We start from the raw sequence: 125,853 nt of genomic DNA on the forward strand, positions 1-125,853 counted from the left end.
CAATTGAACGTGATCGCAGACAAATCTGAATGAACTTGCTTGCGAAATTGCACATTTTTTTCACTGAACGCATCCGGACCTATTGCGCTCACGCTCATCTGTAAGGGGCCTAAAGGTTCTTATATAATGAAAGATCACAAGTACAAAAGTCTACTGCAACACTCACGTTTTGGCTGTCAGTTTGCGAGATCCATTAAGGGCGCGGTCCAAAACGGATCAGTTTGCATTCTTATGCATTCTGAATGGACAAGGATCCGCTCAGAATGCATCAGTTCCGTCTCCATTCCGCTGCCTGCAGCGTTTTGGTGTCCGTCTGATGAAACTGAGCCAAACGGATCCGTCCTGGCACACAATGTAAGTCAATGGGGACGGATCCGTTTTCACTGGCACAATAGAAAACGGATTCATGCCCCACTGACTTTCAATGGTGTTCAAGACGGATCCGTTCTGAACGGATGCAGACGGTTGTATTATCTGAACGGCTCCGTCCATGACAGATCCACACAAAACGCAAGTGTTAGGCTACTTTCACACTTGCGGCAGCGTGATCCGGCGAGCAGTTCCGTCATGCCGACTGATGACATTTGTAAGACTGATCAGGATCCTGCATTGGAATGCTGGATCCGTCTTTCCGGTGTCATCCGGCAAAACGAATCCGGCATTTATTTTTTTCACCTTTTTTCGGTCTGCGCAAGGACGGATCCGGCATTTTGAATGCAGAATCCGCCACTATCACATTCCTATGGAAAAAAATGCCGGATCCGGCATTCAGGCAAGTGTTGAGTTTTTTTGGCCGGAGATAAAACTGTAGATGCTGCGGTATTATCTCCGTCCTGAAAAGTAAAAAAGACTGAACTGAAGACGTCCTGATGCATCCTGAACGGATTGCTCTCCATTCAGAATGCATGGGGATAAAACTGATCAGTTCTTTTCCGGTATTGAGCTCCTAGGACGGAACTCCGTGCCGGAAAAGAAAAACGCTAGTGTGAAAGTAGCCTAAGTGCACTGAGGGCGGGCCCAAGAAGAAGGAAATTGTGGGGGGGGGGTCCTCACAGGGAGCCCCTCCATTCAGATGCTGCAATCTCAACTGATGCCAGCATGTGAGTGGTTAAATGTCAGTGATCTGAGTCTGATGGGGGTTATCTGCTGTGTTCAGGCGCCGCTCAGCTCCATGCCAGCACGGCCTGCGATCCCAGGATTACCAGCATGACCTGTAATTTCCTAGCAGTCTGAACTGTGCTTTACAAGCTGTATTATTGCAGAAGACCCGATCATCTTGTCATTATCCCGGCTCAGCTTCTGTCCATGACGTACTAAATGCAGCAAATGCCGGATCACGCCGAGTAAAGGGACTATCCCATGACGAAGGTACAAAATATATGAGACACCATATAGTACCCGACAACCTCTATCTAACAAAGCTAGAACCAGCCCTGTACCTCACATGGGTCCAGAGATCTCCCCATTCATTGCTCTGCTGGGGACGTGTCCTTTCTGCCGCAGCTCAGTGGGGGTGTTCTTTCTGCTGCAGCTCAGGGGCGCATCATTTCTGCTGCAGCTCAGTGGGGCGTGTTCTTTCTGCTGCAGCTCAGGGGGGCACGTCCTTTCTGCTGCAGCTCAGGGGACGCGTCCTTTCTGCTGCAGCTCAGGGGACGCGTCCTTTCTGCTGCAGCTCAGGGTGTGTGTCCTTTCTGCTGCAACTCAGGGGACGCGTCCTTTCTGCTGCAGCTCAGGGGCTTGTCATTTCTGCTGCAGCTCAGGGGGCATGTCCTTTCTGATGCAGCTTTTACTTGAGACTTTGCAGTGTATGTTTGCTTGAAAAGTAGATGAACAAATTCAAAAAGTTCTATTGCCTACAGGAAATGGTCCTCATCAAAAACTATAAGACAGTCTTAGGCCTCCTGCACACGGTCGTATGTATTTTGCTGTCTGAAAAACACGGATCCGCAAAAAATACGGATTATGTGTGTGACATCCGTATTGCATCTGTTTATTTTGTATCCATTGTAACAATGTCTGTCCTTGTCTGCAAAATAGACAAGTATAGGACATGTTCTGTCTTTTTTGCGGAACGGACATGCGGACATACGGAAACGGATTGCACACAGAGTCATTTCCGTTTTTTTGCGGACCCATTGAAGCGAATGGTTCTGCATATGGGCTGCAATAGAAAAAGCAATGGAAAGAAAATACGTTTGTGTGAATGAGCCCTTATGCTACTTTCACATCTGCGCTTTCCCTATTGAGATCAGTCATGTAGAATCACGGACACATTCAAACCAATGCACGGAACGGACCCACAACGGCCGTGTGCAAGAGGCCTTCTTCTGCCTTGGAATGTGAGTCTGACTTTTTAACAAAAACTATTTAAAAAACAGAAGTGAGAGAATCGATCACCTCAAGGACAGCTCTGCTGGGTGAGCGCTGCCCGACAGCCCAGCCTCACTGGGCCTCATCACTCCTGCTCTGATTAAGTAATAGGGCAAACACTGCGCTGCGGAGCTTACTGTCAAGGACCTTAACTCTTGAAATAAAAGTGCCCTGTTGTGTGGCAGTATAAAAAATACCTCCTCTTAGTGTCCTCCGTAGAGCCAATGTCCCCATAGTACCTTCATAATGTGTGGCAATGCCCCTTACTGTGTGCCCAAAAAACCCTCTTAGTGCCCCCAGTTGAGACAAGGTCCCCATAGTGCCCTATAATTTGCGCCAGTATAAAATACTCCTATATCGTGCCCCAATAGTGCGCCTCCCCTTATCCCCATGGTGCCTGACAATGTGCCAGAATAAAATGCCCCCATAATGTGTGCCAGTATAATTTCCCTATATAATGACCCCAATAGTGCTCCTCTCCTCCCTTCTCCATAGTGCCCCCTATGTGTGCTAGTATATAAGATAGGGCCCCCAAAGTGCTCCTCCCCTTCATTGTGCCCCCCATGTCTGCCAGTATATAAGATGGAGCCCCAGAAGATGCCCCCATAGTGCTCCTTTCCCCCCTTTTCCAAAGTGCCCCCATGTGTGCCAGTATATAAGATAGGGTCCCCATAGTGCTCCTCCCTCTCCATAGTGCCCCCATGTCTGCCAGTATATAACATAGGGTCCCCATAGTGCTCCTCCCTCTCCATAGTGCCCCCCATGTCTGCCAGTATATAAGATAGGGCCCCAGAAAATGCCCCCATAGTGCTCCTTTCCCCCCTTCTCCATAGTGCCCCCATGTGTGCCAGTATATAAGATAGGGTCCCCATAGTGCTCCTCCCTCTCCATAGTGCCCCCCATGTCTGCCAGTATATAAGATAGGGCCCCAGAAGATGCCCCCATAGTGCTCCTTTCCCCCCTTCTCCATAGTGCCCCCATGTGTGCCAGTATATAAGATATCACCCCCATATTGCTCCTCCCCCTCCATAGTGCGCCAGTATACAAGATAGGGCCCCCCATATTGCTCCTCCCCCTCCATAGTGCTCCCCATGTGTGCCAGTATATAAGATATCACCCCCATATTGCTCCTCCCCCTCCATAGTGCGCCAGTATACAAGATAGGGCCCCCCATATTGCTCCTCCCCCTCCATAGTGCGCCAGTATACAAGATAGGGCCCCCCATATTGCTCCTCCCCCTCCATAGTGCGCCAGTATACAAGATAGGGCCCCCCATATTGCTCCTCCCCCTCCATAGTGCTCCCCATGTGTGCCAGTATATAAGATATCACCCCCATATTGCTCCTCCCCCTCCATAGTGCGCCAGTATACAAGATAGGGCCCCCCATATTGCTCCTCCCCCTCCATAGTGCGCCAGTATACAAGATAGGGCCCCCCATATTGCTCCTCCCCCTCCATAGTGCTCCCCATGTCGTCTGCCAGTATATAAAATAGACAGGCCCCCCATATGTCACTTGCTCAGAACCCCCCCCCCCATATCAGTTGTTAATTATTTATTCAGGCACCCCCATATGCTCATTCAGGCCCCCCATATCAATGTGACAGACCCCCATCAGTCCTCACATCAATAAATAATTAAAACGTACCTCCACTGCTCCACCGCTCTCCTGTCCGCCAGGCTGTCCTGATGTGAGTGCCTGCCCTGCTGGTCTCCACCACCGCGCTGCACGTGACCTGACTGCGTACACCGCCAGGTCACAGTGCGCGCTGTACGCAGTCAGGCTGGAGGAGACCAGGGAGGAAGCGGAGCCGGAGGGGTAAGTAAGCGCTTACCGCCACCGCCTCCCTCTTGTATAACAGAGGGGACCCATTCATACTAGTGAGCGCTCACTAGTATGAATGGGCCCCCTCACACGACGGGCCCCTGTGCAGCTGAACCGGCTGCACAGGCGATATGTCCGCCCCTGGCACCTGTGTTGTGTTCGCCTGCCAGGTACATAACTACTTGACGCCACCAGCGTCATTACTTACCAAGGGGGCCTCAGGCGGCCCCCTAGACATCGGCCCACCGGGAAATTTCCCTGTAGAGTCTATGGCCAGTCCCCGGATCTGTTTGAAGTTTTAGGTTCACACAGGGAAGCAAGAGCTGCGCATTGGCGTGTCTCTTTTCCCGTTAGAAGCATATACAAATTATCTCTCTTTCCAGGAAAAGAAAGCTCTGACGCCACCAGATGTAAGGCAGCTTCCTAAGTCAATGCTCGACCCTTTAAACAGGCCTTGAGGCATAACATGGATACTAGCTAAGCCAGCACTTCTTGCATATCCTTTTCCCAGAAATCCAGAGGAGCATTGCCTGACCTATAAGACTTCTCACGCCTGCTAAGCGCTCTCCATAAAAAGAAATAGTAACACTCCCCCCCCCCCCGTATGCTGAGCGCAGTTGTGCCCATCACTCACCAACACAGTCTTTTTTGGCATTGGACGTATGCTCTAAAGTTGCTTTTGTTTACGCATGCGCCATGTGTTGTCTACTGTGCATGTGCCAACCATTGTTTCTCAGACCCGTGCAATACCGACTTGCTTTCATGTATATATTTGGGCAGTGTTACTCCATACTTGACCCCTGATGAAGCTGCACTATAAGGCAGCGATACATTAAAGGAGTTGTCCCACGAAAAATATTCTGCATTTTTCAAACCAGCACCTGGATCTGAATACTTTTGTAATTGCATGTAATTAAAAAATTTGTATAGCCACTGAGTTATTCAATAAAGTGTAGCTGTATAGCGCCACCTGCTGTTTGTCCTTTTCCTTACTTCTTTGTCCTGCTCACTGAGATGGCCGCACATGCTCAGTTCCATCCTTCAATTGTCCCCTGAGCTGTGATAGGGAGAGCTTCATCAGAAAAAAGACACGCCTCCTGAGCTGCAGCAGAAAATACTCTCCCCTTGAGCTGCAGCAGAAAGGACATTCCCCCTGGGCTGCAACAAAAAGGACACGCTCCCTGAGCTGCAGCAGAAAGGATATTCCCCCCCGAGCTGCAACAGAAAGGACACCCCCCCTGAGCTGCAACAGAAAGGACACACCCCCTGAGCTGCAACAGAAAGGACACGTCCCCTGAGCTGCAACAGAAAGGACACTCCCCTTGAGCTGTCAGCTTGCTATAAATCTAGCAGAGCAATGAATGTGGAGATCTCTGGATCCATGTGAGGTACAGGGCTGGTTCCAGTTCTTTCCTGTGTGTTATTACAAATCTCTGTGCACCTATTGTACGGTAATACATCTTCCCCCGCTCAGGTTCCCCTCTACACTGCTGCTTCCACCGCCATAGGGGTATAGGCGCATCATTCCAGATAGGGTATTGCTCATCAGACCAGGTTTCCTCCTATGAAGCATGATGTCATTACTTTTATGTGGTTCTCTATATAACGGTATATTTCTACACATGGTCCCCGTGTTGAGCTACTTTGGGAACCGTTTCCGTTTGTCCTTAATATGGCTGTGTGCGCATGTGCAGATAGAAATCCTGCCACCTGCGCTGGGTGCATCGAGTTACTGTTCAGCACTTATGCAAAAGCAGAGGCAGATATGGCCGCCATCTTGCGTCCTATGGATGTGAAACCTTTAAAGGGGTTTTCCAATAATCAAAACGTATCAACTATCCACAGGATCGGTAATGGGGTCTAAACGCTGGGACCCCCACTGATCACAAGAATGCAGGTCCCATGTGTCCCTATTAAACGAAGCAGTGATCACGCAAGTCTATGGGACAAGCGCAATACTGTGGACAACCGCCACTCCATGTATCGAGGGATATTGGTCCCTATTTTTGTGATCCATAGGGGTCCCAGTGGTCAGACATCCAGCAATCAGGCACTTTAGGTTCCCACCTGTGGATGGGTGATAAGCGTTGAGTATGGGACAACACTTTCACGACTAGAGTAAGTTTGGCCTCATGCACACAAATGTATTTCCTTTCCGTGTCCGTTATTTTAGCGAACCATTCATTCTAATACTCCATGTGCATTCCGTTTCTGTATGTCCGTATTTCCGTTCCGCAAAAAAATAGAACATGTCCTATTATTGTCCGCATTACGGACAAGGATAGGACTGTTCTATTAGGGGTCAGCTGTTCCGTTCCGGTCCGCAAAATACGGAGTGCACATTTTTTTTGCGGATCCGTTTTTTGCGGACAGCAAAATATATACAGTCGGGTGCATATGAGGCCCTTATAGATAGTGTTGAACGAACTTGTGTTTTAAGTTCGGCGTCCAAGGTTCGGTTCATTGAAGAATCCCGTTATGGATTCCGTGGATGCACCACGGAAACCTATAAGAGGCAATCTGAATTGCATTACGCCATAATAAAAGTCTATGGGCAGCATAGGCTTCCGTGGTGCATGCGTCATAGAATTCCGTTATGGTCCATGGTAGCGGAATCCATAACGGGATTCTTCGATAACCCGATCCTGAACTTTGGACGCAGAACTTAAAACACAAGTTCGCTCAACACTATTAATGGAATTTTAGGAAGTTTTCCTATAAAGATACCAACCCCTATAACCCTATATGGCTACCTTCTACTGGATGACTGGCAGTGAAAGTTTCCAACCTCCTGTGTTATTTTTGGCGCACACCCATATTCTCAAATCGACATCATCAGCAAAACAATTATGAATACATAGAGATAGGTTTAAAAAAAAAAAAGTCACCACAATTTTATTGGACTATTATTATAAAACACAGTGCATGCCCCCATCCTCTCCCGCCGAGACTACTACAACATCCTTTTCTGTGGCTCCTCTAAGGCCCCTTTCACACGGGCGAGATTTCCGCGCGGATGCAATGCGTGAGGTGAACGCATTGCACCCGCACTGAATCCGGACCAATTCATTTCTATGGGGCTGTTCACATGAGCGGTGATTTTCACGCATCACTTGTGCGTTGCGTGAAAATCGCAGCATGCTCTATTTTGTGCGTTTTTCACGTAACGCAGGCCCCATAGAAATGAATCGGGTTGCGTGAAAATCGCAAGCAATAGCGGATGCGGTGCGATTTTCATGCACGGTTGCTAGGAGACGATCGGGATGGAGACCCGATCATTATTATTTTCCCTTATAACATGGTTATAGGGGAAAATAATAGCATTCTGAATACAGAATGCATAGTACAATAGCGCTGGAGGGGTTAAAAAAAAATTACAAAATAATTTAACTCACCTTAATCCACTTGTTCGCGCAGCCGGCATCTCTTCTGTCTTCTTTTGTGAAGAATAGGACCTTTGATGACGTCACTGCGCTCATCACATGGTCCGTCACATGATCCATCACCTTCGTGATCTTCCCAAGACCTCCTACTTTGCTTTCCTTTCGTCTGCACCTCACACGTGATTTTTCCTGTGCATTCCCATATTCTCGGACTCTCCCCCACTGTTCAAAGTTTGAAAAATATAAGACCTCATTCACATGCCCGTTTCTGTGATTTGTCTGCCGGATCTGGCGCAAATGCCGGATGTTGGCTGGACAAAAAAAAAACTGTTGTACGCAACATGTTATGTCTGGCCGAAACCTGGCATTTTTATGGGAAATCGTCCGGATCACCCCCGGACCCCGTTTCAGTCAATAGGGATCCTGCAAGGCCGGATCCGTGAGATGCAGCAGGCTGCTCTGTGCCGGAACAAGCTGTCGGATCTCAAAACGGAGATGTGAACGAGGCCTAACCTGACAACTCACCTCTTCAGGAAAGCCTACAATGACCCCGCCAAGCTCAGCGGGACCGGGCAGCCATCTAACGTGTATGGGGGCAGATGCTGAAGGAGATAAGGACTGGGCAGCTGAATTTGAACATGACCAATCCTTTTGTACTCGGGAAGCTAAGCCGCCATCAGAGGTGTTTGGCAGTGCCTCAAGGTCCCCTTACACATTTTTATATCGTCAGGCGAATGGCGGGTTCGGTCGGCAGTCTAATGTGAGTGGGGAGCTCCCGACAGATGATGTCGGAGGAGGGATGGATCGGGCAGAGTAAATTATTTTGCTCGATTCCTTTGTTCTCCCCATTGGCTGAGCCAAACTTGTATGTGTATGGGGGGTTCGAAAGAGACAGCTCTGGGCCAAACCATTGCCCTTAGGCCCCTTTCACACGGGCGTGGCGGATTAGGTCCGGATGCGTTCAGTGAAACTCGCACCATTTTGCAAGCAAGTTTACCCAGTTTTGTCTGCGATTGCGTTCAGTTGTTCAGTTATATCCTGCGCGGGTGCAATGCGTTTTGATGCGTTTTTCACGCGCATGATTAAAAACGGAAGGTTTACAAACAACATCTCTTAGCAACCATCGGTGAAAAACGCTTGCTTGCCGATGCAATGCGTTTTTCAATGAAGCCCCATTCACTTCTATGGGGCCAGGGCTGCGTGAAAAACGCAGAAAATAGAACATGCTGCGTTTTTCACGCAACGCAGAACTGATGCGTAAAAGAAAACGCTCATGTACACAGACCCATTGAAATGAATGTATCAGGATTCAGTGCGGGTGCTATGCGTTCACGTCACGCATCGCACCCGGGCAGAAAACTCGCTGTGTGAAAAGGGCCTTAGTCCCCATTTGGAATACATGCATGCTCAGCCGAGCATGCATCTTCATGGGGCAGTTAGTAGAGATAGCTGTCGGGCTACTTTCACACTGGCGTTAATATTTTCCGGTATTGAGATCCGTCATAGGGTCTCAATACCGGAAAAAAACAAAGCTTCCGTTTTGTCCCCATTCACTGTCAATAGGGACAAAATGTAACTGAACAGAAGGGAGCGCTCCAAAATACCGGAGAGCCATGGGGGATACTTACAGCACCCCGGGCCTTATCACAAGGTAAGTGACGCTTGTCTCTAATCTGATCTGCAGACGTACAAACATCCAAAGAGATGCAAAGTGTCCTCGGAGATAACAGCCCTAATTGGTTTATGTCATGGTGCCCGTGGGAAAAAAAGATCAAACACTGGTTACTCCCATTGTCCACTTATCCTCCATATTGTGCAGGGTGAGTAGAATTATCTAGAAGCTTAACACAAATATACAGGACGACTCCGATTGTTTGACCGATTGTACTTTTTACGGCAGTGCAGGTAAAGCCGGCATGGGTGACAGCCGGGCATCTGCTCTAATGGCCAGGATCGAAGAAACCGGCTCTTTTCTTGGCTATTTAAATCCTTAGATGCTGCGGTCAATACGGACCATGGCATCTAAGTGGTTTCAGAAGGAAGAGGCTCCCCCTGTCACTCCACAAATGTGATTGTAGGGTCCAATGCCATTACACGGCAGCAGGGGGAGGGGGAAGGTCTATTGAAGGCCTCCAGATCTGCCTTCAGTGTATGCCTATTAGGTAGGAGAACACTATAATATATATTTTTTTCTTTTACCTACTATGCCAGCTGTTAGCTGAAAGCTAAAAATTAACAAAAAATGCATGTTAAAATGTCATGAATAGAAAAGATGAATACAAAAAACAAGGAAGATGCACTTTTTGCAAGAATCCCCCCCCCCCAAATTTATTTTTATTTTTAAATAAATAAATCTGAGGAAAGCCTCCTTACCAACAATCGACCGCTCCTCGGCCCGTGTAAACCCGCCTTCAGCATGCTGAAGCTTTTGCTATTTTTCCAACTCCTCTATAGGTAAAAAAAAAAAATAAACCTGTTTGAAAAGAGTTTTCATACCGATAGAGGAGTCGGAAAAATGGCAAAAGCTTCAGCATGCTGCGTTTTAAAGAAAGAAAAAAAATGGCCATACAAAAAAAAAAAAGTAGTAGTAAAAAAAAAAACCCATGTCTGCCCTGCATTTCATATGTCCCATAGACTGTCATTAAGGCCTCATGCACACAACCGTTGTGTGTTTTGCGGTCCACAAATAGCGTATCCACAAAACACGGATGGCGTCTGTGTGCGTTCTGCAATTTACGGAACGGCACAGACATCCATTAATATAACTGCCTATTCTTGTTTTCAAAACGCAGACAAGAATAGGACAGGTTATATTTTTTTTGCGGACCACGGAACGGATTAACGGATACGGACAGCACACTGAGTGCTGTCCGCATCTTTTGCGGCCCCATTGAAGTGAATGGGTCCGCATCCGAGCCGCCAAAACTGCGGCCCAGATGCGGACCAAAACAACAGCCGTGTGCATAAGGCCTAAGGCCTCCTGCACACAGACGTGTGCGCCCCGTGGTCGTGCTGCAGGCCGCAATGCACGAACACCATCCGTGGGGCAGCCGCAGCGGATCGCGGACCAATTCACTTTAATGGGTCCGCAATCCGGCCGTTCCGCAAAAAAGATAGGACATGTTCTATCTTTTTGCGGAACGGAAGTACGGGAAGAAACCCCACGGAAGCACTGAGTAGCGCTTCCGTAGGGTTCCGTTCTTCCGTCCCGCACCCAATCCGCATCTCTGGATTTGGGGACACATTGAAGTGAATGGGTCCGCATTCGTGATGCGGAATGCCCATGGAACGGCGCCCGTGTATTGCGGATCTGCAAATGTGGTCCGCAATACGGCAACGGGGGCGCACACGTTCGTGTGCAGGAGGCCTAAAAAGCTGATGTTTTCACAGCAAAAAAACACCATTAAATCCACAAACGTGCAGAAAAACGCTGCATAATACCTATGTGTGTTTTCAGCCTAAGGGCTCATGCGCACGAAAGTGCGTCGGCCGGGCCCGTGCAGCGGACCGCAAGTTGTGGTCCGCAATGCACGTGCACTGACCGTAGGGCCGCCGCATGCAGATCGCGGACCCATGAACTTGAATGGGGTCTGCAATCTACTTTTTGGCAGTGCGGAGGCACGGACAGAAAACCCACGGACGCGCTCCGTAGTCCTTCTGTGGGGCTTCTGATCCGTGCCTCTGTTCCGCACCGCAGCGTATCTCCCGGATTGCGGACCCATTCAAGTGAATGGGTCCACATCCGTGATGCTGGGTGCACACAGCCAGTGCCTGTGTATTGCGGACCGCTGTTTGCGGGCTGCAATACGGCCTTGGCTGCGCATGAGCCCTTAGGGTAGGGAACTGACGTTTGGCGTTTCGGATCTAAGAAAAAAAGATAATTGATACAGAAAAGTGGGACATTTGACTGCGTGTCCTGGGAGCCTCACCGACCATTATGGCGTATAACACGCCGGCCACTAGAAATGCGATATAAATCCACATATCACACGGAGAAGCACATTATAAAGAACACTCTGCCCTTTATTACCTCCGGCACAATGGGAATGCCCAGGAGCCTTGGCTTGCCAGCCGCCCACACCGTCAGCTATGTGATTTATATGAATATGGATGAACGCTGCTCCTTCCACAACAATTGAGCCCCTTACACACGTCGTCTCCTAATCTGCGCATTCAGCCGCAATGAAACAATCCTCGCATTGAGGGAAACAGAGGAGCTGAAAAATATACAATGTCAACGTATGGAGCAGCTCCTACTTCACAGGCCGGACGGGTAGGTGGAAAATTCAGGGTGCGTCCACACGTGTCTGAAATGCTGAGGATTTGCGGTCACGGATTATTGTACGGTAATAGGCAAGTTGCTCGAGGAAGGGGTCCTACCCCCGAAAGATCACATTTGCGTGTCATCACCTCCATCGCGTCTCCCTGTGAATTTATTGGTTTGAAAACTCTGACTTCTCTCGTACCTCTGGACTCTGTTCACATTTGGACTTTTCCAATGCAGATTTTATGCCTGTGTTAGGCCTAGTTCACACGATCGTATGGCTTTTATAGTTTTTTGCGGTCCGTTTTTCACGGATCCGTGGTTCCGTTTTTGAGTTCCGTTGTGTTTCCGTTTCCTTTCCGTTTTTCCGTTCTGTTTTTCCGTATGCCATGTACAGTATACAGTAATTACATAGAAAAAAATTGGGCTGGGCATAACATTTTCAATAGATGGTTCCGCAAAAAACGGAACGGATACGGAAGACATACGGATGCATTTCCGTATGTGTTCCATTTTTTGCGGACCCATTGACTTGAATGGAGCCACGGAACGTGATTTGAAGGCAATAATAGGACATGTTCTATCTTTCAACGGAACGGAAATGCGGAAACGGAATGCATACGGAGTACATTCCGTTTTTTTTGCGGAACCATTGAAATGAGTGGTTCCGTATACAGAACGTGAAAAATGGCCCATAAACAGAAAAAAAAAAAAACACGGTCGTGTGAAAGAGGCCAAAGACGTATGTGCTTTATGCCATAAATGCGATTTTTTTTCCACAACGCACCACCACATAAACTGGCTTCATTTCATTCCTTTCTGCCGATAAGAGGATGATAAATGAGGCGTAAGATGCGCCAATTTGATAGCCCCGCCCACTTTGACACTTATAACTCATTTCTGGCCTGATGCCTTCTTTATGGTGAAAATTCTGGATTAAACACTTGATATATTTGGCGCAAATCAAAACGCCATTGTTTTTGGAGCATTTTACGCCATAATTCTGGCGCAACATGTTTAGTAAATGTCCCCCATTGTTTTACTCGGTGCCTAATATATTGCTACAGGAGTACATGTTATGTACCGGGAGATTACTGCTATATGCAGGGGCGCGCCTAACCTGTTCTGCTGCCTCAGGTGAAAACTGAAACGGCGCCCCAACCCCCCAATTCTACCCTTACCCCTTCCCTCCAGCCCTACTGTTAGGCCTCATGCACACGGACGTTTTTTTTTGCGGTCCGCAAAAACGGTTTCCGTTGTTCCGTGATCCGTGTCCGTTTTTTCTTCCGTGGGTCTTCCTTGATTTTTGGAGGATCCACGGACATGAAGGAAAGTGAAAAAAAAATCTAAGTCAAGTTTGCCTTTGAAATGATAGGAAAAAACGGACACGGATCACGGACGCGGATGACAATCTTGTGTGCATCCGTGATTTTTCACGGACCCATTGACTTGAATTGGTCTGTAAACCGTTGTCCGTGAAAAAAATAGGACAGGTCATATTTTTTTCACGGACTGGAAACGCGGATCACGGACTCAGATGCCAAACGGTGCATTTTCCAATTTTTCCACGGACCCATTAAAAGTTAATGGGTCCGTGGAAAAAAACTGAAAACAGAACAACGGCCGCGGATGCACACAACGGTCATGTGCATGAGGCCTTAAAGACATACTTGGAAAACATTACATACAGCGCCACATACTGTGCCTCCCAGTACTATACTGCAGAAACAGATAATCCCCCCACCTGGCGCCTCACCTCGCCTCATTGGTGGTGCACCCCTGGCTATATGCCATTAGAAGTATCAGTTTTAGGCCTCATGCACACGACCGTATGTATTTTGCTGTCTGCAAAAAACTGATCCGCAAAAAATACGGATGACGTCCTTGTGCATTCCGTATTTTGCGGAACAGCTGGCCCCTAATAGAACAGTCCTATCCTTGTCCGTAAGGCGGACAATAATAGGACATGTTCTATTTCGGAACAGAAATACGGACATACAGAAACGGAATGCACACGGAGTACCTTCCGTTTTTTTTGCAGACCCATTGAAATGAATGGTTCAGCATACGGTCCGCAAAAAAAACAACGGAACGGACACGGAAAGAAAATACGTTTGTGTGCATGAAGCCTTATATGTTTTTAACAATTCATATCTGGATTGCCATGGGATACAAATATCATTTCAATTCATAGTTTGCATTAGACCACAGTCCACGTCTGGCGTAAGTGCGCGATACGCCAACAATTTGGTATTGTATTACATGAAATGTCGCTGTGTAACCGAACCCTCAAGCATAAGCCGATTTAAAGGCATTACGCATGGTTTTTATTCAATAAAACAGCGCCACCCTTAGGCTACTTTCACACTGGCGTTTTGGCTTTCCGTTTGTGAGATCCGTTCAGGGCGTGGTCCAAAACGGATCAGTTTTGCCCTAATGCATTCTGAATGGAAAAGGATCCGCTCAGAATGCATCAGTTTGGCTCCGTTGCGCCACTCTGGATGCTTGCAGCGTTTTGGTGACCGTCTGACTATGCGGAGCCAAATGGATCCGTCCTGACTTACAATGTAAGTCAATGGGGACGGATCCGTTTTCACTGACACAATATGGTGAAAACGGATCCGTCCCCCATTGACTTTCAATGCAAGTCAGGACGGATCCGTTTTGAATTACTTTTTTTTTTATGAATAATGCAAACAGATCCGTTCTGAATGGATACAAGCGTTTGCATTATTGGTGCTGATCCGTCTGTGCAGATACGGATCCGCACCGAACATCAGTGTGAACGTAGCCTTATCCACTGGCTGTGCGCGGTATTGCAGCCGCGTTTTGTTCGCTCCCGTACCAGAGACAGACGGGTAGCACGGATGAGATTTGCTTGTAGAAGAATCTTTCCAGTACAGGTCACTGACCTCGGCACGTGATCCTCTACGACTACAGACGTTTATGAGGGTTTTATGCCGTCAAACCAGTATTACAGTCCGGTAAATATTTTCAGTTTTGCGCTCTGAACCTCTCTGTGTGACCGATGCACTCTCACCATGGAAACTCAGGTGAATCAACAAACTGCATTGATTCCACGATCTGGCGGCCTCCGATACAGGGAACTTGTTCTGGGAATGGTATAGTAAGCCAGCGCCATGTAAAAGTGTCACTATGTAGATCAGGCATCCTCAAACTGCGGCCCTCCAGCTGTTGCAAAACTACAACTCCCACAAGGGCCTGCTGTAGGCCGATACCTGTAGGCTGTTCAGGCATGCTGGGAGTTGTAGTTTTGCAACAGCTGGAGGGCCGCAGTTTGAGGATGCCTGATGTAGATGGAGGGTAGGGCACGTTAGGAGAAGTTGGACTCATCCTAGCAGGATACCCTATAATCCGCAACCTCCGGCACTCCCAGCATGCTCCATTGACTTCTATGGGAGTTCCAAGAACAGCTGAGCCCGTGTGCATGCAGGGAGTTGTAGTTTCACAACGGCTGGTAGTAGCGGACCACTGGCATAAGGTCACCTTTCCATTCCGATCCCCCACCTGATGGTGGACAGATGCACATGCATACTGGGCAGTACAGGTGTTGCAGCAATTTTTAATTTTTTTTTTGTTCATGGTAATGCAGACGGATCCGTTCTGAACGGATCTAAGCGTTTGCATTATAGGTGTGGATCCGTCTGCGCAGGTGTGAAAGTAGCCTAACCCTATTAAGCTAGCTGACATTAGTGATGTGCTAGTGTCAGCTAAACCTAGCTAGCCTATCCCTACTTTTCTCTATGCCCCCATTACGCCAGAAATCTAAATAGCCTCTAGGAGCGGGGGGGACGTTGTTCCTGCTCCTAGAGGCTCCGTTCTCCCACCTTTTTCGCCTCCCTCAAAGTCCTGATTGACAGGACCAGGCAGCGCGCGCATCTGTCTGCCAGCCCTGTGCTCTGGTGAAATCTTGTGCCGTTCAGTATTTGGCGCAGGTGCGGTGAGGGAAAGACGCTCGCAGGCTGCCAGCTTCCTCATCGCGCCTGCGCCGAATACTGAACGGCGTGAGATTTTACCAGAGCACAGGGCTGGCAGACGGATGCGCGCGCGCTGCCTGGTCCTGTCAATCAGGACTTGGAGGGAGGCGAAAAAGGTGGGAGAACGAAGCCTCTAGGAGCAGGTATACTTCTGTCCACCACCTTGTGACTGCGTACATTTAGTAGGGGACGGGATGAATGCAGCAGACTGCAGGATCAGACTACATCGGTTTAGTTTGTAGTCTGTTACCATGGAGACACTTAGGTCTGCATAGTGACTGTAAACACAAAATGATAGGAGTGTTTGTTTTGTAAAGTGAGACAAGTTGTTTCAGTTTACATTTCTGATGCAACTAGAGCAATTAAAAATTGGTTTTGAAGGTATATCGCCCATTTAACTGTACTCTCGGGATTTGGAGCACTGGATCGGAAAAATGGAGCTGCGAGTTGTAAAAGAGAAAGGACTAATTAAGAAATAAAATATTGCTCGAGGGTTCACAGAACGCAACAGGTCGTAATGGAGTACATTCTGATGCACTCCGTTCTGGATATCGAAACCGGGAAAAAAACTGCATATGTGAAAGTAGCCTTAGATCAATAGGGGTCACTCTCCTGATCAGACTGAAGACGCCATGGCACTGGGTTCCCTTAAAGGGGTTATCCCATGATTAATGTAAACAAAAATATGAAAATTAGACATCATCTAGTACACAAACAGTTTCTTTATAACAAAGCTCATTTATTGCTCTGCTAAATTTATTTCAGGCTGGCAGCTGAGGTGGCGTGTCCTTTCTGCTGCAGTTCTCTCCCTATCACAGCTGGGAGTGTGTGCTTTCTGCTGCTGTTCTTTCCCCATCACAGCTCAGGGGGAGTGTCCTTTCTCCTGCAGTTCTCTCAATATCACAGCCCGGGTGGGGGTGCTTTCTGCTGCAGTTATCTCCCTATCACAGCTTGGGGGTGTCCTTTCTGCAGCAGCTTTCTATATCATAGCTAAGGGGGGGGGGGGGGGGAAGGGGGGGCTTTCTGATGCAGTTCTCTCTCCATCACAGCTGGGGTGTGTGCTTTCTGCTGCAGTTCTCTCCCTATCACAGCTGGGGTGTGTGCTTTCTGCTGCAGTTCTCTCCCTATCACAGCTGGGGGTGTCCTTTCTGCAGCAGCTTTCTATATCATAGCTAAGGGGGGGGGGGCTTTCTGATGCAGTTCTCTCCCTATCACAGCTGGGGGGGGGTGCTTTCTCCTGCAGTTCTTTCCCTATCACAGCTGGGGTGTGTGCTTTCTGCTGCAGTTCTCTCCCTATCACAGCTGGGGTGTGTGTGCTTTCTGCTGCAGTTCTTTCCCTATCACAGCTCAGGAGGCATGTCCTTTCTCCTGCAGTTCTCTCAATATCACACCTGGGGGGGAGAGAACTGGGGTGCTTTCTGCTGCAGTTCTCTCCCTATCACAGCAGGGGGGTGTCCTTTCTGCAGCAGCTTTCTCTATCATAGCTAAGGGGGGGGGGGTGCTTTCTGCTGCAGTTCTCTCCCTATCACAGCTGGGGGTGTGTGCTTTCTCCTGCAGTTCTTTCCCTATCACAGCTGGGGTGTGTGCTTTCTGCTGCAGTTCTCTCCCTATCACAGCTGGGGTGTGTGTGCTTTCTGCAGCAGTTCTTTCCCTATCACAGCTCTACAGCTGGGGGGTGTCCTTTCTGCAGCAGCTCTCCCTATCACAGCTGGGGGGGGGGGGTGCTTTCTGCTGCAGTTCTCTCTCCATCACAGCTGGGTGTGTGTGCTTTCTGCTGCAGTTCTCTCTCCATCACAGCTGGGGGTGTGTGTGCTTTCTGCTGCAGTTCTCTCTCCATCACAGCTGGGGGTGTGTGCTTTCTGCTGCAGTTCTCTCTCCATCACAGCTGGGGGTGTGTGCTTTCTCCTGCAGTTCTTTCCCCATCACAGCTGGGGTGTGTGCTTTCTGCTGCAGTTCTCTCCCTATCACAGCTGGGGTGTGTGTGTTTTCTGCAGCAGTTCTTTCCCTATCACAGCTCTACAGCTGGGGGGTGTCCTTTCTGCAGCAGCTCTCCCTATCACAGCTGGGGGGGGTGCTTTCTGCTGCAGTTCTCTCTCCATCACAGCTGGGTGTGTGTGCTTTCTGCTGCAGTTCTCTCTCCATCACAGCTGGGGGTGTGTGCTTTCTGCTGCAGTTCTCTCTCTATCACAGCTGGGTGTGTGTGCTTTCTGCTGCAGCTCTCCCCATCACAGCTGGGGGGGGGGGGGGTGCTTTCTGCTGCAGCTCTCCCTATCACAGCTGGGGGGGTGCTTTCTGCTGCAGTTCTCTCCCTATCACAGCTGGGGGGGGGTCCATTCTGCAGCAGCTCTCTCCCTGTAACTGTCACAGCCTCTAGCAGTACATACAGTGGCAGTTGAAGATTTAAACTGAGCATGTGCGTCCACCTTAGTGGGCTGGACATAGAAATAAGGAAAATAGCAAACAGCAGGTGGCGCCATACATACAGGTTTTACTGAATAACTCACCGGCTATACAAAACTTCTAATCACATTCAATTGCAAAAGTATTCAGATCCAGGTGCTGGTTTTAAAAATGTGAAATATTTTTTGCGGGACAACCCCTTTAAATACATTGCTCACAACAGCTACCAAACGCATGGAGCTGTGCCCGTCAAACACTGAATGAAAGGCAGCACTTGCCATGGCCACTTCAGTCACCTGATCACAGTGCCACCTTGAGTCAGACCTCATCGATCCGATATCAATATTATAGAATAGGCCCAGAAAACTTTTCAAGTCTTAGTAACCAGATTTGTCACCCGATTCAGTGCGGGTGCTATGCGTTCACTTCACGCATTGCGCCCGCGTGGAAAACTCGCTCATGTGAAAGGGGCCTATTGGAGCTAAGCTGCCAAAACAGACACAAACCATGGACCCACGGAAGAAAGCAGCCATGGGGGCTGATTATTATTGTTATTAATGCCTTATTAATTCCATGGCTTAAGGGTAAAAAAAGAAAATAAATGCATTAAAAACAAATTAAAAAAATACACATTTTTGCAAATTTTCAATAAAAAGTGGTTTCTCTTTAATGTGTTCAGTTACAGCAAATTATAATACAAAAACAGTTATTTACATACTATTGATATGAATAACGTAAAATAGTGTAAATCTCTCTGCACAGGAGAGCGGCAACCTCCGATACCCAAAAGGAAAAACGGACACGTAGATGAGGGTGATACAGAATAAATTAGGTTCTGAATGTGCCAAGTAATATGTCTTAAAGGGGATGCACGTGAGCAGATGAACATGGCTGCTTTTGCCTTTTCCAGCACCAATCACGTCCATGGGCGATGTCTGGTAGTCACCTGAAGATGGATGGGGCTCAGCTGCCATACCAGACACAGTCCAAAGACAAGACTGGAGCCATTTTCTAGAAGAAAGCAGCCATGTTTTTTCAACCCCCTATACATCACTTTAATACCCTTAATAACAGGATACAATACATTTGTTCAAACAGATTCGTCCAAATCCCATGCATAGACATGAAGTTAAAATAACACGTGTACTGCCTGCATCCACCACTAGAGGGGGCTTAGAAATTTACTGTATACTGTGTTATGATTAGGCTCAGTATAACAGTATGCAGTAGTGACCTAAGCTCCCCCTAGTGGTGGCTGCTGGCAGCTAGAATATTATCTTTTAAGGGTCTGTTTATGCAGGGTATTTGGGGCGGTTTCGGACACTCTAAAGAGATTTTAAAAATAATTTAAAACTTATTTATTATACTTGCCTATTTTCGCAAGTCCCAAAGAAATGAATGGAGAGCACCCTGTTCAAGCGCTACCACCACTCCTTTTACTTCTACGGAACTGCCAAGCCAGCGCTCAGCTGTTTTTGGCGTTCCCATAGAAATAAATCACAGGAGGCCACACATCCGTGATGCGCTCTTGTTCTCTTTGGGGGCTTCATTCTACAGATAGGTGGGACATGCACTTATCTGACATGGGTGACTAATCTGGTGTCAGACGTGAGACAACCCCTTTAAAAGGGTTTGTGTGCGTCGGTCTATCACGTAGATGGCACACAAGGAGCAGATAAGACCAGTAGAAAATAGCTTATGAAGCCTTAATCTGAGGAGGAAAATCCATTAAAACAACATACAAAAATTTCAATTCTGGCACGGACAAGTGTGCATCACATTCACCACTCCAGTCCGCAGCCTGCGCTGTCCTCTCACCTGTGCAATACAGTCTGCTCCACCTGTGAACACTACGTCAGTAAGCAGCAAAACAAGCAGGACCAGGAACGTGAATGGCTGGAGGTCATGTCTTTTTTTATGGTATTGATATGAAAAGGGCCCCATTGTCTCATATTTTAGGTTACCAAATGAATGGAACGTCTTGACTCCTTTGCGAGGAGTGATTGCCGTAGGTTTGGCACAGCTTTCTTGCTGTAGTAAATCTACAGTCTAAAAAGGAGCCAAAAAGTGATCTCTACAGTAGGGTATTGTAGTCTCCTCCAGCGATGGAGGAATTGTGGCACCAAAAAGACCAGAAAAGGAAAGAGCAGGGGGATAAGATGAGATCCAGACAAACCCTCCACAAGACAAAGGCTGCATTGACCAGAATTACTGACGTTGGATATTGTAAAATAAGACTCTGCGAGTTGTGCGCGGTGCGGAAAGTGTGTGATCAACGACGGCCGGTGGTTCAAATCCGAACAGAGAGTTTAGAAAAGGGATCAGCAAACTTCAGCTGCTGTGAAACTACAACTCCCACCATGTACACTTAATCAGCTGCACTTAGAAGTGAAAGGAGGATTCTGGGAGTTGTAGTTTCAGAACAGCGGGAGTGCCGGAGCTTGCTGATCCCTGGTCTAGAAGGTTGGTCAGTAATGAAGAAGGGCATCCTACAACTGGCACAGACACTGCCCCTGGCGCCATGCTACTAGATAAAGGTCGTCATGTGGAAAAAACATAAGTGACAACCACATTATTACCATTCATTTGCCTTGCCTCACAGACAGAAGTACTTATGGAGAAACCCTGTCCATATGTCCTCCACGTAGGACACCTCCTTTAGTATAGAACTGCTGCAAAGAGAAGCTCCTGCTCTGGAGGACTCAACACGACCATGTATTACACTGTTACTAATTCATTATGTAATATCGCATGCCGCCTGTAGTAGTCACTGCAGGAGAAATGCGTGGCCCTCTGTAGCTTCCCTTGCAGATCACAGCTGATTGCAAGAGAGTCCTCCATTGAGAAAGACTTTATGACCATGGTGTCCCCTTTCCTCCAAGACCACCAGCTGCGCCTTTCCTCCAAACAGCAGAAATGGAGGTGATGTGAACTTTTGGCCAGTATATGTTCAGTTTTAGAAGCAATTAACAGAAAAGTGCCCCTATCTATAATACTTAACTTTTAATCATTAAATAAAAAAAAGCCCAACTAAATAATTAATAAACAAAAATCACAGCAAGTAGTGCAAGTAAACCCTGCGCAATTTAACACAAGGAACGGTCTTACCGCTTTGTAGATTTTCGGTAACATGGGGTCTTCCAACATCGAGCCGGGTGTCTTGCCCTAAAATGCCCCTACTTGGCCCGAGCTAGGCTTTATGCTCAGGCAGAAGAGCACTCGCCCTGAAATCTAACTAGGGCCTCCTGCTGTACCCCAAGTAGAATAGTTTCCTGGCTCTATGGAATGGAGAAGTGGGAAAGACTGCAGGGAAGTCCCGGATAATGGTTCAAAAATGGCCAACGCGTTTCATCCTAAATAAGGGTTAGGATATAGTTGTCTCCTAAGCCTCACTATGTGCTGGTGCAGATATAAGCAGGAGCACGTATGGCACTGACAACTATATCCTAACCCTTATTTAGGACAGTTAGGCTTAGGAGACAACTATATCCTGACCCTTATCATTTACCAGTCTCCTGATGAGTTGGAATATAGCCAATGAAACGCGTCTGAGCCAGGAAACTATTCTACTTGGGGTACAGCAGGGAGCCCTAGTTAGATTTGAGGGACAGCTCAGAGGGGTCGCCCTCATCAGGGCAAGTGCTCCGCTACCTGAGCGTAAAGCCTAGTCTAGGCCAAGTAGGGGCATTTCAGGGCAAGACACGCGGCTCGACATTGGGAGACCGCCTGTTACCGATAATCTACAAAGCGGTAAGACCGTTCCTTCCGTTAAATTGCGCATGGGTTTACTTGCACTACTTGCTGGGATTTTTGTTTATTAATTATTATTATATTTTTATTGAACGATTAAAAGTTAAGTATTATAGATCGGGCCACTTTTTTGTCAATTGCTTTTGAATATAGGATGCCCGATCTTTGTATCCCATTAACCATATTGGACTTTGGTTGTGTTACGATCTATGTTCAGTTTTACCAGTAAGACGGAATTCAGGGCTTTGCCACCCGACCAATGCCTTTATACAGCAGCACACAAGCGGATCAACAATAGGAACCGGATGCAATAGGGAAAACTCGTTTGGCCGGCGGCCAGAGCTTCAGTCCTGGCAAGCAGCCTCTGCCCTGGCAATTAGCACACCTCGTCATGTTTTGTGGTGAGCTGTGTAGCATTCAAGTGCTTCTATCGACCTAGAGCGCATGATATTTGGATACTGGAAAATATTTTGGGTCTCTGAGATGGTTGTAGTAGACACGTAGCCTCTGTTCTCCAAAAATGGCAAACTATTGGCTGGGGAGGGGGAATTTATCAGGTAGGTATAGTTTCTTTTTGCTATTTTATGTTATTTCCTTCATTTTGCCCTCTTTGAACAATCCTTTTCTGTCAAAGCGTCCATTAAAGGGCTTCTGTCACCCCACTAAAGTCATTATTTTTTTTTTTGGCTAGTTACATTCCTTATAGCGCGATATATGAGAATATAATGTTGTCACTTACTTTCATTCGGCCGTTTCTTAAGAAAACAAAGTTTTATAATATGCAAATCCGGTCTCTTTCGGTGATGTCATCGGCGCAGGCGCACTGAGGGAGTTCTGAGGAGACGAGCCTCCTCATCTCAGAGCGCCTGCGCCAAATGAACAGAGGCGCGCGATTTTTGAAATACTGACAGGGCCGGCCGGAGGAGGAGATCGCGGCTGGCCCTGTCAATCAACACGACGAGGAGGCGGTTTTTTGCGGCGGCTACCAGCAAGTAGACGCCCTACTTGCTGCTAGAGACCGGATTTGCATATTATAAAACTTTGTTTTCTTAAGAAACGGCCGAATGAAAGTAAGTGACAACATTATATTCTCATATATCGCGCTATAAGGAATGTAACTAGCCCAAAAAAAAAATATATAACTTTAGTGGGGTGACAGAAGCCCTTTAAGGTGGTAATGGACCTGCCGTGATAGACTGTAATCTAAAGAGGAACCTGTCAGCAAGTGTTCAGTTCCCAGACAGCACCACCACAGGCAGGGTTGGGCATTACACAGTTCTCATTAAAATCATGTAATGTACATGATTAGCCAAGAACACTTTTTTTTGTAAGTTTTTCCCCATATTCACAGCATGTTAGCAGTAAGATAACTAAAAAGGTACGTTCACATCTGCGGCATCCCAGATCTGGCAGAGTTCTCCGGATCTGGCATAGCCGGATAGTGACTAACACCGCCAGACCCCCATAGACCAGGGATCAGCAACTCCAACTGTTGTGAAACTACAACTCCCAGCATGCTCCTTCCACTTGTGTGGGAGTTTAGAGAAAAGGCAAGCAGCTGTGCATGATGGGAGATGTAGTTTCACAACACCTGGAGGTTGTTGACCCCTGCCATAGACTAAAGGAATCGGGCCGTTTTCTCGTGAAATGCCGGAATTTGGCCAGACAAAAAAAAATAAATGTTGAATGTAACGTTTTTTTTGTCCGTCCGAATGCAGACACTCCCGGAAAGCGGACTAATTAAAGTCTATGAGGTCTGGTGGTGCGCGGCCCTATCTGGCAATGCTGGATCTGGATACACTAAGCTGCGGCTTTCCTAAACCAGTGGGCAGGTACAGTAGACATTCGTCATACCCCAAATACCCAGCAACTTGGTAAAAAAGGAAAAATAAATACAAAATATCAAAGCATAAAAATTCAGGACCTTGACTTAAAAAAAAAAATGAAAATAATTCAATTTTTTAATTTTTTTTGCTTAATGTTACTCTGTTATTCCTCCTGGAAATGTATGAATACATTGATAACTGGGTTTTACTGTTCCTCGTCAAGCAGTGTTCCCCTATAAACAGTCTGACATTGTCCAGTTGGGGCTTAGATTGTATGCAGGGACATGGGAACACCACGTTTTCAATTTATACATACTTTCTCTGGAGGACTGAATAATAGAGCAAAGTTCTACATACAGATGGTTTTATGGAGAACCAACGTAACTACTAAAACAGAGATGTCAGGATGGTCCTCTTTACATTCTAAACTTACATTTCTTCATGATTTCCCCTCCTCTAGATTTATCACACAGGATGCCGATACGCGGTATAGTGAATATTAGATCATTTCTCTAAAATGCATCTTCATAGAAATTCCACACAACAGAGAATATTCTTCCATGCAGATATATAAAGACAGATTATGTAGGAATTTACCAAACCTCTCACACAGAAGCATTATCATCTATGGGCGCAGCAAGGATCTATACTAAATTTATAGGATCTTCAGGTTTGGTCGTCCCCGGCCAAACATAAATGACTTCACAGTTCAGACAAGGACCCGTCTGTGGGTATAATATTACGACACGTGGTATTTAAAGATATCAGCAGTCACAGACTACCACCCCTAAAACATAGCCTTTATTATATACCATAAACATTTTTTTTTTTAAAAGACCCCAAATAATGATATAAAGAAAAAAGTTAAGAAAATATAATATAAATGAGTCAATACTCAGGCGGGTATGGGCCAAATATATTTTACTATGGGCTCTGACCCTAGAGCTGGCCCTATATCTATCATGTCCTGCCTATAAACGGACTGGCCGCCCCGATAGGGGTGATCCCGTTATCGGGAACCTCCTGAGCGCCCTAGGATGGCCCTGAATAGGGGATAGAGCTACCAGCTGATATATGCTGACCAAAAGAATCGGCACTACAATGATGAGTAACACAATATATTCTCAAAAATGAAAACAAAAACATACGCAAAAAATAAAGTAACTAAGAATCCAGGTTAGTATAAACCGATCCCGATTACAGATAGATGGAAAATTCATATTATAGCAAAGTAGTGTATATTTAATATTTTTTCTTTGGGTCACTTTTTGTGTTTTCAGTGGTTTTGTTTTGCGGACAAGGATAGAACATTTCTAAAGAGGTTTAAAAATAAATGATAAATGGAGGCATGCACTCAGCCAGGATCTGCAATTTGCGGACCACCAAACACTTACGGCCGCGTGCATGAGAGTGTATACGCTCTGTGGGTCAGAGGTATTACCAGTCGTGAATACTGCTCCTATGATATGGACCCATTATTTATAATGCGGTGTATTCCTGCCTGACCCTAATGTCTGTACAAATCATTAGAGTTGAGATCGGGCAGGAACACACAGCCTTACAAATCATGGGTCCACGTCATAGGAGCAGCATTCAAGACGGAAATATCTCAGACACACTAAGCGTATTTCTCGCACTGAATACGCTCGTGTGAAATTGGCCTCAGGGTAGGTTCATATCTCCAACGTTTAAAGGGGTTTTCAGAGACTTTTTACACTGGATAGGTCATCATTCTCTGATCAGTGGGAGGATAGGTCATCAGTTAGAAATTCTCTGAACAGACTACTTATTCGGCACAGCCGGATACCGCCGCATCCCCATAGACTAATGGGATCTGGTGGCTTTATGGCATAAATGCCAGCTTTCAGCCAAACACTGGTGACTTTCAACTGTTCTACTGGAACAGACAGCTGCTTTCAGACGAGTGAGTGTCACGCTCCGGACTCGCATCGCAGCACCTGTCCTGACCTCCCAGCACTGCATAGCATTATATTGACTTATGATGCTATGTAACTCATACAGTTCTGGACACAGACAGCATTATGTCTGTCATCAAATACATTCCAGAACTGTAAGGGTTACATAGCATCATAAGTCAATATAATGCTATGCGACCCTGGCAGTGCTGGGAGGTCAGGACGGGAGCTGCGCTGCGAGTCAGGAGCGTGACACTCGCTCATCTGAAGGCGGCCATATACAGCATGTCTATTGACTTGATGGGAACCCAATGTGGTTGATATGGATCTGCAGTGGGATTCACTATTCAGGGGGAGTTGACTTTGTGTTACCCATAGCAACCAGATTTACTTCTTTGCAACATTTACCAGCAAAAATATCTGTTGCTAAGGGCAACATCACTCTTACTTTATGTTTCCATTAAGTTTTTGATGATATGTGCACCATCCACTGGATGAAATGACTATAAAATTTGTACATTGTATTTTATGGCTATCCTTTGGGTATGGTCACGCTTACTGGCTTTGGCTGCATATTCCAAGACAAATTGTATTACATGTGGATTTTGTGTAGCAGATTTCACCCAGCTACATTGAAAGGGATGAAAATCTGCAGTAAGAACAGACATGCTACAGCTACAGATCAATTTCTCTGCAGTATATGAAGGACATTTGTTAGCCTCATCCTTTTTGCTGCAGATATTTCACTGCGGATTCTCTGCCTGCAAATCTCCAAATCCAGACAAAATCTGCAGCATTTCTGCTACATGTGAACGTACACTGTAACCATAGACTACAGAAACAATTGTTTGTGGTAACCTGTAAAGGATGGGTGGGGAATAATCTGAAATTATGTAAGAAGCAGAAGGAAACTGCCGCAGCAAAGCAAAAAATTGAAGGGAGTCCGTCAGCAGTTTTGACAATACTAAACTGCTGACAGCACTAGGTAGGGGCTGGAAAGAGCAAGACAAACTTGCCTTTTGTAGAGCTTTTATTAAGAGGAGTAATGTGAATAAAGTTTTATTCTGACAGATTCTGCAATGCTCTCTGCAATGAAAGGCTTCAAGGCCCTTCTCCTCTCCTCCGAGTCACAGCTGCAGTGGTCTCCTGATTGGATGCTACAGCCGTCTGTCACAGCAGAAGGGAGGGGCTATGAAGCAGCTGAATGCAGAAAGCACTTCACAGTGAAACTCCGCCTCCTGAGCAATTGCAAGAGTAGAATTTGGCAGCATAAAACTTCATATTCACTTTACTCCTGATAATAAAGGTCCCACAAATGGTATGCTTGTACTACTTTCCCTAGCTCCTGCTGACAGACTTAGTGAATTCTAACTTGAAAGGCATTTTACAGGATCACCTAGGTTTTTACTAGGCGATTCCTCTCCCCGAATGCAATGCAGGGCTGGAGCAGGACCAGGAGTAGGAATCCTGATGCGCTGGGGTGCAGTATTCCAGTTGTTTGAAGTTAGGGGATAACTAACTCCCTACCGCTGGGAGCCCCACCAATCACACATGCGCACAGCCCCTCCATTCATTTCTATGAGAATTCCGGAAATAGTCGAGCGTTGAACTCCCCCATCTCTGGAACGTGCATAAAAATTAATGGAGAGAACATGTGCATTTCAGGGGGGCTGCAGGGGTACAGGGCTCCCGTTCTCATGATTGGTGGGGGTCCCTATCGCCAATCCTGTGGATAGGGGATAACTTCCAACAACCGTAATTCCTGGAAAGCCCCTTTAATGCTATGACAAGATAGAGCAGAGATTTTCCATCGCGCGTCCACTGTTAATACATGGCAAAGTATGTAAATGGCGAAAATCTGAATGGACATGATGCAGCATCCCCGATTCCCACTCAGTGTGACCGTGGTTCAGAAAAACATATTGTATCATAAACTGTGGTTGATTTTGAGCCTGGAGTCCACTCCTAGAATCCTGTTACGTCTGAACACGTCCTTACTCAGCATATGACACACGGCAAGTCACAGGTACAAATTGGATACACCGCATTTCAGACATATTAATCCTGTGAACGTTGTGGCTGCCTCCAAGGTCAACATTGCCCCAACATATCAGCACTCCAGGACCAAATTTTAAAGGAGTGCTCCAACTACTAACGCCTATGGAATAACCTAAACCAGGCATGCTCAACCTGCGGCCCTCCAGCTGTTGTAAAACTACAACTCCCACAATGCCCTGCTGTAGGCTGTTCGAGCATGCTGGGAGGGCCGGAGGTTGAGCATGCTTGACCTAAAGTGATGCTATAAATTTGCATGGTTGGACTACCCCTTTAACACAATACATCAGACTTTTGGAGCAGTGTATGTACTGTGTCATTTAAAGGGTAACTCATCAGGACAGAGCCTTTCATCTACCGCTGCCAAAAAAAAGGTCATAAACGCGGTAACTGGGTGCCTCCTAGCAATCTGATCAGAACGGTTTCTAAAATTTACTCTTACTCAAAGATTCTACTTAAAATGGGTTGTCTAACATATGAAAAAATATGGCTGCTTTCTTCCAAGAACAGTGCCACACCTGTTCAGAGGTTGCTTGCGGTATTGCACCTCAGCTAAATGCACTTTAATGGAGCTGCAATAACGGAAACAACAAGTGGCGCTGACTGCGGATCAAAGCAGCCACGTTTTGTTTTTGTTCAATCCCCATTTATAAGAATAATACATAGAATCCCTTAAAGCAGGCATGTCCAAACTGCGGCCCTCCAGCTGTTCCAAAACTACAACTCGCAGCATGCCTGGATAGCTTACAGCTATTAAAGCATGCTGGGAGTTGTAGTTTTGCAACAGCTGGAGGGTCGCAGTTTGGACATGCCTGCCTTAAAGGTTCCTTCACTCATCAACATACACCCTAGAAGTGTCAATTAAGACAAGCTACCTAAAATGATCCCTTACCAGATTCTGGTCTATGTTAACGGCACGACCTGTAGCGAGCAGCAGTGTGGCTTTAGAAGAGTATCTCCGTAACATGTCCTATCAAGAAAATGGCTCTGCTGTAACATCTCTCCTCTGATAGGAGCAAGATATGGTCTTTCTCATCTACGCAAAGGGTGCAAGGTGGCAAGACTGGGGCAGGAAGTATATTTAAAGGGTCACCGAGTTTCCAGCAAAGTTTTGATATGTCGTAGGGACATATAAAAAGTGCTAGAAGCAGCACTTGCATATCATGCTCTCCTTGCCGCAGGGCTGTGGAGTTAGTAGGCCAAAGTTCTCATTTTATCACACTCATTTTGTAATAATACATTTCCTGCAGTAAAATGGTGACATTGGGCTTTTTCTCACTAATCATGCGAATTAGATGGAACTTAAACCATATTTATTAGACAATACAATATCTGAAATTCCTGACATTTTCTAAATTCCTGGAAGTAAATATGTAACGCACTGTACATTTATTAACTGGAAAATACTATTATACACTTTATAATGGGAAGAAATCTATGAATTTGGCCTCAGGAAAAGTTAGAAAAGCGCAGTGTGTGTTCTGGAAATGCAGAGAACCCTGTGCAAGTCTGAATGAGAATAAAAGAAACATGTAAAAGGTAGAGCTGCCATATTCAGTGCTTGCCTTAAAGGGGTTGTCTGGGTAGAAATAACTTTCCAGCTTGCCTCCCTAAGGGAGCATTCACACGACAGTGTTTTTTCTTCCACGTCCGTTCTGCAATTTTTGCGGACAATACACGGACCAATTCATTTCTATGGGTCCGCAAAAATTGCGGAATGCCTTTCATTGTCATCCGTGTGCTGTCCGTTCCTTTTATTTTAGAACATGTCCTATACTTGGCCGCAAATTGCGGTCCGTGGCCCCATTAAAGTCAACGGGTCCGTAAAAAACGGATAGCACACGGAAATGCATCCGAATGTCATCCGTTTTTTGCGGACCCCTGGACTGAAAACATTCTAGGAAACCCCATTTCAGTTTTTTGCAGACAGTGAAAAACAGATGACACACGGAAGCACCGCGTCCGTATTATACGGACTTACGGAACGAAAACATACGGAACACACTGATCTGTGATTTGCGGACCGCAAAACCAACACGGTCGTGTGAATGCCCCCTAATGGAAAGATTCATACTAAGGCCTCATGCACACGACCGTTGTGTGCATCCGCGTCCGTTCCGTCATTTTTCACAGTTTAGCGGAGGTCCCATTCATTTCTATGGAGCTGTGAAAAAAAAATAAAAAATGATAGTCCTCCGTTTTTTCTCCGCATCTGTGATTCCAGTCTGTCAAAAAAATATAACCTGTCCTATTCTTGTCAGTGGAAAACGGAGGACAGACCCATTCAAGTCAATGGGTCCGTCAAAAAAAACGGATGCACAACTGGTATGTCATCCGTGTCCGTTTTTTTACAAGACCTTGCTGCAATAAAATTACACTTTTCATTAACCTTCCTTTTTTTCCCCCCTGTCAGACAAAAAAAAAAAAAAGGAAGACACAAGGAAACACAACTGAAGCAAAATCGGACACAGACCACTGAAGCCAAATCACTGACAGTGAAAAAACACTGTCGTGTGCATGAGGTCTCACCTGCTATCTGCAGCTCCAGTCCTGTGCACTGGATGTAGTGTGTATTTTCCCGTCCGCAGCTTGCTTACTTCCTCTCCACCGTGGCAATGATCATTTGTCCCGCTGCAGCCAATGACAACTGTCCACAAGAGACACATCACGGCTGAGGCCAGTTATTGGCTGCAGCGGAGCAGATGATCATGTCCTTGCCAGGGACAAATGAAAGGTGTTTTCCGGGATTTTAATATTGACGACCTTATCCTCAGGATAGGTCATCAATATCAAATCGGCAGGGACTGACGCCCAATAGCCCTGCTGATCAGCTGCTTGAAGAGAAGGCTTCGCTCGTGTGAGCACAGCCTTCCCTTTATTGTTTACCTGCAGCTGACATTACAGTGGTGAGCAGGTGTAATAACAAGCTGTCCCATTTACTTCTATGGGACGGCTTTGTAATATTCAAGTATATAGGAACAAGCAGTCCCATTGAAGTGAATGAGACGGCTTATTGTATTAAAGCTGCTTGCCGCTGCGGTGTCGACCAGGTAAACAATGAAGGAAAAAAGAGCTCCCACACGTGCAGCCTTCTCTTCAAACAGCTGATCGGCGGGGGCGCTGGGTGTCGGATCCCCGCCGATCTGAAATTGATGGTATAGCCTGAGGATAGGTCAAAATAAAAAATTCTGAAAACCCCCTTTAAACAAGTGGTGGACCAGAAGAGGAGCTGGCAGAGCGGACTAAAGCAGCGGGGAGTAGGCAAGTACGATTCTGCGGGCTCCTGTGAAAAGTTATTTATTCCCAGTAGTGAACTTCCTGGTCTTCAATACTGAGCATGTGCAGCACAGTTTCAGGCATTGTAACTAAGGATCTTGGTGCAGCATAAGGATACCAAGTATAAGGGACAGGAGAGAACAGAACTGATTTTCTATCACCACTAGACATCCTGCTGATTGCGGTTTACAGTATAAGGGACAGGAGAGAACAAAGGAGAGGTGAGAACTGATTTTCTATCAACACTAGAACACCCTGCTTATCACTGTTTATAGTATAAAGAACAGGGGAGAACACAGGAGAGGGGAGACCTGAGTATCAACACCCTGCTGATCACTGACTACAGTATAAGGGACAAGAGAGGTGAGAACTGATTATCTGTCACCAATAGTACATCCTTCTTATTACTGTTTATTGTATAAGGACGGGGAGGAACACAGGAGAGGTGAGAACTGATTATGTATTACCACCAGAACACACTCTGTATCACTGTTTATATAGTACAAGGAAAGAAGAGAACATAGAAAATCAGTTTTCACCTATCCTATCACTACTAGAACACCCGGCTTGTCACTAGTATAAGGGACAGGAGAGAACACAGGAGAGGTGAGAACTGATTATCTATCACCAGTAGAACACACTGTTTATTGTATAAGGGACAGAAGAGGTGAGACCTGAGTATCATCAATAGAACACCCTGCTGATCATTTGTTTACAGTATAAGTCTACATGCACACAAACGTATTTTGTTTCAGTGTCCGTTCCGTTTTTTTGCGGATAGGATGCGGACCCATTTATTTCAACGGGTCCGCAAAAATTGCGAACAGCACACAGTGTGCCGTCATCATCAGTATGTCCGTTCTGTAGCCCCTCAAAAAAAGAAAAAAAAAAATAGAACATGTCCTATAGTTGTCCGTTTTGCGGACAAGGATATGCATTGTTGCAATAGATCCACAAAAAAACAAAAACAAAAAAGGATCACATACGGATGCGTGCATGTAGCCTAAAAGACAGGAGAGGTGAGTACTGATAATCTATCACCAATAGAACACCCTGCTTATCACTGTTTACAGTATAAAGGACACGAGAAAACACAGGAGAGGTGAGTACTGATTATCTATCACCACTAGAACACCCTGCTGATCACTGTTTACAGTATAAAGGACACGAGAAAACACAGGAGAGGTGAGTACTGATTATCTATCACCAATAGAACACCCTGCTTATCACTGTTTACAGTATAAAGGACACGAGAAAACACAGGAGAGGTGAGTACTGATTATCTATCACCACTAGAACACCCTGCTGATCACTGTTTACAGTATAAAGGACACGAGAAAACACAGGAGAGGTGAGAACTGATTCTATAAGGGCCTTAGATTTACAGAACATAAAATATATTTATGATTGACAGTTCAAAACTTTTCTAAATTTCTATGAAAGTTAATAAATTCATTAAAAAATAATCTGCTAATATTGTGTAAGTTGGAGTCAGTACATCTCTACCATCTGCACAGCCTTGGGAGACTGGATTGGGACAGGCCCACTTTCCATAGAGTCCGTATCGTTTCCTTTCCTGCAGTGAGGAGAGAGTGATATGCAGGTACTTCTCTCTCCCCGTTCTAGCATTCAATGGGGGTCTCAGCACTCAGACCCCCACCGATCAAATCTTTCGATATATCTGACATATCAAAAGTATGCTGAAAGCTCAGTGACCCTTTAAGGGGAGCAACCAAATGTACACAATTCTAAGACCAAATCAACAATTTTCTAAGTTGTTTCGCCTCCTACATTCAGTACATGGAAGGGGGAAAGGAAGAAAATGAAAACTTGAACTTTTTGGCAATCAAGGCTCCATTAATCAAATACATGTTAAGTAAGTCATTTATTTCCAAGGATCAGAAAATTGGTTGCATTGTCTACATTGTAAAAACTATAGTAACCCGCTATACATTTTGCCGGTTAAAACTGCCGCTAATATCTAGGTGGGGGAGGAGGAGGAGGGAGGGGATAGAAGCATTGCTTAAGATATATTGCATACAATGTGAAATCAACATGTAAATGAAGGGGTTTACTGAAAAGGAAGGACAAAAAAAAAAAAAAATAAAATAAAAAAAGTTAAAAAAAATAAACACAACGGGAAGAAGTGTATTATTACAAAGACCCAGGAAACAGAATTAGAACCACAAATATTTTCTCTGTGAAAAATACAACTATTCGTGAGATAAAATGTACAATTGTTTTTTTTTTTTCCCTTAAAGAAAAAACACAGTATAAAGGAAAATAGTTTTCTTCAAAACAGGGAAAATAGTTAATGTCATTTTTATCCATTATAATATAATTTGACACAAAAAGCAGTCAAAGGATTGCACCAACTCCGCGTTCAGTCACCTGAACCAAAAGAAACTTGTAAAAGGAGTCCGTAAAGCATAACGATTTTTTTCTACCATTTTTCTTTTTTTCTTTTTGTCATGGTGGCTATCATAAAGTGATGTATCGCAAAACTCTGTTTTACAAAATGTACAATATTCTAAATGCTGTGGCCTGTAAATTAAAAATGCAGAGATTGTTCCTGTAACTCCACCTTATATGTTCTTGTCTTTTTTTTTTTTTTTAAGCATGGGAGGGAGAAAAATAGGGTGAGGGAGAGGAGTGAACGGGGTCTTGAATTTTTTTTGCTTTTAATTTTGGTGGAGAAAAAAAAAAATGTAGTAAAGCAGTTTTAGGTGTTAACGCTATAGGTAATAAAGTAATTTATTCTATAGTTTAGTGCATGCTGTATCATTTTGTCTTAGGAAGGGGGGGGGGGGGGAGAATATGCAACAGGGAACAGTTTACAAAATGAATGGGGGACAAACGTGCTGCTCGTCTCCCAGGCGTTCATTCCCGACGTACTCTCCAGAGCTGTATATTCATCAGCAATCTCTGCAGTCATGTAAAGGTGCCAACCAGAGTCTCTTGTCTCCGCTTAAAATATGTTAGGCTGTTTGATGAGGGGGAGGGGGGATATACAACAAGGAGAACTGTGAGAGACGGGAATAAGATGGTCGTGAGGGTCTCCAAATATTTAAAAAAAAAAAAAAAAAAAAAAAGAAAGCCAGGCTTTAAGAGCAAGTCTGTTGCACCCGGCTCAAAAGTTCACCAAATTTTTCAAAGAGATCCTCCACCCACTTCATGTTTTTCAGACAGTGGTTAACGAGGTCTGCTTGCTGTAGGTCCCGATTTGATTTCTGAACAGAGGTAACCTGAAACGGGAGGGGGGAAAAAAAAGGAAAAAAAATTGCAAACAGCTAGAAGGTGACTTACACAAGATACATAAAGGAAATATTAAGTAAGATCAACGCTGCCTCCTAATGCACAAAGGTAAAACTGCATATATGTATTAAAGGGTTTCTGACACCAGATTTAACCCTATGACGCTGGGTTCACACCTAGGCGTTTCTCAAACGCGCGTTTCTATGCGCGTTTTTGACGCGCGTTTTTTTTTTTATAGTGAACGCGCGTTTGACGCGCGTTTGGGTGATTGACAGCAGTGTTGTCCAAAGAGTCTATGGCCCAAACGCGCGTCAAACGCGCCAAAAAAAGCTCCTGTACTTGTTTGAGCGTCGGGCGTTTTACAGTGCGATCGTACGCGCTGTAAAACGCCCAGGTGTGAACCCTTATCATAGGGAATCATTGGTTCTTGCCTGTTGTGCGTTTTACAGCGCGTAGGAACGCGCTGTAAAACGCTCAGGTGTGAACCCAGCGTTAAGCTAGCTGACATTAGCGATGTGCCAATGTCAGCTGAACCCAACTAGCCTATTCCTACTTTTATCTATGTCCCTGTTACTCCAGAAATATAATTTGTTGTATATGCTAATTGCAACAGGGAACAGGGGCAACGATAAAAGTAGGAATGGGCTAGTTAGGTTTAGCCGACACTAGCACATCGCTAATGTCAGCTAGCTTAATAGGGTTAATTCTGGTGACAGAAACCCTTTAAAGAGAATGTGTCATCAGATAATTACCTATTATTTAAAGGGCATCTGTCAGCAGATTTGTACCTATGACACTGGCTGACCTGTAAGGCTACTTTCACACTTGCGCTAGGTGCGGATCCGGTCGAGTATTTGTTACCTATGACACTGGCTGCCCGTAAGGCTACTTTCACACTTGCGCTAGGTGCGGATCCGTCTGGTATCTGCACAGACTGATCCGCACCTATAAATGCAAACGATGGTATCCGTTCAGTGCGGATCCGTCTGCATAACAGCTTTTTCAGATCTGCGTTTTCACGATCGTGAAAACTCAGATCCGACAGTATATTCTAACACAGAGGCGTTCCCATGGTGATGGGGACGCTTCAAGTTAGAATATACTAAGAACTGTGTACATGACTGCCCCCTGCTGCCTGGCAGCACCCGATCTCTTACAGGGGGCTGTGATCCTGCACAATTAACTCCTCAGGTGCCTCACCTGAGGGGTTAATTGTGTGGATCTCAGCCCCCTGATCGGGTGCTGCCAGGCAGCAGGGGCCATACCCCTCTCCTTTCCCAGTATTAAAAGCATTGGTGGCAGTGGCCACAGGCTAACAACCCCCACACCCCCCAATAATTGGTGGCAGCGGAGCAGTAGCGTCCTGGCTGCCATGGTAACCGATCGGAGCCCCAGCGATTAAACTGGGACTCCGATCGGAAATGCCGCTCCGCTGCCACCAATTATTGGGGGGTGTGGGGGTTGTTAGCCTGTGGCCACTGCAACCAATGCTTTTAATACTAGGGAGGGAGGGGGGGATGCCGCACTGGCCACCAATGCTTTTAATACTGGGGAGGGAGGGGGCGATCTGGCCCCTGCTGCATGGCAGCACCCGATCAGGGGGGTGAGGCACCTGAGGGGTTAATTGTGCGGATCACAGCACCCTGTAAGAGATCGGGTGGTGCCAGGCAGCAGGGGGCAGTTATGTACACAGCTCTTAGTACATTCTAACTTGAAGCGTCCCCATCACTATGGGAACGCCTCTGTGTTAGAATATACTGTCGGATCTGAGTTTTCACGATTAACTCAAATCCGATGGTATATTCTAACATAAAGGCGTTCCCATGGTGATGGGGACGCTTCAAGTTAAAATATACCATCGGATTGGAGAAAACCCCGATGGTATATTAATAGGGACTCCTGACTTTACATTGAAAGTCAATGGGGGACGGATCAGTTTGCAATTGCACCATATTGTGTCAACGTCAAACGGATCCGTCCCCATTGACTTGCATTGTAAGTCAGGACGGATCAGTTTAGCTCCGCACGGCCAGGCGGACACCAAAACGCTGCAAGCAGCGTTTTGGTGTCCGCCTCCAGAGCGGAATGGAGCCAAACTGATGCATTCTGAACGGATCCTTATCCATTCAGAATGCATTGGGGATGAACGGATCCGTTCGGGGCTGCTTGTGAGAGCCCTCAAACGGATCTCACAAGCGGAACCCCAAACGCAAGTGTGAAAGTAGCCTTACATGTGCACTTAGCAGCTGAAGACATCTGTGTTGGTCCCATGTTCATATGTGCCCGCATTGCTGAGAAACATGATATTTTAATACATGTAAATGAGCCTCTAGGAGCAACGGGGGCGTTACCATTACACCTAGAGGCTCTGCTCTCTCTGCAGCTGCTGCACCTTCTGCACTTTGACAGGACCAGGCAGTGAAGATCTCATCACGCCTGGCCTTGTCATTTAAAATGGATAGGGAGTGACAGTTGCAGAGAGAGCAGAGCCTCTAGGTGTAACGGCAACGCCCCCATTGCTCCTACAAGCTCATTTGCATATATTAAAACATTATTTTTCTCAGCAATGCGGGCACATATGAACATGGGACCAACACAGATGACTTTAGCTGCCAAGTGCACATGGAACAGGTCAGCCAGTGTCATAAGCACAAATCTGCTGACAGATTCCTGTTAAATAATATTAAACATAATTTTTAAATAATTTTTGATATTTTATGTTATTTTAAATTTTCTGGGTCAATATATTTAAAACAAAAACCATGAAATCCTGAGGTTTTCACACTGGCCACTAAAGGGCCCTTTACACTGCCCGTTGTTCAGGCAGATTATCGCTACTGAGTGTTGGTACATTAGGACAGATATCACCTGGATATAGATAACATAGAATCCACCATACACAATAGGCAATATCACAGCTTATCTACTCCCTCCTGACCTCTGCACAGGTAACAGAGCATGGCTAAAAAAAAAAAACTCTCCCATAGAAGTCAACGAGTCAGCTTCTGTCCTATTGTGTCTACTGCCCATGGTGGCTGCTATAAATCATATAGGTCTAAACGCTGTTAACAGCAGCTCAGGTAAGATGGCAGCCTACATAATCATGTTCAGGAAATAGAATTTGCAATCAAAAAAACTAAAACAGATTAGAAAAAAGGAGATGTGTTTATCTGGTTGCAACTGGCAGAAAAAGCTTTTCCGTGACACATTCCCTTTAAAACGATTTTTATAAGACTTTGATATTGATGGCCTATCCTTAGGACAGGCCATCAATATTAGATCAATGGGGTGGAGGGGACCAACTCCAGGTCTGCCTACCAAAGAGTGCTGAGCCCCTTCATTGTTAGCAGGCACAGCTCCATACAGCTTATAGCCGAGGTCTGCAGTTCAGTCACATCCAGGTGAATTGGGCTGAGCTGCAATACCAAGTACTGCCACTACCAAATGTACGGCGCTATGTCTAGTAAACAACAGAGAAGATGTAGCAATCACTGGAGGCCCTCTTTCATCCGCTAACCAGTGGGTGTACCACATTGATCTTATATTAAAGGCCTATCCTAAGGACAGACCAACAAATATCAAAATCCCAGAAAACACCTTTAAATTAGATACAGATCAACGAAGGTTAGTGTATTCCAGAACTGGTATGTGTAGATGTTTAAAGGGGTTATCTGAGTCTTTGTAACCAATGACCTATCCTATGGATAGAAAAAACACTAGTTGAGAGCAGCACCAACGTACCATGTAGACTTTCACAGGAATGCATCAGACCATCCTTGACCCCAGATCCACAGTGGTCATTAGATCAGTATTCCAATCAAAGTTGACGGCAGCATATCCATTAAAAGTTCTTTATTCATAATGGGTCCGTGGAAAAGTGTACAAAAAAGCCAAAGAAAGTGCAAGCTTAAAAAAAGACTACTGTGTAGTCAAAATGTTGCACTTCCTTTGGCTTTTTTGTACACTTTTCTATGGACCCATTATGAATAAAGAACTTTTAATGGATATGCTGCCGTCAACTTTGATTGGAATACTATCCCCAGGAATAGGTCATCAGTAACTGATCAGTGGGGGTCCGACACCCAAGACCCCTATCGATCAGCTCTTTGTTCAGATGAATGGTTGTGCTGCAGTACACCGGCACTGGAAACTACACGGTGGATACAGCCTTCTGATTCCACTCAGAACACTGCGTAGTTTCCAGCGCCCTGGCTGCCTGAAACAGTGGCTCGGTGAGGGTGCAAGGTGTCGGACTTGGACCCCAACTGATCGGATTCCAATGACCCATCCTGAAGGACAGGCCATCAATAGCTGTACAACCCTTTTAAGGAATATAATCTTTCAGAAGGGTAACGACAAAAAAAATAAAAAGCAATAAACTGCAAATTAACCACTTACCTCATCTTTGCATGAAAGGTATATGTGGTACTTGTAATGGTGGAGTGCATGATAGAGTGAACACAACTGGGATTTTTCTGGATCTACAGGGAATTCCTTTTATAAAAAAAAAAGGAAAGTTAAAAAAAGACTTGAAATTACATGTTTGACAAGACAACCATATTCTGCAGGTCAGTGTGATTACAGCGATACTGAATTCATAATTAATTTAAATTAATTTATTATGTTTCACCACTTAAAAAAATAAATAAAAAAAATAAAAAAATCCAAACTTTTTTTGCATCAGGCATATTCTGACATCCATTACATATACAGGTCCTTCTAAAAAAATTAGCATATTGTGATAAAGTTCATTATTTTCTGTAATGTACTGATAAACATTAGACTTTCATATATTTTAGATTCATTACACACAACTGAAGTAGTTCAAGCCTTTTATTGTTTTAATATTGATGATTTTGGCATACAGGCTCATGAAAACCCCAAATTCCTATCTAAAAAAATTAGCATATTTCATCCGACCAATAAAAGAAAAGTGTTTTTAATACAAAAAAAGTCAACCTTTAAATAATTATATTCAGTTATGCACTCAATACTTGGTCGGGAATCCTTTTGCAGAAATGACTGCTTCAATGCGGCGTGGCATGGAGGCAATCAGCCTGTGGCACTGCTGAGGTGTTATGGAGGCCCAGGAGGCTTCGATAGCGGCCTTAAGCTCATCCAGAGTGTTGGGTCTTGCGTCTCTCAACTTTCTCTTCCCAATATCCCACAGATTCTCTATGGGGTTCAGGTCAGGAGAGTTGGCAGGCCAATTGAGCACAGTAATACCATGGTCAGTAAACCATTTACCAGTGGTTTTGGCACTGTGAGCAGGTGCCAGGTCGTGCTGAAAAATGACATCATCTCCATAAAGCTTTTCAGCAGATGGAAGCATGAAGTGCTCCAAAATCTCCTGATAGCTAGCTGCATTGACCCTGCCCTTAATAAAACACAGGGGACCAACACCAGCAGCTGACATGGCACCCCAGACCATCACTGACTGTGGGGACTTGACACTGGACTTCAGGCATTTTGGCATTTCCCTCTCCCCAGTCTTCCTCTAGACTCTGGCACCTAGATTTCCGAATGACATGCAAAATTTGCTTTCATCCAAAAAAAGTACTTTGGACCACTGAGCAACAGTCCAGTGCTGCTTCTCTGTAGCCCAGGTCAGACGCTTCTGCCGCTGTTTCTGGGGAATGCGGCACCTGTAGCCCATTTCCTGCACACGCCTGTACACGGTGGCTCTGGATGTTTCTACTCCAGACTCAGTCCACTGCTTCCGCAGTTCCCCCAAGGTCTGGAATCGGTCCTTCTCCACAATCTTCCTCAGGGTCCGGTCACCTCTTCTCGTTGTGCAGCGTTTTCTGCCACACTTTTTCCTTCCCACAGACTTCCCACTGAGGGGCCTTGATACAGCACTCTGGGAACAGCCTATTCCTTCAGAAATTTCTTTCTGTGTCTTACCCTCTTGCTTGAGGGTGTCAATGATGGCCTTCTGGACAGCAGTCAGGTCGGCAGTCTTACCCATGATTGCGGTTTTGAGTAATGAACCAGGCTGGGAGTTTTTAAAAGCCTCAGGAATCTTTTGCAGGTGTTTAGAGTTAATTAGTTGATTCAGATGATTAGGTTAATAGCTCGTTTAGAGAACCTTTTCATGATATGCTAATTTTTAGAGATAGGAATTTTGGGTTTTCATGAGCTGTATGCCAAAATCATCAATATTAAAACAATAAAAGGCTTGAACTACTTCAGTTGGTGTGTAATGAATCTAAAATATATGAAAGTCTAATGTTTATCAGTACATTACAGAAAATAATGAACTTTATCACAATATGCTAATTTTTTTAGAAGGACCTATATATATATATATATATATATATATATATATATATATATATATATATATATATATATATATATTTATTTATTTATTATATATTTTTATTTATTTTTTCTACAGAGCTGGGAGAGGGCTTGAGTTTTGCAGGGCGAGCTGCATTTTTGGCTGATATGATCCTGGGGAACAATTTTTAATACTTTTCCATATTTTTAAAAACATTTTTCTCTTACATACACATGCGATCATTCGACTGCTTATACCATAGACTGCAATAGGTAACTTTTGCAGTCTATGGGCATTCTCTGTACTGCCTATTAAGCCCTGTTGCTGGCAGTTTACTACAGCAGGTCTGGGAACCTTTACAGACCCCAGGCTGCCATAGCAAAACAATCGCCACCCTGCGATTTCACTGTAGGGTGGTCCAATGTGAGGTCAAAGAGCACCCCTTCCCCTCAGATGCCACGGCTTCTATTGACCAGGGTTACATGACCGGGATCTGAGTGATTTCTGATCCCAATCACTGCGAGCAGGAGTCGGCTGGGGAAACACCCTTTATTACATACCTGTGATTGCTTTGAAGCTGTTTTAGTGGGTCGCATGGTTTTCTTGTTGTACCATTTGCCGTGTACTTTTATTTTACACACAGGTGCCCCTCCTGATTTTCCTTTTGCCTCACGAGTAATCGTGGTTACATCTGGATAATTTTCCAAGGCATTCTAAAAATCCAAAAGCAGAATGAGATAGATGTGGTCAGTACAAAATCACAGCGGATTAATATTTGATTCAACTATTTTTTTTTTTTTTTTTTTTTTTTACACGGAGCACTAAGGTTTCAAAATAACTGTCCCATTGCAAAGCCCCCCTAGAAACTCTTCATGTTCATACCTTCAATGGCTGATCCATCTGTAGTTTTGTGAGCAGTCGCCTCCTGTTCTCATTTAACATCCCTTCGATCTTCCTCATGTGTGGCAGAAGAACTTCATCTGCGAAGCCAAAAAATACCAGCAATATAAAGTGAAGGCACCCCAACATTTCAGAGCAGATAATCCATGTATAGTTGGGTATTTCAGCGCACAACTAAGGACTCTCACACGTGGACAGGCCCACTTATGTCATCTCCCCTCAGGTGTCGCCCATCTGCCTCTGAGGGGGTCGGAAGTTTATGGCGGGCACAGGAGCCTCTAGATCCCATCCCTGCTGTTCAGCCTCATAGGCTTCTAGGCATTAGGGAGGACATATATATATATATATATATATATATATGCGCATTACACACTAGGGTGGGGGAATTTATATATGTGGGCATCATACTAGTTTGGGTTGGGGGCCGAAGGGGGAGGAGAGGGTCGAGCATTATATATACAGGGACATAGCATCCCTATGTGTCCGCATTATGGGCTCTGAGGCGCACAGTATGCCTCCACAAACCACTATATTCACCTCTGGAATACGGCATGTATCAGCGTTTTCACAGATTCATTGGCAATCCATGACAAAACGTTTATGTAAATATTGGGAGGCACACAGAGGTACGGAGCCATACTACAGGTCTCGATCAGAAATAAGGGATGTGCAACTATTTTTCGGACAGAAAATAAAATAAAAGCTAAAAAATAAAAAGTTAAATAAAAACTAAAGAGTTTACCATTAGCTTTCTCAAGGTTTTGCATCACATCGGCATCCAACGCAACTCCTACAAGCAGCTCAATGTATCCCTTGAAGGTCTCTTTCATGGCCCTTGTGTTCAAGAAGCGAGTAACAACTGGGGGAGGCGGGGGCTCAAACTCTGAAAGAAAACAATATAATTAGAGAGAAACCACGGTGGAACCCCATAATAAGTCAATGGTGTCCACCAGGTGCTATCTGCATTTGTTGCAAGCCTGAGCCGGTATATTGTGGCGTCTCTAGGTTTGAGCAGAGCCTATGCTGAATTACCTACAGACAAAGTCTGTGGCAAATGCATTAGGTTTAATTCCCCAATATATTGCTCTCCGGCAGCTGTGGGAGAAGTCACATTTCAATCAAACGCCCATAAGGAAACTACAAAAAGGATATAAAAGCGTTTTCTGCGGTGAACGTGCCGTGAGGCTGATGGCTCATTAAAACATTAAAGGACTTGTTCAGGATTTCAAAAACTTGGCAGCTGTCAGAAACGGCGTCACTGCTGTCCGTGGCATGCCTCTGCTACTGCAGCTCAGCATAACGGAGGTGAATGGGGCTGAGCTGCAATACCGCTCACCACCTGCGGACAGGGCTGGTGCTGTTTTAGAAAAAAAAAAAAAGCAGCAATGTTTTTCTAATTTTGTGCAATCCCTTTAGGGTCCGTTCACACATTACAAATGGCAATGACTATGACGCAAGCGCCTTCTATTCCAGTTTTGAAACAATTACTGGTTTTAGAAAAAAAAATGTTCCCAGAACTCCCAAGCATGTCCAATGCAAGTATTGGGTATTTCGACTACGTGGATGTGTTAATAGGCATCTGAGATTGTTAACGAGCTATGCTATCAAGCCGCATATATAGAGCCATAGTAAAGATAAATCAGCAGCAGCTAGCCCGCTTGTGGACAGTTTACCAGTTTTCTTTTTTTTATGTGGAAAAAACAAACAGAATTATACAAATCCTTTATTTTTACAACGATGATGAGGACTGAAGGAGTGTATATATATATATATATATATATCTATATCAGAGAAAAGACTGGAGGGGGCATACAATGTATACAGAGGGAGGATGGAGGGGGGAGCATACAATGTATACAGAGGGAGGATGGAGGGGGGGAGCATACAATGTATACAGAGGGGGCATACAATGTATACAGAGGGAGGATGGAGGGGGCATACAATGTATACAGAGGGGACATACAATGTATACAGAGGGAGGATGGAGGGGGTTATACAATGTATACAGAGGGAGGATGGAGGGGGTTATACAATGTATACAGAGGGAGGATGGAGGGGGGCATACAATGTATACAGAGGGAGGATGGAGGGGGGGCATACAATGTATACAGAGGGAGGATGGAGGGGGGGGGCATACAATGTATACAGATGGAGGATGGAGGGGGGGCATACATGTATACAGAGGGAGGATGGAGGGGGGGCATACAATGTATACAGAGGGAGGATGGAGGGGGGGGCATACATGTATACAGAGGGAGGATGGAGGGGGGGCATACAATGTATACAGAGGGAGGATGGAGGTGGGGGCATACAATGTATACAGAGGGAGGATGAGGGGGGCATACAATGTTATACAGAGGGAGGATGGAGGGGGGGGGCATACAATGTATACAGAGGGAGGATGGAGGGGGGGGCATACAATGTATACAGAGGGAGGAGGGGGGGCATACAATGTATACAGAGGGAGGATGGGGGGGGCATACAATGTATACAGAGGGAGGATGGAGGGGGGGCATACAATGTATACAGAGGGAGGATGGAGGGGGGGGCATACAATGTATACAGAGGGAGGATGAGGGGGGGCATACAATGTATACAGAGGGAGGATGGAGGGTGGCGGCATACAATGTATACATAGGGAGGATGGAGGGGGGGGCGCCATTACAATGTTATACAGAGGGAGGATGGAGGGGGGGCATACAATGTATACAGAGGGAGGATGGAGGGGGGGGCATACAATGTATACAGAGGGAGGATGGAGGGGGGGGCATACAATGTATACAGAGGGAGGATGGAGGGGGGGCATACAATGTATACAGAGGGAGGATGGAGGGGGGGCATACAATGTATACAGAGGGAGGATGGAGGGGGGGGCATACAATGTATACAGAGGGAGGATGGAGGGGGGGCATACAATGTATACAGAGGGAGGATGGAGGGGGGGCATACAATGTATACAGAGGGAGGATGGAGGGGGGGCATACAATGTATACAGAGGGAGGATGGAGGGGGGGCATACAATGTATACAGAGGGAGGATGGAGGGGGGGGCATACAATGTATACAGAGGGAGGATGGAGGGGGGGCATACAATGTATACAGAGGGAGGATGGAGGGGGGGCATACAATGTATACAGAGGGAGGATGGAGGGGGGGGCATACAATGTATACAGAGGGAGGATGGAGGGGGGGCATACAATGTATACAGAGGGAGGATGGAGGGGGGGCATACAATGTATACAGAGGAGGATGGAGGGGGGGGCATACAATGTATACAGAGGGAGGATGGAGGGGGGGCATACAATGTATAGAGAGGGAGGATGGAGGGGGGGCATACAATGTATACAGAGGGAGGATGGAGGGGGGGCATACAATGTATACAGAGGGAGGATGGAGTGGGGGGCATACAATGTATACAGAGGGAGGATGGAGGGGGGGGGCATACAATGTATACAGAGGGAGGATGGAGGGGGGGCATACAATGTATACAGAGGGAGGATGGAGGGGGGGCATACAATGTATACAGAGGGAGGATGGAGTGGGGCATACAATGTATACAGAGGGAAGAGGGGGGGCATACAATGTATACAGAGGGAGGATGGAGGGGGCATACAATGTATACAGAGGGAGGATGGAGGGGGGGCATACAGAGGAAGGATGGAGGGGGTTATACAATGTATACAGAGGAAGGATGGAGGGGGTTATACAATGTATACAGAGGGAGGATTGGATTAGAGTATCCAATGTATACAGAGGCAGGAATACAATGTATATAGAGAGGAGTGGAGGAGAGTATCAGATATACTGATGTCCTGGTTCTCAGCAGCCATGTGCAGACCCAGTGCACTCTCTCTACCACCCGCCTGAGGGGGCATTACAGTGGGACCCTGGCTACTGTCAGTGCCTGCTCCCGCTGTGATCTGGAGCGCTGTATCAGTGCAGCATGTGTGGCTCTCTGCAGCCAGCACCTGGATTAATAGGACGGGTAGCAGGGACCTAAAAGACCTGCAGGTACTGCACTCAGTCAGCGCTCCAGAAGAAAAACTAAAATTAAAAAACAATAATCACAATTTAATTTTTTTTTTATTAATCGCGCAGCTCTAAGTGCAAGTGACGGCAGAAGGAACCCTCAGCGCAGGAACGCATTTTGGGCAATATCAGATTTGAACCGGGGGGTCAGACCGTCCCTTTGATGTCTTTGCGGTTCTCCTTTCCTTACCTTCCTCATCACTCTGCATGTCTGGCGAGGAGTCCGACTGAGAAGATGAGAACTCCTCCTTCCACTGTTTCCTCTTCTTTGGTGGAGGTTCAGCCTTGGTCTTTGGCTGTTTGGCTTTTGGTTTTGCAGACACGACTTTTGGCGGCACGGTTTTCTGCGGAGGAGTCTCGGTGGTTGCCTTGTTACTCACGCTGACCTTTGTATGAGTGTTTCGACTGAAACGAGAAGGATTAGCGAGTAAATGTCAGTTCCAATGATATACTGCCAGCCTGAAAATTATTCTGAAGGATTAACGAGAACCTGTCAGGTCTATCCGCGTGACCTAACAGACTTATATTATGCCCACAGCTCATGGTGTAGTGCAGCTCTTGCAGCTGTATATGCCACCTGACCCTTTTCAAAACTGCTGAGTGGCCGATAGGAATCATGTGATACACCATGTGATGCCACCAAAACAGGAAGTGCTTTCTTTATAGCCCCTTTTTGGTCTTTGGAGGGGGAGGGGGGTGCGGTGGTTCTAATTAGTGGATGCAACCATACTCTTACACTCTAAAGTATCCTTTCCTACAAAATCACATACATGCAAGTCATCAGTGGGATGCATCTGCTGCAGAATGTGGCACGTATCAGTCATCTCTGATCGTGTGGGCACAACTGTTGTACCTGAGCGATTAGTACCGGAGTGAGTGACAGCCACAATTCTGCAATAATGGATGGGACAGGTCAAAACTTAAATCCTGGTTGTTTAACCTCTTAAAGGGGTTGTTACCCCTCCCCAACCACGCGGCCAAGGCCAGACCTGCGGAGGTAATCATACTTACCTGAACCCTGCCACTGGGTTTCGGCTCCTTCGCTTCCCAGTCTCCCTGTCAACATCCAGTTTGACGTGGGTCACGTGGCCGCTGCAGACAATGACTGGCTGCAGCTGGTGAAGTGTCCCCCATGCATCACAAGACCCAGTGATGACACGAATGGGGGACACGTCACCGCTGAGGCCAGCCACACCAGATGTTAAAGCAGGAAGACAGAGGCTTTCGCAGCGGCTGTGGGGGAGCAGGAACCAAGCGCAAGTAGGATTCCCTCCGCAGGCCTTGCCATCCTGGAGTGTCTGCCCGTTATGTCACAATCAGCATCGATCGCAGTGTGGAGAAAGGGTAGGTGTGGATTTCTATTTCTGCCAGTAGACGGCAATCGCAGAGAATACAGACACGACATAGGAAGATTTGAGCGCGTCCCCCTTTTTAGTGGCACACAGTGCTTGGATTTGCGTTTCATCCTCAAGAACAAATAATTAGGACAATGTTCCCAGACAGGCAAATTTCTGTTTCAAAAAAATCTATAAAGGGAATTCTCGAGTAAGGTCTTCAGCTGCCACCAATCGCAGCGCTCCATGGTCTTCTAGAAGATGTTTTAATCATTTAGTCAGTAGAGAAAAATAATGACTCTGTTTCTGTCCATGTAAAATATTGTAAGGGTCCATTCACACATCCGTGTGTGTTTTGCGGATCCACAAAGCACAGACACCGGCAATGTGCGTTCCGCATTTTGCGGACCGCACATCACCGGCACTTAATAGAAAATGCCTAATCTTGTCCGCAATTGCGGACAAGAACAGGACATGTTCTATTTTTTTTCGGGATCAGAATTGCGGACCCGTAAGTGCGCGTCCGCATTTCCGGATCCGGGCAGCACATCGTTCGGCCCCATAGAAATGAATGGGTCCGCGGAACAGAATTGCGGACGTCTGAATGAAGCCTAAACCTGTAGCGTGCGGGGGAAAGTCTACACCTGGTAGAGAATTCTAGCTAAAATAAAGTCCCCGAGTGTTATTAACCCCCTGCCGACTGCCCATTCACTATATCAGTCTGGGCGGTCGGCATAGATGTCTGCACAGGTGTTTTAAATTGTCCTTGCAGAAAAAGCAGCTGTGGGTAAGGGGGTCCGGCTGTTAGCGACAGCGGGCTCCCCATAGAGAAGGCCAGGAATGGGTTTGCAGAAAATGACGATTTGGAAAAGGGACATAAAAAGAAAAGTTTTTTATTTGCACATTGTGGTATAAAAAATAAATAAAAAAAAAGTTGTGGTATTTTGCAATTTTTCAGGTTACAATAAAAAAAAAAAAAATAAAGCCCCACATAACTGAAAAATAGTGCAAATAGTATTCACATAACTGAACAGAAAAGAAGTTATAGCTTTCAAAGTTGCATGTACTGCAAAAACAGAAAATGCGCCTGGTCAGGAAGTGGGTTACTATTCCCACCACCAAGGCAGACATTACGGCACTACAGGAGAGTGTCACCCGGTTTTTGAAGTTTCCTACATTGCAAACTTTCATATTCATGCGGAGATATCGGATGACAACTCCTGTGGCGACATAATGATAAATCCTGTACGTGTATACGGTGCCTACTTCTCTATATTTGTACTTTCATTTATTTATGCCGCTATTATGACCCCGCTTTATCGTCTTACTTTATCGGACTGGGCGAGGGGTTGTTTGCTTTATCTATTCTTTATATGAGTTACACAAGATCGTAAAATGTTCAATAAAAATAGCTTCACCTCATTCCGAAGTAAGCTGCCAAATTTCCACCACGTACCCCACTGTACAGCTTACATAACCTACAAAGCACCATGGCGGCCAGTACCTGGGAGCGGGAGCAGCCTTGCTCTTGGGTTTCTTTGAGCACACTCTCACGTACTCCTTTTTGTTTGCGTTCTCCACGAATTTCACATATACTCGCTTATATTTTGTTTTGGCATCTCCAAAGTAGCCAAGGTACTGTATAAGAGAATAGAACACAAGTGTCAGCATGAACTGAATGCATCTGTCAATTATATTTCTCTGAGCTTCAACCAGAACTAATTCTTCCTGAATTCTAGACCTGCTTTTCTGCTCCGCTGATCTATACGTCTCAGTATACTAACAATGGAGCCGTCCCCTCTCCTTAAAGTAACTTGCATTCCCTATGTAATAATTATGGAGCCTCTATTCTTATGACTATGTTGCGTCATTCCTTTATTATTCCTGCTAGAAGTTGTAAATTAATTACTAGCAGGTCCAGATGGGTGCTACGAGTTGGTGGGGGGGTGTCCCTGCACAGTCTGACATAATCCTATTAGTGCTGCCAGTGTTAGACTCAGCCCCCGCCAAGCCCTCTCCCATCCGAAAGAGGTGACCAGAACTATGAAACAACTGAGTGAGATGTGCTATGCTGTTTCTGCAGTCCCAACCACCTCAGGCTGCTGCATCCAGGTAGGAGGAGGTCCATACAGAACAATTCAGCACGAGCACCCAATGCCACAGTTTTACAGCGAGTTGCAGGTCACTCCAAGTAGCTATGGAGCCCTAGCTGCTGCTTCCAATACCCCAATGCTATTCTCTGGGTAAGCCCTTTGAACCTCAAGAACTTTGCCTTCTATGATGTTTCTGGACTTAATGGAAGGCAGTATATTTTATCTAAGGAAAAACTGGTATGCACAGAACCGGATGGCAGTGGGTACAGGGGGATTCATAGTAGGCATATTGGGATTTTGACACCCGGCCAATAATGATTACACAACTTACACTGTTCGTGGCAGCAAACAACCTGTGTCCTTCTCGAATCTCCGGGATAAACTTCTGGAGCAAGGCCTTTTGGACTTTCCAAATGGCTGGAGGTTCCTTGCCAGTATGCAATGCTTCCTTGATGTTAAAAACAAAACAATTTTTATTTTTTATTAAAAATGGAGGCAAGGTAGATTAAAGGGGTTCTGCAGTTATTTTGAACTGATGATCTATCCTGGATAGATCATCAGCATCTGATCGGCGGGGGTCTACCACCTGGGACCCCCGCCGATCAGCTGTTTGAGAAGGTGGCGGCCTTCTCGCTGTTTACCACAGGCCCAGTGACGTCACGACTAGTATCACTGGCCTGGGTGTGGCTAAGCTCCATTCAAGTGAACAGAAATTAGCCCCACCAAGGCCATTGACACTAGTCGTGACGTCAATGGGCCTGCGGTAAACAGTGAGAAGGCCGCGGCACTACTGCCAGCGCTGCTGCCTTCTCAAACAGCTTATCGGCGGGGGGTCCCGGGTGTCGGACCCATGTCGATCAGATGCTGATGATCTATCAGTTTAAAAATAACTGTAGAACCCCTTTAATATATGTTAACAAAAGGAGCATCAGGTTAAAGAAGTACTATGGCATTTTGTTATGGTGGCACCAGTTAGCAAACTACATGAGGGACAGGGTACTGCAATGGATAACATTACCAGCCGCATCATCAGACCTGCAGCCTGACCACTGAATAAAAAGAGTTGTCTCGGAAAACGTACTGGTCACACATTACTAAAGAGAGGGTCCCGCTGTGATAAACCCCCCCAATCGCTAAAACTAAGTTAACAGGAAGGAGTCATGCCACTTCCTTTCCAGTCCACTAAGCTTTTTTCGGATGGTGCGTGATCATGCCACTAGATGCAAAGATCAAAGGTCCAAGTGATTGGACCATGTCTTTCCATCTAGGTCTTCACTTACAGAACCACCTTTAGGAGTTTTATGACCAGTATTTAGTGTTGAGTGAAGTAAAAGTAAAAGTAAAAGTCTACCCACGTATCAATAAGGCTGAGCACTCATGCAGCCGAAACCGTGCCCACCAGGCCAGTCTTCAAACACCATTAAAGGGGTTGTGCCTAGAGAGGAGCCAATTTCATGTTATGAAATTAGTTCACGCTTTGTTTGGTGGTAAAAGCAGAATTGCGTTATGGATTCCGTTACCACGGACCATAACACAAGTCTATAACGGAATGCATAACAGAAGACTCCCCTGCATAGCGGAAACGGGGCGGATCTGTTATGCAGCCCTTAGAATTAAGACAGAATGAATAACGGAATGCCTCTAAAGTCATTCCGTTATGCATTCCGTCATAGAATTGCGTTGTGGTCCGTGGTAACGAAATTCATAACGCAATTCTGCTTTTACCAACAAACGAAGCGTGAACTAATTTCAAAATATGAAATTGGCTCATCTCTAGTTGTGCCATAAACTACTTTTCACCCTAAATTGTATTTTCGTTAATTACTATAGCCCCTATTCCTGCTTGGACAGTTATTTTTTTGTTCCCCTTCAATTTGACCTCATTTGCCGTTTTCTCGTATCCCCCATGCTTGAATCCTACTTCCTGGTTTGTCATGTGTCTGCTGTCCCATCACGCCTTAGGGCAGTGAGATGTGTCCTGACATCAGCAGATCATGTGACACTAACCACGCCCCTTGTTCTAACCAGTGACGCTTCCTACGTCATACAGTACATGGCTCCAATGCAGGACTTAACCTACAGCAACTGATTATCCAGATCTGCCGCAGGGCGCAATGGTAGGCTAATAACTTTAAAATAAGGGCTCATGCACACAAACGTATTTTCTTTGTGTCCGTTTTTTTTGCGTACCAAATTCTGAACTATTCATTTCAAAAGGGTTCAAAAGTTACTCCATGTACATTCTGTTCACGTATTTCCGTTCTTGGAAAAAAAAATAAAATAAATATATGTCCTATTATTGTCCGCATTATGGACAAGGATAGTACTGTTCTATTAGGGGCCAGCTGTTCCCTTCTGCAAAATACGGAATGCATGAGGATGTCATCCATATTTTTTTGTGGACCGCAAAATACTTACGTTCGTGTGCATGAGCCCTAAGGTAGGTTTGGTGTTGCTTAGAGAAAGTGACATAACAGTGATATCTGGCGGCATACATTTACATTAATAGGACAACTCCTTTAATTGGCCACATGATTTTGCCGGCAATAACATTGTCATGTAGCCATTAAAGGGGTGCGCCCATCCCAGACACTGATGGCATATTGCTAGGATATGCCATCAATAAAAGATTGGAGCGGGTCCCAGAGGGGATACCCGCTCCCATCTCTAGAACGGACCCCCGAAGTGAACGAGAGCACATCAAGCGATCGCAACCAATCTCTATTCACTGCTATGGGCGTTCCGTAGATAGCCGAGCGCTGGCACAGCCATTTCCAGCACTCCCATAGCGAAAAATGGAGAGGTGGGCATCCCCCATTCACCACTAACAGGATCCTATATTTTCGGACCTCCGATAGCAGTGAATGTACAGCACGCCTCGCATGCACAGTGCGCTCTCCTTCACTTCTGAGGCCCCTTCTGGAGATAGCAGCAGGTCCCAGAGCTGTGACCCGCATCTATCTCACATTTACGTCATATCTTAGTAATCGTCGTAAGTGTTGCCAATTGCAACTATTTGAAAACCTCAGAGCGGTTTAGGCTGCAGTGTGAACACCCGGCCTTATCAATGCAATTCGTGCATTTCCTTACCATTCCGGTACCATTACAATTTATCGGTATACCGTAATTATTTAACCTTCATTGTTTATGTATCACTTTAAATATTCACATTCCTAAATGTTTTTAAATTTGTACATATACAAATTGCAAAAAAAAAATATTGCATCGGAAGAGTCATATGCAAATATTTTGTCCCCAAAGATCTTAAGATTTTATGGGTTTGTAAGCCTACTTTCAGGGGGTACTGGTTCTCATTGAGGAGACCCAGAGGGATCAAGAAGAAATATTTTCAAGACCATGATCCATGGAAAAAAAAAAAGTATGCAAATTAAGCTCAGCGGCCATACTAGAAACTCCTCCCAAAAGGAAGAATGACCGGACTGTAAACTTACTTTCAGCATTTCTATGTCTTCAATCTTGACCACATACTCGTCGCGTTCCCTGTAGATCCCCTCTCCACCGCTTTCCGTGCCCTCGTCATCCGTGCAGCCTTCGATTGCAATGGTGTCGTGCGGCTTGGCCAGCTGCTCGGTCTGCGTGAGCTCATTTTGGGTGCTCTTCTGGGTCTCGATCACTTTCGGCTTCTCCTGAGTGGTTCTCGGGGAAGAGACTGGAGGAGATTCCTGCTTCCCTGAAGTTGGTGCCTTTTCACCTTTTCATAAGAAAAAAAAAATTCAAAAAAAAAATAAAGAGAGTAAAATCACTCAAGTTCCTGCATGTAGAGTAGCAGCAACATCTCAGAGGTTACATATCAGCCACGTGCTAGTATTTTCTTGGCTCTGTTCCCTGGAAGATTTAACCTCATAGCTTACACTTAATTTACGGATACCACTGACAAGTGAGAGAAGTTATTACCAGTTTTAGTTTAATGCTGCAGCGGTAATTAAACAACACAGACAACCCAAGCTGTCAAAAAGTGATGCACACGCGAGCACGAACATTCGTCATAAGTGTATTGCTGCCATAAATCAAGACCACTGCAGTCCTGGAGGTAAAGGAATCTTCTCCAATCGCCAAGTCACGGGCGGCCTGTGAAAATTGTGGAAAAGCATATTCCAGTACAACACCACAGATGGCGAATGCATCTGGACACAAAAGTAATACAGATTTCCTGTTGATTAGGCTACTTTGACACTTGCGTTCAGAGCGGATCCGTCTGGTATTTGCACAGACGGATCCGCTCCTATAATGCAAACGATGGTATCCGTTCAGACTGAACCGTCTGCATTATATTTTACTAAAAAAGTTTAAGTACAATTTGTATTCAGACGGATCCGTCCAGACTTTACATTGAAAGTCAATGGGGGGGGGCGGACCCGTTTGAAAAATGCACCATATTGTGTCACCTTCGAACAGATCCGTCCCCATTGACTTCCATTGTAACTCTGGACGGATCCGTTTGCCTCCACACGGCCAGGCGGACACCCGAACGCTGCAAGCAGCGTTCAGGTGTCCGCCTGCTGAGCGGAACGGAGGCCAAACGGAGCCATACTGATGCATTCTGAGCGGATCCGCATCCACTCAGAATGCATTGGGGCTGGACGGATCCATTCGGGGCCGCTTGTGAGAGCCTTCAAACGGAACTCACAAGCGGAGCCCCGAACGCTAATGTGAAAGTAGCCTTATACAGGCGCATCTCAATAAATTAGAATATCGAAAAGTTATTTTATTTCAGTAATTCAGTTCAGAAAGTGAACATCCCATATTCTTTAGACTCATTACACACAGAGTGATCCATTTTTCAAGCATTTCTTTCTTTTAATGTTGATGATCACGGCTTACAGCGAATGAAAACCCAAAAGTTGGGATTTTAAATCCAGAAATGTTAGCCTACTGAGAAGTCTGTCCCGTATACACACTCAGTACTTGGTCGAGGCTCCTTTTACATGGATTAATTGCGTGGCATGGAGGCGATCAGCCTGTGGCACTGCTGAGGTGTTATGGAGGCCCAGGTTGTTTTGATAGTGGCCTTCAGCTCGCCTGCATTGTTGGGTCTGGTGTCTCATCTTCCTATAGATTCTCCATGGGGTTTTAGGTGAGGGGAGTTTGCTGGACAATCAAGCACAGTGACACCGTGGGTATTACACCAAGTAGTGGTAATTTTGGCAGTGTGGGCAGGTGCCAAGTCCTGCTGGAACATGTAATCGGCCTCCCCATAAAGCTTGTGGGAAGCATGAAGTGCTCTAAAATACCCTGGTAGACGGCTGCGCTGACTTTAGACTTGATATACGGTAACACAGTGGACCAACACCAGCAGATGACACGGCTCCTCAAACCATCACTGACTGTGGAAACCTCACCCAACTTGGATTGTGCGCCTCTCCACTCTTCCTCCAGACTTTGGTTTCCAAATGAAATGCAAAGTTTACAATAGAAAATGGGCCGGTGCTAAAAACAAATATCGATAGGTGCTCCAAACAAAAAAATTTTTTTGAGCACCGGCCCATTATCATCTATTTAAGTTTTCTCTATATCTGTAGGCACCAGATATGTGCAGGAGCTCAGCAATATAGTGTCAATATATATGTGGTATATTAAATTTGTGTGTTTTTTAGGATCTTTATCCATTTTTGGGATTTAGGTGAGCCATCTACTTCTCTTTTTTGAAATGCAAAAATGTACTTTTAATCTGAAAAAAATTTTGGACCATTGAGAACAGTCCAGTCCTTTCTCTCCTTAGCCCAGGTAAGACGCTTCTGACATTGCCTCTGGGTCATGAGTGACTTGACACAAGGAATGTGACAGTTGTAGCCCATGTCCTGGATACGCCTGTGCGCGGTGGCTCTTGAAGCACTGACTCCAGACGCAGTCCACTCCTTGTGAATCGCCCCCAAATTCTTTATTGGCCTTTTTTTCTTGCCAATCTTTTCAAGGCTGCAGTTATCCCTGTTGCTTGTGCGCCTTTTTCTACCACACTTTTTCCTCCCTGTTCAACTTTCCATTAACATGCTTGGATACAGCACTCTGAACAGCCAGCTTCTTTAGCAATGGCCTTTGGTGGCTTCTTCTTGTGCAGGGTGTCAGTGACTGTCTTCTGGACAACCGACAGCAGTCTTCCCCATGATTGTGTAGCCTACTGAACCAGACTGAGGCACCATTTAAAGGCTTAGGAAACCTTTACAGGGGTTTGTGTTGATTGGCTGCCGAGAGTGTGACACCATGAGTCTACAATACTGAACTTTTTCACAATATTCTAATTTTCTGTGATACTGACTTTTGGGTTTTCATTAGCTGTAAGCCATAATCATCGACATTAAAAGAAAAACACGAAGTAGATCACTCTGTGTGTGACAAATCTATAGAATATCGGGAGTTTTGCTTTTTGAATTGAATTACTGAAATAAAATCAACTTTTTGATGATATTCTAACTCACTGAGAGGCACCTGTATACAGATACTGTAATCCCTATGGTTCTCATCCAATTTCCCCGTCTCAGACACATACACCAGGATGAAATAGCTTCCCATCAGTTGATGAAAACCCACAAAAAACATGCAAACTCCATACAGAAATCAAACCCAAAAAGCTCAGTGCTGTAAGGAACACGGTGCTAACCCCCAAGCTGCCCAAAATACTATGACCAAATCATACTAGTTAAACATGATGGTTTGGTTACAATGAGATAAATGTGGGGTCAGCACATAAGGTGGATATAGAACCTTTCTGCCCAATCAGCCTAAACAGGACATAAACTGGTAATGATGGTGCCACGGACACCTATGCACTGAATAGTATTGGTCACTTCCTTTCAACATGCAAAATTCAAGCAGTATTACAAGTTACCCCCTATCCGCCGTACTGGAGAAATAGCTTATCAGTGGGGGTCCCGTTCCTCTGTGTGAATGGAGTCACAGGTCAGGCATGGGCCCTGCCATTACATACATTCTCTACAGGACTGGCAAACAGTCGAGAGCAGCACTCTGCTGTCATTGACAGCGACTGGAGTGGCAGTGCACATACCTGACCTCTGCTCCATTCACACAGGGGACAATGGGACAGACACCGGTCCTTGTGAATGGTGGCAGGTCCCAACAGTTGGTCCCCAAGCACTGAGACACTCATCATTTATCCTAGGGATAGTGGAAAAGTTGTCATGGTGGCAGAAACTCTTTACGAGCATCGGTCAGCAGGATCAACCCTATTAAACCTGGTAGGTCTAACCCTGCTGATTAAAAGCATACCTTTCTAAGAGCTCATGCACACAGACGTAGCCGTTTCTGTGGTCTGCAGATCCACAAAACCGCATCCAGCCCATAATCAAGCAGTCCTATCCTTGTCCATAATGCGGACAAGAATAGGACACGTTCTACATTTTTGTGGATGCCACGGAATGGACAAACGGATGCGGACAGCGCATGGAATGCTGTCCGCATCTTTTGCGGCCCCATAGAAGCGAATGGGTTCGTATCCAACTCACAAAAAATTGGGATCGGATGTGGACAAATATGTTCATGAGCCCTTATGCTGATCCACTGCACAGTTCGAGGAGTCAGCGTTTCATGTCACACACAGATGGGCTTAAAGGGTCCCTGAGTTTTCAGAAAACGTTGACGTCATAGAGACATATCAAAAGTATTCATCAGTGTGGGTCCGAATGCTGAGGCTCCCACGGATCGCTAGAACGAGGAGAGAGAAGTGCTCACATACCATGACCTCTCACTCCACTGCAGGGGACCGAACAGAGACGGGCTCAGAGACTTTCTACTGAGTCTTGCTTCTGTGTCCTGCAGCGAGGAGAGAGAACATATGTGAGCGCTTCTCTCTCGTCCGGTTAATGATCACTAGGGATGTCAGAGCTCTGACACCCACCGATCAAAACCTTTGATAGGTCTGTATGACATAAAATGTTTTACGAATACTCTGTGACCCTTTAAGTGCACCGAGAGTTTGATCGATAGGGCCAGGCATCAGCAGTCATCTTGGCTGTTCCTGAAATCTTGCTCTGGGACCTTACAGTTCACAGTTGGTACACGTAAAGTACATCCGATTCTCCTCGCCCCACTGGAGAGATGACTACCCCACCAACGGCAAGGGTGGACTATACGGTGCGGGATTACGGGGCCAGACGAGATTACGTTGCTGATCCCTGGCCCTATCCATCAAACTAAGGGGGAAGACGTCCAGTGCTGCAGAGGGGATAAGCTAAGGGGCACCTAATAGTTCTTATCTACTCATCCACTTAAGCAACCCCAGCAGCTTTTTCTAATAGAAACCTTAAAACAGTAAGGAACTGACACGTCAACTCTGGACTTTTTGATTGCACAATGTTAAAAATCCCAATAAAAGAAAACCTTTGTGATTCAAAGTGAACATGGAATTAAAATGAAAACTACAGCTGCACTTTTTTTAGTGACTGTACTATCCGATAACCATCGCCAGCGCTTTAGTTCCTTGTGGTCCATTGCTCATTATATTCCTTCATCAGAAATGAGCAATGGACTCATCATACCCTGGGGAGCTTGTGCTGAAGCACAGAAGTCAACCTGAACAAGCAGAGTTTCAGAAAGTGGACAGAGTGGCAGCCCGACGGGACACAAGATTTATTACAAACTATCTTGTCCAACTTAGGGTACTTTCACATTAACGTTTTTCTTTTCCGGCACAGAGTTCCGTCCTAGGGGCTCTATACCGGAAAAGAACTGATCAGTTTTATCCCCATGTATTCTGAATGGAGAGCAAGGATGCATCAGGATGTCTTCAGTTCAGTCATGACTGATCAGGCAAAAGATAAAACCGCAGCATGCTACGGTTTTATCTCCGGCGAAAAAAACTGAAGACTTGCCTGAATGCCGGCATTTTTTTCTATAGGAATGTATTCGTGCCAGATCCGGCATTCAAAATACTGGAATGCCGGACCCAAAAAATTAATGCCAGATCCGTTTTTTCCGGATGACATCAGAAAGACAGATCCGGCATATTAATGCATTTGTAAGACGGATCAGGATACTGATCAGTCTTACAAATGCCATCAGTTGGCATGCGTTTCGACGGATCCGGCAGGCAGTTCCGGCGACGGAACTGCTTGCCGGATCACTCTGCCGCAAGTGTGAAAGTACCTTTAGGACAATTCAGCTCAAATGAAGTTGGTACTTTAAAGGGGTTACCCAGGTAAAGATGAGGATGACCTATCCTCAGACCTCCACCGATGTGATGACGACCTATCCTGAGTCTGTGAAACTCGCCGATCAGCTGTTTCAGGGGCTCCTGGCAGCTTTCCCAGAACAGTGCCGTACATCGTATAGTGGCTGTGCTTGGTATTGCAGCTCAGCCCCATGGACTTGAATGGGGCTGAGCCGAGACTAGGCCATGTGACCACTGCACAGTGACATCACTGGCCTAGGAAGTGGCCGCAGTGCTCACAGAGCACCCGGCCTCTTCTAACAGGAGATCAGCGGGAGTCGGGACCCCATCGATTTGATATCGATTGCATATCCTGAGGACAGGTCATCAATAGTAATTCCCAGATAACCCCTTTAACATATATACTCCAGTGTATGCTGAAGACCAAATGTAGACCCAAAAACAGAAACCCTTGTTAACACCACAGAGCAGTGGGTCCAGCGTTTCCTGAGCACGAGCACAGTCCCCGAATGATCAGAATGAAATTCCTGCAACACTACAGGTTGTCCAAGGGAATTAATAACCTAACAGCAGGGAATGCAATTAATCTACACAGCAGGCCACGAAGGGAATAGTAATCTAGGGTTAAGAAATATAAAAAAAATGTCCTAATGATGGGCTTCCAGCATACGGATTTGAACTGAGACCCCCAACCTATCGGTTACCAAGTGGATACTGAGACCCCACAGCCGGTACCTGACTATTAAAGTCTATGAAATATACCAAAATCGGAAACCTATTGTTATCAAATAAGAGGGGGCAGAATGCCCCTTTAAATAATACAAATACATTTTCAGATTTTCCACAATCACCCTTAATTGGAAATGTGTTACATCCATGGAACATACTGCAATATGAATGGAGACTAACGCTGGCTATACGCATTAGAATCAATCATGTGAATGAGGGCCTGCCAGACTGTGTCACCGGAAAACTTCAACATGTCTGATCCATTCTTCCCATAAAAGATGGGTTCTGGCAGCAGTTTATTCTCTTCTACTTGCTGAAATAAACATGCATGCTCGGTCAAGTATGTGTCTGCCTTTTGGATTGCTGCCTACTCGCTTCACACAGCATGAAAATAATTGCACTTTGATATCGATGACGTATCCTCAGTGACAGGTCATCAGTATCGGATCGGTAGGGGGTCCGACTCCATGCGCCCCCACATTGTACGGAGCAGGAAGCAGACCGCTCCGTACACTGCATAGATGCCCTGTGGGATTACTGGAGCTCTGCTCGCGAGAACTACAGTCTTAGAAGATACACAGCACATGGAGATCTTCGGGACATGTGAAACACTCACCTGCTTTATTCTTTTTCTCGCCGTTCTCATCTAAGGCGGACAACGCTGTGGTGATGCTCTTCTGAAGATCATTATTGCCTCCAACAGAATCATCATCATCAGAAGAAAAAGAAGGCAACGCTTCCAGGTTCTTCTTAAACTCCTCCTCGGTCTTTTTAGGAGAGCCACCCATCTCAGAACCTGCAGACTGCGGCTGAGGAGGGGGGCCAGGACAAGGGGACTTTATGACCGGGGTACACGGCCTCCTGATTCGATTAGGTACACGCACTGCAGGGGCTGAAAACTGCTGTTTTGGTCCAGTCTTTAAAAAGTCCAAGAAGGAGGCTATAAAACCAGTTTTTACTTCTGGTTGCTTCTCCTCCACTTCCTTTATCTTCTGCCTCATCTTTTCTTGGTGCTGGTAACTATCATAGTAACCCTCAGAAACGTGTGATGAATACTGCATCCCCGCGTCGGGGCCTTTAGACAAGGGCCGTTTCATTTGCACATTTCGTTTAGCTTGCTTGACGTTTGCATTTTCATCTTCTGTAAAATGTTTCATTGGCATTTTATCTTTTCCCTTGAGTTTTTGAAGGCCGTCTTGGGCTAGATCTTGGCAGTCATCGTCCATTTGGCCACCAGAGCTGCTGCCTGCTTGAGGATCAATTTTTGACATGTGCTGGACAGCTGCAGGGTCATCCGTGTTCATGAGAAAGTCTCTATCAGATGAGCCATTGTCCTCATTGAGGCTTTTTGCACTGCCCAAAAATTCTGAATCTCCGATATCCCTCGCCACGTCATTAGTGTCCTTAGAGTCATTCTTCTTGCTCATTTCAGAATTCTTCTCATGGTCATCCTGACTGGTCCCTAGCACCGGTGAACCCATACCGCTTGGCAAGTCTTGTTCCAAAGGCTGGATCTGGTTTTGATCAAGACTTGGGTTTTTGGAATGAGTCGTAGAAACAGTAGAAAGGTTTATTGCTGTTTGGCCACCATTTAATGAAAGAGTGTTTAGATTCTGCTGCTGTTTTGAGGGAGTAAAGTTTGTAGGTGTGTTCCTTATATTTAGGGACTGGAAGCGGGACTTTGGGTCATCTGGTTTGACAGACAAGTTATCCTCGCTCGAAGACTTGGCAAATTCTTGGGCTGCGGTTGCTGCTAAAATGTCATCAACATGAGACAAAAAGTTCCTTTCATCGCTGAGCAACATGGACTCTGTAAAACACATGGGGTTCAAAGACTCAAACTGATTCTTTGAGTCTAGCCGTGATCTCTGGCCAAAATCTTTTGGCTGCAAGTGTTGCTGCAGATGCTTCCCGTCGGAGGTGTCCATTTTTATCCCGTCGGAGCTTTGAGAGTGCAGCGATGGCTGAGGCTGCCCTCCGTTGCTCTGGATAATGTGTCCGTCCATCTGAAGGAAATGCGGCGCTACTTGTTGAGGACTCTGAATGCGCTGCATTGATGCAGGTGCCTTTGCTTGGCCCAAGCTGGACTGTAAAATGGACTGCTGAAACATTTGCAAATCTGAATCCAGAAGTACCTGCGTACCTTGCAGCTGAAGGTGCTGAGGATGCCTTAAAACCGCTTGGAGCTGCGGGGACGTGCTTGGCTGCTCCGGATGCTTTGTTTCGTGCACTTTGTGTAACATGTTATGCTGGCTCAAGTCCTTAGCACTAACCTGTGTGGGCTGTATCAAGTCGGTGGAATTTTTAGCATCGTGGCCAGCCGAACTGTTCATATGACCAACGTGCTGAGACATATGACCAACAGGGCTCATCATTGGCTCATCTTTTTTCGGCCCTTGAAGGCCGAGAACTTGATCTTCCAGACGAGAATTGCTTTTGATAACACTTTGAGAATATCGGTCATCCGCCTTGGAAACACTGTAAGCAGTCTCTTGTGTGCTCATCTCCCTGTCGTTTAGTCCTTGAGCAGAAGACTCAAGATTGGCTTGCTGTTGTAACGTCTGCAAATCAGACATCTGGAATTTCTCCTCTTGCTTTACGCTTGCATACAGGTTGGTCTCGGACTTCCTCTTGACGTAGGATTTGGAGTCTGCAGTCGTTCTACTGTTTTGCAACGCTTGCGAGTGCGGAGGGGATGAAAAGGAGGACGAGGGGACGGTTGGCAAAAACTTTTGGGACTGTGGGGAAGTAGAGTCTTGAGTAGCCTGTGATGAATGCATAGAAATGTAATTTTGGGTAGGACTCGAAGCAGGCAAAGTCTGCCCGCGAGAGGAAGCAGAAAATGGAAGAGATGGGGATGACAGTGGTAGGTTCGTTCCTGAATTATAACTTTCTGAAGGACTGACTGGTGACATCACCTGGGACTGAGATGAATAGCTAACTTGTGATTGACTGACTGGAGTTAAACCCTGAGTGTTACTGGAAGAATAACTTTGAGTCTGGTTAGCTGAAGACAAATCTCGCGTTTGATCTGAGTAGTTCTCGCTCGTAACAGACGACAGCGCAAGCGGCTGACCCGTCGAGTAACTTAGTGTCTGGCTGCCGGAGGTTATGGTTTGTGATTGGCTAGAGAAAGCAGTCAGTGGTTTGTATAAAGGAGGCAGCTTTTCCGATTTGATTGTTGAAAACACTTGCGATTGACTAGCAGATGGTAGGTTGGGGGACTGTGTCGAGACATAGATGGGGGGCTGGCTTACAGGTAAAAGGCTACTAAGCTGTGCTGAGGAGAAGGCTTGTGCTTGGCTTGAAATGACAGAACTCTGATTCTGAGAAGACTTTATATAACTTTGGGTGTGCCCAGGAGACGCTACACTCTGAGATTTGGGGGTCTTTGAGGACCTCGGGGGTGCCTTTGTGGGGCAGTTCTTTGATTTCGTAGAAGAGGGAGGGAAACCAGGGGATGGTATGACAGATGGGTAAGATTGAGATAATTCCACAGAAACTTGAGTAGTTTTCTGTACCGGTCCACCATTGCTCACCTGAGTAAGAGCTCCGAGAGGAGCACATAGCAGAGCGGACTGTCTTGACGTGTCCTGCAAGCCGGCCCCAGTTACACTTGTTAAATAATTCGGTAAGGAATGCTGAGTACCAGATAGCTGTGCCTGTACAGACTGCGTACTAGAAGGCCTCTGATGGTGTTTTATAACACTACATTCCCTCTGAAGTGCTCTTTCTATGGAGGCGGTAGAACCAGTAAACACTGATGTACTGTATGGCTGAGCGGTCTGTTGGGTCCCACCGAGGGCTGACGGCAACAAACTGAACTGAGGCTGTAAGAGATGAGGCGCAGATTCCTGGGCAGACCGATATGTTGAGGACTGGGGTATTCCAGTACTAAGCACAGCGCTGCCAAGACGTTCAAATGTCAAGGCGGTAGGAGTCTGTGATGTCTTGATTTGCAGCAAAGGGTCGTGATGAGAAAGCAGACCATTCGTCGTAGCGCTGTAAGTCCCATCTTGAAGAGTTAAAGATGGAGTTGTGGCAAAGTTTCTAGAGCTGAATGTGTTTGGGTGTTGATAGGCTGAGAGCGCAGATGTTGGAAATGTTCCAGAGGTTTGCAAAGCTCCAGTAACAAACAGTTCTGTCGAGGAATGCATGCCTGGAAACAAGAGAGACAGAGTAAGACGGAGGGTACAACTGTGCAAAGCAACAAGAAAAGCTCCTTACTACAGAACGTATATAGACAAAGCAAAAAAAACATCCAAACCGACTTCATTTGCAAAATGAAAATCAAAACTGGGTGCACGCTCAATGGGGACAAGCTTACCCAATATATAAAACTGTAAAAGCGAGCAGCAGCACTCCAACACGTAATAAAGTGTTCGAGTACTGCTCGCTTTTAGTGTGTGAGTGTGTGTGTGTGTGTGTGTGTGTGTGTGTGTGTGTGTGTGTGTGTGTGTGTGTGTGTGTGTGTGTGTGTGTGTGTGTGTGTGTGTGTGTGTATATATATATATATATATATATATATATATATAAAAGAAAGTCCACGGCACTCCTCTGTAGATGGTGAAAAAAAAGTGTATTTATTCACACATATCTCACAGCGATGTTTCAGTCCACTCACGGAACTGAAACGTCGCTGTGAGACGTGTGTGAATAAATACACTTTTTTCACCATCTACAGAGGAGTGCCGTGGACTTTATATATATATATATATATATATATATCCAGGATCAAGGGTTGAATGCTGGCACCCGGATTGCTATATACAAGGAGTGCTGCCCTGTTTCATGATAGATAGAGATATATATAGATATAGATATATAGATATATCTATCTAACAGTTATATATACATACATACATGTACACAGTTCATCAAAAGTTGAGTAATCAAATTCCCTAATATGCATATTTTTGGGGATTTGAATAATGACGTAATAATGGACGTGACGTCACAGGCCGAGAAAGAGACCGCAGAAACGGCCTTGGTGCAGAAGGCTTTTCTAACAGCTGATCTGCAGGGTGCTGGAAGTCAGACCTCACCAACCAGATGTTGAGACTTATCCAGAGGATAGGGACATCAGTATTTAAGCCCAAAAACTCTGAAAAACCAATGATTGAACAGAGTCAGAGTACACAGGGACAAACCTCCATCCAGTAACACCCGGATATGCATCTGACTCTTATTCTTCCTAGAAATTTATGAATAACTTCATAACACTTCTAAGAGAAGCTGTAATTCCATGGGGAATTTAGGCATCTACAGTAGTAACATATACATGTCAGGAGTGGCGACAGGTCTTCTTTAAGTAAATAACCTAAAAGTCCCATGTACAAAGTCCAGTAGTGATAAGGTTATGAGTTGCTATTACCAGTTTGCCATGATGGAGCCCTGAACTGTGGCAGGAGGGTGGCGCCCGACGACGCTGCCTGAGCTGTCCGAGACTCTATTGCAGATAGAAAGTTCATCACGGACGTTTCTGTAGTGTTCCCACCGGCCACGTGGAGGCTGGTGTCAAAAATGCCAGATAAACCTGCAAACAGCAAAAAAAAATATATAAATGTTATCTTTATTTTAATATACGCCCAATAATAACATGAAGGATACAGTCTCTTTCCCATCTATTTCATAAGAAACTGGGAACAGTATAAAAAAGACACGTTAAAGTGGTTTTCTCGACACTTTTTTACTGATGACCTATCCCCTGGAAAGGTCATCAGTATCTGACCGTTGCTAGTCCCAAGACTTGGGACCGCTGCCAATCAGCTGTTTGAGAAGGCACCGGCACATGTAGTAGCGCAGCAGCTTTCTTGCAGCTTCGCCCTGCCAGTGACATCACATTCAACGGTCACATTGCCTGGGCGCAGCTCAGTCCCATTGAAGTGAATGGTACTGAACAGTGATACCATATATATCTAAACACCTAGCCACTTTCAAATGCACAGCGCTGTGCCCGGTGAGCTGAGAGAAGGCTGTGGCACTACTATGAGCACCGGTGCCTTCTCATACAGCTGATTGGCGGGGGTCCTGGGTGTTGCAGCCCCACCGATCAGATACCGGTATAAAAAAAAAAAAAAGTCTTGCAAAACCCCTTTGAAAGGGTTCTGCGCTTTGGACAACCCCTACTTGTCAGAAGGCTCCACTGATATAAAGCTGATTACGCCCGCTATTGGGATTACTTTTGTCGCACATTTGGGAGCAAAGGGGATTTGCAGCCAAATCTGCAACTTTTCCTCTCTCACGCCATTTTTCCGAGGTGGCGGGGAAAGGGCCATGCCCGTCTGATTCATCATTTTCTACACCTGTTTTGGCGTAGAAAATGGCTTAAGGGAGCAGGCGTAGATTTAAGCAAGTCGCAAGCAAAGCGATTAAGTTATGTAGAGGCAGGTGCACCTAAGTTATGTAGAGGCAGCGGACATGGACTAAGACGGGCGTCTAAATCGCCAGTCTTAGTAAATATCCCCCCAAAGTGTCTACCAGAGATCAGCTGTTTTCTGTAGGGAAAACTTGCAGTAAGTCTTCAATTTCCCTGCAGAACCACCACGGAGAAATAAAGCATTACATAGGGGGAATCTGATCAAGTGGGCTGTCTGTGTAATGCAGAACAGGACAGGTCCTCCAGAGATGCTCTTTGTAACCGCTCTCAACTCCAGCGTTTTCTCAAGTGGACAAGTCCTTTAACATGTGTTTGCATCTCAAAAGAACCTTCCGAGAACCTCACTGCTGTTACAGCAGATCTGTCAGGTCTCCTACTCCACACTACTAAGAGTTATAGAAGACGCTGTGCTCAGGGATAAATTACATGTAACCTATGGACATCACGTGTCTGACCTGTAGGATGGTGCGTGGTGGCATATGCAGGGAGCTGATGAGTGGCTGCATAGGTCTGTCGGTGTAGGAGCTCTGTTTCTGAATGAGACGGATGTCCACCTCCATAGCTCAGACTGTAGGGACAAAACAGATGATAGTAGTTAGAATCCAGGACTGTCAAAACGTTGAGCTGCTGCATCTCTTCAAACAAGTTAAATCGCTACTGACATCTCAATGATCTCTGCATAACAGCTCATGTACGTGACCGCTGCCCGTTTTGCTGTCTGCAACACACGAATACCAGCAGCGTATTTTGTGGAACACACCGTTCGGCCATCTATAGAACGGTCCTCTCCTTGTCTGTAAAACGAACAAGAATAGGGCATGTTCTATATTTTTTCTAGGCCACGGAATGGTGGTGTGCCCTCTGCATCTTTTGCGGCGCCAATGAAGTGAATGGGTCTGCATGTGACCCCCCCAAAAAAATTATGCGGATAGGATGTGGACCAAAAATACATTTGTGTGCATGAGCCCTAAATCAACATAAAAATCCAATAGAAGAAACTTTGTAATAAATAATATTAGAGAAAAATGCCTCTCTCTACTTCTCCTGCAGCGATTACTGACTCTGAATCCATCTTGTGAGGGGCATAGAAGACACAGGCTTCACTGGGAGATCAGGTTACAGCTGCCGCCCTCAGAAGTCCATAGAAAAGGGAGGAGAAAGGAGCAGTGAGAGGGGACATGCTACTGCCTTTACTTCTCCTGTTACCCTCTGCAGTGACCACTCTTTCTTAGACTGCTTTCACACTAGCGGTTCTATTTTCCGGTACTGAGATCCGTCATAGGGTCTTAATACTGGGGGAAAAAAACACTTCCATTTTGTCCCCATTCATTGTCAGCAGAGACAAAACGTAACTGAACAGAACACTCCAAAATGCATTCCGTTCAGTTTGGTTGCGTTCTCATACCAAGAGCAAACCACAGCATGCTGCGGTTTTCTTTCCGTTATGGGATGTGGAGCAAAACGGATCATGGCCCACAATGCTAGTCAATGGGGACGGATCCGTTTTCTCTGACACAATAGAAAACGGATCTGTCCACCATTGACTTTCAATGGAGTTAATGACAGATCCGTCTTGGCTATGTTAAAGATAATATAACCGGATCCGTTCATAACGGATGCAGACGGTTGTATTATCAGTAACGGAAGAGTTTTTGCTAGACCCTGCCGGATCCAGAAAAACCGCTAGTGTGAAAGTAGCCTTAATCCGGGCATAGACAAAACCGTTTTTTAGCTTCACTGGGAGATCAGGTTACAGCTGCTGCCCCCAGAAGTATATGGAAAGGGGAGGGGGAAGGAGCAGCTGCAGTGAGTGAGACACACAGATGTTGCTGGTTTCAGTAGGGCTGGATTCACAGCTACAGCGCAGGGCTGGATTCACAGCTACAGCGCAGGGCTGGATTCACAGCTACAGCGCAGTGCTGGCTTCACAGCCACAGCGCAGTGCTGGCTTCACAGCCACGGCGCAGGGCTGGATTCACAGCTACAGCGCAGGGCTGGATTCACAGCTACAGCGCAGGGCTGGATTCACAGCTACAGCGCAGGGCTGGATTCACAGCTACAGCGCAGGGCTGGATTCACAGCTACAGCGCAGGGCTGGATTCACAGCTACAGCACTGGATTCACCGCTGAGTACTGATGTATAATGTCCTCTGTGCTGCTGCCTCTAAGGGGGGTGCTTGAGAGAGAAAGGGGAGCAGGATCTCCTCTTGTGTGTGTGCTGGTTATGGGAGACCTTGTAGCAGCTACTCTAGTACCTCAGGGAATGCTGACAATTAAAGATGGAGCCTGCAGAGAGGCAGTGATAGATGCAGGATACCAGTCATACAGTGGTCAGATATAGTACTCCTCCTCATTAACCCTTATACAACAACTTAGTCTGAAACAATGTGTACGCTTTAAAGCAGGGATGCCCAACCTGCGGCCTTTCAGCTGCTGCAAAACTACAACTTCCAGCATGTCCTGATAGCTGTAGGCTGCCCAGGCATGATGGATGTTGTCGTTTTGCAACAGGTTGGGCATCCCTGCTTTAAAGTATCAGCCAACTATATTTGCCAAATAAATTGACATCTACAATATAAAGTTATTTTCTATTCAAAAATAAGGAAGGCAGTAGCAATGGCGCGAATAGCTTTGCTTAGACATCCAATCTAGGGGCTGGGCACGGTACAGACAATGATTCTGTGAACTGCTGAGCGGAAGACGTAACTGGTTTCTGAAGACCTCCATCTGGAAGAGATGAGGCATAAAACACTGAAAATAGCACCGGCGCACAGTTCTGGCTGGGCTTGAAATGCGCCTGCACAATAAAACTGTAAAGTATTGCTCGTTATAGTCAATAAAGAAGAAATCCCCGGCTGCTGATGACAGTCAATGTGGATGCTCACGAGCTCATACCGCGCGGCACACTTCCAAGGCTTATAAAATACAGAGAGTCATTCTCGCGGGAAGCCCTTCACCAGCCTGAGCTTCGCAATGATTCACAAAGGCAGCGAGGCACTTGGATACAGGGAATATATCGTCTAAATGGTCTTTTACGGATTTAACCAGGGCCATTACTTTATTATAGAGCGATTGCTTTCAGAACATGGACTTTCCAGATGCTAGACAGATAGGCGAACCCGCTCCCTTGGTAAAGGAAGAGAAATTAAGATCTGTAATTGAGAGCTCACGCATTTTGCAGTCGGATAGGAAAAAGAGTTGGGGGGAGGGTTCTGGTATGTGCAATCATCTCTAGAACGATGGAAAATTTAGCCTCCAAATTGACATGCGGACCATTTTATACGCTGCCTGAGAGAAGGCTGGATACAAACACGGCCAGGACGTTACGCAACCAGTAAATATCCTTAGTCTCTAAAAAGGGTTTTCCCAAGACTTTTTATCCTCTGTACAGCTGATCGGCAGGGGGTGTCAGGTTCTGGACCCCCACCGATCAGATACTGATGACCCATCCAGAGGATAGGTCCATCAGTATTAAAGTCTCAGAAAACCCGTAACAGAAGCACAACAGCCTATGGTAAAGTCAATGGGGTCCAACAGTATCCATTTGGATTAGTTAGTAATGAACCCACCGGCAGCCATACCTCCATTATAAATTGGCGCCATGATGCTAGTCTGTACATAGCCTATGTCACGTGTAAGGCCGCCCTAATACAAAGTCTGATAAATCTACCAACTAAGGCCCGTTTCACACTTGCGTTTTGGTTTCTGGTTTTGAGGTCCAGCAGAGGATCTCCAAACCGGACCCAAACTGTTCCTTCCAATAGGATGCAGTTGTGTTAGGCCTCTTTCACACTTGCGTTGTCCGGATCCGGCGTGTACTCCACTTGCCGGAATTACACGCCGGATCCGGAAAAACGCAAGTGTACTGAAAGCATTTGAAGACGGATCCGTCTTCAAAATGCTTTCAGTGTTACTATGGCACCCAGGACGCTATTAAAGTCCTGGTTGCCATAGTAGTAGTGGGGAGCGGTATACTTACCATCCGTGCGGCTCCCGGGGCGCTCCAGAATGACGTCAGAGCGCCCCATGCGCATGGATGACGTGCCATGCGATCACGTGATCCATGCGCTTGGGGCGCCCTGACGTCACTCTGGAGCACCCCGGGAGCCGCACGGACGGTAAGTATGCTGCTCCCCGCTCCCCACTACACTTTACCATGGCTGCCAGGACTTTAGCGTCCCGGCAGCCATGGTAACCATTGAGAAAAAGCTAAACGTCGCATCTGGCAATGCGCCGAAACGACGTTTAGCTTAAGGCTGGATCCGGATCAATGCCTTTCAATGGGCATTCATTCCGGATCCGGCCTTGCGGCAAGTGTTCCGGATTTTTGGCCGGAGCAAAAAGCGCAGCATGCGGCATAGAGCCCCGACGCAGATGTGAAAGAGCCCTTACATCGAAAGGGAGTAAACCAGATTCGGCATTAAAATCTCATTGTAAGTCAAAAAGTTACAAATTTATTTTTTCAGATCTGAAAAAAAAAATAATAATAATAATGATCCGGCATTATTTACTTGGGCTACTTTCACACTTGCGGCAGAGTGATCCGGCAACCTGCATGCAAACGGACAGCATTTGTAGACCGATCCGGATGCACTGCAAGAAGTGATCCGTCTGTCATACGGACCCATTTCTTTTATTTTCCATATTTTTAAAGGTCTGTGCATGCGCAGACCAGGATGGACGGATCTGGCACTGCGGCACTAATACATTTTAATGTAAATTAATACCGGATCCGTCATTCCAGAATTTTGGATGGAGATAAAACCGTAGCATGCTGTGGTATTATCTCAGTCCTGAAATGAAAACTGATCAGTTCTTTTCCGGTATTGAGCCCCTAGGACGGAACTTAGTGCCGGAAAAGAATAACGCTAGTGTGAAAGTACCCTTAGATTGATTTTGCTGCTGGATCCAGTTAGTTATGTTTCGCAGACCGGACACAAAACCACAGCTTGCAGCGGTTGTGTGTGCAGTCAAAAAAAAAAAAAAAAACGCTACAAAATAGAACGGGATGCATCCTGATCATTTTTGTACCTATTGACAATAAGTGGGGACAGAACGGAACCGTTTTGGCCCGGTTTGGAGATCCTCTGCTGGATCTCAAAACCAGAATGCCACAATGCAAGTGTGTAACAGCCCTAAGGGAAAAACCTCAGAGAACGTTATTTTAACACCAATGATAATGGTTTTGCTTACTCTTAATTGGTTGAATCATCAGAAACAAGAAGGGAGGACGCCAGCGAAGACAAGACATTAAAAAGATGAAGACATTCCGGAAAAAAAAATCACTAGTCAGATGGTCACCACTTCTAAGAATGGATGGACGTAATCTTTAGGCAGGCCAGGAACCATCGGGAGGACTCAGATGTACAGATTCTAGCAGACCGGAGAACATGGCCAACAGCTACAACCTAGTCCTTACAGATGATGGGAGAAGATCCAATGTTCTTACATCAGTAGGACACACTATAGGGGGGGTTCAGACATTTTTTAGTTTGCACAGCTGTACGGTTCATGTCCCAGCAGTATCCTTCACTATACCTCATGTAGAGAGAAGTACCAGTAAAGGACCAAGTATAGCAGGATAATTATAGAAGGTGGATCAGACTGGCCTTAAGTAAATCCATAAGGCGGAAGAAGGGAAATTCTCAGCGGCAGTGATCTAAACCTATAGGTACATTGTCAAGACGTCTTGGTCCACAAGGCATTCTGTTTTTCAAAAGGAACCTAAAAATCATATATGAGAAGGAGGAGATAAAATGGAACGACGTGTGTGCACCCTTAGGACGTCACTTTTGCACAACACAAAATTAACGGGGTTCTCAGAGACTGGGAATCCATGTTTAGGGGGCAGTGGATTCCCAGTCTCCTCCACTTCCAGTTCCTGCGGGACTGAAAGTGTGACATGCATCAATCTGCGCGTCCCTACTGATGGCCAATCAAAAGCTTCAACAGTGATGTGACCCGTGTATAGGTCACCACTGGCTGGTAGCGATGATGTGCACACTGCCTGTCCACCAGGTACCAGAAGTGGTGGAGATGGGAGCCAGGCGCTGGACCCAGTTTTTTAATTTTTATTATTAAAACTTTGGCCCCCTGCCTCCTGAACATGGGTTCTTGGTCTCGGAGAACCCCTTGTCCATTCACACATCCGTAGTGTATTGCGGATCTGCAATACACCCGGCCCGCACCCCCCCATAGAACTGCCTAAGACAAGAATAGGACATGTTAAAAAAAAAATTTTTGCGGAGCCGCGGCCCGGAAGTTCGGGGCTATGCTCCGGAAATGCAGATGTGGAGAGCACATAGTGTACTCTCCGCATCTCTTCCGGCCCCATAGAGCATGAATGGGTCCACACCTGTTCCCGATATTACGGAACGGATGCGGACCCATTTGCGGACGTGTGAATGGACCCTTAATACATTTCTTGAACAGACACATACAGCATAAACAACCAACAGTAACTCCATTATTTTTTTTCCCAAAGCTGGTCATCTCATGCCACGGGTCTCAGGATGTCTTGAGCCAAGAGAGAAGGAATACTTAACTTGTCCACATAGGATGACCAGTGCTAGCTATCCGACCATTAGAAGCGTACATCCACCTGTACAAACTGGTTCCCATAGACTAGACCCATATAAAACGCTGAGTAGCTTTGTGAATACATTCCCTCATTTATCTTGTATGAATCCCAAGTTGCAGCCCGCACAGTAATGGGACATCCCGCTGCATTCTAGGAGCTCAGCGCAAGTGTTAGGGGCATGTCTGTCAACAAGCTTGTCGACTGTTTCCAATGACAACCAGCAGAATTCTGACACCGGCTGTAATTCAGGACCCAATGCGAAGAAGAGGGAATCTGAAAACACGCTTCATTTAAATCTAAAATCAGGGGTAAGAACAAAAACTACTGTTACAAAAAAAACTGAAATGTAAAAAAAAAGTTACGCACGTCAGAATACGGCAATGCAAAGAAACGTTTCCAAAAGTTTTTTATTTTTTTAAAGCATAACAAAAACTATGGTAAATACATTTGGTATTGCTGTAATTATACGAACACGCAGAATAAGGCTGCTTGCACACAGATGCAGGTTTCAGAACAGGAAATCCGCACCAAATCACGGATGTGTTACTTGATGTTTTTGGTGTGGACTTAATGCGGTTTTGCCGCAGAACTTGCTCTTGCGTTGAAAAAAAAGGATAAAATCCGCGCACACACAAAAAAAATAATAATTTTTTTTACATGCTGCAGATTTAAAAATCCTCACGGAACAAATCTGGGACTTTTCCCCACTCACGCCAGGTCTAAAAAAAAAAAGTGAGCGTGGCGTGGGCGGGGAAGGGCCGGCAGACGCGTCTCATTTACCATTTTCTACGCCTAAAATCGTGGATCCGCCAAAGTTATGTAGAGGCCGGCACCTCTTCATAACTGCGGCGGGTGGACAGCCAGTGCAGGGCCTTATTAAGACAGGCCGGTCTGAATAAATGTGCCCCAAGTGTATGAGATTGTATTAGGTCTCGGGCACACGACCGTGTGCCGACTGTGCCCGTATTGCGGCCGGCAATATACGGGCACCGGCCATGTGTGCACCGTTTCACAGATGATTTTGGAAGATACGGTGCAGAGGCACAGAAGCACTACGGAACGTTTCCGTGGCATTTCGGTGCGGGAAGTCTAGAGGTTAAGTAATTTCTTAGCACACAGTGGACACCGTAAATATTGCTTTTTTATTTTCCAATTCCACCACCTTTATTTATTCCAGTTTCTCAATAGTGATCATGTCGACTGGCCCTGTCACTTTTGCGCCTGCGTCGTTGCTCTGAGAATCCGCTTCTGCTGCCCGAGGGGCACAGACAACGACTGTGCACGCGCCGCTCACATGTGGGCACACCTAGATAAGGAGCAGTGCATGGACACTCGGCATCTGCGCTGCTCAGGTAGCAGCAGAAACTCCTCTGCGCCGCTACTTTGAGCGATGGTGCAAGCGCGAGACTGACAGGATCAGGAATGATGTCTGGCCCCATCAATCATTGGGGAATCTCTTGAGCGGTGGGGCTGGCCTCCTGCAGATTTTTAAACAAATTCGCAATTTTTTTATCTCGATGTAAGATTTTGTATGAAGTTTGCAACATTCACGAGGCGACACCTTTACAGCTGGTGTTCGGCTCAGTCCACTACCGCAGCTCCGGATCAGCGGATCCTCACCAAAGGTAGATAAACACCCCGGGTCAAAACAGAGGATGACTCAGGCTTTTAGAAGGACAGCTGTATTGTTAAGCCACCCTGATCTGATCACACCCAAATATTTTCCGTTATGTTGGAAAACTGCACAATGACCCAACCCTTCTTCTTTGTTATAGGCCAATGAAGGGGAACTGAATTCTCACAGCCTGTACAGGAGACTCCTCAAGCCTCAGCACGGCGCTCCTCGCACCAAACACATCCTCAAATGCAAGGAGCAATCAACATTAGAAGCAACTTTGCACTTGGTCTGCAACCATAGGTCCACATAAGAGCTGTAGACACTAAGAGGCTCATTTATTAAGACTGCCACGCCCAGCGTTGGAGCTTGATGCGCGTAAAGTTATGTAGAGGCGCTGGCAATGCAACTTCTTTAAATCTACACCAGCTCCCTTACTACCAAAAACTTAGAAAATGATGAATGAGAAGGTACGGCCAGCCCCCTTCCCTGCACCTTGGAAAAGCGTTGTGAGTGGAGAAAAGTGGCAGATTCGGTCACAAATCCCCTTGTGGCGTACTTTATCATAAATGACCCCCCTAAATGTTAGGAAATGTCACTGCTTCCCGTGGCTGGCTCCCTGCACCTTCTCCTCCAGGCCTGCGATGCTCCGCTGGGCTCCCTTGCTGAAAACATCCGGTTTGACGCCGCCTGCAGCCAATCACTGACCACAGCAGTGACCAGCTTCGTTTGCATCATGTGACCATTGGTCATGATCCAAGGGGAGCCAGTGGTTGGCTATAGGTGGCATCAAACCAGATGTGTTCAGCGAGGGAACCCAGCGGAGCATCGCAGGACGGGAGGAGAAGGAGCGGGGAGCCAACTGCCAGGAACCAGGTAAGGGCTCTTTCACACGAGCGGATCCAGTGCGGGTAATTCGCCGCGTGAAAGAGAGCCAAGCCCCGTTCCAGACAGCAGAGACACGGAGCAGAGACATGATTGATAAAGCTCCGTGCCTCTCTGATCTTTTTACTACAAAATCACAGTGAGATAAAGTTGTCATCGTTATTTTGTAGTAAAAAGATCACAGAGAGAGGCACGGAGCATTATCAATCATGTCTCTGCTGTCCGGAGCGGGGCTTGGCTCTCACTCACGCAGCGGATTACCCGCACAGGATCCGCTCGTGTTTAAGAGCCCTAAGTAAACTTCCCTTTACAGGTCCAACCAAGTAGGACCCCCACTTTTGCACAACCCCTTTAAAGGAAATAAGAGATACATTTAACTGCTGCCATCAATTACTATCGCCCAAAGGAGTTTCTCCTGTAAGGAGATATATATTAAAAAAAATATATTAAAAAGGCAAAAAAACTGTTTTCATATATACAGCAGTTCTCATCTGCTTAATAAGCCACCGGATTGATGAGACAAAAAAAAATATAAAAAAATAAAAATCCTAAAAGTGCGCACTTCTCTGTGGAGTTCATCCAACCCAAACACCTTGTTACGAAGAATGGTGAGATAATTGAAAAGCCGAAGACGCTCCCTGATGGAAAGCACAGGCCGTTCTCATGAAGGGGTGCTGGACGGCAGCCAACGTTTCACACACACCGGCAGAACTGACGGCTCTCAAGCCGACATGTCAACCGGCAAGCCACTAAGTGTCACTAGGATGTCAACGACAACCACGGGCTGGCTTGATATGAAAACCCCAGGCTTCCTCCCGATATCGCCAGGAGTTGTGCACACGGAGCTGTCAATGGCAGACACTAGGAGAAGACTAGACTAGAAAACAAGGGTGCGCTCAAGATTTCTCTTGGGGTATTCCAAGACTTTGTAACTGATGATCTATCCTCCGGACAGGTCATCAGTATGAGATCAGTGGGGGTCCGGCACCCGGGACTCCCACCGATCAACTGTTTGAGAAGGCACTGACACTCGCAATAGCGCCACAGTCTTCTTGAAGCTTCCACTAGGCCAGCAATGGCTCGTTAAAAAGTCACGTGTTTTAGGCGTAGCTTAGCCCTATTCAAGTAAACGGGGTTGAGCTAGGATACGAAGTACCGCCACTATACGATGTATGGCGCTGTGCTTGGTGAACAGAGAAGGCTGCAGCCCTTACAAGAGCTCTGCGTACCTTCTCAAACAGCTGATTTGGCGGAGGTCCCCAATGTCAGACCCCGACCGATCAGATACTGATGACCTACCCAGAGGGTAGGTCATCAGTTAAAAAGACTCGGAACGCCCTTTTTTGTCTAGGTTCACATCTGCGGTTTCGTCTCCAGCAGAGGAACAGACTGTTGGAGTTTACCATATCGGGCCCAGCCGGATACCACTGCGCACCGCCGGATCCCCATTATGTGCCCACTTCCATGTATGTAGCATTTATTTGTCCGGCCGAGGGCTGGCATGTATAACGAATACACTGAATTTCTGCAGTCTGTTCCCCCCCCCCCCCCACTTTCATTCATATCATACGTATATAGATCTTACAAGATTCCGCTCAATTCAGCATTTCAGCCACAGCCGATTCGCCTATAACAATAATAAAGTGGCGGCTGTGACACCAGACACTACCCACTGGCTCCCCCAGCAGGCCATGTGATGTAGTAACACATGATTATGTGGAGTATAGCTAGGAATACTGGGAGAAAGGGACCTCCAGCGGTTTCTATCAGATCAGTCATTTGCACGTAACCTCGAGACGGTTTGCTTTTCCTGTCCCTGTAGACGAGAAAGATGCAAATGTCAAACGTACCATGAGAATCGGCGCTCTCCATGTTTATTTAATGACAGATGTCTCTGTATATGCAAATAGGGAAACGTCTGGCATCAGCCCACATTACTCCCACCGAGGTGGCCGCTGCCAGTCAGGGCTGCCGATTTATGGGTCCTGGTAATGGAGAGGTGTCAAAAGTTGAAAACTAAGGGTCACGCAGACGGAAAAGCCTTTGGGGTATTGCTGGGTGCTTTCCCAAAGCAAACGCCGTACAGGATCGCAGAATGAGATGTGAACAAAGCCGAATAATAATCCTTATTTAGCCAGCACTGACATAGTCCGCAGCTCGTTACAATTGGGGAAGTAAAGAGGAAAAAGGAGAAATAATCAGACATTTCCAGGCACGGACAGGGGTCATGCGCGTCGCTGCAGTGGTGTCCCCCAACTTGCATGTTACTGGTTCACATAAAAAGCTGGACAACCCCTTTAAGACAAAGAGTTTCCTGCCTAGAAGAGCTTACAATCTAATGGGATAGGAGACAAACAATTGGTACATGGCGCCATTTGTTCAGGATAATATAAAAGAAAGCTGGATACTCCAGCCATTCACATTAGATCTGCGATGGCCGAACTCAGCATTTTCGGCCAACCATCTAAAGTGTATGGTGACCTTACAAGTTACAACTTTCCTCTGATGCCTGGAGAAGTTGAAGGGAACCTGTCACCAGTTTTATGGTGTCCTAACTAAGGGCAACATAAATAAGTGACTGATTCTCTTAGCAAAATGCTGGGTCACTTTCTTTAATTGACCCAGTCAATCTGCCAACATCTTGTATTGAAAAGCTCCAGCTGATAATGATGAGTCCTGAATATTCATGAGCTCCTGACTCCCCGCCCACCTGCTGCTGAATGATAGTTATTTTCCATATGAATCAGCAGCAGGTGGGCAGGGGAGTGGCTATAGCTCTGAATTAAAAATACGCTGGACTCAATTACATCACGCTGGACTCAAATCAGCTCATTAGCATGTGGCATGCGGCATCTTTGTGTGTATATTATGAGGTAACCATCAGTCACACCAGTAAGTGAATACATCTAAGGTACTTTTTTAGTAGTTAATGATTGTATAGAATTATTTAGATTATAATCAAATATCCACATGACAGGTTCCCTTTAAAGGGGTTTTCTGAGATTTTGATACTGGATAGATGCTGGGACACCAGGGACCCCTGCCGAGCGATTCTTTGAGCAGGCACCAGCGCTCGCAGTAGCGCCGTGGCCCTCTTGCTGCTTTCCCTAAGGCCAGTGACGTCACCTTCATCGGTCACATGGTCTAGGTGCAGCTCAGCTCCACAGAAGTGAATGGGGCTAAGCGCGATACCAAGCATAGCCGCTATACAGTGGACGGCGCTGTGCTTGGTGAGCTGAGAGAAGACCACAGGAGCGTAGGTGCCTTCTCAAACAGCTGATCGGTGGGGGTCCCCGGTGTTGGACCCCACTGATGAGAGACTGATGACCTATCCTTTTTAAGGATTGGGCATGTTGAATTTCAAATCTCCCCATCTCTATCAGTACATACACATGCTCGAGGGCGATAACTATCAGCTGTCCGTTATCTTTAAACCTCATGCACACGGCTGTATTACAGTTGCTTACAACCTTCAAGGCATAGGTGGGGTGTGGGGCACCCATATATTTCTGAGGCTCCACTAATACCCCCACATGCCTCTGACGGAGGCATACATACATTTTTTGTTCTGCCAGACTCCATACAATTCTGACATTCATTCAATTGAGGAAGGACTGACTGTATACACAGCAGCAAAACTGAACAAGCAGAGCTGCAGTGTAAAGCACAAAATAACAGAGCAGCAGCCTGAGCTGAATACAGACAATGGATCTAACCTACAGACTAAGGAAACTAGATCACAGGCTACAGATCCCATCATACGCAATGGGTATTCTTGCTTCATTAGCAGATGCATCTCTAGCACCCTCATTACTAGTTGCACACGAGCAGAAGGCATATAAAAAACTTTTACAGTAGAAAAACTGTAAAAAAAAAAATTAAAAAAAAATCCTCTATATTTCTCGACTTGCTTACTGAGGCAGCGATGCCAAGTGCCGAGCCTCACCTGCTTCCAGTCCGTCTATTCTGCCTACGATAGATGGAGAAAGTCCCAGCGGTGGCCGGCTCAGCTGGACAGAAGGAGCCTTCTCCATGAGGAACATCTGGGGTGCGGAGAAATAAGCGCGTCGGCACATTTCACTATCCACTTCACAATGTGAAAATTGTGTAATGTCAGAACAGAGAGCTGAATGGTGCCAGGGGGCACAGGGCACCTGATCCATCAAGTAAAAGACATCCAGATCTCCGGAATATATGGATACAATGGCGGTCTACTAGAGTAAAAATCTGAATTAGTCTAACCGGTAATTCTGTTTTCTATGAATCCACCATGACGGCATACAACTGGAATCGTGCTGTCGTGGTCGTGAAATGGAAACGGGGGCTTCCTATCAGACAACTGCTGCAAAGACAGTCCTGCTTTCTGGATGACAATGTGGAAAGACCATTATAGTTAATGGCCGCCATAAAATGCTTCACTTCCCCTGCACTGGCTGCAAAGTCTCATCACAGGCAACTGCAGATAGGGCGAGTGGTGGTCACAGCAGCTGGACGCCCTATAGTCAACTTGTGGTTTGGGGACCTTTGGGGTACATTTTAACTATTAACGTTTGCATTGTATTCCCTGTATTCATAAGAGGCAACGTCACTCTACCCACCTTTCTCGTCCTGCGTGTTGTCTACGTGCATGCTCCAGGAATCAGGAGAGAGATGTCGGTAGAACTGTCGGTCTAATGCTATCTGTAAGGTTCTGGACTTTCTAAGGGTCCATTCACACAACCGAGTGCGTTTTGCGGACCCGCAAAACACGGAAACCAGCAATATGCATTTCGCATTTTGCGGACCGCACATCGCCGGCACTAATAGAATATGCCTATTCTTGTCCGCTATTGCGGACAAGAATAGGACATGTTCTATTTTTTTTTCGGGATCGGAATTGCGGACCCGGAAGTGCGGGTCCGCACTTCCGGATCCGGGCCGCACATCGTGCAGCCCCATAGAAATGAATGGGTCCACAATTCCGTTCCACATTAAGCCTTATTGATTATCTATCCTCAGGATCGGTCATCAATATGAGATCAGCGGGGGCCTGACTCCCTGCACCGCAACCGATCAGCTGTCTGAGGAAGATGCGGTGCTTACTGGAGCCCCGGTGAGCGCCGATGCCTCATCACAGCTCAGCTCCATTCACTTGAATGCGACTGAGTTGCACCTGGGCCACGTGACTAATAAACGTGAGGTCCCATGGCCTAGGATAAGGGCTAAGCACTCAACAGTTCGCCTTGGCCTCTTCGTACAGCTGATTGGCAGGAGCTGCCAGGAGTCGGACCCCCTGCCAATCAATCTCGTATTGATGACCTATTCTGAGGATCTATGAAAATCCAAGAAAACCCCCTTAAAAGGGGTTGCCAGTCTCAGGAGGAAACCTGACAATGTGCAAAAAGTTGTCCAGTACTCGGAAATACAGCCATCACTTCTTTATTCCAAATGATTAACATTTACTCCAGCGGCATCATATGTCGCTGCCAAGAAGTTTCGATCAACAGATCTTACTCATGGAAACCTAATACCGAGTGTCCACCTGCAATTAAGAAGTGATTGTTACTTACCTGGCAGATCCCACGCGGCTGATCCAGTTCTCCTGGTAGGGTTCAGTGGTGACGTCACATTGACATGTGACCACAGAAGCCAATCACTGGCCTCTGTGCTGTGAGATCCGGCAGGTAAGTAACGATCACTACCATTGCAGTTGGATCCCGTCTCGTCCTCCTGAAACCGGACATCCCCTTTAAAGTAAATCCGTCCTATGGGACCATACAAACAGTTTTCTTCTGCAGAGACGTTTACATCATTTTGTGGCCTCAAAAAAACGTGACAATCAAAGCCGGGGCACGAAGGATTCAGAAACACAGGACGTTCATCAAAAGAGATTAAAAGGTCTAAAATATTTACTGCTCAGCCCCATAAACTGCCCCGGAGAGCAGGGGGCGCCGTTATATCACAGTCCTGGAGAGATTATATATGTATACATACATGGGGGAACGCTGGCCACCATTACGTTACGGCTCTGGCGAAATGATATGTTTGTACAAAAGGCTTTTATACGATGTGTAAAACTTAAGCGCTACACGGCGAAATTTATACAAAGGAAACCCAGGCTGATGATCCGTCAGAAACGCGCTCGAAGGAAAGTGTGTGTGTGGTCTGTGGTGGAGGTGGCTACGTGATAAATCACACATTTGTATCACATCTCATGGATAGTTTTTATTTAAAGGGGTTGTACAAAATAATTTTCAAAAGAAGGGGACATAAGCCACTAAATGAGATTTCTATATAAAAAAAACCCCCAAAACACACTTATACTCCTGCCTTTTCCAGTGCTCTGGAGTATGTTTACATGGCTGCACAGGAGACATAGCAGTATACCCCCTGTGACCGCTGCAGCCAACCACTGGCCTCTTTGGTCTCATGCCATATACCTCTGAAGCCTGCGATTGGCTGCAGCAGTGACGTGGGATATATGGTATGTCACTATAACCATATCCTGGAGGGGAAGAGCAAAGTAGCGGTGCTGGAAATGGCGGGGATTAACTGGCGGGTATAGGACCTTTTTTATTTCATCAGATTTAGTGGCTTAAATCCAGACAACCCTTTTAAAGGAGTAATCGCACACAGGATAGGGTACAACTATTAGACCTTGTGTGTGTGGTGGTGGGAGTCGGGTGGGGTACGGTTTTACCGCCGGAAACCGCACCGATCACGAAAATGAAGGCCCTGCACCTGGCAGGGGCTTAGAAATAAATAGACTGGCAGGCAACATTTATCTCTATGGGATCTGCCAGAGATCGTCCAGTGCTGCACTCCGCTGTCTCCGGCAGTCCTACAGAGATGGACGGGAATACAATATTTTTAAGGCATTTTGGTAGGATTCTGGCAGTCGCTGCTGGGAAGATCAGCGGGCAGGACCAGCAGCGATCAGCCTGCACTCTGAAAGGGGTCGTCTCTGATAAGACAACCCCCCTAAAGTTTTGTATGTGGGCCTTTTCGTGCATTTATCTGGTAACATGCGAGAGGTGCCAAGGCTTTATGCAATTCAACAGACTGACTCCTGGCACAGAGAAAACCTCGAGAACAGAAAGCTGACCACATAACCTACTGCTGCAACTGTGGGGACGCCCTACAACAGGGATGCCCAACCTGCGGCCCTCCAGCTGTTGCAAAACTACAATTCCCAGCATGCCTGGACAGCCTCAAGACACATACAGAAGAGTAAGAATACTTTCTAGATTTCTTCTACTTTATTTCACTACGAGATGGGATGAAATGAAGGCGGCGTTGCGATATGTACATCTTTTTACAACGTTCCGCACATTTTCTCCCCGAATCTCGGCGTTATCTGCATTCATATCTCCGGCAGCCTCACTCCGGCTCAGAGATCTTCTATATATAGTAAAGACTCAAGGTACAAACATGTCCATCGATCACCATCTAACGCCAAAATGTTTGGGAATGTGTAAAGAACAGAGAGGGAAAGTGATCATGTCCTGCCTGTAACACAAAACTCAGGGGATTAATCTGAAATACACTAAAATTCCAGGCACCCCGGGTATTCCCGTATATGGAAGATATGACCGCACTCCGCCTCTGTAGATCCCTGAAGAAGCTGCCAAGTGCAGAGATAGGCGCGGGACTCGTGCTGCGGCATCATTCATACGGACACGTCGTACTTCTGGCAGCCCCCTTTATGGATGGAGTGCATTCCGCTATCACTTTGGATTTCCCATTATTTAGTTATTGTTTTGTATGTTTATAACTAGTTATGAGCAAATCAATGTGTTCATTATAACGAACTCATTATAACCCCCCACCCACCGTGCTGGACATCTTGTGACTGCCAATGCCGGAGCAGCGACTGCGATTGTGCCACATGGACCTTGTGCTTCTCAATGGGGTTGTGCAGGAACTATATATTGACGACCTATCCCCAGGATAGGCCATCAGCATCAGATTGGCGGGGGACCCAAACCAGGAACCCCCGCCGGTCAGACGTTTGAAGAGGAGGTGGAACTCTGTGCGAGTTTTGTCCCTATTCACCGTCAATGGGGACAAAACTGAACAAACCGGAACGGAGTGCACCAGAATGTATTCTGTTCTATTGCGTTCTGTGACCGGACACAAAACCGCTGCAAACTGCAGTTTTGTGCACAGTTTGCGAAACTGAACAAGCCGGATCTGGCACTAAAAACAATGCAAGTCAATGGACAGGAAAAAAAAAAAATAAACAAACAAGGATCCGGCGCCCATTGACTTACAATAGTGTCAGTGGCGGATTCGGTTTGTTCACTACTGATTTAATACAGAACCCCCACCCCCAAAGAAGCCCTTTAATTAAAAGGGGTTGCCCGGGCTTTTACCATTGATGACCTATCCTCAGCATAGATCATCAATATCAGATTTGCGGGGGTCCGACACCCAGGACTTCTGCCAATCAGCTGTATGAAGAGACGGCACGCAAAGTGCGCACGTACCGTCTCCCTTCTCTCCATGTCCGCTGCTGCCGTCTATAGTCTTTGCCATAGACAGCAGCGGTGAACAGGAAGAGAGACGGGAGACGGCATGTCGTCTCTTCATACAGCTGATGGGGGGGGGGGGGTCCCGGGTGTCAGACCCCCACCACTGTACTATTGATGACCTATCCTCCAAGTCTATCACCCCGTGCCACACAAGACCCCAGAGGCAGTCTGCTACATAGCACTTCTGTACACGTGGAGCTGGCTGGTAGTCAATAGGCTACAAGGCAACCTGAACACCAACACAAAGTACACCACGTAACATGCATGTCATACTAATGAAGGATCGGTGATTTAAAGGGGTAGTCCAGGATTAGAAAAACATGGCTGTCTCAGCACCACGCCTGTACACAGGTTGCAGCTCTGTCTCATTGACTCCAATGCAGCTGAGCTGCAATACCACACACGACCCGTGGACGGGGTGGTGCTGTTTTTTGGAAGAAGGCAGCCATGCTTTTCTAATCCAGGACAACCTCTTTATGCATCGAACTCCCTTTTTTTAATGCAACGTACTTCCTGCATTACCTTAAGAAGCTGCTCGGGATTTATTACAGCTTCACAGATTGCTATTGCCGTCAGTCATTAACCAATTTTACAGAAATGGAAGGCGGGGGGAGCGAGAAGCGCAGCTCCATTTAATGGAGGGACATAAATACATTGCATTGTATGCAGCAGAAAACCGACAGGAAGATCTTTATCAGCCATTAGAGAACCTGTTCTGCTTCTAAACGACTCCGTTCTAGTCTGGTCTCTTCCGAGAAGTAATAATGAGGGGCACGCTGGCTGCAGAAAGTAAATGATATAACAATAAGTCCTACCTCCCATCCGAAATTGCAAGGAGCATGTACAAAATAGCCTATTCCAAGAAGCACAAGGCACCAAGCGTCTCAATCCCTGGAAGGCTCCTCAAGACATATGACACGATGCAGAACACTGGGCATATGGCTCCGTATGCATCCGATGCGGTCACTAAGACAGCAAGCTCTTAAAGGGGCATTCCCATCACATACAAAAGGGGCCATATTGCTAAGCTATGCCCCCATTGTCTGATAGGTGCGGGTCCCAAGGAGAACGGAGCCGGGAGAGCTGTGGCTCCACCACCAAGCGCTGCTCCCATACAGACGAATGGGAGCGCACCGTGCACGTGCGGCCCCTGCTCCCATTCATTTGTATGGGGCAGACGGAAATAGCCGAGCCAGTGCTTGGCTATTTTCGGCGGCCCCATTGAAATGAATGGAAAGCGGCTGTGCATGAGCACTGCGCCCTCCATTAATTTCTCTGCTCTGTTCTCGTTTGTAGGTGCAGGTCCCAGAGGTGGGAATGGGACCCGCACCTATCAGACATTGGGGGCATATCCTAGCGATATTCCCCCATTGTATGTGATGGCAAAACCCCTTTAAAGGGCATCTGTCAGCAGATTTGTCCCTATGACACTGGCTGACCTGTTACATGTGCGCCTGGCAGCTGAAGGCAGCTGTGTTGGTCCCATGTTCATATGTGTCCGCATTGCTGGGGGGGGGGGGTGAAGTTTTAATACATGCAAATTAGCCTCTAGGAGCAACGGGGGCGTTGTCGTTACACCTAGAGGTTCTGCTCTCTCTGCAACTGCTGCGTCCTCTGCGCTTTGGATTGACAGGACCAGGCAGTGAAAAAGTCATCACCAGAGGTCGCAATAACGCCTGTACAAGCGCCATAGAAGCGTAGTCTCTAGGTGTGCAGAAACTAAATATGACCCTTGCTCCCCCTACCATCCTTCCTGTCACCCCACTAGTGACCCTGCTCCCCCCTCCTCCTCCTCCTCCTGTCACCCCACTAGTGACCCTGCTTCACCCCCTCCGCCTCCTGTCACCCACTAGTCACCCTCTCCCCCCTCCTCCCCTGTCACACCCACTAGTCGACCCTGCCCCCCCTCCGCCTCCTGTCGCCCCACTAGTGACCCTGCTCCGCCCTCCTCCTCCTGTCCCCCAATAGTGACCCTGCTCCCCCACCTCCTCCTCCTGTCACCCACTAGTGACCCTGCCCCCCTCCTCTCCTCCTGGTCCACCCACCTAGTGACCCTGCTCCCCCTCCTCCTCACTGTCACCCCACTAGTGACCCTGCTCCCCCCTCCGCCTCCTGTCACCCCACTAGTGACCCTGCTCCCCCCTCCTCCTCCTGTCACCCCACTAGTGACCCTGCTCCCCCCTCCTCCTCCTGTCACCCCACTAGTGACCCTGCTCCCCCCTCCTCCTCCTGTCACCCCACTAGTGACCCTGCTCCCCCCTCCTCCTCCTGTCACCCCACTAGTGACCCTGCTCCCCCCTCCTCCTCCTGTCACCCCACTAGTGACCCTGCTCCCCCCTCCTCCTCCTCCTGTCACCCCACTAGTGACCCTGCTCCCCCCTCCTCCTCCTCCTGTCACCCCACTAGTGACCCTGCTCCCCCCTCCTCCTCCTCCTGTCACCCCACTAGTGACCCTGCTCCCCTCCTCCTCCTCCTGTCACCCCACTAGTGACCCTGCTCCCCCTCCTCCTGTCACCCCACTACCTGCTCCCCCTCCTCCTGTCACCCCACTAGTGACCCTGCTCCCCCCTCCTCCTCCTGTCACCCCACTAGTGACCCTGCTCCCCCCTCCTCCTGTCACCCCACAGGAAAGAAGCTGAACAGACTCTGACTATGATGGGTCCGTTCAGTTTCTGTTCAGGATCTGTCTTTTTACCGGACAAAAAAGTGCTGCATATTAGGCTACTTTCACACTCAGTCTAGACGGATCCGTTTGGCTCCGCAAAGTCAGACGGTCACCAAAACTCTGCAAGCTGCGTTTTAGTGACAGTCTAAGGCTACTTTTACACTTGCGGCAGGACGGATCCGACAGGCTGTTCACTCTGTCGGATCAGTCCTTCTGCTATTTCGCCGTGCCGCCGCTCCATCCCCATTGACTATAATGGGGATAGGTGCGGAGCTCCGGCGCAGCACGGCAGTGCACGGCGAGAGGCCCCCCGGACTAAAAGTCAGATCCGACAGGGTGAACAGCCTGTCAGATCCGTCCTGCCGCAAGTGTGAAAGTGCCCTAAAAAAAAAAAAAAAAAAAAAAAAAAAAAAAAGAGACCAAACGCAGCCAAATTGATGCATTCTGAACGGATCCATTCAGAATGCATTGGGGCTGAACAGGCGGACCCAGAAACGCCAGGGTGAAAAGTAGCCTAAGGCTTTTTTGTTTGGTCTTTCGACAGAATCTGCAACAGAGGCTCCAACGCAGATTTGAACAAGTGCAGGCCTACATATTATGTATTTGTACTACCGTAACTTTTGGACTCTTCCTCGGGTAATAATACTCCTCAAAAATGGTCAGAGGAGTATTTTAACTCTTCTGCAAAAAACTTAGTGTGACCTCTGGCCCTGTTAAAGTGCAGAGGGTGCAGCAGTTGCAGAGAGAGCAGAGTGTCTAGGTGTAACAGTAACGCCCCCGTTGCTCCTAGAGGCTCATTTCCATATATTAACACAATTTTTCTCAGCAGTGCGGGCACATGTGAACATGGGACCAACACAGACGTCTTCAGCTGCCAAGCGCACATGTAACAGGTCAGCCAGTGTCGTAGGCACAGATCTGCTGACAGATGCCCTTTAAAAGGGCTAATAACATTCACCACCTACACTGGTAGGCCACACTGGGGACTATAACACTGAGACCCCAAGGGCAAGGGTCCCATGGGCGCTTCTGAATTATTTCCTTATAGGAAATCATTGTATTTATGCAATTTTACTGAAAGTCGCCATGTAGCCCGAGCAACTGGCGACAAACTATATGGTTACACAATGGCTTATGTTGGAGGCATACGTCTAGGAATTACTCCCGATGCATTGCTGATGTGGCATGAACAGAGCATGAGGTGCCCACACACTATCAATAGCTGTTGGTCAATGCCCCTATAGATGTGCACACTTGGCCGAGCATGCATACGGTTTCTATGAGGAGAGTAAGGTACTGCCAATCACTTTTGGTGCCGGCCTATAACAAAAGGATCGGTCACAAACTCTCAACATGCCAGATCCCTCTTACCAGAGTCGGAGGCTCCCATACACCTAAAACAGTCGGTGGTCCTACCAAAAATCTGTTAGTCCAGTCGACTTATGTATGGGGGCCATCATATTCCATGGTTCTAAGATGTGAATATAAAATCGATGGGTCAAGGCTCACCCGCGATGGGTCAAGGCTCACCCGCGATGGGTCAAGGCTCACCCGCGATGGGTCAAGGCTCACCCGCGATGGGTCAAGGCTCACCCGCGATGGGTCAAGGCTCATCATCATCTTTTTAGCATGGCTGATCTTCAAAGAAAAGAAGAGTCAGACATGATGATCTAGAAGATGTCAGCCCCAACCCAATATCTGTCATCAGGGGGCTGCTGTAAAGTCCTGGATTGGTCCTGGGATCTAATGCGAGTTTTGTAATCAGCATAGAGCAAAAAACAAAATCTACATCTTATTCAAGAAGTCACGTAACCCCTGCACGGTCCTTCTGCACAACCTGCTGCCTGCAAAAGACATAAATGGCTGGCGGAACCAGAATAATCCATCACGTAAAGCCCAGCAATACACCGACTGACGCAAACACGTAAAACACAAGGACAAATTGAGGAAAATAACCAATCCAGACATCAGCTCTGCCCGGTGACAACTGAACAGGATCTCATCCATGAATACAAATGCTGCTGCTGACGAAGCATCTCCAGGATACAAAATAATCACAGGGCATGGTCACATGGGGCTTTATCAGAGGTGGCGCCGCAGAGCGTGAAAAAATAAATAAATAAATGATTTATTCTATGTGAATAGGAAATAGCATGCTGGGAGTTGTAGTTTCACACCAGGTTGCAGACCACTTGGTAAAAGGTCGGGCAAAACAGCAGCAGGTAGTGCTGGGCGACGGATCCTAACCAGAGAGTCACCCCGCTTTCCAAAGACTCTGCATGGGGCTGTTCACAAAGCGTCTTTTGCAGGTAGAATTTGGTGAGGATATCACCCCAAAAAGCCACCAGGCAGCCGCAAAACCCAGCTCCATTGTTTTTAATGGGAAGCCGAAGTTTTAATGGGAGACAGAGTCCACGTTTTTTTGATGTGGTATCTGCACCAGCTTTGTCTGCAAAAGCCACCACATGAACAGCCCATTAGGAAGATTCCTAGACAGTGTTAGTGTCAGTCTATACTGCACCTCTAGCATTATATACATCAGAAATGTAAGGATAAACCAGCCTGCAGGTCTAATGTGCAAATAACCAATAAGCTATGTGGTATCTGCAATGTACAGAGATCCCTCATATTTCATCACATACCTTATGTTTTTCAATAAAAAAAAAAAAGAATAATAATTTAATGGCGTCTTAAGACGGATTGATTTCTATGGAGGCTCAGAAAGTCAAGAGCCGCAGCTCCCTACGCCGTGCACCAGGCGAACCCTCCCTATGTAGGGGCATTGTTCTCGCAGCCTCCTGAAGACACGTGGACCCGACTCCGGGGCATCTTAGTCACTTTCTTCTTTTACGGGATCGATGTTAACGCCGCGTGCCGGAAGGAACAGATCTGTCTTTATGAACTCCTGGGGAGTGAACCTGAACTACTGAACCGCGGAGAAGCCCTGCCAAAATCCCTACTATTTTTAGCACAGAAAAAAAGAAAGAAAGAAAGAATAATATCTTGTGCTCTGGTTCCCGATTTCCTCATTTCTTTATTTCCTCCTATGATCCGCAATGTTAGAAAAGGGTCATAACAAAGCAATAGTGCCGCCATGCTGCATGGCACAGCCGGCTACATACATACCGGAAGACTAATGTCTGCCAAACATGTCAGCTGTCTGGGCCTTTGGGGGAAGAGGGATAAGGATCAATTAGGTGGATTTCAACAGGTCTGATCCTTTTGCTCTCACGGAGATAAGGTGCCTGGCAGCGCTTTACTCCCCTCCCCATTTAGAAAACATGCATGCTCGGACAACATGATCCTACATGTGTATGAAGGGGTTGGAAGTTTTAAAACTTAAAAAGGAGGAGTTGTGCAAAAATGTTTTTTTTTTTGCAAACCCCCCCCCCCCCCCCTCCCCTTACCCGCCCCGCTCCTCCTCCGGGCCTGTGATGCTCCCTCACTGTAAACATCCGATTTGACATTGCCCCACCTAACCACGGCAGTGACTGGCTCCCCTTACGTCATGACAAATGGTCACATGACACAAGGGGATCCGGTCTGCAATCACTGGCCGCGGTGATGTCAACCGGATGTGTACATCGAATGAGGCCAGCGAAGCATCGTAGGCCTGGAGGGAAAGGAGCGGGAAGCCAGCACCGAAAAGCGGGCAAGTCATCTTCCCTTTAATGGCCCAGTACAGTGGGGCCACTCTTGACCAACCCCTTTAAAGTGGTTCTCCGGGAATTCACAATTTCTGCCAGCAGCCTGCCTCCCCTACTAAAAGCATTATACTCACCTGCCCCATGTCGCTCCGGTCCTCCACGCTGGCTCCTGCGTCTCCACCTTGTGGTGCCAGGTTTGTTTTCTTCCTCCCTGCTATGGGCATAGTCACCCAAACTTCTTCAGCCAAATGCTGGCTTCAGCTGTCACGTGTCTCTTGTGAACACTTCAGTGGTTGGCTGAGGAGGATCGGGGTGACGGGGGGGGGGGCAGACGTTAGAAATTGTGTATTCCCGAGGAACCCCTTTAACACTCCAGATACCATTGTACATTTTGGACACTTGTACCCCTGTACAAAATGTCTCAACTGCAGATCAGATCCAACAAAGCCCACATGGTCACATGAACCAGGATAATGGTTGACAAACCAAGCTCAGGAATTGTGCAGGAATCCAGTAGATGCCACTACTGCCGTTATGGTGAAAACCGTCACAAGCGCCACAGAGCAGTGAGCGCATTAGCTGAAAAGCAACCGGTTGGAGACGGCGTTCCCTGCAAAGACCAGGCGACCATAGCTAGGTCCAGGACGTCCAGTGATACAAGTCATCCACTGGCATGTAAAGTTCGCATGCATCAATATTGCATCCCACAGTGCACCCAAAGTGAAGAGCATGGCATAACCAGATCTAAAGCACGTGGTCCGCTGCGGTGAGCCTCCGGTCAACTGCAATGCCATAGCTGGGATAAGCCAATTGGATGATGTCGTGTCTGGGCAAAAATTGGCATCGATCACCTGCACCATTATATGCCATTTATTGCCCTCTTGTGTAACATTGGGGAGAGGGGATCGCCCTCTTTAGGCTCCAGCATGTAACTACAACCTCTGCAATGTGCTCACCCAGGGTACATGGAAAACCAGCCCACCCCCAAGACCAGACGGCCGCTTTGCCAGTCACTAGACCCTGCCATGCCCGCAGAAAGTTGTATCCCAGCCAGCCTGTCGCACTTCGTGGAGAACGATGGAAACGTCATGCGGTGCCGTACGTCTACTCACTACGGGGAGAAAATGAAAGCTGCGTCCTGCTAAAAAGGCACAAAATACCAAGAAAAGCCCAAACCAAAAGGAAACAGAAAATCAAGCAGGACATGAACATGGCGGTGCTGCTGCGAGCAGAGGGTTACGTAGCGTTTGACCCCTCGAGATTCGCATTTCTTATAGAGAGAACCTAAGTGGGCATCAAGTGCAAGCCCAGGACCCCCCGCTGTTCTGCGGAAGAAATCTTGGATGATGAAGGGGGTTCTATGGGTGAGATCAAAGCTTGGTTCAGAAGAAACATAATGGATCTGGGTCCAGCAGCACTCCGGCCCAAGGATGTATCAGTAGTGGCTCTGCTTTTTTTTTTTTTTGCAGTTCGGCGATGACAACATTTAGGGTATGGAGATGGAGATTTTTGGGAGCGGGTTTGAGTGCAGATTTGGTGCCGAAAATTGCACAGAGCACCTCCTGTTTTCTGCAGTTCATGCGGCCAAGGATTTTTGCTGCACGGTTTTTCAGGTCCTGTCTTGGTGCGGTTACTGCGCAGAATCCTCACAAAGCTGTGGTGGATGGACTAAAGCAAAAACGGGTCTGCGCCATACAAAACGAAAACCCACAGCAGAAGATACAGTGCTTTCTGCTATGGGATCCGCTACGGATTTTGTCACAAAATCCCTTGTGTGAACCCTACCCTTCAAATCCGTACCACGGGTTTCTGCTGGGTATTCTTTTCGGACATGCGTGAATGAGAATTGCTAAAAAGCCATTTACTTTGCTGGTGCTGTAGAACGCTGCACGAAAAATCTGCTACAGCAAATCCGCAGCTAATCAGTCATGTGTGAACCCAGCCCTAGGGTGCTTTCACTTCACTCTACGTTTTTTGGGCATTTTTCTCTAGTTAATAACGCCATGAAATGAGAGAGTGTTTTCTTTAGAAGTTTAGGCCCCTTTCACGCGGGCAAGTTTTCCCGCGCGGGTGCAATGCATGAGTGGAACGCATTGCACCCGCACTGAATCCAGACCCATTCACCTCAATGGGGCTGTGCAGACGCATCACTTGCGCGTTGAGTGAAAAATCGCAGCATGTTCTATATTCTGCGTTTTTCACATAACAAAGGGCCCCACAGAAATGAATGGCCCCAAAGCAAGTCAGGGCTCCAGACTAAAAAAAATATCAAGGAGCCATTGGCTCCTAACCTGAAAAATTTAGGAGCCAAATTACATTTTTAGTCGCCAAATTTAAAATACATGTAATTACGGTATAACAGATACTGGAGATCCCGACAGACCGATGAACATGAACAGATCCCTAACGTCAGAACCTGATCAGAAAGGGAATAATTAGAGTATTCGGCTACTTTCACACTTGCGGCAGTGTGATCCGGCAGGCAGTTCGGTCGTCGGAACTGCCCGCCGGATCCGCCGCTGACTGAAAGCATTTGTGAGACGGATCCGGATCACAAATGCATTGCAAGGATGGGTCCGTCTCTCCGCATGTCATGCGGACAGACGGATCGGTCTTGTATTTTTACCGGTCTGCGCATGCCGGAAGGACAGATCCGGCATTCCGGTATTTTGAATGCCGGATCCGGCACTAATACATTCCTATGGGAAAAAATGCCAAGTCTTCAGTTTTTTTGGCCGGAGATAAAACCGTAGCATGCTACGGTTTTATCTTTTGCCTGATCAGTCAAAATGACTGAACTGAAGACATCCTGATGCATCCTGAACGGATTACTCTCCATTCAGAATGCATGGGGATATGCCTGATCAGTTCTTTTCCGGTATAGAGCCCCTGTGACGGAACTCTATGCCGGAAAAGAAAAACGCTAATGTGAAAGTACCCTATGTGAGGCTGGTCACCCTGATGCCTCAGATACAGCCCTCCATTCACAGCAGCCTGTATTCTGCTGCATCAGGGGGCACTTCTGATACCACCCGAGAAGGACCTGAGGGCCCAGAGCAGAGCTCCTGCAGTCAGCCTGCTTTGTCCTCAGGTGACTCCCGCTGGCCGCAGGTAAGTCGTCCTCAGTGAGCCCACAGCAGGCAGCTCCCCCTCACCCGCCGGGCACAGAAGGCACCACTGACCGTGTTTTTCTTCTGCACCATCCGCTCCATCTTCTTAGCGATACGGATGATCTCCCGATCGGCTGCGCTCATTTTGGCTCTGCCCTGCTCCCCGAACACCAGTGCCACTCACACAGCAGCCCCGAGAACAACAGAGTTTCCCGCTAAGAGCGCCTACCTCACACACCCCGGCTGAAAGCTGCTCCCGACACTGCCAAAAAGCGAGGCCGCCGCTAAGTTGTCATGACTGTGGGCTCTGCCTCTTCCTGTTACAGCACCATGGACACTTACTTCAGCTCCGCTCCATTCCTGTCTGTTTCTCTAGGAGTCTGAGATGACAGTGCGTCACTTATGCCTGTGCCCCGCCACAATATCCAGCTACAGCGCGGCAGCCTGGTCGCAAATGGCGACAAGGCTAAAAAGTCTTGTCGCCATCTGCAAATTTTAAGGCGCATTGGCGACCATTTTAGTCGCCATCTGGAGCGCTGAGTTGTTTTTAGCAGACTCTGGCACTTGGCGGGACTGTGTCAGACCGGAGACTGCAAAGAGTAAGGAGCGTAGCGATGCAATCTGCAGCTGGGGTGGATGTAACTCAGGATCAGTACAGGATAAGTAATGTATGTACACAGTGACTGCACCAGCAGAATAGTGAGTGCAGCTCTGGAGTACATTGTAGGCTGTACAAATGGCGGAGTGCTCCCTCAATACCGCCACACGTGCGGCAACTGATGGATCTGGTCACAATTGCACTTATCAGGCTCACACAAGAAAAGGTGTCTTTCCCCCCCCCCCCCAACACTTCAGCATAAAATTGGAGATGCGCAGAGAAAGTTGGGGGGGGGGGGGGGATACTGGGCAGCGGCAGCCATTAGCAAGTGGGGGGGTGATCAGCAGTCATCTCGCCACTTGCTAATGTTAAGTATGTAAAGGGTTAATAGGAGCCGCACTGGTCAAGACACTAAAAAGCCAGTGAACCATATCTCTTTCAAAAGTCCGTGCTTAGGAGATAACCTCCCCTCCTACTAAGCACGACTATTGAAAGAGATATGGTTCACTGGCTTTTTAGTGTCTTGACCAGTGCGGGCTCCTATTAACCCTTTTATTCCCTTATTAAGAATGTTTGTGAGCCCAGGCAGGGAGCTCACACGGAGCACCAGCAGCGGCCCCCTGAGTGTTATCAGGGTTGTAAAGACAAGGATTAGCCTTTATCAGCGCAGGGGTGAGTGACTGTCTCTTTGTGGATTGTTAATTATTCCTTCTCAAGCTAACCTCCGTTCTATGGAGCAGTCCGCATGGCGTGGCTCCCTGTCTTCTTCATTACTCTGACTGAGATCAAGCGTCTGCTGTCAGTGCTGTGTTCAGCACAGGAGAATGGGGGCGGGGTGAGAGGAGCAGCCAATGGCAGGGCAGCCCGGGAATACTAAGACCAATCAGCAGCCTCCTCTCTAACAGAGCTCTATCCACTGTGCGGAGCTCTGTTATTGGATTGCCTTCTGCCTGCTGGATGAAATGCCGATCTTCTTAAAGCGGCAGAGCAGCGGAGGGTCTAGGCGCAAATGGCGACAAGACTACAAAGTCTTGTCGCCATTTCACAATTCTAAGTCGCATTGGCGACCATTTTGGTCGCCATCTGGAGCCCTGCAAGTGCGGATGCGGTGCGATTTTGACGCATAGTTGCTAGGAGATGATCGGGATGGAGACCCGATCATTATTATTTTCCCTTATAACATCGTTATAAGGGAAAATAATAGCGTCTTTCTTCTTCTTTGATGACTTGGGAGGAAAAGTACCTTTGATGACGTCACTGCGCTCATCACATGGTCCATCACAATATAGAGCATGCTGCGATTTTCACGCAACGCACAAGTGATGCGTGAAAAAACCCCAAAATAAAAAAAAAGAAAAAAATAAATAAAAAAATCGACGCTCATGTGCACAGCCCCATAGAAATGAATAGGTCCGGATTCAGTGCGGGTGCAATGCGTTCACCTCACGCATTGCACCCGAGCGGAAAACTCGCCCGTGTGAAAAGGGGCTTTAGTCTTTATCCCCCCCCCTTATAGAAAAGCCTACGGAAAAATGTCAGAAAAAAAAAAAAATGGTACACTCAGAGCATGCTGCAAATTTTAAAATATTTAAAAAGGGGCCACAAAATGCCAGAAAAACTATACGATAAACACTGTGGGGGTCATTTACTAAGACCAGCGTTTCAGACTCCGGTCTTAACCCCTGCGCTGGTGGTGGTCTGCCGGAGTTAGAGTTATGAAGAGGCGCCGGCCTCACCATAACTTTGGCGCATCCAGAGCCAGTCTAAATGTAAGAAGGCTTCCTTGATGCCTTACATTTAGACCATTTTCTATGCCTAAAACAGGCTTAGAAAAGGATGAATGAGACGCGCCTGCCTGTCCCCTTCCCTGCCACGCCCACGTTTTTTAGACCTGGTGTGAGCGGTGGAAAAGTTGCAGACTGAGGTGCAAATAACCCTTGCGTCGCAATCTGCGCTAGAAATACGCCTAATACATAGTCATATTTCTGGATACTAAATGACCCCGTGTTTGTGGGACGTTTTAGAATTTCCTAACATCTGTGACCGCAGCTGTTTTTGCTCCCAAAAAAATAAATAAAAAACTGAGTTAAAAAATAATAATAGCAATTTTGGAAAAAAATTAAAAAAGTGAAACCCCCTTAGCCACACTACAGGAGTGACATCAGCAGAGGTCAGAGGGGCTGATGGATTTATCACACACCGCGTTCTGCCGCTGCCATGTCCTGGAGCCAAATTGTTAATAAAAACCTATTACATTTTTTTTTTAGCCCATAGTCTTCAAAGAGGTCGGCCACCATAACATAATTTTTCCAAAAATGCTGCAAACAGCAAGGTGACGTTGTGAGGGAATCTGCCCCAACATCCTCACATGTGAAGCCCTGCGCCCTTCTTTCAGTGCCGTCTCTTACTGACTGTAGTGCGCCAGGAACATGGCCATTGATGAGGGTGAGCACGTGATCAGATGCATGCATCTTGTGACTTGCCATCTACATGCACATGACTACTGAAGACCAAGCAGGGTCCTCAGAGGTGACCCCGTGCAGAAAGCACACGACCAAGCTCACCGCTGAGGCGCACATACAGTACAGACCAAAAGTTGGGACACACCTTCTCATTCAAAGAGTTTTCTTTATTTTCATGACTATGAAAATTGTAGATTCACACTGAAGGCATCAAAACTATGAATTAACACATGTGGAATTATATACATAACAACAAAGTGTGAAACAACTCAAAATATGTCATATTCTAGGTTCTTCAAAGTAGCCACCTTTTGCTTTGATTACTGCTTTGCACACTCTTGGCATTCTCTTGATGAGCTTCAAGAGGTAGTCACCTGAAATGGTCTTCCAACAGTTTTGAAGGAGTTCCCAGAGATGCTTAGCACTTGTTAGCCCTTTTGCCTTCACTCTGCGGTCCAGCTCACCCCAAACCATCCCATCTCGATTGGGTTCAGGTCCGGTGACTGTGGAGGCCAGGTCATCTGGCGCAGCACCCCATCACTCTCCTTCATGGTCAAATAGCCCTTACACAGCCTGGAGGTGTGTTTGGGGTCATTGTCCTGTTGAAAAATAAATGATGGTCCAACTAAACGCAAACCGGATGGAATAGCATGCCGCTGCAAGATGCTGTGGTAGCCATGCTGGTTCAGTATGCCTTCAATTTTGAATAAATCCCCAACAGTGTCACCAGCAAAGCACCCCCACACCATCACACCTCCTCCTCCATGCTTCACGGTGGGAACCAGGCATGTAGAGTCCATCCGTTCACCTTTTCTGCGTCGCACAAAGACACGGTGGTTGGAACCAAAGATCTCAAAATTGGACTCATCAGACCAAAGCACAGATTTCCACTGGTCTAATGTCCATTCCTTGTGTTCTTTAGCCCAAACAAGTCTCTTCTGCTTGTTGTCTGTCCTTAGCAGTGGTTTCCTAGCAGATATTCTACCATGAAGGCCTGATTCACACAGTGTCCTCTTAGCAGTTGTTCTAGAGATGTGTCTGCTGCTAGAACTCTGTGTGGCATTGACCTGGTCTCTAATCTGAGCTGCTGTTAACCTGCGATTTCTGAGGCTGGTGACTCGGATGAACTTATCCTCCGCAGCAGAGGTGACTCTTGGTCTTCCATTCCTGGGGCGGTCCGCATGTGAGCCAGTTTCTTTGTAGCGCTTGATGGTTTTTGTGACTGCACTTGGGGACACTTTCAAAGTTTTCCCAATTTTTCGGACTGACTGACCTTCATTTCTTAAAGTAATGATGGCCACTCGTTTTTCTTCACTTAGCTGCTTTTTTCTTGCCATAATACAAATTCTAACAGTCTATTCAGTAGGACTATCAGCTGTGTATCCACCTGACTTCTCCACAACGCAACTGATGGTCCCAACCCCATTTATAAGGCAAGAAATCCCACTTATTAAACCTGACAGGGCACACCTGTGAAGTGAAAACCATTTCAGGTGACTACCTCTTGAAGCTCATCAAGAGAATGCCAAGAGTGTGCAAAGCAGTAATCAAAGCAAAAGGTGGCTACTTTGAAGAACCTAGAATATGACATATTTTCAGTTGTTTCAGACTTTTTTGTTATGTATATAATTCCACATGTGTTAATTCATAGTTTTGATGCCTTCAGTGTGAATCTACAATTTTCATAGTCATGAAAATAAAGAAAACTCTTTGAATGAGAAGGTGTGTCCAAACTTTTGGTCTGTACTGTATGTAACATGTTTTTGGTCCGATACATAGCAGCCAGACACTTTTGGTGAGCAGAGACCTATGCAACATGACGGGAGCTCCTTAATGCACAGACACTTATTGCCATCGTGTCGCTCATAGGCGGCAGTGAACTTCTGCCAGCCGTCATGGTACACTCATATAGCGTGGTCATGTCCAGCCCAGGAAGTATGAGGAGATCCAACACGGCCTATAGAGGATAATGGAGGTCGCCCGTGACAATACTGGACAAATTTTTTACAATTATTGCACTTACACTGCAGGATACAAACAGATTTTTTAACTGAGAAACAAAAATACCAATTAAAAAAACTAACAACTCCCTGCCGGATCCGTCAGTCAGATCAGGATCCTGATCCATATGACAAATGCATTGAAATGCCGTCTCTCCGGTGTCACCAGCATTTTTTTTTCTCACTTTTTTTTGGTCTAAGCATGCATAGTGACAGATCCGCTTTGCCGGAACACTCGGGGCCGAATCCGGCATTAATGCACTTCAATGGAAATGAATGCCGGCATTCCGGGAAGTGTTCAGTATTTTTAGCCGGAGAGAAAACTGCAGCACGCTGCTGTATTTTCTCCGTACAAAAAAACGTAAGAACTGATGCATCCTGAACGGATTGCTCTCCATTCATAATGCATCAGGAAAAAAACTGATCAGTTATTTTCCGGTATGGACGGAACTCGATGCCGGAAAACAAAAACACTAGTATGAAAGTACCCTAACTGGTGTGACAGATGGTTAGCCTCCTAATATACACACAAAGATGCCGCGCGCCGCATGCTAATGAGCTGATACGAGTCCAGCGTTTTTTCTATTCAGCGCTGTAGCCACTCCCCTATTCACTTGTTCAGAAGCTCAAAACCCTGCGCATGCGCGCTTTCTGATCAGTGTAATGACGCACATTCATAGCTGAAAGTAAACTGGGCATGCGTCGGCTCATCCTCACTTCCAGTGGACCAGTACAAGCAGGAGTTATTTGGCGGGCAGAGTGTACATCTCGGGAAGCGTTCTCCGGCTCGACTTGTACTGTGCGTTGGACGGGCAGCAGCTAGCCTCACTGGTCACACAGACTCTCTCTGCTGCCCCACACTTTATTTGGTTTTGCATTTAGAACATTACACTGATCAGACAGTGCGCACGCGCGAGATTTGAGACGAGAATTTCGTGGCCAGAAGAATAATAAAAAAAAAATAAAAAAAAAAAAAAGAGCTGTAGATGATAAAAGGGGCGTGGTTTATTACATCATTCACTTTAATAATTTGCGGGAAAATGAATAACAGGGAATGCAAAGGTACTATGTTACTAAGGTTAAGGCTACATTCACACGTCAGTATTTTCCTATATCGCGATTTTCGGTCAGTTTTTTGCGGATCCGTTGTTCCTGAAAATGTTTCCGTATGTCATCCGTTTTTTGCGGATCCGCAAAAAACGGAAACATGTATAAAGTTCAATAATCAAATAAAGTTGTTTGGATTTCTTTGAAAAAAAAATTAAAAAAAAAAATTTAAAAAAAAATTTGTTATGCGTTTCCAGGAACGGATTCCGCATAAAACGGATGACATACGGATCCATTGACTTTGTATTGTACCAGGATCCAAATTTTGCGGACAAGAATAGGACATGTTTTATATTTAAACGGACATGCGGAACGGAACAACGGAAACGGACAGCACACATTGTGCTGTCCGATTTTTTCCAGGAGCCATTGAAAATGAATGGGTCCAGATCTGGTCCTGATCTGTTCCGCAAAAAACGGAACAGATCAGGAAAGAAAAAACGGACGTGTGAATGGACCCTAAAAAAAAGGGGGAGGAACATACTATTGAAATTAGTAATTATAATAAGGGCTAGTTTGTTCATGGGGTGATAAACACATGACAGGTTCCCTTTAGGACATGCTGGTGCTAGGAAGGAGAAGTTGTCATCAGGGTCTGACCTTAGTATATTTTGGTGCTAGGAAGGAGATGTTGTCATCAGGGTCTGACCTTAGGATATTTTGGTGCTAGGAAGGAGAAGTTGTCATCGGGGTCTGACCTTAGGATATTCTGGGGCTAGGAAGGAGAAGTTGTCATCGGGGTCTGACCTTAGTATATTCTGGGGCTACGAAGGAGAAGTTGTCATCAGGGTCTGACCTTAGGATATTCTGGGGCTACGAAGGAGAAGTTGTCATCGGGGTCTGACCTTGCAGGGGCTAGGGAGAAGAGGAACGTCACATCTCAGCACTGTCATTCTGTTTCCATCTCCACTGGCAGAAATACGGACCATCCTTGGAGAACAAATGAAATTCAGCGCGGTTTCTGCCGCTTTCTAGGACAAGACGACTTCAACCAATGCACCCGCCACTGATGCCGGCGCTATGCAAGATGGCACAAGGAACCACAGAGCCGAGGGCATCTGTCATGTCGCCCTGAAGTTTTACAGGAATGTAGTAACGTACATACGCCTGTGCCGATATATTATTTCTGGTCCCGCTTTCTAGCAATATTATAAAGTCGCGAGATGTCCTCCCTCATGAAGTAAACTTAGAACGACACGTAAATAACATTTTCACACAATTTTTTAGCGAGAAGAGAGCAAATGAAATGAAGGAAGGCTTCCAGCCCTGTAATGCCCGGCGTTGTGCCCGCTGCGCCAGCTGTCACCGGGCACACTGCTGCTCCTATACAGGTCTAGGGCACATCATGTGGAGAACAAGGGGGCAGACAAAGGGTTAACAACTCTGCAACTACAAACCCCAGCCGGCCCAGAGTGTCACGGGCTGCTAGGGCACACTGGGAGTTGTAGTTTTCAAACAGCTGGGAAGCCACAGGTTGCAGGGAGGGGATGACAGCAGCAGGGCTGGGAGGACATGTGCCATTCTCGGGTCACAGCCTCTCTGCACGCCCGGATCGGGTGTCAGGCCTGCTGCTGGGGTGGATCCCCGGGCTGTGGTGAAAGTCCTCCCCTGGTACAGTGCGGGAGCCCCTCCCTCCGATCGTCGGCTGGAGGAGATCCCGGCCTGAAGGACTAGGCCTCGCATCCCCGGACTTTCCTACGCCATCTCACCGTCCCAGGCGCCGTTCTTACCTGGGCTTAATCCCGGCCGCGCTCCGCTCGTAGGCCCAGGCGGCAGGGGAGGCTGGGGCCAGAGGGTCGGTAAAGGTGGGAGTCGGGTAGTTCCTGTCCATCATCGGGAGAGGCTGCGGTTCTTCGCTTCCAGCCCCCTCACATCGTCCCCGGGAGGCGGTGACGCAGTGGGCCGTGTTATGGCGGCGGCGGGGGGGTCACGTCAGGCTCTCACTCCGTGGGATTGAAGTGCATGGTGAGCCCGGAGCTGCTCCCCATGTTAGTTTATTTCCCAGGATGCACCGGGCATGGCGCCTCCTCCCTCTCCCCCTTCTGGTAGCAGCGGCCTAGTGCAGGCCTCACAGCAGCCAGCAGCCCCGCCAGGAGGAGAGCCGCCACATCTGGAGGGACGTCACCCCCGGCATGTGCGAGAGCCACACCGCACATACATGTACCACACAAAATATACATACAACACACGTGCACACACCTCTACATACATGTATATACATACAACACACGTGCACACACCTCTACATACATGTATATACATACAACACACGTGCACACACCTCTACATACATGTATATACATACAACACACGTGCACACACCTCTACATACATGTATATACATACAACACACGTGCACACACCTCTACATACATGTATATGCATACAACACACGTGCACACACCTCTACATACATGTATATGCATACAACACACGTGCACACACCTCTACATACATGTATATACATACAACACGTGTGCACACACCTCTACATACATGTATATACATACAACACACGTGCACACACCTCTACATACATGTATATACATACAACACACGTGCACACACCTCTACATACATGTATATACATACAACACACGTGCACACACCTCTACATACATGTATATACATACAACACACGTGCACACACCTCTACATGCATGTATATACATACAACACATGTGCACACACCTCTACATACATGTATATACATACCACACATGTGCACGCACCTCTACATGCATGCATACTTACACCTACGTATACAGTCATATATACACACATACATGCATGCAACCCATAGTACATACACAGATTTAGTCTGGTATAAACACTGCAGTCAGTCCATAGTCTAGTGCAGGGATCAGCAACCTTCAGCACTCCAGCTGCTGTGAAACTACAACTCCCAGCATGCACACTTACTCAGCTATTCTTGTAACTCCCCTAGAAATGAAAGGAGGATTCTGTGAGTTGTAGTTTCAGAACAGCTGAAGTGTCTGAGGTTGCTGATCCATAGTCTGGTGTAAACGCTGCAGTCGGTCCATAGTTTGGTGTAAACACTGCAGTCAGTCCATAGTCTGGTGTAAATGCTGCAATCAGTCCATAGTCTGGTGTAAACGCTGCGGTCAGTCCATAGTCTGGTGCAAACGCTGCAGTCAGTCCATAGTCTGGTGCAAACGCTGCAGTCAGTCCATAGTCTGGTGTAAACGCTGCGGTCAGTCCATAGTCTGGTGTAAATGCTGCAATCAGTCCATAGTCTGGTGCAAACGCTGCAGTCAGTCCATAGTCTGGTGCAAACGCTGCAGTCAGTCCATAGTCTGGTGTAAACGCTGCGGTCAGTCCATAGTCTGGTGTAAATGCTGCAATCAGTCCATAGTCTGGTGCAAACGCTGCAGTCAGTCCATAGTCTGGTGCAAACGCTGCAGTCAGTCCATAGTCTGGTGTAAACGCTGCGGTCAGTCCATAGTCTGGTGCAAAAGCTGCAGTCAGTCCATAGTCTGGTGTAAATGCTGCAATCAGTCCATAGTCTGGTGCAAACGCTGCAGTTAGTCCATAGTCTGGTGCAAACGCTGCAGTCAGTCCATAGTCTGGTGTAAACGCTGCGGTCAGTCCATAGTCTGGTGTAAACGCTGCGGTCAGTCCATAGTCTGGTGTAAATGCTGCAATCAGTCCATAGTCTGGTGCAAACGCTGCAGTCAGTCCATAGTCTGGTGCAAACGCTGCAGTCAGTCCATAGTCTGGTGTAAACGCTGCGGTCAGTCCATAGTCTAGTGTAAACACTGCAGTCAGTCCATAGTCTGGTGCAAAAGCTGCAGTCAGTCCATAGTCTGGTGTAAATGCTGCAATCAGTCCATAGTCTGGTGCAAACGCTGCAGTCAGTCCATAGTCTGGTGCAAACGCTGCAGTCAGTCCATAGTCTGGTGTAAACGCTGCGGTCAGTCCATAGTCTGGTGCAAAAGCTGCAGTCAGTCCATAGTCTAGTGTAAACACTGCAGTCAGTCCATAGTCTGGTGCAAAAGCTGCAGTCAGTCCATAGTCTGGTGTAAATGCTGCAATCAGTCCATAGTCTGGTGCAAACGCTGCAGTCAGTCCATAGTCTGGTGCAAACGCTGCAGTCAGTCCATAGTCTGGTGTAAACGCTGCGGTCAGTCCATAGTCTGGTGCAAAAGCTGCAGTCAGTCCATAGTCTAGTGTAAACACTGCAGTCAGTCCATAGTCTGGTGCAAAAGCTGCAGTCAGTCCATAGTCTGGTGTAAACACTGCAGTCAGTCCATAGTCTGGTGTAAACACTGCAGTCAGTCCATAGTCTGGTGCAAAAGCTGCAGTCAGTCCATAGTCTGGTGTAAACACTGCAGTCAGTCCATAGTCTGGTGTAAATGCTGCAGTCAATCAGTCAGTCCATAGTCTAGTGTAAACACTTCAGTTAATCCATAGTTTGGTGTAAACGCTGCAGTCAGTCCATAGTCTGGTGTAAACGCTGCAGTCGGTCCATAGTATGGTGTAAACACTGCAGTCAGTCCATAGTCTGTTGTAAACATTGCAGTCAGTCCATAGTCTGTTGTAAACGCTGCAGTCGGTCCATAGTTTGGTGTAAACGCTGCGGTCAGTCCATAGTCTAGTGTAAACGCTGCAGTCAGTCCATAGTCTAGTGTAAACTATGCGCTCATTCAGTCCATAGTCTAGTGTAAATGCTGCGGTCAGTCTATAGTCTAGTGTAAATGCTGCGCTCATTCAGTCTATAGTCTAGTGTAAACGCTGCAGTCAGTCCATAGTCTGGTGTAAACACCGCAGTCAGTCCATAGTCTGGTGTAAACGCTGCAGTCGGTCCATAGTATGGTGTAAACACCGCAGTCAGTCCATAGTCTGGTGTAAACGCTGCGGTCAGTCCATAGTCTAGTGTAAACGCTGCAGTCAGTCCATAGTCTGGTGTAAACGCTGCAGTCGGTCCATAGTCTGTTGTAAACATTGCAGTCAGTCTATAGTCTAGTGTAAATGCTGCGGTCAGTCTATAGTCTAGTGTAAATGCTGCGCTCATTCAGTCTATAGTCTAGTGTAAACGCTGCAGTCAGTCCATAGTCTGGTGTAAACGCTGCGGTCAGTCTATAGTCTGGTGTAAATACTGCGGTCAATCAGTCCATAGTCTAGTGTAAATGATGCGGTCAGTCCATAGTCTGGTATAAACGCTACGATCAGTCTATAGTCTAGTGCAGTGCACTCCAGCTGTGGTAAAACTACAACTCCCAAGATGTCCCCCTTGCTTGGCTGCTCTCAGAACTCTATAGAAATAAATGGAGCATGCTGGGAGTCGTAGTTTCACCACAGCTGGAGTGCCAAGGTTAGCCATCACTGGTCTAGTGTAAATGCTACGGTCAGTCTATAGTCTAGTGTAAATGCTGCGCTCATTCAGTCTATAGTCTAGTGTAAACGCTGCGGTCAGTCTATAGTCTAGTGTAAACGCTGCGGTCAGTCAGCACACCATACATACAGTGCCTTGAAGTATTCATACCACTTTTCCACATTTCTTTTACTTAACACCCACAAACTGTATTTTATTGGGATTTTATGTGATAGATTAACACAAAGTAGTAAGTGTGCGTGAAGTGAAAAGAAAATGATACACGGTTTTCAAAAAATTTTATAAATAAAAATCTGAAAAGTGTGGCATGCATTTATATTCAGCCCCTTCTACTCTGATACCCCTGAATAAAATCCAGTGTGACCAATTGTCAGAAGTCACCTTAGTACTAAAGTCCACCTGTGTGTAATGTATTCTCAGTATAACTCCAGCTGTTCTGTGAAGGCCTCAGAGGTTTCTTAGTGAACATTAGTGATCAAACAGCATCATGAAAACCAAGGAACACACCAGACAGGTCAGGGATAAAGTTGGACAGAAGTGTAAAGCAAGGTTAGGTTCACATTGAAGTGAATGGGTCCGCATCCGAGCCGCAAAAACGGTGGCTCGGATGCGGACCCAAACAACAGGCCGTGTGCATGAGGCCTAAGTCACAAAACGAGGTCTAGCAACTTTTTTTTACACAAAAAACTGTCATAGAGATGTTAATAAATGACCCCCACTGTCTCCTGCACAATAATAGATAGCGGGTTTCCAATGTATTTCTCACTTGGCCCAGGCTCTTCCTCTGGGTGGTCTGCAGAGGAGCAATTTGCAGCTACACTGAGGAGCAGAGAGACGGGAAAACATTTGGTGCGATGATCATAAAGATGCAATTAGTCAGTGCTCCCGAGAGCTTGTGATCTAATTCTGAGCCTGGAGGCACAATCAGAGCGTCTCTGGCAGTATTTCAGGTTTTGGCTGTTATCTGGAATCTGACAGTTTACACCCCTCCACCTGAGGAGCACATCACCCGCAGGATCAATATCCCCCACTCAGAGCTCTTATGCAGATGGGAGTCTGTGTAACGTGATTATAATGATCTCTCACTTTCCATGTAAGGATAAATGCACACGATCAGGATTGCGCGCAGGAAAATCCGCACCGTAGGTCATGTACATTGTATTCTATGAGAATTTAAAATTCTCAATGAACATGATGCAGATTTTTTTCTGTGCGGATTTTAAAATCCGCAGCATGTCAATTCATTTTATTTTTCTTGACCGGATTTTCTTCATTCACTTAGTAAAATCCGCACCAATTGATGCAAATAGGCCGCACAGATTTGCCTGCGAACACCTGCGGATTTCAGTGCAGATTCTCCGCACATGAATCCTGAACGTGTGCATGTACCCTTAGGCTTTCTTGTTATTTCAGATGTCACATGATTTGTACTACAGAAGATAATACATCTTGGACGTTGATGGCATATCGATAGATGCTGGTTCTACCCCTGGGACCCACTCCTGTCTCCAGAAGAGGAACCTCGAAGTGAAGGAGAGTGCACCCGAGCAAGCGCGGCCACCCTCCATTCCAAAAAAAGCTGACCGCTGGCTTGGCTATTTCTGGCAGTCCCATAGTGGCGAATGGAGAGGTGGCAGTGCATGCGATGTGCACTTTCTATTCACTGCTATGGGACTTCCGAAATTAGCCAAGTGCGGCCATTCGGCTGTTTTCGGAACTCCCATAGAAGTGAATATAGAGAACTCCACGTATGCATGTTGTGCTTTCCTTCCCTTCTGGGGCGTGGGGTTTGTTCTGGAGATAGGACCCGCACCTATCTGACATTGATGGCATATCCTAGCAATATGCCCAGGGGTGCACAGCCAATAAGGCGATTGCACCAGGTAGGGGGCAGCAGAAAGGGCTTGGGCATTGAGTACTTTCATTGTGGAAGAGTTCATCTCTGCATATTCAACTGTACCGCTATATTAACCAGTATGTTTTGTAGCACTATATATATAATGTTTTCCAAGCATGCCTTTAACAGTAAGGCTGGAGAAAATGGGTTAGGGTCAGAATTTGGCATGGGGGGGGGGCTTCATTTTTCAGGCAGCAGAAAGGCTAGATGCACCCCTGAATATGTCTTCAATGGCCGAGGTGGACCATCCCCTTCAAAGGAGTTGTCTGGTTTAAGCTGGACATACACATTAGATACAGTGCTGCCCATAATTATTCATACCCCTGGCAAATTTTGACTTAAAGTTACTTTTATTCCACCAGCAAGTAATTTTTTGACGGGAAATGACATAGGTGTCTCCCAAAAGATAACAAGACGATTGTACAAGAGGCATTATTGTGGGGAAAAAACATTTCTCAGCTTTTATTTACATTTGAGCAAAAATTGAGCCCTCATCTTTTGCAGCTCCATTGAACTTAATGAAAATACAGTCGTGGTAATGCACCCTGAGGGTGTCTTCACATGCGGATTACGTGCAGTAATTGGCCCACACTGATTTTCATGTGGGCGAACCGCAGCATAATACAGTACCAGCAAAGTGTATAAGATTAGACAATCTCATGTACACTTTGCTTTTTTTCTTCGTTGCGGATTTTGAAATCTGCAGCATGCCAATTTCTGTTGCGTTTTTCTTGCGCGGATTTTACTCTTTTCAATGGAAGGTGAAGAAGATCTTTGGAAAATCTGCATCAAATTCACATCAAAAACACATTTAAAAAAATTCACCAAAAGCACAATACATAATGCAGATTAAGGGCTCATTCAGACGGCCGTGAGGGCTTTGCAGTCTGCAAATTTCCGGATCTGCAAAACACAGATACCAGCCCATTCTGCATTTTGCGGAACACACACATGGCCAGCCCTATACAGAGAATGCCTATTCTTGTCCGTGGCTGCGCACAAGAATAAGACATGCTCTATCTTTGTTGCGGGGCTGCGGATCGGAACTACGGATGCGGACAGCACACGGTGTGCTGTCCGCATCTTTTGCGGCCCCATTGAAATGAGTGGGTCCGCTCCCATTCCGCAAAATTGCGGAACGGATGCGGACCCATTCATACCGTCATGTGAATGAGCCCTTACGTGAATTTTTTGGTGTGGATTTCATGTGTGTAGCAAGAGATTCGGTTACAGAGCTCAGAAGAGGGTCCGGCGTGGGAGACCCTTCTCTCTGGCAACCCCTTTACTAATTGTAACATACACAAATGAGAAGGGTAATGATATTGATCGCGCTATGACTATTATGTCATAAGAATAAAAACATCGTCAAACACATCCAGTGCAGCAATACCATTACATATTAGCATAGAAAGGGTTATTTTATACATAATAGGAGAAACCATTCACATATGTTTTTGTCCCCGTCCCCCCCTCCCTTCAGCAGCTATATCTGCAGAAAGAAAGAAAAAGTGCAGCGTTGTTGCGGAGCGGGTTGTGTGGCAAGTCTGTGCCTGCTATTTGCTTAAGAACAAAAACATTCCAGATCATTAAGCAGTTTCTGCTTTTTCAATAGAAGGTAGACAAATAGTGAGAACGCCACATACGAGGGATTTACTAATACTTCCTTCCATGGAAGGAGAACTTCACATGTTGTAGTTCATACTTGTGCAAGAAAATGTAAGTGAATCCTCTGGAATGACCTTGATTTCTGCAATGATTGCTGATAAACGTGGTCCGATTGTTATCAAAGTCACAATTGTAGAAAAACACAATGTAACCAAACTAACAACACAAGCACAGTGCCCTTCCTGCCTATTATTGTGTAAACATCCACAGGCAGTGGAGAAAAAGTAAATGAACCTATAGATCCCCCTATAGCAGCATTTTCTGCAAATAATTTTAGCACAATGTTGAGGAGGAATTTTTAAGTTTTGCCCATTCCTGCCAATGTGTTCCAGTTCATCAATATTTCTGTGATGCCTTAGGCTACGTTCACACGTGCGTTTAGGTGCAGATCCGTCTTGTATCTGCACAGACGGATCCGCACCGATAATGCAAACGCTGGTATCCGTTCAGAACGTATCCGTCTGCATGATTCTGTCCAAAAAAAAGACACCAAAACGCTGCAAGCTGCGTTTTGGTGTCCGCCTCCAGAGCGGAATGGAGGCGGAACGGAGCCAAACTGATGCATTCTGAACGGATCCTTATCCATTCAGAATGCATTGGGGCTAAACTGATCCGCTTTGGGCCGCTTGTGAGAGCCTTAAAAACGGATCTCCCAAGCGGACCCAGAAACGGCAGTGTAAAAGTAGCCTTATGTGCTTTTCAGGTCATGCCACAGCATCTCAAGGGTTAAAGAGGCCGTTCGCCTTCGGGAGGCTTTTTGGACGATGGACAACAAAACTGTGGGAGCTGTTTGTGCTTGCAAGCAGGTTAAACGCCATGTGTCCGTGCCCTCAGAAAACAGCTAGGTCAGAATGGCCAAGAGGGTGGAAAATGTATTGAACCTACCCTCCTGCCTCTCTCAGTCCAATGATGCTCACCCTCTCATAGACTGAGTGTTTCTGAATATGTAGTAGAGGCAGGTCTAGCAGTCAATGATCTCTCACCAACCCAAAAGTTGCCTCTGAGAGCCTTTTTGTAGTGCAATGGGGAAGCACTTTCACGCCCTCTTGTGGTCAGACCCAGTGTCTAATCAGACCACACCTGAAATCATTTAATTATTACTGGACTCAATCCCTTCTGCCCTACTGTCAGCCGAACACTAATCAGAGCTCAGCTTTCATCTCATGGGTAACACATTTTATTCATATTTTCAACCAAATGAGTTAAAGTAAACACTTACCTGCTCTACACTCCATCACTGCTCTCTTGCATTGACAGAAAGTGACCAGTGAGGAGCCAATCAGCAGCCGCTCTCAGGTGATTTTCTTTCCAACAATTATACCCTAGAGCGGCCTGAAAAGGTGGCTGTGCAGAGGTATTATCTATTCTCATATGCCATTTACCATAAACCCCTTCACTGCCCTAGACCACCAGGGAAGTCACAATTTTTTTTACTACTCTAGACCACCAGGAATCTGGAAATTACAAAAAACTGTCTAAAATGTAAAGTTTTGCTCGTAGCCGAGAGCCCAATTTTCTCGTAGCCGAGAGCCCAATTTTCTCGTAGCCCAGAGCCCTCCCTCCAGACATAATAATGGTCAGCTGTTTGCTGTGGGTCCAATTATGCTGGTGGAAGCCTAGACATTTCAGGGGGGATTGTAGTAGTACATGACAGTAATTCGGATGAATAGCAAGCCGTGTAATACACAGACGCTGAAGTCCACCAGAACAAGAACTACTCTTAGGCCCCTTTCACACGAGCGAGTTTTCCGCGCGTGTGCGATGCGTGACGTGAACGCATAGCACCCGCACTGAATCCTGACCCGATTCATTTCAATGGGTCTGTGTACATGAGCATTTTTTTTCACGCATCAGTTCTGCATAGAGTGAAAAACGCAGCATGTTCTATATTCAGCGTTTTTCGCGCAAAGCTGGCCCCATAGAAGTGAATGTGGCTGTGTGAAAATAGCATTGCATCTGCAAGCAAGCGCGGGTGCAGTACGTTTTTCACTGATGGTTGATAGGAGATGTTGTTTGTAAACCCTCAGTTTTTTATCACGCGCAAGAAAAACGCATTAAAGCGCATTGCAACCACGTGGAAAAAACTAAACAACTGAACACAATTGCAGACAAAACTGACTGAACTTGCTTGCAAAATGGTACGAGTTTCACTGAACGCACCCTGAACGCATCCGGAGCCAATCCGTCACGCCCATGTGAAAGGGTCCTCTTAGGCCCCATGCACACTGCCGTGTTTCACAGCCGTGTGCGGCCGTGGACCAGCTGGATCCTCCTGCAAAACTACAACTCCCAGCATGCCTGGACAGCCTTTGGCTGTGCGGGCATGCTGGGAGTTGTAGTTTTGCAACAGCTGGAGGCACACTGGTTGGGAAACACAGCCTTAGGGTACGGCCAGGCGGTCAGGTTTCTGCATGCAGTTTTGGAAACCAGAACCAGATGTGAATTCCAAAAAGAGGAGAAGTTATATCTGTCTTTTATGCTTTCTCTGTTTTTATGATCCACTCCTAATTTTGGCTTCCAAAACTGCATTAGGAAACCTGATTGTGTGGTTGCAGCATTAGGGCTCATGCATATGGACGTTGCCCGGCTCTGCTCATATTGCAGCCCGCAAACAGAGGGCACCGGCCATGTGCTCACCACATCACGGATGCAGACCCATTCACTTGAATGGGTCCGCAATCCGGAAGGTGCGGTGCAGAACGGAGGCACGGAACACCACGGAAGCACTATGGAGTGCTTCGTTGGGGTTTCTCTCCGCGCCACAAAAAAATAGAACATGTTCTATTTTTATGCGGTGCAGATGGATCAGGGACCCATTCAAGTTGAATGGGTCTGGATCCGTCGTGGCAGCCGCACGGGCAGTGTCCATGTATTGGGGACCGCATGTGACCATGTGCATGAGGCCTTAGAGGGATCCTAAGCAGGTGAATCCCTTCTATGATGTGTATATGCCCTAAGAAGGCAAATAGACAGGTTTTTTTAATTTTGTTAGATTGATCCAATTAAAGGGGTTGTCTCATTTCAGCAAGTGGCATTTATCATGTAGGAAAAGTTAATACAAGGCACTTACTAATGTATTGTGATTGTCCATATTGCCTCCTTTGCTGGCTGGATTCATTTCTCCATCACAATATACACTGCTCATTTCCATGGTTACGACCACCCTGTAATTTAGCAGCAGAGGTCGTGCTTGCACAGTATAGGAAAAAGCGCCGGTCTCTCTGGTGACATGGGAGCAGGCATAGTCCAGTCTATAGTGTGAAAGCCCGGCCCCTGCTGCTGCGAAGATCCACAACAGACATTGACAGGCTATAGATTTAAAAATCTGCACCACAAAATTTCTGCAGCAAAAAGGAGAGATTTGAAAACCCACATCCGCCTGCTTGTTACTGTATTTCACCACGGATTTTACCTGGGCCAATATGCAGGTAAAATCTGCCGTTATTTCAGTATGTGTGAACATATCCTGAGACTACCTGCATATATTGCGCATTACGAAAGTTTTTTTCCACAAGGAAAAACCGCAACGTAATCCTTTACCAGCAAAGTATTTCAGAATAAACAAATCTCATGTACACTTTGCTTTTTCTTTCCAAGTGGAAATTGACCTGCTATGCGGATTTCGTAATCCGTAGCATGTCAATTCTTTGTGCTGTTCTTTTGTGCAGATTTCCACCTTTTCAATGGAAGGAATGAGATCCACATCAAATCTGGACCAAAAAAAAATTTAAAAATCATTTAATACACGCGTTTTTTTGCTGCGGATTTGGTGTGGAAATGCACCTGAAATCCACATGGAAATTTGTGCAGAATTTCTGCAAGACAGCTGTAACACCCCAGAGTTGTGTTACGAAACTCTTTTACCCCGCTACAACCTGTTAAGAGCATTTACATTGTCATCCTGTGTAATTTCACATCATATTCTCACAATTGTGCATCCTCATTCTAAGCCTTGTTAAATATACAGTATATTGCTGTAATTTCTATGTTCACCAGCAGGTGACAGCAATGTTAGCAAGGAGTCAGCTACAGTTTAGTGTTTCTGAGCTGGAATAGTACATTCCAGTTCAGCCCCCCCTTCTGTGAGCAGAAGTGGGCTGTGCCCATATCCTGCCTCATGGGGAGAGAAGGAAGTTGAGTTAGTGTAGCCCACCCCCTGCTAGGGGAAGGCTGTGTGTGTAGGAGCTCCCAGATTTAGACATCCAAAGCCAGGATCTTGTCTCGGCTGAGACACTGATCATCATCCCCAGCCTGAGCCTTGCAGCCTCAGCTGGAAGAAAGTAAGCAGCCACCTCCAGTTACAGGAAGAAGCATACCCTGGAACAATAACTGTGAGTAACGTCCAGAGACCCAGGAGAAGCCATATTCCTCCTCAGCTAGTCAGTCCCCAGACAGCAGAAGATAGTCAGCGCAGAAGCCAAATTCCTGCCACACTACAGAGCTACAAAGCAGACATCCTTTGCTACAAAATCTCCAGGTATATGATAGAGCAGAAGATAATTTCCTGCCACACATTGCCAATACCTGCTGGGACCAAAGGCTATTGCTGTATTTCGCTTGGATTAAAGCTGCAAATAGTAAAGACAAGTTTGAACTTTACCCGAGGTCTGGATCTCAATTACTGCTGCAAATCCCTCTATTACTCCTACTAGCACCACACTCATTTTATTGAAAGTGAGCCAGGATTCAGGAGTCCAACCGTACCCAGGTAGGAGACACCGTTGACACCATTACTGCTACCATACAGAGACATTACACCACTCTGGCATTCCTAACCTGGTATGTGAGTTACAACACCTTAAAGGGCCCTGCGACAGTACCCTGCGCACGCTGCAATGGGCGTCACAAACAAACAATAGACTAATAAACCCATATCCTGACCCACTGCATAATTTGGCGTCCGTGTAACCGTACCACGGTCCTGCTCATTGCACAGCCTGCAGCCCTGTGTTAAAATTATTATACTTGGAGGGTCTGCTAAAACATATACTTCACATTTGTACCGTATACAGAGCTTACAGTGTGAAGCCATTACATATTATGGCATGGCTGAGGGCTGGGAGTCTGGTACAGATTTAGCATCTGGACCGCGGAGGTCTATGCTACTCCTCCGACAGAACAGGATATTTTTGTGCCAGGGCATGATCACACCGACACCTTACCGACTGTATTTTACTTATTCAACGTCGTATGACATATTAACCTCTTTCCGGCATCCGCCGTACATGTATAGCAGAGGTTAGAAGGGAATGTATAAAGCTGAGTTCCAGTAGCTGAGCGGGGTCCATACATGGAGGATGTCGACTGTGTTACATAGCTGACACCAGCCTAGAGCGGCTGGGATCTTATTGAACTCTGATCCTGGCTCTTCAACCCGCTGAATGCCACTGTTAATGGCCACGGAAGCATCTGAGGTTAGACAGAGGGGCGGGCACCTCCTGTCCCCCATTTGGTCCTAATGCATGTCGCAGGGTGCCAAGTGGTTGTCATGCAAGATGAGAATCTAGTGAAGGCTCCTAGCCATGTCATATAATAGGATTAAAGCACAATACACTGCAATACAGAAGTATTGCAGTGCATTGTACAAGGGGGACAACAAAACCTAAAAAAAACTTTAATAAAGTTTTAAAAATATTTTAAAAAAATATTAGAATTTAAAAAATGTTTCCACTTTATAATATAAAAATAAACAATACAAAAATATAATCGGTATCGACACATTGTTTGAAATATCACAACATCACATTATTTATCCCCCAAATGCCGTCAAAACAGCGCAATGCCAGAACCTAAGAAAAAAAATAAAAAATGATAAAATAATTATCAAAAAGTTGCACATACCCCAAAATTATACCAATAAAATATTACAGCAAGCCCTTAAAAAATAAACTACAAATCACACAGCTAAATCACTGTAAAAAATAATGAAGTTATGAGTACCATTAAAAAAAGGTTTTTAATTTTTTTTTAGTAAAAGATAACAAGATCTAAATAATGGTACTGACCTGCAGAATAAAGTGGACATATATCATTTTCCTCGCACAGTGAATACTGTAAAAACAAAACGCAAATAACGATGGAGGAATTGCGCTTCTTTTCCATTCTACTAGAAAAACATTTTTTTTTTACTTTCTTAATACATTATATAGAAAATTAAATCTGAAAAATATGGCAGCTCTTTTCTGGAAACTGCACGGCACGAGTCCATGAGTTGTTTCTGGTATTACAGTTCAGCTTCACTGCAGTCTTGAGTTGCAATACCACACACAACCTGTGGTCGGATGTAGCAGTGTTTCTGCAAGAATGCAGCCATGTTTTTAATTATTTTTTATTCACGTAGAACCCATTTAAATAATGCCATTAAAAAATAAATCCAGTCTCACAAAAATATGTCTATGTAGATGGAAAAATAAAGTGTAGACTGTTGAAAGGTGGGGAGGAAAAAAAATCAAAAAGTTACCACCAACATTGGCTTAGTTCTGAAGTGGTTAGAAATTTTTCTGAATCTGCTCCCCTCTTTCTACCTTAGGCTTTATTTACGGAGACGTAGTAACGGACGTGGAATACATTTAGTACTATGTGTATAATTTCTGTATCTATGTCCATGGGTATTCCAGGATATTGATGACCTTTCCTCAGAAGAGGCCATGAATATCTGATCGGTGGGGGTCCGACACACTGCACCCCCGCCAGTAGCTACACAGCTCCATCCATTGTGTCGCGGGCAGAGTGTGTAACTCAGTGGCGACTCTAGGAACAATATATAGGGGGGGGCACATAAGATACCACAGTCAAAAATGGGGGGGGGGGGGGCACTAATAATTTTCACCACTTAATCATACTACTGAAAATAACGAAATATGTATATATAAATAAGATTACAAAATGCGAGAGTATTCCTGATGTTAAATCCCCGAGCCGCATTCTTTTCTGCCTCTGTAGGCCCTGCTAGGCTGAGATACACAGGCAGCCAATGGCAGTGCTGCCCTCTTCCTCCCAGCCAATAGCAGCTGAGGTGGGCGGGGGAAGATTCACTTGGCTGCCGACTGCTGAGGAGCCTGTAGTGTAGCGGGGTGGGCAGCATAGGCAGTACTTTTTAGTTTGGCAAAACTGACCGCCGCAGTACTAGCGGAGGAGGCGGCCAGGGTTTTAAAGGCAAATCAGCAGGAGTGGGGGCACGTGAGGGGGGGCAAGGAATAACCTAGAGGGGCAATTGCCCCCCCTTACCCCCTGTAGCGACGCCTATGGAGAAACTGCAGCGCTACTGTCATTCACTTCAATGGGAGCAGCGCTGCGGTTCCCAGCTCCATCCACAACCCAATGGATCGAGTTGTGTACTTCCGGTGCAGGATCTACTCTGGAACAGCTGATCAGTGGAGGTGCGGTGTGTCAGACCCCTGACGATCAAATATGGATGGCCTCTTCTGAGGATAAGACTTCAATATTAAAATCCTGGAATACCACTTTAAAGGGGTTATCCAGAAAATAATAATGAGGATAGGTCCTCATTATCCCATCGGTGGGGGTCCGAGTCCCAGCACCTCCACTGATCAGCTGTTTCAGGGAGCCACAACGCTTAACGGAGCTCTGGTCAGCAATGCAGCCTCCCACTTGCTGACTAAGCACAGCGCCGTACATAGTATAGTGGCTGTGCTTGATATTGCAGCTCAGCCCCATTTGACTTGAATGGGGCTGAGCTGCAACTAGGCCACGTGACCCATGTACGGCATTGGTGACATCACTGGCCAACTCATCTAAAGGACAAAGTAGGGATGTGAACCAGGACACTGTGTTATCATGCACTCTTAGGCCTCCGACATACAACTGTATCCATTTTGCGGTCCACAGATTACGGATCCGCAAAATACAGATGCAGTCTGTGTTACATCAGCATTTTTTGTGGACCCATTGACTTCAATGTGTCTGTATTTGGTGGACAAGTAGAGGACATGTCCACATTTTGTGGAACAGACATACAGAGGCAGAAAGCACATGGATCATCCGAGTGCTTTCTGCATCTATATGTCGGTTCTGCAAAAACATAGACAATATCAGCAAGCTATGGACCACAGACCCATGGAAAACAATGGTTCCGCAAATAAAATGTGGATGGCACGTGGACCACATCCACAGACGCAAGTTTCGCAAAATGCGTCTGTGTGCATGGGGCCTTAGGCTGTGTTCACATCTGTGTTGGGGGTTCCATCACAAATCCCTTAAAAAAAATCACAGATACCATGACCGGAACCCAACAAACCCCATTATAGTCAATGGGTTCCATCAGGTGCCCCTGGTACTGGATGCAGCATGTCCATAATTTTCGTTGTTCAGTTCGTTGGAACAACAGAAATCAGAAGAGGAGATGTGAAGAGAGCCTGACCCTGTATAACACTTGTATTACAAAAGCAGGACTAGCATACGTGCTGTATAATCATTTACTATTATTTCACGGTACTTTCTACATCGCCATATAGTCTTCATTCTCAGGATCATTTTTTAGTAACGTGTGTATTCATTATAAAATTCTCTGCCGCTTTATGCATCCCATTGAAAGTACAGAAATACAATACGTGTCCAAAGCCAACAGGCCGTACAATATCTCCTGGCCGTAGAGCGTATACTCCAAGAAGAGTCACACACACCTTGTGTGTCTTCAAGTTCTCATTTGTGTTCCATCCCTTCTCATGGAACCTTCTCATCATCTCAGTCTATAAAAGAAGATCCAGAATCCATCAGGATAATCCTAAACCTCAATTCCATTTTATGTTTCGTTCATGTTTCCAGGCATTCACTCAGAATGTCACCTTATAAACCAGGAAAATGATGAATTGTTAAAAAAAAGTTCCGTAATCCACCATGGCTTCACATACACCGCTCTTCTCATTCCCCAAAGGTAAAAGGGATTTTTATACTTTCCTCCATCCTATAGTTCTTCTACAGTGTAAATAATAGCTCCAACGCACTCTTTACCTACTCAAAGCCCTTGAGAAGCAGGAATCGAGAGGGACTTTTTGTAGAGTTTTGGGTCTACAGTCCCGGGATAAGGCGGTGGTGGGACATCATAAGCAGCATCCATTGCCACAGCTTGTGCATAGGAGGGTGGTCCATTCTCCGTTGAGGAAGATACGGTATTCTGTAATGGAAACGACTCTTGTGTCCTGGGACTGTTGGATGTAGTTCTACAGTCGTGGTCTTCTTCTGGACTATAAATGAAGTACATACCATAGTCAGGAACATGGACTTTATTTGTAGAAATGTCATGTATATTACAATAAATTCAACTTCAATTTTAAATCTTAAGAACTATCGAGGTGAGTATAATCACAGTGTATGCATATGGTGAACCTAAGATGGTCGTAGATGGACACATTCCTCAACAACTGTTGGGGAGACATCTGTCCATCTACAGAACACCAATGTGAAAGCAGTGGTAAAAAAATAATACAAAAATGTGCTCGCCAGGGAATGCTACAGTGGGGCCCTCATAGCTCAGTCACAAGTTGCGTGAATGGAACCTTTTAATGTCCGTTCCTCAGTATCTGGTTACTGTAAAATAAAGCAGTAACCAAAATACCCCAAACTAGAACATGTCCTAAGTAGAGGTCTCTATTGGCATGAACTATTCCCCATGGTTCTACATAATGAACATGCTACATTCTCTTCTCATATTCATCTCTGAAGAAGGTTATTTATCCAACTGGAGTGGTCTACCATTGACAACTCCTATGATAGTCTTGGCTGTGCAGGACTTACCTGCCTAGATAGGAGCCCAAGGGGTCTCCTCCCATTACAGGAATCTTCTGGAGATTCTGAAAGATTAGCGAAGCATGGATCATCCTTAGGGCTCATACACACGAGTGTAATGGCTCAGTGCCCGTGCACTGGCACCAGTTGTGTGCACTCTGCTTGCGGATGTGCACCCATTGACTTGAATGGGTCCGCCATCTGCAAAATACTGCCAAAGATAGAACATCTTCTATCTTTTTGCGGTGCAGAGGCTTGTCCAGAAAGCCCACAGAAGCGCTTTGTAGTGCTTCCATGGGCTTCCGATCCGTGCCTCCGCTCAGCAAAACATAGGTGAAGTCCCATCTTTGGTTGTATCTGGCAGATTGCAGACCCATTCAAGTCATGGCTGTTTGTGGTCCGCAATACAGGCACCATGGCCATATGGTCGTGTGCATGAGTCCTTATGGAGATTTATGCATTTCACACCATGAATATACCGTGTCCTTTTGACCTAACTTGGAAGCTCCTGAGCCTCAATGCAAAATCTTTAACAGGGACATCACCTACCATGTGCCATTTATATACTGGGGAGTGGGTGGGGGGAGAGGTCCTTCTTATATGGCAAAAGAACCTTTGGGCTTCCTAGGGCGCCAGGTGCAGCAACTATCTCTGCACCCCCTTTTGGCATACGTTTGGGTGGTATGCATCGGCATGCCTTTTATGTCACTGTATTGAAAAACTGATTTACTAATCCTTACAAATATGCCAGATTTATCACAGTGGCTGATACTGGGTGATAGATCAGTTGCAATTTTAACTCTTTAAGGACCTCTGCTACACATGTACGGCAGAAGTATGCCTGCTCAGAGGCTAAGTGGGTGCCGTAGCCGCCAGGTCCTGCCATTTCACACAGAACACACCTGGAGGCATTGTCTTTCATGTGCGATAATGCTGATCATGGACTTTTAACTCCTCAGATCCTGTGGCATCTGAACGGAGAAATACCAGGAGCGCTGTGCAAATGGCTCCCCGTGCCAAGATGGAAGGAGCCGTTTAAATGCTATGTCAGCCTCTGGCCTTCTGAAGGCTCCGAGGCCTGCCACAGCTATGTTCCTATGGAGCCCTGACTGTGGTAGAGCTCAATAAAAACATAATCAATGTCCAATAGGCTGCCATGTTAGATTATTGCAGTCTATGGGAGAAGCAATCAGACGATCACATGAAAAAAACTATTCTAAACGCATTTATCCCGTCACAAAAAAAAAATTACATTTCAAAGCAGATTTTTCAACGCTTCACCCCTTTCCCACAAAGCCACTCCTTCTTGGCACACAAGGCACAGAGGATTATTCTTTTTGCCTTACTTGCTTTAGAAATATGTCTAAAATGAGATGCTCCAAATTTTGCTGCAATTTATGATAGAGTTCAGTGGCTCCCATAACAGGAGAGGTGAAATATGTAACTATATGGCACATGTGGGGCTATACATTGGCCAGATATGTCCGGAGATTTTCCCAGCACAAATGTGGTATACTGTCCTAAAGATGGCCGCTTCTGACATTACATTTTTCCGCTTTGCGTTTAATGCTTATAAGGAAACATTTGGCCCTACGTTAGCGAGTAAAAGGAGGAAAATATTAGCTATTCAGTGAGATGTCCCGGGCTCTGTAATTACAGGGGGATAATTGCAGGCTTTATATGTTTTCTCAGGCAGGCAGAGCTATTATTCTGCAGTAATTACATGGTCCTGAATTGTCTTACTGCAGGAGTATTAAGACACCAAGGAATTTCTTTGGTAAACTGCAGAAATTTGGGATGTTACCTCTTTTGTGAGCTTGAAAAAGGGAACTCAATGCTCTGCACATTTCACGCTCGCTTGCATTTGTATCCAGATCATATGTCCCTCCATAAACTCACCCGACTACTTTTCTATGTGAAGGAGAAAAGGTTGTAACACAGTTTGGCCACTAGGGGAGCTAACGCCCTCTTAGGAGAGAAAGGTCTCACTTGTGGTTAGCACTGAGCAACTGTCCAGATAGAATAGATAGAAGAGCACAGATTTCATGGTTTTGCTAAGGTACAGCATTTTGAAATCCGGCAGAGGAACAGCTTGCCGGAGTTCACCTGTATCCGGCATAGCCGAATAATGCAGTCAGTTCACCATTGACTACAATGGGCATGCTTTCCGGAATAAATGCAGGCTTTTTCGACAGAATAAAAGTCCTACATGCACAACTTTTTGTCCAGCCAAAAGCCACCATTATGCTGGAAATTAGCAGGATCCTGTCAGATGCCATTGTAGTCAATGGGGATCCGGTGGTTACCGGCATTATCTGGCTATGCTGGATACGGTGAACTCCGGCAGGCTGAAGTAAATGTAGCCTCACACTTTCCTTATAATATCTACCCTGCATACTGCAAGATGCATACATGCATATCCCTTTAAAGGGCATCTGTCAGCAGATTTGTACCTATGACACTGGCTGACCTGTTACATGTGCACTTGGCAGCTGAAGGCGTCTGTGTTGGTCTCATGTCCATATGTGCCCGCGTTGCTGAGAAAAATGATGTTTTAATGTATGCAAATGAGCCTCTAGGAGCAACGGGGGCGTTGCCATTACACTTAGAAGTTCCACTTTGTCTACAACTGCCGCTCCACTCTGCACAATTGACAGGGCCAGGGAGTGAGAACATCATCATGCTGGGCCCTGTCAATCAAAGTAGAGAGGGTGCGGCAGTTGCAGAGAAAGTGGAACCTCTAAGGCCTCGTTCACACTTCAGTGTTCGGTCAGTGATTTCCATCAGTGATTTGTGAGCCAAAACCAGGTGCAGCTCTAAACACAGAACAGGAGCAGATCTTTCCCTTCTACCTCATGTCTGTGGAGGCTCCACTTCTGGTTTTGGCTCACAAATCACTGATGGAAATCACTGACCAAACACTGAAGTGTGAACGAGGCCAAAGTGTAACGGTAACGCCCCCGTTGCTCCTAGATGCTCATTTGCACATTATAAAACTTCATTTTTCTCAGCAATGCGGGCCCATATGAACATGGGACCAACACAGATGCCTTCAGCTGCCAAGCGCACATGTAACAGGTCAGCCAGTGTCATAGGTACAAATCTACTGACAGACGCCCTTTACTAAGCCGAGGGTCTGTCATCTGCCAAAAAGGTATCAAATTCAATTTTGTAGGATAGTACATTGACCTTTAAATGCACACAGGTGCGGTGCAGTTTCTGGGGAAAAAAGCTGTGTTTTTTCTAATCACAGATACTATATAAGATAGGAGTTTTTACAGGAATACCCCTTCAAGGAACCGATTTTGATGATAATATATTGGAATACTGTATTCATGCAATTCCCTAGTATTATATTTAGAGAGCAACTATCAGGAAAATGAATTATAGTGACCGTCCAGGCTCCTCATGTACTTTATAATTGTGCTGCCCTTGCTGTAATAAAAATCAGCTCTCCTTGTGATAGGATCAAACTTATACGCAGCAGCCAATCAGAGGAGGCAGAGCTACAGGGGGAGGGAGGAAGCAGCAGCTTAAACCAATGACGAAGCTGAGGTGTATCTCAGACTAGTGATGGATGAACATCGGCCAGGACGTTTTGCGAGCGCATGTTCGCGGCGGGCCCTATTCACTTTAATGGCAGGCGAACCTGAAAAACCTTCAGGTCATATTTGCAGCCACCAAATACTTACTAGAAGTGCACAAATAGTCTCACAACATGGACAGTGACATACCTAGAGGGAGATCAATGGCAAAAATTCCCACACAAAATATGTATTTTAATCAGGGGCCATTTTTATGCGTCTTAAAGGGAAACTCTCAAAAATGTGCCCTGCTGAAGCCTAGAAAATTTTTATTTTAGGCCAGTGGAGTACAGGCCCCAAAAATTAGGCATTCACCTGACAGAAAAGAACTTGTGATTATGTGGCTGGAGGTATATTAGACGGTCACTGGATAACAATTTTACTGTAGGCCAATGGAGTACAGGCCCCAAAAAATTAGGCATTTACCTGACAGAAAAGGCCTTTTATGCCGCTGTATATACATAAGACAAGGACCATTCTTTGTTCTGGGTGGTGGCAGATATGTGTGGGCTGGCATGAGGAAATTTAATTACATGTGGTCGTCACAGGTGTTGAATTCCTCGGATATCCATGCCTCATTCATTTTTAGAAATGTGAGGTAGTCCACACTGTCATGAGCTAGGCGAATGCGCTAATGGGTCACGATGCCCCTTGCCGCGCTGAACGTCCTTTTGGACAGGACACTCAACGAGGGGCAAGCCAAGAGTTCCATGGCAAATTGTGCTAGCTCTGGCCACAGATCAAGCCTGCACAACCAGTAGTCAAGGGGTTCCTCGCTTCTCAGAGCGTCCACATAGGCCGATGTAGTCGGACACCTGTCGGTCTAGGCATTCCCTGAGGCTGGATCTGGAGGGCGGCTGTCGATGGGTTGGTTGCAAGAATGATCTCATATCCGGAGTGAACAACACATCTTCAAACCGCCCTCTTCTTGCAGGTGCAGTAGGATTGGTACCTGCACCTGTTTTGCTGTGGGTGGAAATTCCTCTGCTAGCGCCTGCAACAGCAGAATGCAGCATCTCTCGCAGCAAGGCCTGGAAATGCTGCATTCTGCCAGCCCTCTGTGATGCTGGTAATATGTCAGCCATTTTGTGTTTATAACGGGGGTCTAAGAGTGTTGCCACCTAGTACTGGTCCTTGCCCTTTATGCTTTTTATACGGGGGTCCCTCTTCAAACACTGGAGCATGAAGGCCCCCATTTGCACTAAATTGGAAGCGGTGGAGCGCCCTGGCTCCTGCTCATCGCCCAGGAGAATGTCGTCCTCGGTCTCCTCCCCCCAGCCACGGACAACACCAGGGATCCCCGAAAAGTTGAAAGTACCCCTCAAAGCCTGCTCTTCTTGCTCCTCCTCCTCCCCCCAGCCACCATCCTCCTCTGACTCCTCTTCACACTCCTGCTGACTTGTCTCAGATGGAGTAGCCCCCCTGGGAATTCATTCAGCATTGCGACTTCCTCATCTTCCAGCTCCTGCTCCTCGACAGCTTGATCAATGACACGATGCAATGCACGCTCCAGAAAGAAGTCGTAAGGTACTATGTCACTTATGGTGCCCTGGCTACGACTGACCAGTTTGGTGATCTCATCAAAAGGCCGCAGAAGTCTGCATGCGTCGTGTATGAGCAGCCACTGGCGCGGTGAAAACAAACCAAGCTCCACAGAACCTGTCCTGCCGCAGAGTTCATACAGGTAGTCGTTAACGGCACGTTGCAGCTGGAGCACCTATCAAGCATATACAAGGTGGGGTTCCAGCACGTCGGGCAGTCACAAATCAGACGTCTCACGGGCAGGTGGTGTTGCCACTGAACGTCAGCAAGGGGAGCAATGGCCGTGTAAGATGTTCTAAAATAGCCAGAGATTTTCCTGGCCTGCCGCAAGACGTCCTGGACCCCAGGGTATTTGGCAACGAATCGCTGCACGACTAAGTTCAGGACGTGTGCCATGCATGGCACGTGTCATTTTTCCCTGTTTCAGCGCGCTCAGCAGATTGGCACCCTTGTCGCACATCACTTTACCAACTGTCAAATTAAGTGGGGTTAGCCACTGATCGGCCTGTGACCGCAGAGCTGAAAACAGTGCAGGACCGGTGTGTCTCTTGGCTTCCAGGCACAACAGCCACAGCACAGCATGGCAACGTCTCACATGGCACATCGAATAGGTTCTGTGGAGCTTGGGGGGTGCAGCGGAAGAGGCGGTAGCAGTGGAAAAGGAGGAGTCAGCCGAGGAGGAGACGGAGAATGGAGTAGGAGGAGGAGAAGAAGAGGACGGCCTGCATGCAATCCATGGTGGTAACACCAAATCCACACGGGTGACACAGGTTACATGCTTGACGGCCGTGAGAAGGTTCACCCAGTGGGCAGTAAAAGTTGTGTACCTTCCCTGCCCGTGTTTGCTAGACCAAGTGTCTGTGGTCAGATGTATCTTAGCACCGACACTGTGTGCCAGAGATATATTCACTTGCAGCTGAACGTAGCCTCATAGCTCTGGGATGCCCTTCTGGGAGAAATATTTTTTTACGGGGACCTTCCATTGCGGTGTGCCAATGGCCACAAATTTTCTAAAGGCCTCCGAGTCCACCAGTTTATATGGCAGTAGTTGGAGGGCTAGCAGTTCCGACAAGCCAGCGGTCAGCCGTTGGGCAAGAGGGGTATCCAGCGTCATCAACTTTTTACGCTTGAATATTTGGGCCACAGAACCCTGCCTTCTGCCAGATAAACGCGACGATAGGCACGGTGGAAGGTGGAGTGGAGGACAAATGGGAGTACAGAAGAGATAGAGAAGAGGCAGGACGTGGAGCGCCGGGAGTGTGGCTTTGTGGGTTCTGCCAGCGTTGATGGGAGGCCAGGTGCCTTCTTAAGGCGGTCGTCCCTAGGTGAGTGTTGGGCTTACCGCGACTTATGCGTTGACAGCACAGACTGCAGATGGCAACACCATTGTCAGCAGCTGACACGTTAAAAAAAGCCAACACTGCGGAGCCATGTGCCGACATCCTGGGAGCGCAAGATGTGACCGTGCATGGTAGATGGCTCGCTCCAGATACATTTGCAGTCTGCTTTTTGCCTAAGGTGCACTGCGAGTTCTGCCTGGTTCTCCTCCTTATCTGCTGCTCCGTCTCTCTCTCTCTGAACTCCCCTCCTCTTCCTCTCTTGTGGGCACCCACGTGACGTCCATCGACACATCATCATCGTCACCTTCACCACCACTTATATTAGAGATCTCGGAGTAGGCAGCAACAGCGGGGACCACCCTCCTTGGGCTGATCTGGGTACTGTCATCAGACCGCTGGGTGGCGGCTGTTGCTACCTCCTCTTCCTGATCCGATGCCAAGAATGGCTGCGCATCGGTAAGGTCTGGGAATGGATGGGAAAATAATTCCTATGACTCGAGTGGAGGGGCTATGGTGGTGGTGGTGTCTTTGGGGGTGCACACAGCTGAGAGTGAGGAGGGTGCAGATACAGAGTATGAGGAGGGTGCAGAAGCGAAAGGCTGAGTGAGCCACTCAATCAACTCTGGTGCGTGCTTTGACGTAATCGCACGCACCTTCTCCAACTATCCACTTAGGCTCAGGCCTGGTGCACCTGCCCGACCCCTACCACCCCTGTGGAATGGCCTGCCTCCTCCTCTGCCTATCATTTTCAAAATGACCCTGTGCCAAAGTCTCTAGAGAAGAGCAGTATTTGTGGAAGCAGGCATATCGCAGACCTCAATCAATATTTGGTGGAAGCAGGTATATCAATCCCCTTAATCAGTATTTTGTGGAAGCAGGTATATATCTGTAAGGAATAAATCAAGGCAACTGGACGTACTGTAGATTTCTTGAAAACGTTTCACTCGTTCTTCCAACGAGCTTTCTCAATTCTGAGTGACTGTACAAGAATTCTCTTGGAATAAATTTGTAACTGAATCAACATCTGGTAATTATACCCAGCATGGGGTCAGAGGTCATTCTACCCAGCATGGGGTAAAAGGTGTTGATCCCATTATCCTAATTGGAGTCAGTAGGTGATAATGACCTCCCAGAAAAAGGTGTCAAGACAGCATTGTATGTGGCAGACAATAGATGTCTAACCCCCCGCCTCTATTGAAGCTTGGCTTCTCTATTTTTACGTAGATGGCCTCCTTCACACCTAGTTTGTACTGGGTATAATGACCTCTGACCCCATGCTGGGTATAATTACCAGATGTTAATTCAGTTGCATATTTATTCCCAGAGAATTCTTGTACAGTCACTCAGAATTGAGAAAGCTCGTTGGAAGAACGAGTGAAACGTTTTCAAGAAATCTACAGTAAGTCCAGTTGCCTTGATTTATTCCTTACAGATATACCATGACCTGGATAAATGAGAACCTTCACAGACAAGCAGGTATATAGAACCTCTTAATTAATATTTGGTGGAAGCAGGTATATAGCAACCCTCAATCAGTATTTTGTGGAAGCAGGTATTTCAAACCCCTTAATCAGTATTTTGTGGAAGCAGGTATATCACACCCCTCAATCAGTATTTTGTGGAAGCAGGTCTATCAAACCCCTTAATCAGTATTTTGTGGAAGCAGGTATATCGCAGGCCTCAATCAATATTTGGTGGAAGCAGGTAGATCACACCCCTCAATCAGTATTTTGTAGAAGCAGGTATTTCAAACCCCGTAATCAGTATTTTGTGGAAGCAGGTATATCAATCCCCTTAATCAGTATTTTGTGAAAGCAGGAGTATCACAGACCTCAATCAATAGTTGATGGAAGCCGGTATATCAATCCCCTTAATCAGTATTTGGTGGAAGCAGGTATATAGAACCCCATAATCAATATTTGGTGGAAGCAGGTATATCGCACCCCTCAATCAGTATTTTGTGGAAGCAGGTATATCAATCCCCTTAATCAGTATTTTGTGGAAGCAGGTATATAGAATGGCTTAATCAATATTTGGTGGAAGCAGGTATATCTCACCCCTCAATCTGTTATTTGTGGAAGCAGCTATATAAAAAACCCTTAATCAGTATTTTGTGGAAGCAAGTATATCGCACCTCCCAATCAGTATTTTGTGGAAGCGGGTATATCAAACCCCTTAATCAGTATTTTGTAGAAGCAGGTATATTGCACCCCTCAATCAGTTATTTTTGGGGCAACAGGTATATCACACTCGTTGCAAATAGTTGTTCCAATAGCGCTTGTCCCTCTATATACCTGTGGTATCACAGCAGAATCACACACAACTGCTGCACAATACAA

The 125,853-nt window shown here is 46.4% G+C and overlaps 2 protein-coding genes across 2 annotated transcripts in view; both read right to left on the reverse strand.

The window, feature by feature from the left end:
- Window positions 1-32,927: 32,927 nt before the first annotated feature.
- Window positions 32,928-100,444, reverse strand: QSER1 (glutamine and serine rich 1). The gene is made up of 13 exons (XM_044269930.1): window positions 100,117-100,444; window positions 65,660-65,772; window positions 64,200-64,361; window positions 59,442-62,984; window positions 52,407-52,666; window positions 49,286-49,402; window positions 48,366-48,499; window positions 45,718-45,932; window positions 42,242-42,382; window positions 41,482-41,579; window positions 41,160-41,312; window positions 38,715-38,810; window positions 32,928-34,306 (listed from the first exon to the last, which is right to left on the reverse strand). Exons 1-13 carry the CDS (start codon window positions 100,218-100,220, stop codon window positions 34,166-34,168), a joined length of 5,277 nt encoding a protein of 1,758 aa, XP_044125865.1. The 5' UTR covers window positions 100,221-100,444; the 3' UTR covers window positions 32,928-34,165.
- Window positions 100,445-115,725: 15,281 nt separating this feature from the next.
- Window positions 115,726-125,853, reverse strand: part of PRRG4 (proline rich and Gla domain 4) — a 28,508-nt gene continuing 18,380 nt past the window's right edge. The window contains exon 6 of the mRNA XM_044270310.1: window positions 115,726-116,507. Coding sequence (XP_044126245.1) covers window positions 116,279-116,507 — 229 coding nt within the window. The 3' untranslated portion in view covers window positions 115,726-116,278. The remainder of the gene's footprint in view (window positions 116,508-125,853) is intronic.

The sequence above is a fragment of the Bufo gargarizans genome, chromosome 10, assembly GCF_014858855.1.
Source record: "Bufo gargarizans isolate SCDJY-AF-19 chromosome 10, ASM1485885v1, whole genome shotgun sequence".
NCBI classification, from domain to species: Eukaryota; Metazoa; Chordata; class Amphibia; order Anura; family Bufonidae; genus Bufo; species Bufo gargarizans.

Bases quoted from the DNA above. Each gene is read 5' to 3' on its own strand.
- QSER1 (XM_044269930.1), bottom strand. From the start codon at position 100,220: ATGATGGACAGGAACTACCCGACTCCCACCTTTACCGACCCTCTGGCC. The intron at 52,667-59,441 runs GTGAGTGTTTCA...TCTTATGAAAAG, and splicing joins CGAGAAAAAGAATAAAGCAG to GTGAAAAGGCACCAACTTCA. The intron at 38,811-41,159 runs GTATGTAATAAA...TTTTTATAAAAG, and splicing joins CAGCTTCAAAGCAATCACAG to GAATTCCCTGTAGATCCAGA.